This window comes from Salvelinus fontinalis, chromosome 2 (genome assembly GCF_029448725.1).
Source record: "Salvelinus fontinalis isolate EN_2023a chromosome 2, ASM2944872v1, whole genome shotgun sequence".
In the NCBI taxonomy this organism is placed as follows: Eukaryota; Metazoa; Chordata; class Actinopteri; order Salmoniformes; family Salmonidae; genus Salvelinus; species Salvelinus fontinalis.
The window spans coordinates 16734887-16879065 of record NC_074666.1 but is presented as its reverse complement, the minus strand read 5'-3'; the positions used below and the strand labels follow the sequence as shown (position 1 = coordinate 16879065).

Here is a 144179-nt window from a genome sequence, read left to right as displayed (position 1 = left end):
CTCTCACTCTCTCCTCTCCCCCTCTCTCCTCTCACTCTCTCCTCTCCACCTCCCCCTCTCTCCTCTCACTCTCTCCTCTACCACCTCCTCCTCTCTCCTCTCCACCTCTCTCCTCTCACTCTCTCCTCTCCACCTCCTCCTCTCTCCTCTCTCCTCTCACTCTCCACCTCCTCCTCTCTCCTCTCACTCTCTCCTCTCCACCTCCTCCTCTCTCCTCTCCTCTCCTCTCCACCTCCTCCTCTCCACCTCCCCCTCTCTCCTCTCACTCTCTCCTCTCACTCTCTCCTCTCCACCTCCCCCTCTCTCCTCTCACTCTCACTCTCTCCTCTCCACCTCCCCCTCTCTCTCCAGCGTGTCCGCCTCGACCGCCCGCCTGCTTTAAAAATAACTACAGATTAGGAGATGGAGCATGTTTAATATAATTACACATTGACTTCTTGTGATGCAGGAGCACGTGAGGCAGAGCTAATCCCTAAACAGCTACCTGCGGGGACGACGATGTGGAACAGCTGTTTGGACTGCAGCAACTGACCCGTGTGAACTAGGCTACTCTGCTCCACAATACAGCATTTTAATTACTGTTGTGATAAAGAAGCAATGGTTTCATCAATGGCTCTGTGGCCTTCGTAACACAATCACACGCAAACAAAAAAGACTACAGCTCAGCGGCGTGGCAGGAGGGGCCTTGGAAAAGACACGAGGCCGACCGTCGTAGATAATCTCTTTAGATAGTCCCGTTGTGTAGTTTATTTTATTAAGACCCACACATATCAGCAGCTACTCTTCCTGGGATCGACATAAAACGTACAAATACATGTAAACACAAATAAATAAATAAATAAATAAATAACAAATACATGACACACTACAGAACAGTTATAGACGAGATCAATCGAAGATATTACATAAGATATATTTAATTGAAACGTTGATTATTAATGTGCACCGTCCCCTTGTACAAATACAAAATAAACTCAAAAGTTATATTTTTAAGTAAAAATAATGTCTGGGCTTCACACGGTGTTCAACCACCAGGACTGACTGTCTCTGTATCTGTTATTGACATAAATTATAAGGAAGAAAACATGAGATCAGTAGCAGGGACATTGATGTGTCTGAGTGTTTTTTTTTACAATGATAACAATGTGGTGTTCTATATGAAAGCCTGTGACTGACATGGTACTTTGCAAAGTCATTCATTGGCATTATAACGTCCTTGTTACAGTCAGTACTGGCTAGGTAAACTAAACATTATAATATCCTTGTTACAGTCAGTACTGGCTAGGTAAACTAAACATTATAATATCCTTGTTACAGTCAGTACTGGCTAGGTAAACTAAACATTATAATATCCTTGTTACAGTCAGTACTGGCTAGGTAAACTAAACATTATAATATCCTTGTTACAGTACTGGCTAGGTAAACTAAACATTATAATATCCTTGTTACAGTACTGGCTAGGTAAACTAAACATTATAATATCCTTGTTACAGTACTGGCTAGGTAAACTAAACATTATAATATCCTTGTTACAGTACTGGCTAGGTAAACTAAACATTATAATATCCTTGTTACAGTACTGGCTAGGTAAACTAAACATTATAATATCCTTGTTACAGTACTGGCTAGGTAAACTAAACATTATAATATCCTTGTTACAGTCAGTACTGGCTAGGTAAACTAAACATTATAATATCCTTGTTACAGTCAGTACTGGCTAGGTAAACTAAACATTATAATATCCTTGTTACAGTCAGTACTGGCTAGGTAAACTAAACATTATAATATCCTTGTTACAGTCAGTACTGGCTAGGTAAACTAAACATTATAATATCCTTGTTACAGTCAGTACTGGCTAGGTAAACTAAACATTATAATATCCTTGTTACAGTCAGTACTGGCTAGGTAAACTAAACATTACATTATCCTTGTTACAGTACTGGGTAAATAAACTGGTGTTATAGTTTACATGATAACAGTAAAACATAATTTGTAATAATTGATTTACAACGGTTGCAATTTTTAAGAATCTGAGGACCTACAAGATCTTTTCAGCTTCCGTTTAAAACAAAATCGATCATCAGTTGTAATTTTAAGGAAAATACTGGAACATTGCTATGAAATGCAAATCAAAATGTCTTCCTCACAAGACGCTGCTGGCCTTGTGTGAATAATTCTTTGAGTGTTTGGAAATTGAATGGTGCTCAATCACATGATTAGGCCCCATGTCCTGCCAGACCTGGCGATCTACAGGGGCAGACTGGGACAAGAAGTCAGTCTTGGCATTTCAGCCACACCAGCACACATCACCGCACGTGCTCAACCCCCCCCTTACCTCCCTGTTGTGCAGTCTGTCTCTGCATCTCTTCTGTCTGTCTGTCTGTCTGTCTGTCCGTCCGTCCGTCCACCCGTCCTTCTGTCCGTCTGTCTGCCTGTCTGTCTGTCACTGTCTGTCCGTCTGTCTGTCTGTCTGTCTGTCTGCCTGTCTGTCTGTCTGTCTGTCTGTCTGCCTGTCTGTCTGTCACTGTCTGTCCGTCTGTCCGTCTGTCTGTCTGTCTGTCTGTCTGTCTGTCTGTCCATCTGTCACTGTCTGTCCATCCATCTGCCTGTCACTGTCCGTACGTCCGTCCGTCCGTTTGTCCGTCCGTCCGTCCGTCTGTGTTAAGTATTATTACATATAGAGCCAACATATTAAGGAACTGGCAGTACATCTGTGTGTCTGTGTTTCCATCCTACTGATCTCTCTAAGCCTAGCATGCTTTCCCTCAGCACTGGGACCAAATCAAATCAAGTTGTATTAGTCACATACACGGTTAGCAGATGTTAATGCGAGTGTAGAGAAATGCTTGTGCTTCTAGTTCCGACCGTGCAGTAATATCCAACGAGTAATCTAACAAATTCACAACAACTACCTTGTACACACAAGTGTAAAGGAATTAATTTGAATATGTACATATAAATATATGGATGAGCGATGGCCGAATGGCATAGTCAAGATGCAGTCGATGGTATAGAGTACAGTATATACACATAGGAGATGAGTAATGTAGGGCATGTAAACATTATATAAAGTGGCAAGTGATACATTTATTACATCAAATGTTTTACTATTAAAGTGGCTAGAGATTTGAGTCAGTATGTTGGCAGCAGCCACTCAATGTTAGTGATGGCTGTTTAACAGTCTGATGGCCTTGAGATAGAAGCTGTTTTTCAGTCTCTCGGTCCCCGCTTTGATGCACCTGTACTGACCTCGCCTTCTGGATGATAGCGGAGTGAACAGGCAGTGGCTCGGGTGGTTGTTGTCCTTGATGATCTTTATGGCCTTCCTGTGACATCGGGTGCTGTAGGTGTCCTGGAGGGCAGGTAGTTTGCCCCCGGTGATGCGTTGTGCAGACCTCACTACCCTCTGGAGTGCCCTGTGGTTGTGGGCGGAGCAGTTGCCGTTCCAGGCGGTGATACAGCCCGACAGGATGCTCTCGATTGTGCATCTGTAGAAGTTTGGGAGTGCTTTTGGTGACAAGACAAATTTCTTCAGCCTCCTGAGGTTGAAGAGGCACTGTTGCGCCATCTTCACCACACTGTCTGGGTGGGTGGACCATTTCAGTTTGTCCATGATGTGTACGCCAAGGAACTTAAAACTTTCCACCTTCTCCACTACTGTCCCGTCGATGTGGACAGGGGGGGTGCTCCCTCTGCTGTTTCCTGAAGTCCACGATCATCTCCTTTGTTTTGTTGACGTTGAGAAAGAAGTTCTTTTCCTGACACCACACTCTGAGGGCCTCACCTCCTCCCGGTAGGCCGTCTCGTTGTTGTTAGTAATCAAGCCTACCACTGTAGTGTCGTCTGCAAACTTGATGATTGAGTTGGAGGCGTGCATGGCCACTCAGTCGTGGGTGAACAGGGAGTACAGGAGGGGGCTCAGAACGCACCCTTGTGGGGCCCCAGTGTTGAGGATCAGCGGGGTGGAGATGTTGTTTCCTACCTTCACCACCTGGGGGCGGCCCATCAGGAAGTCTAGGACTCAGTTGCACAGGGCAGGGTTCAGACCCAGGGTCTCGAGCTTAATGACGAGTTTGGAAGGTACTATGGTGTTGAATGCTGAGCTGTAGTCAATGAACAGCATTCTTACATAGGTATTCCTCTTGTCCAGACCACACTGTCCAGAGGACCACACTGCCCAGAGGACCTCACTGTCCAGAGGACCACACTGCCCAGAGGACCACACTGTCCAGAGGACCACACTGCCCAGAGGACCCCACTGTCCAGAGGACCACACTGCCCAGAGGACCACACTGCCCAGAGGACCCCACTGCCCAGAGGACCACACTGCCCAGAGGACCACACTGCCCAGAGGACCACACTGCCCAGAGGACCACACTGCCCAGAGGACCACACTGTCCAGAGGATCACACTGCCCAGAGGACCACACTGCCCAGAGGACCACACTGCCCAGAGGACCACACAATCCAGAGGACCACACTGCCCAGAGGACCACACTGCCCAGAGGACCACACTGCCCAGAGGTCCACACTGCCCAGAGGACCACACTGCCCAGAGGACCACACTGTCCAGAGGACCACACTGCCCAGAGGACGACACTGCCCAGAGGTCCACACTGCCCAGAGGGCCACACTGCCCAGAGGACAACACTGTCCAGAGTACCACACTGCCCAGAGGACCACACTGTCCAGAGGACAACACTTTCCAGAGGACCACACTGCCCAGAGGACCCCACTGCCCAGAGGACCACACTGCCCAGAGGACCCCACTGCCCAGAGGACCACACTGCCCAGGGGACCACACTGCCCAGAGGACCACACTGCCCAGAGGACCCCACTGCCCAGAGGACCACACTGCCCAGAGGACCCCACTGCCCAGAGGACCACACTGCCCAGAGGACCACACTGCCCAGAGGACCACACTGTCCAGAGGACCACACTGCCCAGTTGACCACACTGCCCAGAGGACTACACTGTCCAGAGGACCACACTGCCCAAAGGACCACACTGCCCAGAGGACCACACTGCCCAGAGGACCCCACTGCCCAGAGGACCACACTGTCCAGAGGACCCCACTGCCCAGAGGACCACACTGCCCAGAGGACCACACTGCCCAGAGGACCACACTGCCCAGAGGACCACACTGTCCAGAGGACCACACTGCCCAGAGAACCACACTGTCCAGAGGACCACACTGCCCAGAGGACCACACTGTCCAGAGGACCACACTGCCCAGAGGACCACACTGCCCAGAGGTCCACACTGCCCAGAGGGCCACACTGCCCAGAGGACCACACTGCCCAGAGGACCAGACTGTCCAGAGGACCACACTGCCCAGAGGACCACACTGTCCAGAGGACCACACTGCCCAGAGGACCACACTGTCCAGAGGACCACACTGCCCAGAGTACCACACTGCCCAGAGGACCACACTGCCCAGAGGACCACACTGTCCAGAGGACCACACTGCCCAGAGGACCACACTGCCCAGAGGACCACACTGTCCAGAGGACCACACTGTCCAGAGGACCACACTGCCCAGAGGACCACACTGCCCAGAGGACCACACTGTGCAGAGGACCACACTGCCCAGAGGACCACACTGCCCAGAGGACCACACTGCCCAGAGGACCACACTGTCCAGAGGACCACACTGTCCAGAGGACCACACTGTCCAGAGGACCACACTGCCCAGAGGACCACACTGTCCAGAGGACCACACTGTCCAGAAGACCACACTGCCCAGAGGACCACACTGCCCAGAGGACCACACTGCCCAGAGGACCACACTGCCCAGAGGACCACACTGTCCAGAGGACCCCACTGCCCAGAGGACCAGACTCCCAGAGGACCAGACTGTCCAGAGGACCCCACTGCCCAGGGACCACACTGCCCAGAGGACCACACTGTCCAGAGGACCACACTGCCCAGAGGACCACACTGCCCAGAGGATCACACTGTCCAGAGGACCACACTGCCCAGAGGACCACACTGCCCAGAGGACCACACTGCCCAGAGGACCACACTGCCCAGAGGACCACACTGTCCAGAGGACCACACTGCCCAGAGGACCACACTGTCCAGAGGACCCCACTGTCCAGAGGACCAGACTCCCAGAGGACCAGACTGTCCAGAGGACCCCACTGTCCAGGGGACCACACTGCCCAGAGGACCAGACTCCCAGAGGAACAGACTGTCCAGAGGACCACACTGCCCAGAGGACCACACTGCCCAGAGGACCACACTGCCCAGAGGACCACACTGTCCAGAGGACCACACTGCCCAGAGGACCACACTGCCCAGAGGACCACACTGCCCAGAGGACCACACTGCCCAGAGGACCACACTGCCCAGAGGATCACACTGTCCAGAGGACCACACTGCCCAGAGGACCACACTGCCCAGAGGACCACACTGCCCAGAGGACCACACTGCCCAGAAGACCACACTGCCCAGAGGACCAGACTGTCCAGAGGACCCCACTGTCCAGAGGACCAGACTCCCAGAGGACTACACTGTCCAGAGGACCCCACTGCCCAGAGGACCACACTGCCCAGAGGACCACACTGCCCAGAGGACCACACTGTCCAGAGGACCACACTGCCCAGAGGACCACACTGCCCAGAGGATCACACTGTCCAGAGGACCACACTGCCCAGAGGACCACACTGCCCAGAGGACCACACTGCCCAGAGGACCACACTGTCCAGAGGACCACAAAGCCCAGAGGACCAGACTGTCCAGAGGACCCCACTGTCCAGAGGACCAGACTCCCAGAGCACCAGACTGTCCAGAGGACCCCACTGTCCAGAGGACCACACTGCCCAGAGGACCAGACTCCCAGAGGAACAAACTGTCCAGAGGACCACACTGCCCAGAGGACCACACTGCCCAGAGGACCACACTGTCCAGAGGACCACACTGCCCAGAGGACCACACTGTCCAGAGGACCACACTGCCCAGAGTACCACACTGCCCAGAGGACCACACTGTCCAGAGGACCACACTGCCCAGAGGAACACACTGCCCAGAGGACCACACTGTCCAGAGGACCACACTGCCCAGAGGACCACACTGCCCAGAGGACCACACTGCCCAGAGGACCACATTGTCCAGAGGACCACACTGCCCAGAGGACCAGACTGTCCAGAGGACCCCACTGTCCAGAGGACCAGACTCCCAGAGGACCAGACTGTCCAGAGGACCCCACTGTCCAGAGGACCACACTGCCCAGAGGACCAGACTCCCAGAGGACCAGACTGTCCAGAGGACCACACTGCCCAGAGGACCACACTGCCCAGAGGACCACACTGTCCAGAGGACCACACTGCCCAGAGGACCACACTGTCCAGAGGACCACACTGTCCAGAGGACCACACTGTCCAGAGGACCACACTGCCCAGAGGACCACACTGTCCAGAGGACCACACTGCCCAGAGGACCACACTGTCCAGAGGACCACACTGCCCAGAGGACCACACTGTCCAGAGGACCACACTGTCCAGAGGACCACACTGCCCAGAGGACCACACTGTCCAGAGGACCACACTGCCCAGAGGACCACACTGTCCAGAGGACCACACTGCCCAGAGGACCACACTGCCCAGAGGACCACACTGCCCAGAGGACCACACTGCCCAGAGGACCAGACTGCCCAGGGGACCACACTGCCCAGAGGACCAGACTGCCCAGGGGACCACACTGCCCAGAGGACCACACTGCCCAGAGGACCACACTGCCCAGAGGACCACACTGTCTGTGCTGGGCCCAGCAACATTCTAGTTGTGATTGAATAAACACATTTATTAGATGAAGAAGATTACTGCTAATATGTAATACCTTATGGAAGCCTAACTACTTATACTGTTAATAGAAGTGCCTGGCTGTCATAGATGTCCCCTCCCTAAGGGTTAATTACTATTACATATAGTAATGTAGAGCCAAACAAATAAAATGGCTCTCTCGCTCTGTCTCTGTCTCTCTCTGTCTCTCTCTGTCTCTCTCTGTCTCTCTCTCTCTCTCTCACACTCTCTCTCTCACACTCTCTCTCTCTCACACTCTCTCTCTCACACTCTCTCTCTCACACTCTCTCTCTCTCACACTCTCTCTCTCTCACACTCTCTCTCTCTCACACTCACTCTCTCTCACTCTCTCTCTCTCACTCTCTCTCACTGCAGCTGAGCTGTCTGTACTTCTAAGCCTAGCATCACTGGGACCAGAAGACCAGGTTGACCACACTGCCTGTGCAGTCCTAGGATAACACTTTATTTTAAAGGTTCATTTACTGATGATTAGTAAATGTTTTATTAATGTGGGAGTATTGATTAATAAATGAATAGTTTATTATGGATCCTTAGACAACAAAGAAAACCCCTAAATACATGCTTATATAATACTTTATAACAGCTTAACTACATATTTCAAATGAGTGCATGTCAAGTGTTCCCACCTGCCCACTAAGCGTAGCAATATTAGGCTACATTTAATTCAATAGAGGAGGTATAGACAGCCAGCTCCTTAACGTGTTGACTGTATAATACAATCAATGACTACATTAAAGAACTGGCAGTCTCTCTCTCTCTCTCTCTGTTTCCTTCTATTGAATTCAATATACAAACTTCTGTGTTTGTCAAAGAACTGGCAGTCTCTCTCTCTCTCTCTCTCTGTTTCCTTCTATTGAATTCAATATACAACTTCTGTGTTTGTCAAAAGAACTGGCAGTCTCTCTCTCTCTCTCTCTGTTTCCTTCTATTGAATTCAATATACAACCTTCTGTGTTTGTCAAAAGAACTGGCAGTCTCTCTCTCTCTCTCTGTTTCCTTCTATTGAATTCAATATACAACCTTCTGTGTTTGTCAAAAGAACGACGCTGGTATCTTTCTACAGGTATCTTTTCTGCCACACCAGTGACTGGCCTTTCAGCAAATGAAATAAGCTGCCCGGGGACTTTCCCAGTCTTCAGTGCCAGTGGCTATGTAATGTAATTTGACACCAGTCACGTGTTACTACAGCTCATGAATCCGCTCACTGGGTTGTAGAGACTGAGATTCAGAAGCGAATTAACATTGATAAAACAATTCAAATACACAGAATTGGGGGTTTGGCCGACGCCAGGAGAATGCTACCTGCCTCAATGCAAAATGCCAACTGTAAAGTTTGGCGGAGGAGGAATAATGGTCCGGGGCTGTTTTTCATGATTCGGGCCCCTTAGTTTCAGTGAAGGGCATCCTTAACGCTACAGCATACATTTACATTCTAGACGATTCTGTGCTTCCAACTTTGCGGCAACAGTTTGAAGAAGGCCCTTTCAGCATGACAAAATCCCCATGCACCAATTATGTCTTATGTCCATAAGCTGACCTGGTTAGTCGAGATCGGTTTGGAAGAACTTGACTGGCCTGCAAAAAGCCCTGACCTCAACTGCATCGAACACCTTTGGTGTCGCCCAACATCAGTGCCCGACCTCACTAATGATCTTGTGGCTGAATGGAAGCAAGTCCTCGCAGCAATGTTCCAACATCTAGTGGAAAGCCTTCCCAGAAGAGTGGAGGCTGTTATAGCAGCAATGGGGGATCAACTCCATATTAATGCCAAGGATTTTGGAATGAGATGTTTGATGAGCAGGTGTCCACATACTTTTGGTCATGCAATGTATATTATATAGTACCAGTCAAACGTTTGGACACACCTACTAATTAATTGTTTTACTGTTTTCTACATTGTAGTGAAGACATCAACTATGAAATAACAAATATGGAATCATATAGTAACCAAAAACCATCTTCAAGGAGATCCCACATATGCTGAGCACTTGTTGGCTGATGTTGTTTAACTTTGCAGTAAAGTCAACCCACAATTATTCCATTGTCATGAAAATGATTTTTGTTCCAGGTTTATTTTTAATTTTTTTGTCCAGTATAGTGACTTTGATTTGGAAGCCTTTAGGTACAAATGCATTATTCAACCCAAATTAAATTTTATTTGCATGAAAAAGAAACACTTAAAAGAAGTTTAACAGCAGTGGGGGAAATTATGTCTTAGATATCTATTAGACTTGATGGCCCTGCAACAAGATTACTACACAGGGCGGTTTGTCCAGAAGGCGTTGGCCAATCACCAGCTCTCACACTTCTTTTGATTCTCTACTTGGTTCCAGAACGGAAACAAACAAACAGGAAATCAGCAGTTAAAAGGCTGTAGTTTTAGGGGTTTTAGGGGTTGAGGTCATAAATAGCTAATGTGTGTGTGCGTGCGTGCGTGCGTGCGTGCGTGGCGTGCGTGCGTGCGTGTGTGTGCGTGCGTGCGTGCGTGTGAACCCCTGCTGGCTAGCTCAGAAACCCAGGGGACAGTTATAATGTTTTTTACACGGTACACAGAAACATTTAAATTCTCAATGTGATAAAACGAAGGCTGCTTTAATTAAGAGCAACAACAATGATAACAACAAAGGCAGCAGCAGACAGATTAGTCATGCTATCGGACGATGATCCACTACTGCTTCACGCGGAAACGCAGACTAGCCTGGGAAGGGGGAAGTGGAGCAACATTTCCGCTGGTCTATGACCTGCTGAGCTGCCCTCATACTTTCCTGTCACTCTAGTCACTGTGACTTGGCCACAACCAATGAGATGTGAAGAAAACCCACTCGGGGTAGCCATTTTGAGATCTTAACCTCATAGCTCTGCTCTGTTCTGTGATAACTGTGTTGGAGTGTGATGGCGCGTCAACATCACACGGGAGGCTGCGTTTACAACCCACTGTGGTTCTGGTTGGGTGAAAAAAAAAAAAATCTGTGTTCACAGCCAAACTGTGGTCGGGTGGTCGGGTGGTCGGGTGGTCGGGTGGTAGGGTGGTCGCGTGGTCGGGTGGTCGGGTGCAACAAGTCTGAAAACAGAAGTGGGTTTAAAGGCCTCAGCATTAATGTTACTGTTTGTTTAATGAAACATTCACAAGTCTTCATTCATCAATTTTTTACTAAGGAAATTACTGCAGTAAACATGAAGTGACATCCCACATTGTGGGAAAAAAATGAATGTTTTTTTTTTTAAGTCATAAATTATGATGTGGTGTTGATTCATTCTCTCTGCCAAGGACCTATCCTCCCATCTCACCACTCTGCGGTGGTTCCTTCCTCCACTCAACACATTATGATGTGGTGTTGATTCATTCTCTCTGCCAAGGACCTATCCTCCCATCTCACCACTCTGCGGTGGTTCCTTCCTCCACTCAACACATTATGATGTGGTGTTGATTCATTCTCTCTGCCGAGGACCTATCCTCCCATCTCACCACTCTGCGGTGGTTCCTTCCGCCCTATAGAGAAGTAGTGCACTACTTTTAACCAGAGCCCTATAGAGAAGTAGTGCACTACTTTTGACCAGGGCCCTATAGAGAAGTAGTGCACTACTTTTGACCAGGGCCCTATAGAGAAGTAGTGCACTACTTTTGACCAGAGCCCTATAGAGAAGTAGTGCACTACTTTTGACCAGAGCCCTATAGAGAAGTAGTGCACTACTTTTGACCAGAGCCCTATAGAGAAGTAGTGCACTACATAGGGACTAGCGTGTCATTTGGGACGCAGATTTTTCTTTCATAGGTTGCAGTACTGTACTACCTGCTGAGAGTGGTTTTTCAGAAACAACGTCATTTTTACCTCAGCTTAATCTCAACCAAAATACTGTACATAAATATATATACCAATAAAGTTATACCAATGGTGTTATGGCAAAAATAAAGTTTTACCAATGGTGTTTACAAAGCACAGAGGAAGGATTATTTTCACAGGGAGAATGTACGTTGGTATCAGTTTATGAAAATCTGTTGCATGTAAATAGCATTATGTAAGAGAGCCATTTTGGTGATTTGTTGCTTTTTCGCCAAATAAAAAGAAATGTCCCCAATTAATCCACGTATCATCCCCCTTCTGTGGATATTTAAACTCATCTAACACTGTATAATGTACAGTGTAGGGTCATCTCCAAAGCTTGTATTGATGAGTAGTCCACACCCAGGCACAGAACAGGGTTGTTTTGTTTCATACAAAACAACGAGACATCTGTTTGTTCCGTTGTTTAAAACCCATCCAGTCTGTTACAGCTGGTCCTTGGGGTCACTTCCAGCTTCTCACTAAACCATTTATAATGTTCCTAAATCATTAATAATAAAATTGAGATTCCAACGGAAGTTCCTGTGGAGTGGAATGGAATAGGGAAAGCAGCTGGTGCCTGGGTCAGGGTTAATCACTCATATCCAGACTCAGAACCATTTTCTGAGGTTGACAATGTGTCCACATCCACACTAGGTCTGGGCGATATGGCCAAAATGTAATATTACAATATGTTTTAGTATTATTATTTTTTTTACAGTATGACAGTATTGTTTCTGCATGATAAAAGTTGTATATATGTTTTATGAATAGTGCATGACCCTAAGATTAGAACAGATGAATGCTACGTGTTTTTAATGGACTTTCATGTTGTTGTCATGTTGTGTTGCTACCATGCTGTTGTCATGTTGTGTTGCTACTATGCTGTGTTGTCATGTTGTGTTGCTACTATGCTGTGTTGTCATGTGTTACTGCCTTGCTATGTTGTTGTCTTAGGTGTCTCTTTATGTAGTGTTGTGTTGTCTCTCTTGTCGTGCTGTGTGTTTTGTTCTATATTTTTTTTTATTTTTATCCCAGCCCCAGTCCCCGCAGGAGGCTTTTGCCTTTTGGTAGGCCGTTATTGTAAATACCAATCTGTTCTTAACTGGCTTGCCTAGTTAAATAAAGGTTGAATAAATAAATACAAAATACCGTTCTGAGAACCATTTCTTAGAGCTTGATGTGAGTATGGTCCTATGTCCTATGTCCTATGTTTATTTTACAACCTTCCCACAATGTTCTGGGAATGATGCCGGATAGTTCCTTGGCTTGGAATATTCTCAGCATATTTAAGGAACTTGACAAAAAAAAAAACTATATTTTCTTGGTATTTCATTACTTTAACAGAAGGTTTCCTAAAAGTTCAAACATGATTACATTTCAATTTGGGTAATGTTCTAAGAACGTTCTCCGCCTGGTTTGACATTGGGAACGTTCTCAAAGAGTTCAGAGAACGTTAAGAACCAGCGTTCTTCTGTGAGAATTTCAGTGTTTCAGCATTCCTCATGAAGCTGGTTGAGAGAATGTCAAGAGTGTGCAAAGCTGTCATCAAGGCAAAGGGTGGCTACCTTGAAGAATCTCAAATTATTGTTTTACACTTTTTTGGTTACTACATGATTCCATATTTGTTATTTCATAGTTTTGATGTCTTCACTATTATTCTACAATGTAGAAAATAGTAAAAAATTAAGAAAAAACCTGGAATAAGTAGATGTGTCCAAACTTTTGACTTACTGCTGAGAGTTAGAATAGTAGAATACACAAGGTGCAAGTTTGAAATTTGTTTGATCAACAGTTTTTCTCTTGTTTTGTCAGCTTACAAGTTTTAGATTGGTAAGTTAGTCTAGCCAGTTATCTAAACTTAAAGCCGAATACCGACCGGGCACAAAGGGCACGTGCCCATGACCCCTGACCTCCAGGGGACCCCCATTAATTTTGTTAGTCACTCTCAATCAGATATCATTAGTAGGGCATAAGTCATGGCAAAATGTGTAGAATTGTACAAATTTGTTTTAAGACTGCACAATTTCCCCTCAACCCCCCCATGGCAAAATGTGTAGAATTACAGACCACTTACTGTAGCACTTTCCTGCTGTCAAATGACCCAGTGGCCTCATGGGTGGAATGTTATTCATATTTTTCATAATTAATAAACATATATATTTTTTATGTAATCTTCTCAAATTTTTCAAAAGAACGTGCTTAGAGTAAAAAAAAAATAAAAAAAAAGTTAGCCTGTGTCACGTTCCTGAACTTATTTCCTTTGTTTTGTCTTTGTTTAGTTGGTCAGGACGTGAGCTGGGTGGGCATTCTATGTTATGTGTTTCTACGTTGGGTTCATTTTCAATTAGCCTGATATGGTTCTCAATCAGGGGCAGGTGTTTTACGTTTCCTCTGATTGAGAACCATATTAAGGTAGGCTGTTCTCACTGTTTGTTTGTGGGTGATTGTTCCTGTGTCAGTGTTTGTGCAACACGGGACTGTGTTCGTTCGTTCGTTCGTTCGTTCGTTCATTCGTTTGTTATCCTTCCTGTTCGTGCGTTCATGTTATATGTTCTCAAGTTCAGGTCTGTTAACGTCGTTTCTTGTTTTGTAGTTTGTTCTAGTGTTTTTTCGTGTTCGTCTTTCTTTATTAAAAGATATGTATTCAACCCACGCTGCGTTTTGGTCCGATCCATGTTTTGGTCCGATCCATGTTTTGGTCCGATCCATGTTTTGGTCCGATCCATGTTTTGGTCCGATCCATGCTCCTCCTCAGACGAGAAGGAAGACGAACGTTACAGCCTGAAATCTATCAGTCTTAGTGAAACATTCAGAGAAAGTTTTAAAGCTGCACTGTGCAGAAATACCCATTTCATGGTTGCTAAAATTCTAATAGTTTGCCTAATTTCCGTTTGTGACAAATCAAGCATGTATAGCGTAGAGAATCATTATACCATGTAAACCACTGTGAAATATATTTTCCATAACCAAAAATATTGTATTTTCAGCTGTTTGTAGCTGGTGTATAAAACCGAAAGTAAAAAAAAAACGCAACAATGAAACTTAAGAACGGGAAACATAGAAATAGCGCACATTGAACAGATCTACCGCTTCTTAGACTTGCTTTCAATTACAATGACAGATCTATAACTCACATTTCTATGTGAACTTCGTCAGGTCACCCAAAAAGTTACACATTGCAGCTTTAAGGAAGTTATTAAAAAACGTCCAAATAAACCTATAATTTCCATTCTCTGAAAGTTAATAAGACCTCTCAGGGAACCAGAGTAAAACGTCCTTAGAACCTCCCTGCAACCTAAGAAATGTATTTCCCCAGAACAGGCAACATTTTCACTTCGGTTGTCAGAACATTTAATAAAACGTTCAGTTTTACTGGTCAGGAACTGTTTGGCTTCATTCACACAACCAATGTGAAACCAAAAACATACTTTCCAACAACTTCCAAAGAACCAAATGTGCTAGCTGGATATATTCAAATACGAAATATTGGCCTAATCCACACTAACAATGGGCCCCTGGCTGCATCCCAACCCTATTACCTATATACAGTGTATTCAGAAAGTATTCAGACCCCTTGACTTTCCCAACATGTTGTTATGTTACAGCCTTATTCTAAAATAGATTCAAGTGTTTGTTTTCCTCATCAAGCTACACACAATACCCCATAATGACAAATCAAAAACAGGCTTTAAGACATTTTAGCAAATACAAAACTGAAATATCACATTTATTCAGATCCTTACCTCAGTACTTTGTTGAAGCACCTTTGGCAGCGATTACAGCCTCAAGTCTTCTTGGGTATGACGCTACAAGCTTTGCACACCTGTATTTGGGGAGTTTCTCCCATTCTTCACTGCAGACCCTCTCAAGCTCTGTCAGATTGGATGGGGAGCGTTGCTGCACAGCTATTTTCAAGTCTCTCCAGAGTTGTTTGATCGTGTTCAAGTCTGGGCTCTGGCTAGGCCACTCAAGGACATTCAGAGACTTGTCCCGAATCCACTCCACTGCTGTCCTGGCTGTGTGCTTACGGTCATTGTCCTGTTGGAAGGCGAACCTTCGCCCCAGTCTGAGGTCCTGAGCGCTCTGGAGCAAGTTTTCATCAAGGATCTCGTTGTACTTTGCTCCGTTCATCTTTCCCTTGATCCTGACTAGTCTCCCAGTCCCTGACGCTGAAAACATCCCCACAGAGTGATGCTGCCACCACCATGCTTCAGTGTAGGGATGGTGTCAGGTTTCCTCCAGACGTGACACTTGGCATTCAGGTCAAAGAGTTCAGTCTTGGTTTCATCAGACCAGAGAATGTTGTTTCTCATAGTCTGAGAGTCTTTAGGTGACTTTTGGCAAACTCCAAGCGGCCTGTCATGTGCCTTTAGGAGTGGCTTCCGTCTGTCCGCTCTACCATAAAGGCCTGATCGGTGGAGTGCTGCTGAGATGGTTGTCCTTCCGGAAGGTTCTCCCATCTCGACAGAGGAACTCTAGATCTCTGTCAGAGTGACCATCGGGTTCTTGGCCACCTCCCTGACCAAGGCCCATCCCCCCAATTGCTCAGTTTGGCCGGGCAACCAGCTATAGGAAGAGTCTTCGTGGTTCCAAACTTCTTCCATTTCAGAATGATGGAGGCCACTGTGTTCTTGAGAACCATCAGTGCTGCAGAACTTTTTGGTACCCTTCTCCAGATCTGTGCCTCGACACAATCCTCTCTGAGCTCTACGGACAATTCCTTTTGACCTCATGGCTTGGTTTTTGCTCTGACATGCACTGTCAACTGTGGGACCTTATATAGACAGGTGTGTGCCTTTCTAAATCATTCCCAATCAATTGAATTTACCAAAGGTAGACTCCAATCAAGGTGTAGAAACATCTTAAGGATGATCAATGGAAACAGGATGCACATGAGCTCAAGCTCGAGTCTCAAATTAAAGTGTCTGAACACTTTTTTTTTATTTATAAATTTGCTAAATTTTCTAAAAACCTGTTTTCGCTTTGTCATCATGGAGTATTTAATTTAATCAATTTTAGAATAAGACTAACTAACAAAATGTGGAAAAAGTCAAGGGGTCTGAATACTTTCCGAAGGCTCTATATTGCAGTGCTTTATGGGGCTACCTATGGGCTCTGGTCTAAAGTAGTGCACTATATAGGGAATAGGGTTCTATAGGGCTCTGGTCTAAAGTAGTGCACTATATATAGGGAATAGGGTTCTATAGGGCTCTGGTCTAAAGTAGTGCACTATATAGGGAATAGGGTTCCATAGGGCTCTGGTCAAAAGTAGTGCACTATATAGGGAATAGGGTTCCATAGGGCTCTGGTCTAAAGTAGTGCACTATATATAGGGAATAGGGATCTATAGGGGTCTGGTCTAAAGGAGTGCACTATATAAGAGGGAATAGGGTGCCATAGGGCTCTGGTCAAAAGTAGTGCACTATAAAGGGAATAGGGAGCCATTTGAGACACATGTTAGAGTGGAGGAGGGTCCACCGTGGCTGGTTGGTTTATTCACCTCTCTGTGCTGTACTGTGATGTGCTTAACTGTGATGTGCTTAGCTGTGATGTGCAGTGGTGGGAAAAATACCCAATTGTCATACTTGAGTAAAAGCAAAGATACCTTTAATAGAAAATGACTCAAGAAAAAGTCAAAGTCACACAGTAAAATATTACTTGAGTAAAAGTCAAAGTATTTGGTTTTAAGTATACTTAAGTACCAAAAGTACACGTAATTGCTAACATATACTCAAGTGTCAAAAGTAAAAGTATAAATAATTTAAAATTCCTCATATTAAACAAACCAGGCGGCACCATTTTCACATTTTTTATTTATTTACGGAGAGCCAGGGGCCCGCTCCAACACAGACATATTTACAAACGAAGCATTTGTGTTTAGTGAGTCCACCAGATCAGAGGCAGTAGGGATGACCAGGGATGTTCTCTGTTTAGTGAGTCCACCAGATCAGAGGCAGTAGGGATGACCAGGGATGTTCTCTGTTTAGTGAGTCCACCAGATCAGAGGCAGTAGGGATGTTCTCTTGATAAGTGTGTGAATTTTACAATTTTCCTGTCCTGCTCAGCATTCAAAATGTAACGAGTACTTTTGTGTTTCAGGGAAAATGTATGGAGTAAAAAGTACATTATTTTATTTAGGAATGTAGTTAAGTAAAAGTAAAAGTTGACAAATATATAAATAGTAAAGCAAAGTACATTTACCCCATAAAAGGACTTAAGTAGTACTTTAAAGTGATGTGCTGAGTTGTGATGTGATTAGATGTGATGTGCTGTGATGTTCTGAGCTGTGATGTGCTGTGATGTGATGTGATGTGTTTAGATGTGATATGCTGAGCTGTGATGTGTTTAGATGTGATGTGCTGAGCTGTGATGTGCTGAGCTGTGATGTGCTGAGCTGTGATATGCTGAGCTGTGATGTGTTTAGATGTGATGTGCTGAGCTGTGATGTGCTGAGCTGTGATGTGCTGAGCTGTGATGTGCTGAGCTGTGAAGTGCTGAGCTGTGATGTGTTTAGCTGTGATATGCTGAGCTGTGATGTGTTTAGCTGTGATGTGCTGAGCTGTGATGTGCTGAGCTGTGATGTGTTTAAATGTGATATGCTGAGCTGTGATATGCTGAGCTGTGATGTGCTGAGCTGTGATGTGCTGAGCTGTGATGTGTTTAGCTGTGATATGCTGAGCTGTGATGTGTTTAGCTGTGATGTGCTGAGCTGTGATGTGCTGATGTGATATGTTAAGATGTGATGTGTTTAGATGTGCTGAGCTGTGATATGCTGAGCTGTGATATGCTGAGCTGTGATGTGTTTAGCTGTGATGTGCTGAGCTGTGATGTGCTGATGTGATATGTTGAGATGTGATGTGTTTAGATGTGCTGAGCTGTGATGTGCTGAGCTGTGATATGCTGAGCTGTGATGTGTTTAGATGTGATTTGCTGAGCTGTGATATGCTGAGCTGTGATCTGTTTAGCTGTGATATGCTGAGCTGTGATGTGTTTAGCTGTGATGTGTTTAGCTGTGATGTGCTGAGCTGTGATATGCTGAGCTGTGATGTGTTTAGCTGTGATATGCTGAGCTGTGATGTGTTTAGCTGTGATATGCTGAGCTGTGATGTGTTTAGCTGTGATGTGCTGAGCTGTGATATGCTGAGCTGTAATCTGTTTAGCTGTGATATGCTGAGCTGTGATGTGTTTAGATGTGATATGCTGAGCTGTGATGTGTTTAGATGTGCTGAGCTGTGATGTGTTTAGATGTGATATGCTGAGCTGTGATGTGCTGAGCTGTGATGTGTTTAGATGTGATGTGTTTAGATGTGATATGCTGAGCTGTGATATGCTGAGCTGTGATCTGTTTAGCTGTGATATGCTGAGCTGTGATGTGTTTAGCTGTGATATGCTGAGCTGTGATGTGTTTAGCTGTGATGTGCTGAGCTGTGATGTGTTTAGATGTGATATGCTGAGCTGTGATGTGCTGAGCTGTGATGTGTTTAGATTTGATGTGCTGAGCTGTGATGTGCTGAGCTGTGATGTGTTTAGCTGTGATATGCTGAGCTGTGATGTGTTTAGCTGTGATATGCTGAGCTGTGATGTGTTTAGCTGTGATATGCTGAGCTGTGATGTGTTTAGCTGTGATATGCTGAGCTGTGATGTGTTTAGCTGTGATATGCTGAGCTGTGATGTGTTTAGATGTGATGTGTTTAGATGTGATATGCTGAGCTGTGATGTGCTGAGCTGTGATGTGTTTAGATGTGATATGCTGAGCTGTGATATGCTGAGCTGTGATCTGTTTAGCTGTGATATGCTGAGCTGTGATGTGTTTAGCTGTGATATGCTGAGCTGTGATGTGTTTAGCTGTGATGTGCTGAGCTGTGATGTGTTTAGATGTGATATGCTGAGCTGTGATGTGCTGAGCTGTGATGTGTTTAGATGTGATGTGCTGAGCTGTGATGTGCTGAGCTGTGATGTGTTTAGCTGTGATATGCTGAGCTGTGATGTGTTTAGCTCTGATATGCTGAGCTGTGATGTGTTTAGCTGTGATGTGCTGAGCTGTGATGTGCTGAGCTGTGATGTGCTGAGCTGTGATGTGCTGAGCTGGTATGTGTTTAGATGTGATATGCTGAGCTGTGATCTGTTTAGACGTGATATGCTGAGCTGTGATGTGCTGAGCTGTGATGTGCTGAGCTGTGATGTGCTGAGCTGTGATGTGCTGAGCTGTGATATGCTGAGCTGTGATGTGCTGAGCTGTGATGGGCTGAGCTGTGATGTGTTTTAGATGTGATATGCTGAGCTGTGATGTGTTTAGATGTGCTGAGCTGTGATGTGTTTAGCTGTGATATGCTGAGCTGTGATGTGTTTAGATGTGATGTGCTGAGCTGTCACGTGTTTAGATGTGATATGCTGAGCTGTGATCTGTTTAGCTGTGATGTGCTGAGCTGTGATGTGTTTAGATGTGATGTGCTGAGCTGTCATGTGTTTAGATGTGATGTGCTGAGCTGTGATGTGTTTAGATGTGATGTGCTGAGCTGTGATGTGTTTAGATGTGATGTGCTGTGATGTGTTTAGATGTGATGTGCTGAGCTGTGATGTGTTTAGATGTGATGTGCTGAGCTGTGATGTGTTTAGATGTGATGTGCTGTGATGTGTTTAGATGTGATATGCTGAGCTGTGATGTGTTTAGCTGTGATATGCTGAGCTGTGATGTGCTGAGCTGTGATATGCTGAGCTGTGATGTGCTGAGCTGTGATGTGCTGAGCTGTAATGTGCTGAGCTGTGATATGCTGAGCTGTGATGTGTTTAGATGTGCTGAGCTGTGATGTGCTGAGCTGTGATGTGTTTAGATGTGCTGAGCTGTGATGTGTTTAGATGTGATATGCTGAGCTGTGATGTGTTTAGCTGTGATGTGCTGAGCTGTGATGTGTTTAGCTGTGATGTGCTGAGCTGTGATGTGTTTAGCTGTGATGTGCTGAGCTGTGATGTGTTTAGCTGTGATATGCTGAGCTGTGATGTGTTTAGATGTGCTGAGCTGTGATGTGTTTAGATGTGATATGCTGAGCTGTGATGTGCTGAGCTGTGATGTGTTTAGATGTGATATGCTGAGCTGTGATGTGCTGAGCTGTGATATGCTGAGCTGTGATGTGTTTAGCTGTGATGTGCTGAGCTGTGATGTGTTTAGCTGTGATATGCTGAGCTGTGATGTGTTTAGCTGTGATATGCTGAGCTGTGATGTGTTTTTGCTGTGATGTGCTGAGCTGTGATGTGCTGAGCTGTGATGTGCTGAGCTGGTATGTGCTGAGCTGTGATGTGTTTAGATGTGATATGCTGAGCTGTGATGTGTTTAGCTGTGATATGCTGAGCTGTGATGTGCTGAGCTGTGATGTGCTGAGCTGTGATATGCTGAGCTGTGATGTGCTGAGCTGTGATATGCTGAGCTGTGATGTGTTTAGCTGTGATATGCTGAGCTGTGATGTGTTTAGCTGTGATGTGCTGAGCTGTGATGTGTTTAGCTGTGATGTGCTGAGCTGTGATGTGTTTAGATGTGATATGCTGAGCTGTGATGTGCTGAGCTGTGATGTGTTTAGATGTGATATGCTGAGCTGTCATGTGTTTAGATGTGATGTGCTGAGCTGTCATGTGTTTAGATGTGATAGGCTGAGCTGTGATGTGTTTAGATGTGATGTGCTGAGCTGTGATGTGTTTAGATGTGATGTGCTGTGATGTGTTTAGATGTGATGTGCTGAGCTGTGATGTGTTTAGATGTGATGTGCTGAGCTGTGATGTGTTTAGATGTGATGTGCTGTGATGTGTTTAGATGTGATATGCTGAGCTGTGATGTGTTTAGCTGTGATATGCTGAGCTGTGATGTGCTGAGCTGTGATGTGCTGAGCTGTGATGTGCTGAGCTGTGATATGCTGAGCTGTGATGTGTTTAGATGTGCTGAGCTGTGATGTGCTGAGCTGTGATGTGTTTAGATGTGCTGAGCTGTGATGTGCTGAGCTGTGATGTGCTGAGCTGTGATGTGTTTAGATGTGATATGCTGAGCTGTGATGTGTTTAGCTGTGATGTGCTGAGCTGTGATATGCTGAGCTGTGATGTGTTTAGCTGTGATGTGCTGAGCTGTGATTTGCTGAGCTGTGATGTGCTGAGCTGTGATGTCCTGAGCTGTAATATGCTGAGCTGTGATGTGTTTAGCTGTGATATGCTGAGCTGTGATGTGTTTAGCTGTGATGTGCTGAGCTGTGATATGCTGAGCTGTGATGTGTTTAGCTGTGATGTGCTGAGCTGTGATGTGCTGAGCTGTGATGTGCTGAGCTGTGATGTGTTTAGATGTGATATGCTGAGCTGTGATGTGTTTAGATGTGATATGCTGAGCTGTGATGTGTTTAGATGTGATATGCTGAGCTGTGATGTGCTGAGCTGTGATGTGTTTAGATGTGCTGAGCTGTGATGTGTTTAGATGTGATATGCTGAGCTGTGATGTGTTTAGATGTGCTGAGCTGTGATGTGCTGAGCTGTGATGTGCTGAGCTGTGATATGCTGAGCTGTGATGTGCTGAGCTGTGATGGGCTGAGCTGTGATGTGTTTAGATGTGATATGCTGAGCTGTGATGTGTTTAGATGTGCTGAGCTGTGATGTGTTTAGCTGTGATATGCTGAGCTGTGATGTGTTTAGATGTGATGTGCTGAGCTGTCATGTGTTTAGATGTGATATGCTGAGCTGTGATCTGTTTAGCTGTGATGTGCTGAGCTGTGATGTGTTTAGATGTGATGTGCTGAGCTGTCATGTGTTTAGATGTGATGTGCTGAGCTGTGATGTGTTTAGATGTGATGTGCTGAGCTGTGATGTGTTTAGATGTGATGTGCTGTGATGTGTTTAGATGTGATGTGCTGAGCTGTGATGTGTTTAGATGTGATGTGCTGAGCTGTGATGTGTTTAGATGTGATGTGCTGTGATGTGTTTAGATGTGATATGCTGAGCTGTGATGTGTTTAGCTGTGATATGCTGAGCTGTGATGTGCTGAGCTGTGATATGCTGAGCTGTGATGTGCTGAGCTGTGATGTGCTGAGCTGTAATGTGCTGAGCTGTGATATGCTGAGCTGTGATGTGTTTAGATGTGCTGAGCTGTGATGTGCTGAGCTGTGATGTGTTTAGATGTGCTGAGCTGTGATGTGTTTAGATGTGATATGCTGAGCTGTGATGTGTTTAGCTGTGATGTGCTGAGCTGTGATGTGTTTAGCTGTGATGTGCTGAGCTGTGATGTGTTTAGCTGTGATGTGCTGAGCTGTGATGTGTTTAGCTGTGATATGCTGAGCTGTGATGTGTTTAGATGTGCTGAGCTGTGATGTGTTTAGATGTGATATGCTGAGCTGTGATGTGCTGAGCTGTGATGTGTTTAGATGTGATATGCTGAGCTGTGATGTGCTGAGCTGTGATATGCTGAGCTGTGATGTGTTTAGCTGTGATGTGCTGAGCTGTGATGTGTTTAGCTGTGATATGCTGAGCTGTGATGTGTTTAGCTGTGATATGCTGAGCTGTGATGTGTTTTTGCTGTGATGTGCTGAGCTGTGATGTGCTGAGCTGTGATGTGCTGAGCTGGTATGTGCTGAGCTGTGATGTGTTTAGATGTGATATGCTGAGCTGTGATGTGTTTAGATGTGATATGCTGAGCTGTGATGTGTTTAGCTGTGATATGCTGAGCTGTGATGTGCTGAGCTGTGATGTGCTGAGCTGTGATATGCTGAGCTGTGATGTGCTGAGCTGTGATATGCTGAGCTGTGATGTGTTTAGCTGTGATATGCTGAGCTGTGATGTGTTTAGCTGTGATGTGCTGAGCTGTGATGTGTTTAGCTGTGATGTGCTGAGCTGTGATGTGTTTAGATGTGATATGCTGAGCTGTGATGTGCTGAGCTGTGATGTGTTTAGATGTGATATGCTGAGCTGTCATGTGTTTAGATGTGATGTGCTGAGCTGTCATGTGTTTAGATGTGATAGGCTGAGCTGTGATGTGTTTAGATGTGATGTGCTGAGCTGTGATGTGTTTAGATGTGATGTGCTGTGATGTGTTTAGATGTGATGTGCTGAGCTGTGATGTGTTTAGATGTGATGTGCTGAGCTGTGATGTGTTTAGATGTGATGTGCTGTGATGTGTTTAGATGTGATATGCTGAGCTGTGATGTGTTTAGCTGTGATATGCTGAGCTGTGATGTGCTGAGCTGTGATGTGCTGAGCTGTGATGTGCTGAGCTGTGATATGCTGAGCTGTGATGTGTTTAGATGTGCTGAGCTGTGATGTGCTGAGCTGTGATGTGTTTAGATGTGCTGAGCTGTGATGTGTTTAGATGTGATATGCTGAGCTGTGATGTGTTTAGATGTGCTGAGCTGTGATGTGCTGAGCTGTGATGTGCTGAGCTGTGATGTGTTTAGATGTGATATGCTGAGCTGTGATGTGTTTAGCTGTGATGTGCTGAGCTGTGATGTGTTTAGCTGTGATATGCTGAGCTGTGATGTGTTTAGCTGTGATGTGCTGAGCTGTGATTTGCTGAGCTGTGATGTGCTGAGCTGTGATGTCCTGAGCTGTAATATGCTGAGCTGTGATGTGTTTAGCTGTGATATGCTGAGCTGTGATGTGTTTAGCTGTGATGTGCTGAGCTGTGATATGCTGAGCTGTGATGTGTTTAGCTGTGATGTGCTGAGCTGTGATGTGCTGAGCTGTGATGTGCTGAGCTGTCATGTGTTTAGATGTGATATGCTGAGCTGTGATCTGTTTAGCTGTGATGTGCTGAGCTGTGATGTGTTTAGATGTGATGTGCTGAGCTGTCATGTGTTTAGATGTGATGTGCTGAGCTGTGATGTGTTTAGATGTGATGTGCTGAGCTGTGATGTGTTTAGATGTGATGTGCTGTGATGTGTTTAGATGTGATGTGCTGAGCTGTGATGTGTTTAGATGTGATGTGCTGAGCTGTGATGTGTTTAGATGTGATGTGCTGTGATGTGTTTAGATGTGATATGCTGAGCTGTGATGTGTTTAGCTGTGATATGCTGAGCTGTGATGTGCTGAGCTGTGATATGCTGAGCTGTGATGTGCTGAGCTGTGATGTGCTGAGCTGTAATGTGCTGAGCTGTGATATGCTGAGCTGTGATGTGTTTAGATGTGCTGAGCTGTGATGTGCTGAGCTGTGATGTGTTTAGATGTGCTGAGCTGTGATGTGTTTAGATGTGATATAATGAGCTGTGATGTGTTTAGCTGTGATGTGCTGAGCTGTGATGTGTTTAGCTGTGATGTGCTGAGCTGTGATGTGTTTAGCTGTGATGTGCTGAGCTGTGATGTGTTTAGCTGTGATATGCTGAGCTGTGATGTGTTTAGATGTGCTGAGCTGTGATGTGTTTAGATGTGATATGCTGAGCTGTGATATGCTGAGCTGTGATGTGTTTAGCTGTGATATGCTGAGCTGTGATGTGTCTTTGCTGTGATGTGCTGAGCTGTGATGTGCTGAGCTGTGATGTGCTGAGCTGGTATGTGCTGAGCTGTGATGTGTTTAGATGTGATATGCTGAGCTGTGATGTGTTTAGATGTGATATGCTGAGCTGTGATGTGTTTAGCTGTGATATGCTGAGCTGTGATGTGCTGAGCTGTGATGTGCTGAGCTGTGATATGCTGAGCTGTGATGTGCTGAGCTGTGATATGCTGAGCTGTGATGTGTTTAGCTGTGATATGCTGAGCTGTGATGTGTTTAGCTGTGATGTGCTGAGCTGTGATGTGTTTAGCTGTGATGTGCTGAGCTGTGATGTGTTTAGATGTGATATGCTGAGCTGTGATGTGCTGAGCTGTGATGTGTTTAGATGTGATATGCTGAGCTGTCATGTGTTTAGATGTGATGTGCTGAGCTGTCATGTGTTTAGATGTGATAGGCTGAGCTGTGATGTGTTTAGATGTGATGTGCTGAGCTGTGATGTGTTTAGATGTGATGTGCTGTGATGTGTTTAGATGTGATGTGCTGAGCTGTGATGTGTTTAGATGTGATGTGCTGAGCTGTGATGTGTTTAGATGTGATGTGCTGTGATGTGTTTAGATGTGATATGCTGAGCTGTGATGTGTTTAGCTGTGATATGCTGAGCTGTGATGTGCTGAGCTGTGATGTGCTGAGCTGTGATGTGCTGAGCTGTGATATGCTGAGCTGTGATGTGTTTAGATGTGCTGAGCTGTGATGTGCTGAGCTGTGATGTGTTTAGATGTGCTGAGCTGTGATGTGCTGAGCTGTGATGTGCTGAGCTGTGATGTGTTTAGATGTGATATGCTGAGCTGTGATGTGTTTAGCTGTGATGTGCTGAGCTGTGATATGCTGAGCTGTGAAGTGTTTAGCTGTGATGTGCTGAGCTGTGATTTGCTGAGCTGTGATGTGCTGAGCTGTGATGTCCTGAGCTGTAATATGCTGAGCTGTGATGTGTTTAGCTGTGATATGCTGAGCTGTGATGTGTTTAGCTGTGATGTGCTGAGCTGTGATATGCTGAGCTGTGATGTGTTTAGCTGTGATGTGCTGAGCTGTGATGTGCTGAGCTGTGATGTGCTGAGCTGTGATGTGTTTAGATGTGATATGCTGAGCTGTGATGTGTTTAGATGTGATATGCTGAGCTGTGATGTGTTTAGATGTGATATGCTGAGCTGTGATGTGCTGAGCTGTGATGTGTTTAGATGTGCTGAGCTGTGATGTGTTTAGATGTGATATGCTGAGCTGTGATGTGTTTAGATGTGCTGAGCTGTGATGTGCTGAGCTGTGATGTGCTGAGCTGTGATATGCTGAGCTGTGATGTGCTGAGCTGTGATGGGCTGAGCTGTGATGTGTTTAGATGTGATATGCTGAGCTGTGATGTGTTTAGATGTGCTGAGCTGTGATGTGTTTAGCTGTGATATGCTGAGCTGTGATGTGTTTAGATGTGATGTGCTGAGCTGTCATGTGTTTAGATGTGATATGCTGAGCTGTGATCTGTTTAGCGGTGATGTGCTGAGCTGTGATGTGTTTAGATGTGATGTGCTGAGCTGTCATGTGTTTAGATGTGATGTGCTGAGCTGTGATGTGTTTAGATGTGATGTGCTGAGCTGTGATGTGTTTAGATGTGATGTGCTGTGATGTGTTTAGATGTGATGTGCTGAGCTGTGATGTGTTTAGATGTGATGTGCTGAGCTGTGATGTGTTTAGATGTGATGTGCTGTGATGTGTTTAGATGTGATATGCTGAGCTGTGATGTGTTTAGCTGTGATATGCTGAGCTGTGATGTGCTGAGCTGTGATATGCTGAGCTGTGATGTGCTGAGCTGTGATGTGCTGAGCTGTAATGTGCTGAGCTGTGATATGCTGAGCTGTGATGTGTTTAGATGTGCTGAGCTGTGATGTGCTGAGCTGTGATGTGTTTAGATGTGCTGAGCTGTGATGTGTTTAGATGTGATATGCTGAGCTGTGATGTGTTTAGCTGTGATGTGCTGAGCTGTGATGTGTTTAGCTGTGATGTGCTGAGCTGTGATGTGTTTAGCTGTGATGTGCTGAGCTGTGATGTGTTTAGCTGTGATATGCTGAGCTGTGATGTGTTTAGATGTGCTGAGCTGTGATGTGTTTAGATGTGATATGCTGAGCTGTGATGTGCTGAGCTGTGATGTGTTTAGATGTGATATGCTGAGCTGTGATGTGCTGAGCTGTGATATGCTGAGCTGTGATGTGTTTAGCTGTGATGTGCTGAGCTGTGATGTGTTTAGCTGTGATATGCTGAGCTGTGATGTGTTTAGCTGTGATATGCTGAGCTGTGATGTGTTTTTGCTGTGATGTGCTGAGCTGTGATGTGCTGAGCTGTGATGTGCTGAGCTGGTATGTGCTGAGCTGTGATGTGTTTAGATGTGATATGCTGAGCTGTGATGTGTTTAGATGTGATATGCTGAGCTGTGATGTGTTTAGCTGTGATATGCTGAGCTGTGATGTGCTGAGCTGTGATATGCTGAGCTGTGATGTGCTGAGCTGTGATATGCTGAGCTGTGATGTGTTTAGCTGTGATATGCTGAGCTGTGATGTGTTTAGCTGTGATGTGCTGAGCTGTGATGTGTTTAGCTGTGATGTGCTGAGCTGTGATGTGTTTAGATGTGATATGCTGAGCTGTGATGTGCTGAGCTGTGATGTGTTTAGATGTGATATGCTGAGCTGTCATGTGTTTAGATGTGATGTGCTGAGCTGTCATGTGTTTAGATGTGATAGGCTGAGCTGTGATGTGTTTAGATGTGATGTGCTGAGCTGTGATGTGTTTAGATGTGATGTGCTGTGATGTGTTTAGATGTGATGTGCTGAGCTGTGATGTGTTTAGATGTGATGTGCTGAGCTGTGATGTGTTTAGATGTGATGTGCTGTGATGTGTTTAGATGTGATATGCTGAGCTGTGATGTGTTTAGCTGTGATATGCTGAGCTGTGATGTGCTGAGCTGTGATGTGCTGAGCTGTGATGTGCTGAGCTGTGATATGCTGAGCTGTGATGTGTTTAGATGTGCTGAGCTGTGATGTGCTGAGCTGTGATGTGTTTAGATGTGCTGAGCTGTGATGTGTTTAGATGTGATATGCTGAGCTGTGATGTGTTTAGATGTGCTGAGCTGTGATGTGCTGAGCTGTGATGTGCTGAGCTGTGATGTGTTTAGATGTGATATGCTGAGCTGTGATGTGTTTAGCTGTGATGTGCTGAGCTGTGATGTGTTTAGCTGTGATATGCTGAGCTGTGATGTGTTTAGCTGTGATGTGCTGAGCTGTGATTTGCTGAGCTGTGATGTGCTGAGCTGTGATGTCCTGAGCTGTAATATGCTGAGCTGTGATGTGTTTAGCTGTGATGTGCTGAGCTGTGATGTGTTTAGCTGTGATGTGCTGAGCTGTGATATGCTGAGCTGTGATGTGTTTAGCTGTGATGTGCTGAGCTGTGATGTGCTGAGCAGTGATAAGCTGAGCTGTCATGTGTTTAGATGTGATATGCTGAGCTGTGATCTGTTTAGCTGTGATGTGCTGAGCTGTGATGTGTTTAGATGTGATGTGCTGAGCTGTCATGTGTTTAGATGTGATGTGCTGAGCTGTGATGTGTTTAGATGTGATGTGCTGAGCTGTGATGTGTTTAGATGTGATGTGCTGTGATGTGTTTAGATGTGATGTGCTGAGCTGTGATGTGTTTAGATGTGATGTGCTGAGCTGTGATGTGTTTAGATGTGATGTGCTGTGATGTGTTTAGATGTGATATGCTGAGCTGTGATGTGTTTAGCTGTGATATGCTGAGCTGTGATGTGCTGAGCTGTGATATGCTGAGCTGTGATGTGCTGAGCTGTGATGTGCTGAGCTGTAATGTGCTGAGCTGTGATATGCTGAGCTGTGATGTGTTTAGATGTGCTGAGCTGTGATGTGCTGAGCTGTGATGTGTTTAGATGTGCTGAGCTGTGATGTGTTTAGATGTGATATGCTGAGCTGTGATGTGTTTAGCTGTGATGTGCTGAGCTGTGATGTGTTTAGCTGTGATGTGCTGAGCTGTGATGTGTTTAGCTGTGATGTGCTGAGCTGTGATGTGTTTAGCTGTGATATGCTGAGCTGTGATGTGTTTAGATGTGCTGAGCTGTGATGTGTTTAGATGTGATATGCTGAGCTGTGATGTGCTGAGCTGTGATGTGTTTAGATGTGATATGCTGAGCTGTGATGTGCTGAGCTGTGATATGCTGAGCTGTGATGTGTTTAGCTGTGATGTGCTGAGCTGTGATGTGTTTAGCTGTGATATGCTGAGCTGTGATGTGTTTAGCTGTGATATGCTGAGCTGTGATGTGTTTTTGCTGTGATGTGCTGAGCTGTGATGTGCTGAGCTGTGATGTGCTGAGCTGGTATGTGCTGAGCTGTGATGTGTTTAGATGTGATATGCTGAGCTGTGATGTGTTTAGATGTGATATGCTGAGCTGTGATGTGTTTAGCTGTGATATGCTGAGCTGTGATGTGCTGAGCTGTGATGTGCTGAGCTGTGATATGCTGAGCTGTGATGTGCTGAGCTGTGATATGCTGAGCTGTGATGTGTTTAGCTGTGATATGCTGAGCTGTGATGTGTTTAGCTGTGATGTGCTGAGCTGTGATGTGTTTAGCTGTGATGTGCTGAGCTGTGATGTGTTTAGATGTGATATGCTGAGCTGTGATGTGCTGAGCTGTGATGTGTTTAGATGTGATATGCTGAGCTGTCATGTGTTTAGATGTGATGTGCTGAGCTGTCATGTGTTTAGATGTGATAGGCTGAGCTGTGATGTGTTTAGATGTGATGTGCTGAGCTGTGATGTGTTTAGATGTGATGTGCTGTGATGTGTTTAGATGTGATGTGCTGAGCTGTGATGTGTTTAGATGTGATGTGCTGAGCTGTGATGTGTTTAGATGTGATGTGCTGTGATGTGTTTAGATGTGATATGCTGAGCTGTGATGTGTTTAGCTGTGATATGCTGAGCTGTGATGTGCTGAGCTGTGATGTGCTGAGCTGTGATGTGCTGAGCTGTGATATGCTGAGCTGTGATGTGTTTAGATGTGCTGAGCTGTGATGTGCTGAGCTGTGATGTGTTTAGATGTGCTGAGCTGTGATGTGTTTAGATGTGATATGCTGAGCTGTGATGTGTTTAGATGTGCTGAGCTGTGATGTGCTGAGCTGTGATGCGCTGAGCTGTGATGTGTTTAGATGTGATATGCTGAGCTGTGATGTGTTTAGCTGTGATGTGCTGAGCTGTGATGTGTTTAGCTGTGATATGCTGAGCTGTGATGTGTTTAGCTGTGATGTGCTGAGCTGTGATTTGCTGAGCTGTGATGTGCTGAGCTGTGATGTCCTGAGCTGTAATATGCTGAGCTGTGATGTGTTTAGCTGTGATATGCTGAGCTGTGATGTGTTTAGCTGTGATGTGCTGAGCTGTGATATGCTGAGCTGTGATGTGTTTAGCTGTGATGTGCTGAGCTGTGATGTGCTGAGCTGTGATGTGCTGAGCTGTGATGTGTTTAGATGTGATATGCTGAGCTGTGATGTGTTTAGATGTGATATGCTGAGCTGTGATGTGTTTAGATGTGATATGCTGAGCTGTGATGTGTTTAGATGTGATATGCTGAGCTGTGATGTGTTTAGCTGTGATATGCTGAGCTGTGCCGGCCTATAGCCTATCCTGTTAATGCAATGACAGGGTCTAATCGGACCATCATATCAGAGGGAGTTCACAAAGCTATTAAGACTGAACTGTTAATAGGTTCACAGAAACAGGATGTTCCCCCAGTCTGGTGAGCAGTAAACAGGATGTGCCCCAGTCTGGTGAGCAGTAAACAGGATGTTCCCCCAGTCTGGTGAGCAGTAAACAGGATGTGCCTCCAGTCTGGTGAGCAGTAAACAGGATGTGCCTCCAGTCGGGTGAGCAGTAAACAGGATGTGCCTCCAGTCTGGTGAGCAGTAAACAGGATGTTCCCCCAGTCTGGTGAGCAGTAAACAGGATCTTCCCCCAGTCTGGTGAGCAGTAAACAGGATGTTCCCCCAGTCTGGTGAACAGTAAACAGGATGTGCCCCCAGTCTGGTGAGCAGTAAACAGGATGTTCCCCCAGTCTGGTGAGCAGTAAACAGGATGTGCCCCCAGTCTGGTGAGCAGTAAACAGGATGTGCCCCAGTCTGGTGAGCAGTAAACAGGATGTTCGCCCAGTCTGGTGAGCAGTAAACAGGATGTGCCCCAGTCTGGTGAGCAGTCAACAGGATGTTCCCCCAGTCTGGTGAGCAGTAAACAGGATCTTCCCCCAGTCTGGTGAGCAGTAAACAGGATGTACCCCAGTCTGGTGAGCAGTAAACAGGATGTTCCCCCAGTCTGGTGAGCAGTAACCAGGATGTACCCCAGTCTGGTGAGCAGTAAACAGGATGTGCCCCAGTCTGGTGAGCAGTAAACAGGATCTTCCCCCAGTCTGGTGAGCAGTAAACAGGATGTGCCTCCAGTCTGGTGAGCAGTAAACAGGATGTGCCCCAGTCTGGTGAGCAGTAAACAGGATGTGCCCCCAGTCTGGTGAGCAGTCAACAGGATGTGCCTCCAGTCTGGTGAGCAGTAAACAGGATGTGCCTCCAGTCAGGTGAGCAGTAAACAGGATGTTCCCCCAGTCTGGTGAGCAGTAAACAGGATGTGCCTCCAGTCTGGTGAGCAGTAAACAGGATGTGCCTCCAGTCTGGTGAGCAGTAAACAGGATGTGCCTCCAGTCTGGTGAGCAGCAAACAGGATGTGCCTCCAGTCTGGTGAGCAGTAAACAGGATGTTCCCCCAGTCTGGTGAGCAGTAAACAGGATCTTCCCCCAGTCTGTTGAGCAGTAAACAGGATGTTCCCCCAGTCTGGTGAGCAGTAAACAGGATGTTCCCCCAGTCTGGTGAGCAGTAAACAGGATGTTCCCCCAGTCTGTTGAGCAGTAAACAGGATGTGCCCCCAGTCTGGTGAGCAGTAAACAGGCTCTTCCCCCAGTCTGGTGAGCAGTAAACAGGATGTGCCCCCAGTCTGGTGAGCAGTAAACAGGATGTGCCTCCAGTCTGGTGAGCAGTAAACAGGATGTGCCCCCAGTCTGGTGAGCAGTAAACAGGATGTTCCCCCAGTCTGGTGAGCAGTAAACAGGATGTACCCCAGTCTGGTGAGCAGTAAACAGGATGTTCCCCCAGTCTGTAGAGCAGCAAACAGGATGTGCTCCCAGTCTGGTGAGCAGTAAACAGGATGTTCCCCCAGTCTGGTGAGCAGTAAACAGGATGTGCTCCCAGTCTGTAGAGCAGCAAACAGGATGTGCTCCCAGTCTGGTGAGCAGTAAACAGGATGTTCCCCCAGTCTGGTGAGCAGTAAACAGGATGTACCCCAGTCTGGTGAGCAGTAAACAGGATGTTCCCCCAGTCTGTAGAGCAGCAAACAGGATGTGCTCCCAGTCTGGTGAGCAGTAAACAGGATGTTCCCCCAGTCTGGTGAGCAGTAAACAGGCTCTTCCCCCAGTCTGGTGAGCAGCAAACAGGAAGAACAATATGCATCATTAAATAGATCGCCCCCCCATCTATCTTCAGAGTTCGTACTGTTAGGTGACCGAAACTGGGACATGCTTAACACCCCGGCAGTCCTACAATCTAAGCTAGATGCCCTCAATCTCACACAAATTATCAAGGAACCTACCAGGTACGACCCTAAATCCATAACCATGGGTACCCTCTTAGATATCATCCTGACCAACTTGCCCTCCAAATACACCTCTGCTGTCTTCAACCAGGATCTCAGCGATCATTGCCTGCGTGCGTAATGGGTCCGTGGTCAAACGACCACCCATCATCACTGTCAAATGCTCCCTAAAGGCGAGCAGGCCTTTCTAACCAACCTGGCCCGGGTATCCTGGAAGGATATTGACCTCATCCTCAGTAGAGGAAGCCTGGTTGCTCTTTAAAAGTGAATTCCTCGCCATCTTAAATAAGTATGCCCCGTTCGAAAAAGGTAGAACTAAGAACAAATATAGCTCTTGGTTCACCCCAGACTTGACTGCCCTTGACCAGCACAAAAACATTCTGTGGCGTTCTGCATTAGCATCGAATAGCCCCCCCGATATGTAACTTTTCAGGGAAGTCAGGAACCAATATACTCAGTCAGTCAGGAAAGCTAAGGCTAGATTTTTCAAACAGAAATGTGCATCCTGTAGTACAAACTCCAAAAGGTTCTGGGACACTGTAAAGTCCATGGAGAATAAGAGCACCTCCTCCCAGCTGCCCACTGCTCTGAGGATAGGAAACACTGTCACCACTGATAAATCTACGATAATCGATCATTTCAATAAGGATTTTTCTACGGCTGGCCATGCTTTTCACCTGGCTACCCCAGCCAACAGCTCAGCACTCCCTGCAGCAACTTGCCCAAGCCCCATCCCGCTTCTCCTTCACCCAAATCCAGACAGCTGATGTTCTGAAAGAGCTGCAAAATCTGGACCCCTACAAATCAGCTGGGCTAGACAATCTGGACCCTCTCTTTCTGAAATGATCTGCTGAAATTGTTGCAACCCCTATTACTGGTCTGTTCAACCTCTCTTCCGTATCGTCTGAGATCCCCAAAGATTGGAAAGCCGCCGCGGTCATCCCCATCTTCAAAGGGGGAGACACTCTAGACCCAAACTGTTACAAACCTATATCCATCCTGCCCTGCCTTTCTAAAATCTTCAAAAGCCAAGTTAACAAACAGATCACATATCAAACAGATCATTTTGAATCCCACCGTACCTTCTCCATTATGCAATCTGGTTTCCGAGCTAGTCCTGGGTGCACCTCAGCCACGCTCAAGGTCCTAAACAACATCATAACCGCCATCGATAAGAGACATTACTGTGCAGCCGTATTCATCGACCTGGCCAAGGCTTTCGACTCTGTCAATCACCGCATTTTTATTGGCAGACTCGACAGCCTTGGTTTCTCAAATGACTGCCACGCCTGGTTCACCAACTACTTCTCTGATAGAGTTCAGTGTGTCAAATCGGAGGGCCTGTTGTCCGGACCTCTGGCAGTCTCTATGGGGGTGCCACAGGGTTCAATTCTTTGGCCGACTCTTTCCTCTGTATATATCAATGATGTCGCTCTTGCTGCTGGTGATTCTCTGATCCACCTCTACGCAGACGACACCATTCTGTATACTTCTGGCCCTTCTTTGGACACTGTGCTAATAAACCTCCAAACGAGCTTCAATGCCATACAACACTCCTTCTGTGGCTTCTAACTGCTTTTAAATGCTAGTTAAACTAAGTGCATGCTCTTCAACCGATTGCTGTCTGCACCGGCCCGCCCGACTAGCACTACTCCTCTGGACGGTTCAGACTTAGAATATGTGGACCACTACAAATACCTAGGTGTCTGGTTAGACTGTAAACTCTCCTTCCAGACTCGCATTAAGGATCTCCAATCCAAAATAAAATTTAGAATCGGCTTCCTATCTCACAACAAAGCCTCCTTCACTCATGCTGACAAACATACCTTCATAAAACTGACTATCCTACCGATCCTTGACTTTGGCGATGTCATTTACAAAATAGCCTCCAAAGCTCTACTCAACAAACTGGATGTAGTCTACCACAGTGCCATCATGTTTGTCACCAAAGCCCCATATACTACCCACCACTGCGACCTGTATGCTCTTGTTGGCTGGCCCTCACTACATCTACAAGTCTCTGCTACGTAAAGCCCCGCCTTATCTCAGCTCACTGGTCACCATAGCAACACCCACCCGTAGCACGCGCTCCAGCAGGTATATTTCACTGGTCATCCCCAAAGCCAACACTTCCTTTGGCCGCCTTTCCTTCCAGTTCTCTGCTGCCAATAACTGGAACGAATTGCAAAAATGACTGAAGCTGGAGTCTTGTATCTCCCTCTCTAACTTTAAGCATCAGCTGTCAGAGCAGCTTACCGTTCACTGTACCTGTACATAGCTCATCTGTAAATAGCCCACCCAACTACCTTATCCCCATATTGTTATTTATCCTCTTGCTCATTTGCACCCCAGTATCTCTATTTGCACATCATTATCTGCACATCTATCACTCCAGTATTAATGCTAAATTGTAATTATTTTGTCTCTATGGCCTATTTATTACCTACCTGCCTACTCTTCTACATTTGCAAACACTGTACATATATTTTTCTATTGTGTTATTGACTGTACATTTGTTTATGTGTAACTCTGTGTTGTTGTTTTTGCCGCACTGCTTTGCTTTATCTTGGCCAGGACGCAGTTGTAAATGAGAACTTGTTCTCAACTGGCCTACCTGGTTAAATAAAGGTGAAATAAAAAAATAAAAAAATTGTCCCCCTACTGTATTATAATAATGTAATAATTATATAGTTATGTAGATACTGCATTTACAGTGGGGGGGGGGGGGGGGGGGGGGGGATTATGTAGATACTGTATTTACAGTAAGGGGGTCATTATGTAGATACTGTATTTACAGTAGGGGGACCATTATGTAGATACTGTATTTACAGTAGGGGGGCCATTATGTAGATACTGTATTTACAGTAGGGGGGCCATTATGTAGATACTGTATTTACAGTAGGGGGACCATTATGTAGATACTGTATTTACAGTAGGGGGGGCATTATGTAGATACTGTATTTACAGTAGGGGGACCATTATGTAGATACTGTATTTACAGTAGGGGGACCATTATGTAGATACTGTATTTACAGTAGGGGGACCATTATGTAGATACTGTATTTACAGTAGGGGGACCATTATGTAGATACTGTATTTACAGTAGGGGGACCCTGCATTTCAGCTCAAGGTCACCTGCGTCTCCCTCAGTGTAGATCAAGCCTCAGGGTAGATCAAGCCTCGGAAGCCGCCTGATCCCACGAGCTTACATGAATGGTTTTCTGCTTGGCTGTAATCAGTCTGTTACAAGTAATTACTGGGCTGGTAATTATGAGGCTAGTCTCGCGAGGACATCCTTCCAAAAAATGTATTGTTGTTGACTCGAGCAAAGCCTGGTGTACGGTGTCTGAGGCTAGCGAAGATGTACTGTGTCAAATTTCATCAAGGAGATAATTATTCCTTAAATCTAACAGATGTAATGTCTCTGTCATTTCCTGTTGTCCCTAGATACACTGTAGATTAAAAAGATTGCCACAGAAATACATTATGTTTAAAAAACAACATTCAATCTCGTATTCAGCTTGTGTTTACATACAAGTGACAAGTGTAAAATGCACCGTTCCTGCACATGATCATATTGTCACTAACATACATTAGTGTTATTTAACCGGGGTGTATAAAAAAAACAAAGGATGAATGAAGCTGAAGTATTCTCTCAGAGGTACGTAATGACCCCCTCCCGGTCTCCAATAATATGCTAGTTTTGATCAGCAGATTTTAGATAGCAAGGTAGTGTAGCTAAAGCACTCATCAGGTGCCTAAATCCATCTTAACAATTAACAACGTGTCTCTGCTCCCATATCTGTTATTTTTTTCTGTGTTTGATACCAAACATGCATGAATAAAACAATAGCCCCTTGTATCTCCAGGGGCCTGATGGGGGATTCCAGGCAGAAAGATACCTAGAGGAGAGAGTACCAGATGCTCAACAGTCTCTGCTCACACTTACTGGTCTGAGGGCAAACCACACGACTAACAACATTTGGACACTTTATGGAACACAAAGCCTTCACTATCTCATCCTGGGGATATATCCCAAGCCCGAGGTCATCTGCCTTTGGCCTAAAGAGCAGGAACCTGGACTTCACCAATGAAATCAGAAATATAGACATTGTCATCCTACAAGAAACATGGTATAGAGGAGATGGACCCACTGGTTGCCCTCTTGGTTACAGAGAGCTGGTAGTCCCATCCACCAAACTACCAGGTGTGAAACAGGGAATGGACTCAGGGGGTATGCTAATTTGGCATAGAGCAGACCTAACTCACTCTATTAAATGAATCAAAACAGGAACATTTGGTTAGAAATTCAAAAGGAAAGGATCTTAACAGAAGAATTTCCTCCTGTGCGCTACCTACAGTATATCCCCACACTAGAATCCCCAAACTTTAATGAAGACAGCTTCTCCATCCTGGAGGAGGAACTCAATAATTTCCAGGCCCAGGGTCATGTACTAGTCTGTGGTGACCTATATGCCAGAACCGGACAAGAACCTGACACCATCAGCACACAAGGGGGCAAATACCTACCTGGACGTGACAGCATTCTCCCCCATACGCCCCCCCCCTAGGCACCACTACGACAACATAACCAACAAAAACTCCTGCAGCTCTGTCGCACGCTGGATATGTACATAGTCAATGGTAGGCTTCGAGGGGACTCCTATGGTAGGTACACCTATAACTCATCTCTTGGCTGTACTGTAGACTACTTTATCATTGACCTCAACCCAGAGTCTGTCAGAGCGTTCACAGTCAGCCCACTGACACCCCTATCAGACCACAGCACAGCAAAATCACAGTCTGCTTGAACAGAGCAATACTCAATCATGAGGCATCAAAGCCAAAGGAACTGAACAATATTAAGAAATGCTATAGATGGAAGGAAAGTAGTGTGGTAACCTACCAAAAAAACAATTAGGCAATAACAAATTCAATCCCTTTTAGACAACTTCCTGGACAAAACGTTCCACTGTAATAGTGAAGGTGTAAACTTGGCAGTAGAAAACCTCAACAGTATATTTGACCTCAAATTCCCTATCAAATCAAAACATTTCAAGCAGAAAACCTAAGAAAATTAACAACAATGATAAATAGTTTGATGAAGAATGCAAAAACCTAAGAAAGAAAGTGAGAAACCTATCCAACCAAAAACATAAAGACCCAGAAATCCTGAGCCTACTGTCGTGGAAAATGACATAATTAGTCATGCTATCCTGTTTTTTACTGCTTAAAAAATAGTTTCTTGTTATATGCTAGTGTTTTTTTTAAACATGATACAAACTTATCTTTGTGTGACTTAGTCATAAGACTGGGCGTATAGCTAAGATCCGTTTGTGTGCGAACGCATCATGTGACATCCTGTGGGTTTACTTTCTACAGGAAGTCACATGTTGTAATGATGGAGCGGTGAGTTGGAAGCAGGTGAAACGTTTTAATAAAAAAACAAAACGACACTAACATAAGGCAGTACGCCGATACACAAGAACAACACCAACTGGTGAGTGAACCTGGGAGAGTGACATATAAAAGGGGAGGAAATGATGAAGGTCATGGAGTCCAGGTGTGAGTCACAGGTGTGTGTAATGATGGATGCCAGGTGTGCGTAATGACGAATCCCAGGACCGGTGGTTAGTATTCTGGCGACGTCGTACGCCGGAGGGGAGGAGCAGACGTGACACATGTATGGAAACTTGCAGAAAGGAGCACATTATAGTGTTTGCTGTTGTGAATGCAGTTAGATTGTCGAGACCTCTGGCAATCAACCTTGTGCCATCTTAAATCTGCACAGACAACTAATGACCTTTTACACACTATCTGCTGACTGCCACGTATACAAAAAGGATGTGCTTCTCTATAAACAGCTGAGAACCAATACTGTTCGTTGGGCTTTAACTGCACAGCTGTTGAAGTGCATAGTTGACAGCTCCATTTTTGCAAATCTTATAATAAAGGTGTTTTGAAGGAAAACAATCTCCTTTTGGTTAGAATTAACACCGCAATTTGGCGATGAGGATGGGATGCTAACTCTGCTTGCTTATTGCTCCCGGGGAGACCGAGGTTAACTGTGAAGGGGCTGCGTGAGATGTGGCAGGGAGCCCCACACAGGAAAGGCACCCACCTCGGACCTGTCAGACTGACAATAAAAGGCCACTGAGAATTTGCCCATATGTCCAACAGGCCTCACAACCGCAGACTACGTGTAAACACACCAGCCCAGGACCTCCACATCCGGCTTCTACACCTGCAGGATCGTCTGAGACCAGCCACCCCGACCGCTGATGAAAATGAGGAACATTTCTGTCGGTAATAAAGCCCTTTTGTGGGGAAAAACTCATTCTGATTGGCTGCACCCCTGGCTCCCCTATGCCCTCCCCGGCCCACCCATGGCTGAGGCCCTGCCCAGTCATATGAAATCCATAGATTAAGGCCTAATGAATTAAATGATTAATTGACTGATTTCATTATATGAACTGTAACTCAGAAATATCATTAAAATTACTGCATGTTGCGTTTATATTTTTGTTCGGTGTACATCGGAGAAAGACTGACACTTAAGTATTGTGGTCAGTTTGTATTACCTTGTGAATTAAATTAAATATAGTGGCTGGTTGGACTCTACTTGGGGAGAGTGGGGTCCACCTAGAGACTGAAGAGAGACGAGTGGAGGCACCACACATACTAGAGTAGTGTCTGATGCTCTCCCAGCCCCCACTGTCGCTCTCCCAGCCCCCACTGTCCCGACCCCTCAGATAAACCCCCTTCTCCTCTCTCACTAATAACCACCATTGAATCTAAAATAACAAGTAATGATAATGAATCAACATTCTCTCCTAATCTGTCCAGAACTCCTATTTCATTTTGAAGCAGGTTTGCAAGTCATCAAAAATATTTTTAATAGTATAGTTGAAATCATTCCTTCTTTCTTTCTCTCTCTCTCTCTCTTCTCTCTCTCTCTCTCTCTTTCCCAAGCCCATCCCAAAAACACTGATGGAATTCAGTTAATTCTAACAATATACTGTTCACAGAATAAAATTTAAAAAACATAGAATCATATGCATTTGAGCATACTGTACACATGAATAAAGACAACATTTAGGGAAAGTGATTCTAACTTCTTGGTCTTCCTCTTTACCCAAGATGGTGATTTAGAGTTTCTTATGTATCGTTATGATTACACCATTAGTTGTGTTTTAAAGGCTGATGAAAAAGCTGCCACTTTGTGTTCTCTATATGCGTCCTTTTGGAACAGGTGTGTTTCTTGGAACGTGGCTATATAAACATGGTTTCTTGATATGATATCAAGACCGCTGGAAGGTTTAATAGGACTATTAAGGCCTTTCAAATTCCAAGAGAGAATAGCTAGCGTTGACATTGCTTTTGAGAAAAGAAGAAGAATGTAATATTAATAATATAATTGTTATATTTAGTGTTGATAAATTCAGTAGCTTAACAGGAAGAAGAAATAAATTTATAAAATAACTGAATTTTGTGGTAGCCCATATGTGACCGGCCATATATCCTGTAGTCGGGCCCTGCCTTTAGGAAACGTGATGTTGAAATACTGAAATTCACACAGAAGAACGCCGTTTCTTAACGTTTTTGTAACTATTTCAGAACATTCCCAATGTCAAACCAGTCGGAGAACGTTCCTGAAACATGATGTCATTAAATGTAACCACGTTTGAATGTTTAGGAAACGTTCTATTAAAAAGTAATGAAATAACTTTATTTTGTCAATTTCTAAAGCCAATCAAACTATCCCGCATCACTGTGGGAAGGTTGAATGCAAAATAACCATTGGACAACCATGTCACCACCCAGCTCTAGGAAACATATGGTTCTCAGAACGTTTATATGTTAGCTGGGTAGGCTGGCATATTGCAGTCCAATACACTTTACACACACAGCTAACAGTTAAATAGACAAAAAACACAAAACCAAACGGAAGCCCAAAAAGCACAGTGATACTGTGTAAAAAGAGAACAACACATTAGAACAGATGACAGATATTGTAGCAGACTGCTGCTCTGATCTGGTTTCCCTCTCCTCTCAGAGAGCAGACTGGTCCGAGTCACAAATGCCGCCCTATTCCCTACGTAGTGCACTACTTTTGACCAGGGCCTACATAAGGAATAGGGTGCCATTTGTGACACATACACAGTAACAGTGGCATGAGTCAGTCAGTCAGTCAGTCATCGAAGGGACATGATGTCCATATGGCCTCAGTCCACCAACTGTCAGGACCAGGACAGGCCACTGATGGCACGGTGTGAGCAGCCTACTGAGGTTATGGCCTGGTATAGCCTGGTATAGCCTGGTATAGCCTTGTATAGCCTGGTATGGTCTGGTATAGCCTGGTATGGCATGGTATGGCCTGGTATGTCCTGGTATAGCCTGGTATAGCCTTGTATGGCCTGGTATAGCCTTGTATAGCCTGGTATGGCCTGGTATAGCCTGGTATGGCCTGGTATAGCCTGGTATGGCCTGGTATGGCATGGTCTAAAGGTGAAAACAAAATGGATGCATGGAAAAGTACTGTTTCAGTATGGATAGCATCAGTTAAACATAATGCAGTAATCTGGTCTGTCACACCACTGCTTATTGGCTACAGGACGGAATACATGTTTACTCCCATCATACAGCCGGTTAAATTGACCAGCCTGTTTCAGATGAGTCAACTCCATCTGAGGATCTCATCGGGGCCACTAGAGGTTAGTAGATGGTTGATGGCGGCTGCCCCGTTCTGTGGTGCTGGACCTGGGCCCGTACCCATAACGCATCTCGGTGTAGGAGTGCAGATCTAGGATTAGGGTCCCCCATCTGTCCATATAATCGTATTCATTATGATTTAAAAGACGGAACTGATCCTAGATCAGCATTATGGATGCAGGCCATGGATTAAACCATCCTAAAGTAGGCCTTCGATGCAGGACCACAGAGTTGTCCGCCATCTAAAAGGGCCCCCCCTGTATGCCTTATGTCGGGGTCCGCGGATTAATTCAGTCGAGGTCTCAATTTATTGTTGACAGAATAGTAGAATACAATTTCGAAATGTGGTTGTGTACCAGCAAATTTTCTTTTACGTCAGTCACTCAATTAGCCCATTTATTTTTGGGGGTAAGTTAGTCTAGAGGCTAACTACCTAAACTTGTAGTAATCGAATTACTGACTGGGAGATCCCCATTGATTTTGTTAGTCACCCAGATATATTAAAAACTGCAACAACAAAAAATTCTCCACCCTATAGCAAATGTGTTTAATTGCAGGAAATGTGTTACATAATTGTACAATCTTCTCTCCGCCCCATGGCACAATGTGTAGAATTGCCGGAAATTTACAAAAAAAAGTATATATATATCTCCAGTGTCAAGAGGGGGTCCACTAAAATGTTTTGCTCGAGAGGTGGGTGGTGCTTAGGGCCCCCAGAACGCTAGGACCAGCTCTGACTGCTTAGGGCCCCCAAAACACTAGGGCCAGCACTGACTGCTTAGGGCCCCCTAAACACTAGGGCCAGCTCTGACTGCTTAGGGCCCCCAAAACACTAGGACCAGCTCTGACTGCTTAGGGCCCCCAAAACGCTGGGACCAGCTCTGACTGCTTAGGGCCCTCAAAATTCTAGGACCAGCTCTGACTGCTTAGGGACCCCAAAACACTAGGACCAGCTCTGATTGCTTAGGGACCCCAAAACACTAGGTCCAGCTCTGACTGCTTAGGGCCATCTATGACTGCTTAGGGACCCCAGAACACTAGGTCCAGCTCTGACTGCTTAGGGCCCCCAGAACGCTAGGACCAGCTCTGACTGCTTAGGGCCCCCAGAACGCTAGGACCAGCTCTGACTGCTTAGGGACCCCAAAACACTAGGACCAGCTCTGACTGCTTAGGGCCCCCAAAACGCTGGGACCAGCTCTGACTGCTTAGGGCCCTCAAAATTCTAGGACCAGCTCTGACTGCTTAGGGACCCCAAAACACTAGGACCAGCTCTGATTGCTTAGGGACCCCAAAACACTAGGTCCAGCTCTGACTGCTTAGGGCCATCTATGACTGCTTAGGGACCCCAAAACACTAGGTCCAGCTCTGACTGCTTAGGGCCCCCAGAACGCTAGGACCAGCTCTGACTGCTTAGGGCCCCCAGAACGCTAGGACCAGCTCTGACTGCTTAGGGACCCCAAAACACTAGGACCAGCTCTGACTGCTTAGGGCCATCTATGACTGCTTAGGGCCCCCAGAACGCTAGGACCAGCTCTGACTGCTTAGGGACCCCAAAACACTAGGACCAGCTCTGACTGCTTAGGGACCCCAAAACACTAGGACCAGCTCTGACTGCTTAGGGACCCCAAAACACTAGGACCAGCTCTGACTGCTTAGGGACCCCAAAACACTAGGACCAGCTCTGACTGCATGTGTGGGTATGGATAGCAGACATTTTTATTGTAAATAAGAATAGAACGTTCATACAACACTTCTACATGAATGTGGATGCTACCATGATTACGGATAAACCTGAATGAATCGTGAATAATAATGAGTGAGAAAGTTAGACATATTTACAAATGAGTGTGTAGTTTAGAAACATATTATATTCTTATTTACAATAAAAGGGACTCCAAAATGACACAATACATTATTTACCATTAATTTCTATTGGACACAAAATAATCTGAAACACAACCAAAAACAAACTGCAAATGCATCCAACAAGTTTGTAGAGTCACAAGCTTGATGTAGTCATTGAGAGGTAGGAATACGGGACCAAATATTAAACTTTTTACTACTTTAATACACAAATGGATTTGTCCCAATATTTTTGGTCCCCTAAAATGGAGGGACTATGTACAAAAAGTGGTGTAATTTCTAAACCGTTCACTTGATATGGATGAAAATACCCTCAAATTAAAGCTGCACTTTAACCACATAGTCATTGTATCATTTCAAATCCAAAGTGCTGGAGTACAGAGACAAAATAACCAAAAACAATGTGTGACTGTCCCAATACTTTTGGAGCTCACTGTATAGTGCAATTTGGGCCCTGGTCAAAAGTTGTACATTATATAGGGAATAGCAGGATGTCATTTTACTTTAACATAGATGTCGCTGTCCTCAGAAGTACAACCAGGGAGAGGATAATGCTGTACATTAGGATTTCTTCATTATGTGTTTAAACTTAGCCAATGGGAATGATATGCCTCTAACATAACCCCCAACACTTGGGCCGTATGCAGCTGGCAACAGGAAACAGGAAATCAAATCAAACCACCGGGGTCAAATAAAAATGTTACAATTTTGGAACGGTATCATTGATGCTTTCAATTTTTTTTAACAATAAGTTTGAAGTTCACAGTGGTTTACATTTGTAGTAGTTCATTATGCCTGTGGTAAAAGCTCTCTTTTCTGCCATTATAGTTGCTGTGATTTTATTGAATGAAGAACCTTAGGTTGATTTATTTCTCTTCCTGTCTTCAGGCAACAGCCACGGCTGAGCTTCGTCACAACACCATTTACGAAAACCCTTCGATGTTATAAGCTACTAACTGTCCTCTTCAAATCACTCAATTTATAAATCACAGTCAAAATGTCAAATCTGAATAGTACACACTCACACACACACGTTTTGTCTGAGAACATTTTAATTTGGTAAAAATAAAAATAGGCCTTTACTGCCAATGCAGATGATCGATTCTTCAAAATAACAAGGATTTTTCTCAATATGGTAAATTATGTTTATCATAAATTAACAGAGAGAAAGTGGCAAGACTTAAAAATAATTGCCCAAGCCTAAATTAGCTAATAACAATAACTAATTTAGCCATCTAGCAGCCCTGATCTTGGTTTGATTAGGAGTAGCATTGTCAACAATTCTCTGTTATATTAGTACTGTGTTTTCCCAGCTTAAAGAATAATTGCACCACTTTTTATTTTATTTTAATAAAACAAATTCTCCAGGAATATTTTTTGTTTCGATATAAAATAAATCTTTATTTTTTAATCCAAATTAAAACATATCCCCAGCAACATAATTGTTTTTGTATTCACGGTAGAAATGTTAATTAATTACCAAGAGATCCTGTGTAATTGCAAAATAAAATCATGGAATTTCTGTATGTTATGTTTATACAAAAACTGAAAAGAAATACTGTAAAAAAATCTCACAATTAACTGAAATCACCTCTCGCAAATATTGTTTCCACAAAAATTCAGAAAGAGGACCAATATAACGGAGCCAGTATTTCTGATGAAATCAACCGTTCAGCGGAAACAAGAGCTCTCTGAAGTGCGGTAGACTACATCCATTGTGTAAAACGTTATAGCAAAGCCTTTGGTGACACCATGTGGTCAAAAATGGCATTACATCCTCCTCGTCCCCATTTAGAAGTGGACTCACGCACCTGTTGGTGTCGCGATGCTGCTGCCAACTCCGTCACCTGAAATTCTTCCTATTTTGCAGTAGACCTACTAGTCATAAGCATGTCCGCAGGGAGGATCAGCGCTTGAAGACGACTGTAAAATGTGCAGGTAGTTTACATTTCGGTGCCGTTACTCTGCAATATTTTACAAGAGATAACAGGAACTCCAGCAGTAGAAAACATGAGGTACCCTGGGAAATCCATTTTCCTTGTCTTTGTGATGGTGGTTTGGAGCAAACATTTACTTTTTAATTATTATTTTTTAATTCAAGAGACATGAAATACCAATTTGCCTTTGAAAAAGGATTGTGTTTATTTACATTGTTTGTCTGAATTACAATTTTTAAAAAAATGTTATTTTTTAAATGAATTGAGCGAGTTGCCTCGTCACTGGCAGACGGAGGAGAACAAGCTCGTATAAACGTTAGGTCGGGTGCGTGTGTCCTAAATGACTCCCTATACAATGCACTACTTTTGACCGCTGACACCTCTGGATCATAGTGTACTTTAAAAAAAAGGGGAATAGGGTGCTATTTGGAACACAGCATTGGTTGTCTTGTGTTGTGTTACAGTGGAGCGGACCCTAACCCTCCCAGTGGCAGCTTTGGCAGACAGACAAGAGGGAAGTCCTGGGAGGGATCGTCGCAGCAATACGGACAGTCTTCTCCTCCTCTCTTCCTTATCAGTGACTCTCTCCTTTCTTGCCCACAACCTACATTGAATAGAAAACACAGCCGTGTAAACAGTGCAGAAATCCTCCTAGTCCCTAAGGAGGAGAAGTCAACGAAAACCTCCTAGTCCCTAAGGAGGAGAAGTCAACGAAAACCTCCTAGTCCCTAAGGAGGAGAAGTCAACGAAAACCTCCTAGAGTGCAAATAACATTACGGTCAGCACCAACTGAAAAACCTCCCCCCAAAAAATCATATTGACATGTATAGTGGAACAACTGCACATTGTTGATTTAATTTAATCTCCACATTAGCCTGATTTTTATTGCTGAAATCAATGTAATGTACCATTGGATGATATTGCTATGCTTGTATCATTACTGTTAGGCCTCATCTGACGAGAGAGGCCTAATCCCAACGTAGGATACAAAATCAACGACACAATTCAATTCCGTCAACATCATAGTCTCATAGCTGATGGGGGGGGGAGTGGGGAAGCCAGATATTACCCGTTTGAAGTCATTCATGTTCGTTGCCTGTACGGGAGTCCCAATAAAAGTAAGGTAATTGATTTTCGTTGTCTCCTCATCCCCATGGTTGTTCTTCACAAACATCTGTTAGAACACATGGGAAAGAACCACAACTTCCATCATAATGGTCCGTTTCCCGGACACCGTTGAAGCGTTGTCCTGGCAATGCTCAATAGAGAATCTCCTTTTCAAAGAGCTTTCTAGTCTAGGACCATTGTCTGGGAAGTTGCCCATAAAGGATATCATTCATGCAGTCTTAGTTCAAACCCATGTTGCCAATCAAGCAACAAATATCAGATGTTTTGTTCTTTCTGTAAACATGCATTCTATATCACATGTGTGTGTAGCCTAGTGGGCTGCGGTTGAGATAAAAAAAAGTAAAAAAAAAAAGGTATATTTTCTATTTTGTGCCACTAGATGGCTGTATTGTTCTACATTAACACAACTCATTATTTATTTGATTTAACTAGGCAAGTCAGTTAAGAACAAATTCTTATTTACAAATTGGGCTGCGTCTCAATAGTCGTTAAATAGCTTCCTTCCTTGCTTCACCATATTATGATGATCATATTGACAAGATATTGTCTGCTCTAACAACGGGAATACGAGTCTACAAAGACAGAAGAAGGGCAAGAAGGAGGCGGGATCAGGTGGGAGCATTCTAGCCAATGAGAGAGTAGGTTAAGCATTTGACCAACAGACACAACTCTGATATATAAATTGTTTTTCTCAAAAGTTGCCAGGATACCACGTGCATCTATCAGTCATTCATAACCTGACCATTACCAAAACTATATTTCATCAAATCAATGACATTTTTTATGTTGACCAAATTCAACACTCATTGGCCTCCATACAGAAACTCTGCCTTTGGTTCAATTCACATTTTATTGTCATGGGGACAGATATTGGGGCGGAATCAGCCCTCTGGGGTCGCCTCTTCCTCTTGGTCTGCAGTTCAGAACTGGACCTTCTTCTTCTAGTGTTTAGAACAGGAACCAACTGAGCTACATGCAGTGTTTCAATATCATGTGACCTCAGAAAAATAACCAGGAACCAGGAAATGAGGGGCCTGCAGGTGATTGGTTGGTTGTTAAATGACTTACGGTGACGCTCTGGACATTCTGGAATTTGACGTATCTCAGTGGAATCAGTCCGTCGTCCTTGAAGTCCTCCTCTGCCAGGTCCAGGGTCTGAGTGGCCTCACTACGCTCAGCGTCGTCAAAGTCCATAGAGCGAGGAAGGTTAATGAAGATCTTCACACACTTTGGTGCCTGGGCTGTCAATGAGGAAGTAGGCAGAGGGGAGGAAAAAGGAAGTAGGCAGAGGGGAGGAAAAAGGAAGTAGGCAGAGGGGAGGAAAAAGGAAGTAGGCAGAGGGGAGGAAAAAGGAAGTAGGCAGAGGGGAGGAAAAAGGAAGTAGGCAGAGGGGAGGAAAAAGGAAGTAGGCAGAGGGGAGGAAAAAGGAAGTAGGCAGAGGGGAGGAAAAAGGAAGTAGGCAGAGGGGGGGGAAAAGGAAGTAGGCAGAGGGGGGGGAAAAGGAAGTAGGCAGAGGGGGGGGGAAAGGAAGTAGGCAGAGGGGGGGAAATAGGAAGTAGGCAGAGGGGGGGAAAAAGGAAGTAGGCAGAGGGGGGGAAAAAGGAAGTAGGCAGAGGGGAGGAAAAAGGAAGTAGGCAGAGGGGAGGAAAAAGGAAGTAGGCAGAGGGGGGGAAAAAGGAAGTAGGCAGAGGGGAGGAAAAAGGAAGTAGGCAGAGGGGGGGAAAAAGGAAGTAGGCAGAGGGGGGGAAAAAGGAAGTAGGCAGAGGGGAGGAAAAAGGAAGTAGGCAGAGGGGAGGAAAAAGGAAGTAGGCAGAGGGGAGGAAAAAGGAAGTAGGCAGAGGGGAGGAAAAAGGAAGTAGACAGAGGGGAGGAAAAAGGAAGTAGGCAGAGGGGAGGAAAAAGGAAGTAGGCAGAGGGGAGGAAAAAGGAAGTAGGCAGAGGGGAGGAAAAGGAAGTAGGCAGAGGGGAGGAAAAGGAAGTAGGCAGAGGGGAGGAAAAGGAAGTAGGCAGAGGGGAGGAAAAAGGAAGTAGGCAGAGGGGAGGAAAAAGGAAGTAGGCAGAGGGGAGGAAAAAGGAAGTAGGCAGAGGGGAGGAAAAAGGAAGTAGGCAGAGGGGAGGAAAAAGGAAGTAGGCAGAGGGGAGGAAAAAGGAAGTAGGCAGAGGGGAGGAAAAAGGAAGTAGGCAGAGGGGAGGAAAAAGAAAGTAGGCAGAGGGGAGGAAAAAGAAAGTAGGCAGAGGGGAGGAAAAAGGAAGTAGGCAGAGGGGAGGAAAAAGAAAGTAGGCAGAGGGGAGGAAAAAGAAAGTAGGCAGAGGGGAGGAAAAAGGAAGTAGGCAGAGGGGAGGAAAAAGGAAGTAGGCAGAGGGGAGGAAAAAGGAAGTAGGCAGAGGGGAGGAAAAAGGAAGTAGGCAGAGGGGAGGAAAAAGGAAGTAGGCAGAGGGGAGGAAAAAGGAAGTAGGCAGAGGGGAGGAAAAAGGAAGTAGGCAGAGGGGAGGAAAAAGGAAGTAGGCAGAGGGGAGGAAAAAGGAAGTAGGCAGAGGGGAGGAAAAAGGAAGTAGGCAGAGGGGAGGAAAAAGGAAGTAGGCAGAGGGGAGGAAAAGGGAAGTAGGCAGAGGGGAGGAAAAAGGAAGTAGGCAGAGGGGAGGAAAAAGGAAGTAGGCAGAGGGGAGGAAAAAGGAAGTAGGCAGAGGGGAGGAAAAAGGAAGTAGGCAGAGGGAGGGAAAGGAAGTAGGCAGAGGGGAGGAAAAAGGAAGTAGGCAGAGGGGAGGAAAAAGGAAGTAGGCAGAGGGGAGGAAAAAGGAAGTAGGCAGAGGGGAGGAAAAAGGAAGTAGGCAGAGGGGAGGAAAAAGGAAGTAGGCAGAGGGGAGGAAAAAGGAAGTAGGCAGAGGGGAGGAAAAAGGAAGTAGGCAGAGGGGAGGAAAAGGAAGTAGGCAGAGGGGAGGAAAAGGAAGTAGGCAGAGGGGAGGAAAAGGAAGTAGGCAGAGGGGAGGAAAAGGAAGTAGGCAGAGGGGGGGAAAAGGAAGTAGGCAGAGGGGGGGAAAGGAAGTAGGCAGAGGGAGGGAAAGGAAGTAGGCAGAGGGAGGGAAAAGGAAGTAGGCAGAGGGAGGGAAAAGGAAGTAGGCAGAGGGGAGGGAAAAGGAAGTAGGCAGAGGGGAGGAAAAAGGAAGTAGGCAGAGGGAGGGAAAGGAAGTAGGCAGAGGGAGAAAGGAAGTATGTATGAGACAGGGAAAGGAAAGGGGGGATAACTAGTCAGTTTTAAACTGAATTCCCTCAACTGAATGTGTCTTCCGCATTTAACCCAACCCCTCTGATTCAGAGAGGTGCGGAGGGCAGAAAACAGGGCAACCAAAGAAAGCACGGGAACTCGACAACAACAAACGAGAAACCACAATCATTCCAATACAGGACAACATCTATTCCATGTGCAACGGGTCAAATTTAAAAAGGTTTTCCTTTTCTACTACATGTACTTTTACTTGGAACTGAGCAACATTTAGGAGCAGACCAGGAAGAATAAGGACTCACCGAAGTCAGAGGACAGGAGCTTCATTGAGAACAGCTTGACAGGCTGGTTGAAGGCCATTGTAATTAGGAGCTGACGGGGAGAAAAAAGGAGTTTAGTACTATACATCTATTAGTCTGTCAGTGAGGGGTGATACTATACATCCATTAGTCTAGTCAGTGAGGGGTGATACTATACATCTATTAGTCTAGTCAGTGAGGGGTGATACTATACATCTATTAGTCTGTCAGTGAGGGGTGATACTATACATCTATTAGTCTAGTCAGTGAGGGGTGATACTATACATCTATTAGTCTAGTCAGTGAGGGGTGATACTATACATCTATTAGTCTAGTCAGTGAGGGGTGATACTATACATCTATTAGTCTAGTCAGTGAGGGGTGATACTATACATCTATTAGTCTAGTCAGTGAGGGGTGATACTATACATCTATTAGTCTAGTCAGTGAGGGGTGATACTATACATCTATTAGTCTAGTCAGTGAGGGGTGATACTATACATCTATTAGTCTAGTCAGTGAGGGGTGATACTATACATCTATTAGTCTAGTCAGTGAGGGGTGATACTATACATCTATTAGTCTAGTCAGTGAGGGGTGATACTATACATCTATTAGTCTGTCAGTGAGGGGTGATGCTATACATCTATTAGTCTAGTCAGTGACGGGTGATACTATACATCTATTAGTCTAGTCAGTGAGGGGTGATACTATACATCTATTAGTCTAGTCAGTGAGGGGTGATACTATACATCTATTAGTCTAGTCAGTGAGGGGTGATACTATACATCTATTAGTCTAGTCTAGTCAGTGAGGGGTGATGCTATACATCTATTAGTCTAGTCAGTGAGGGGTGATACTATACATCTATTAGTCTAGTCAGTGAGGGGTGATACTATACATCTATTAGTCTAGTCAGTGAGGGGTGATACTATACATCTATTAGTCTAGTCAGTGAGGGGTGATACTATACATCTATTAGTCTAGTCAGTGAGGGGTGATACTATACATCTATTAGTCTGTCAGTGAGGGGTGATACTATACATCTATTAGTCTAGTCAGTGAGGGGTGATACTATACATCTATTAGTCTAGTCAGTGAGGGGTGATACTATACATCTATTAGTCTAGTCAGTGAGGGGTGATACTATACATCTATTAGTCTAGTCTGTCAGTGAGGGGTGATACTATACATCTATTAGTCTAGTCAGTGAGAGGTGATACTATACATCTATTAGTCAGTGAGGGGTGATACTATACATCTATTAGTCTAGTCAGTGAGAGGTGATACTATACATCTATTAGTCTGTCAGTGAGGGGTGATACTATACATCTATTAGTCTAGTCAGTGAGGGGTGATACTATACATCTATTAGTCTAGTCAGTGAGGGGTGATACTATACATCTATTAGTCTAGTCAGTGAGGGGTGATACTATACATCTATTAGTCTAGTCTGTCAGTGAGGGGTGATACTATACATCTATTAGTCTAGTCAGTGAGAGGTGATACTATACATCTATTAGTCTAGTCAGTGAGGGGTGATACTATACATCTATTAGTCTGTCAGTGAGGGGTGATACTATACATCTATTAGTCTAGTCAGTGAGGGGTGATACTATACATCTATTAGTCTAGTCAGTGAGGGGTGATACTATACATCTATTAGTCTAGTCAGTGAGGGGTGATACTATACATCTATTAGTCTAGTCAGTGAGGGGTGTTACTATACATCTATTAGTCTAGTCAGTGAGGGGTGATACTATACATCTATTAGTCTAGTCTAGTCAGTGAGGGGTGATACTATACATCTATTAGTCTGTCAGTGAGGGGTGATACTATACATCTATTAGTCTAGTCTAGTCAGTGAGGGGTGATACTATACATCTATTAGTCTGTCAGTGAGGGGTGATACTATACATCTATTAGTCTAGTCAGTGAGGGGTGATACTATACATCTATTAGTCTAGTCAGTGAGGGGTGTTACTATACATCTATTAGTCTAGTCAGTGAGGGGTGATACTATACATCTATTAGTCTAGTCAGTGAGGGGTGATACTATACATCTATTAGTCTAGTCAGTGAGGAGTGATACTATACATCTATTAGTCTAGTCAGTGAGGGGTGATACTATCCATCTATTAGTCTAGTCAGTGAGGGGTGATACTATACATCTATTAGTCTAGTCAGTGAGGGGTGATACTATACATCTATTAGTCTAGTCAGTGAGGGGTGATACTATACATCTATTAGTCTGTCAGTGAGTGGTGATACTATACATCTATTAGTCAGTGAGGGGTGATACTATCCATCTATTAGTCAGTGAGGGGTGATACTATACATCTATTAGTCAGTGAGGGGTGATACTATACATCTATTAGTCAGTGAGGGGTGATACTATACATCTATTAGTCAGTGAGGGGTGATACTATACATCTATTAGTCTGTCAGTGAGGGGTGATACTATACATCTATTAGTCTGTCAGTGAGGGGTGATACTATACATCTATTAGTCTGTCAGTGAGGGGTGATACTATACATCTATTAGTCAGTGAGGGGTGATACTATACATCTATTAGTCTGTCAGTGAGGGGTGATACTATACATCTATTAGTCAGTGAGGGGTGATACTATACATCTATTAGTCTGTCAGTGAGGGGTGATACTATACATCTATTAGTCTGTCAGTGAGGGGTGATACTATACATCTATTAGTCTAGTCTGTCAGTGAGGGGTGATACTATACATCTATTAGTCTAGTCAGTGAGGGGTGATACTATACATCTATTAGTCTAGTCAGTGAGGGGTGATACTATACATCTATTAGTCTAGTCAGTGAGGGGTGATACTATACATCTATTAGTCTAGTCAGTGAGGGGTGATACTATACATCTATTAGTCTAGTCAGTGAGGGGTGATACTATACATCTATTAGTCTAGTCAGTGAGGGGTGATACTATACATCTATTAGTCTAGTCAGTGAGGGGTGATACTATACATCTATTAGTCTAGTCAGTGAGGGGTGATACTATACATCTATTAGTCTAGTCAGTGAGGGGTGATGCTATACATCTATTAGTCTAGTCAGTGAGGGGTGATACTATACATCTATTAGTCTAGTCAGTGAGGGGTGATACTATACATCTATTAGTCTGTCAGTGAGGGGTGATACTATACATCTATTAGTCTGTCAGTGAGGGGTGATACTATACATCTATTAGTCTAGTCAGTGAGGGGTGATACTATACATCTATTAGTCTAGTCAGTGAGGGGTGATACTATACATCTATTAGTCTGTCAGTGAGGGGTGATGCTATACATCTATTAGTCTAGTCAGTGACGGGTGATACTATACATCTATTAGTCTAGTCAGTGAGGGGTGATACTATACATCTATTAGTCTAGTCAGTGAGGGGTGATACTATACATCTATTAGTCTAGTCAGTGAGGGGTGATACTATACATCTATTAGTCTAGTCTAGTCAGTGAGGGGTGATGCTATACATCTATTAGTCTAGTCAGTGAGGGGTGATACTATACATCTATTAGTCTAGTCAGTGAGGGGTGATACTATACATCTATTAGTCTAGTCAGTGAGGGGTGATACTATACATCTATTAGTCTAGTCAGTGAGGGGTGATACTATACATCTATTAGTCTAGTCAGTGAGGGGTGATACTATACATCTATTAGTCTGTCAGTGAGGGGTGATACTATACATCTATTAGTCTAGTCAGTGAGGGGTGATACTATACATCTATTAGTCTAGTCTGTCAGTGAGGGGTGATACTATACATCTATTAGTCTAGTCAGTGAGAGGTGATACTATACATCTATTAGTCAGTGAGGGGTGATACTATACATCTATTAGTCTAGTCAGTGAGAGGTGATACTATACATCTATTAGTCTGTCAGTGAGGGGTGATACTATACATCTATTAGTCTAGTCAGTGAGGGGTGATACTATACATCTATTAGTCTAGTCAGTGAGGGGTGATACTATACATCTATTAGTCTGTCAGTGAGGGGTGATACTATACATCTATTAGTCTAGTCAGTGAGGGGTGATACTATACATCTATTAGTCTGTCAGTGAGGGGTGATACTATACATCTATTAGTCTGTCAGTGAGGGGTGATACTATACATCTATTAGTCTAGTCAGTGAGAGGTGATACTATACATCTATTAGTCTAGTCAGTGAGGGGTGATACTATACATCTATTAGTCTGTCAGTGAGGGGTGATACTATACATCTATTAGTCTAGTCAGTGAGGGGTGATACTATACATCTATTAGTCTAGTCAGTGAGGGGTGATACTATACATCTATTAGTCTAGTCAGTGAGGGGTGTTACTATACATCTATTAGTCTAGTCAGTGAGGGGTGATACTATACATCTATTAGTCTAGTCTAGTCAGTGAGGGGTGATACTATACATCTATTAGTCTGTCAGTGAGGGGTGATACTATACATCTATTAGTCTAGTCTAGTCAGTGAGGGGTGATACTATACATCTATTAGTCTGTCAGTGAGGGGTGATACTATACATCTATTAGTCTAGTCAGTGAGGGGTGATACTATACATCTATTAGTCTAGTCAGTGAGGGGTGTTACTATACATCTATTAGTCTAGTCAGTGAGGGGTGATACTATACATCTATTAGTCTAGTCAGTGAGGGGTGATACTATACATCTATTAGTCTAGTCAGTGAGGAGTGATACTATACATCTATTAGTCTAGTCAGTGAGGGGTGATACTATACATCTATTAGTCTAGTCAGTGAGGGGTGATACTATCCATCTATTAGTCAGTGAGGGGTGATACTATACATCTATTAGTCAGTGAGGGGTGATACTATACATCTATTAGTCAGTGAGGGGTGATACTATACATCTATTAGTCTGTCAGTGAGGGGTGATACTATACATCTATTAGTCAGTGAGGGGTGATACTATACATCTATTAGTCTGTCAGTGAGGGGTGATACTATACATCTATTAGTCTGTCAGTGAGGGGTGATACTATACATCTATTAGTCAGTGAGGGGTGATACTATACATCTATTAGTCTGTCAGTGAGGGGTGATACTATACATCTATTAGTCAGTGAGGGGTGATACTATACATCTATTAGTCTGTCAGTGAGGGGTGATACTATACATCTATTAGTCTGTCAGTGAGGGGTGATACTATACATCTATTAGTCTAGTCTGTCAGTGAGGGGTGATACTATACATCTATTAGTCTAGTCAGTGAGGGGTGATACTATACATCTATTAGTCTAGTCAGTGAGGGGTGATACTATACATCTATTAGTCTAGTCAGTGAGGGGTGATACTATACATCTATTAGTCTAGTCAGTGAGGGGTGATACTATACATCTATTAGTCTAGTCAGTGAGGGGTGATACTATACATCTATTAGTCTAGTCAGTGAGGGGTGATACTATACATCTATTAGTCTAGTCAGTGAGGGGTGATGCTATACATCTATTAGTCTAGTCAGTGAGGGGTGATACTATACATCTATTAGTCTAGTCAGTGAGGGGTGATACTATACATCTATTAGTCTGTCAGTGAGGGGTGATACTATACATCTATTAGTCTGTCAGTGAGGGGTGATACTATACATCTATTAGTCTAGTCAGTGAGGGGTGATACTATACATCTATTAGTCTAGTCAGTGAGGGGTGATACTATACATCTATTAGTCTAGTCAGTGAGGGGTGATACTATACATCTATTAGTCTAGTCAGTGAGGGGTGATACTATACATCTATTAGTCTGTCAGTGAGGGGTGATGCTATACATCTATTAGTCTAGTCAGTGACGGGTGATACTATACATCTATTAGTCTAGTCAGTGACGGGTGATACTATACATCTATTAGTCTAGTCAGTGAGGGGTGATACTATACATCTATTAGTCTAGTCAGTGAGGGGTGATACTATACATCTATTAGTCTAGTCAGTGAGGGGTGATACTATACATCTATTAGTCTAGTCTAGTCAGTGAGGGGTGATGCTATACATCTATTAGTCTAGTCAGTGAGGGGTGATACTATACATCTATTAGTCTAGTCAGTGAGGGGTGATACTATACATCTATTAGTCTAGTCAGTGAGGGGTGATACTATACATCTATTAGTCTAGTCAGTGAGGGGTGATACTATACATCTATTAGTCTAGTCAGTGAGGGGTGATACTATACATCTATTAGTCTGTCAGTGAGGGGTGATACTATACATCTATTAGTCTAGTCAGTGAGGGGTGATACTATACATCTATTAGTCTAGTCTGTCAGTGAGGGGTGATACTATACATCTATTAGTCTAGTCAGTGAGAGGTGATACTATACATCTATTAGTCAGTGAGGGGTGATACTATACATCTATTAGTCTAGTCAGTGAGAGGTGATACTATACATCTATTAGTCTGTCAGTGAGGGGTGATACTATACATCTATTAGTCTAGTCAGTGAGGGGTGATACTATACATCTATTAGTCTAGTCAGTGAGGGGTGATACTATACATCTATTAGTCTGTCAGTGAGGGGTGATACTATACATCTATTAGTCTGTCAGTGAGGGGTGATACTATACATCTATTAGTCTAGTCAGTGAGGGGTGATACTATACATCTATTAGTCTAGTCAGTGAGGGGTGTTACTATACATCTATTAGTCTAGTCAGTGAGGGGTGATACTATACATCTATTAGTCTAGTCTAGTCAGTGAGGGGTGATACTATACATCTATTAGTCTGTCAGTGAGGGGTGATACTATACATCTATTAGTCTAGTCTAGTCAGTGAGGGGTGATACTATACATCTATTAGTCTGTCAGTGAGGGGTGATACTATACATCTATTAGTCTAGTCAGTGAGGGGTGATACTATACATCTATTAGTCTAGTCAGTGAGGGGTGTTACTATACATCTATTAGTCTAGTCAGTGAGGGGTGATACTATACATCTATTAGTCTAGTCAGTGAGGGGTGATACTATACATCTATTAGTCTAGTCAGTGAGGAGTGATACTATACATCTATTAGTCTAGTCAGTGAGGGGTGATACTATACATCTATTAGTCTAGTCAGTGAGGGGTGATACTATACATCTATTAGTCAGTGAGGGGTGATACTATACATCTATTAGTCAGTGAGGGGTGATACTATACATCTATTAGTCTGTCAGTGAGGGGTGATACTATACATCTATTAGTCAGTGAGGGGTGATACTATACATCTATTAGTCTGTCAGTGAGGGGTGATACTATACATCTATTAGTCTGTCAGTGAGGGGTGATACTATACATCTATTAGTCAGTGAGGGGTGATACTATACATCTATTAGTCTGTCAGTGAGGGGTGATACTATACATCTATTAGTCTGTCAGTGAGGGGTGATACTATACATCTATTAGTCTAGTCAGTGAGGGGTGATACTATACATCTATTAGTCTAGTCAGTGAGGGGTGATACTATACATCTATTAGTCTAGTCAGTGAGGGGTGATACTATACATCTATTAGTCTAGTCAGTGAGGGGTGATACTATACATCTATTAGTCTAGTCAGTGAGGGGTGATACTATACATCTATTAGTCTAGTCAGTGAGGGGTGATACTATACATCTATTAGTCTAGTCAGTGAGGGGTGATACTATACATCTATTAGTCTAGTCAGTGAGGGGTGATACTATACATCTATTAGTCTAGTCAGTGAGGGGTGATACTATACATCTATTAGTCTAGTCAGTGAGGGGTGATACTATACATCTATTAGTCTAGTCAGTGAGGGGTGATACTATACATCTATTAGTCTAGTCAGTGAGGAGTGATACTATACATCTATTAGTCTAGTCAGTGAGGGGTGATACTATACATCTATTAGTCTGTCAGTGAGGGGTGATACTATACATCTATTAGTCAGTGAGGGGTGATGCTAAACATCTATTAGTCTAGTCAGTGAGGGGTGATGCTATACATCTATTAGTCAGTGAGGGGTGATGCTAAACATCTATTAGTCTAGTCAGTGAGGGGTGATACTATACATCTATTAGTCAGTGAGGGGTGATACTATACATCTATTAGTCTAGTCAGTGAGGGGTGATGCTAAACATCTATTAGTCTGTCAGTGAGGGGTGAAACTATACATCTATTAGTCTGTCAGTGAGGGGTGATGCTATACATCTATTAGTCTGTCAGTGAGGGGTGAAACTATACATCTATTAGTCTAGTCAGTGAGGGGTGATGCTAAACATCTATTAGTCTAGTCAGTGAGGGGTGATGCTAAACATCTATTAGTCTGTCAGTGAGGGGTGAAACTATACATCTATTAGTCTAGTCAGTGAGGGGTGATGCTAAACATCTATTAGTCTAGTCAGTGAGGGGTGATGCTATACATCTATTAGTCTAGTCAGTGAGGGGTGATGCTAAACATCTATTAGTCTAGTCAGTGAGGGGTGATGCTAAACATCTATTAGTCTAGTCAGTGAGGGGTGATGCTAAACATCTATTAGTCTAGTCAGTGAGGGGTGATGCTATACATCTATTAGTCAGTGAGGGGTGATGCTAAACATCTATTAGTCTAGTCAGTGAGGGGTGATGCTATACATCTATTAGTCTGTCAGTGAGGGGTGATGCTATACATCTATTAGTCTGTCAGTGAGGGGTGATACTATACATCTATTAGTCTGTCAGTGAGGGGTGATACTATACATCTATTAGTCTAGTCTGTCAGTGAGGGGTGATACTATACATCTATTAGTCTAGTCAGTGAGGGGTGATACTATACATCTATTAGTCTAGTCAGTGAGGGGTGATACTATACATCTATTAGTCTAGTCAGTGAGGGGTGATACTATACATCTATTAGTCTAGTCAATGAGGGGTGATACTATACATCTATTAGTCTAGTCAGTGAGGGGTGATACTATACATCTATTAGTCTAGTCAGTGAGGGGTGATACTATACATCTATTAGTCAGTGAGGGGTGATACTATAGATCTATTAGTCAGTGAGGGGTGATACTATACATCTATTAGTCAGTGAGGGGTGATACTATACATCTATTAGTCAGTGAGGGGTGATACTATACATCTATTAGTCTAGTCAGTGAGGGGTGATACTATACATCTATTAGTCAGTGAGGGGTGAAACTATACATCTATTAGTCTAGTCTGTCAGTGAGGGGTGATACTATACATCTATTAGTCTAGTCTGTCAGTGAGGGGTGATACTATACATCTATTAGTCTAGTCAGTGAGGGGTGATACTATACATCTATTAGTCTAGTCAGTGAGGGGTGATACTATACATCTATTAGTCTAGTCAGTGAGGGGTGATACTATACATCTATTAGTCTAGTCAGTGAGGGGTGATACTATACATCTATTAGTCTAGTCAGTGAGGGGTGATACTATACATCTATTAGTCAGTGAGGGGTGATACTATACATCTATTAGTCAGTGAGGGGTGATATTATACATCTATTAGTCAGTGAGGGGTGATACTATACATCTATTAGTCTGTCAGTGAGGGGTGATACTATACATCTATTAGTCTAGTCAGTGAGGGGTGATACTATACATCTATTAGTCTGTCAGTGAGGGGTGATACTATACATCTATTAGTCTAGTCAGTGAGGAGTGATACTATACATCTATTAGTCTAGTCAGTGAGGGGTGATACTATACATCTATTAGTCTAGTCAGTGAGGGGTGATACTATACATCTATTAGTCTAGTCAGTGAGGGGTGATACTATACATCTATTAGTCTAGTCAGTGAGGGGTGATACTATACATCTATTAGTCAGTGAGGGGTGATACTATACATCTATTAGTCAGTGAGGGGTGATACTATACATCTATTAGTCTAGTCTGTCAGTGAGGGGTGATACTATACATCTATTAGTCTGTCAGTGAGGGGTGATACTATACATCTATTAGTCTGTCACTGAGGGGTGATACTATACATCTATTAGTCTAGTCAGTGAGGGGTGATACTATACATCTATTAGTCTAGTCAGTGAGGGGTGATACTATACATCTATTAGTCTAGTCAGTGAGGGGTGATACTATACATCTATTAGTCTAGTCTGTCAGTGAGGGGTGATACTATACATCTATTAGTCTAGTCAGTGAGGGGTGATACTATACATCTATTAGTCTAGTCAGTGAGGGGTGATACTATACATCTATTAGTCTAGTCAGTGAGGGGTGATACTATACATCTATTAGTCTAGTCAGTGAGGGGTGATACTATACATCTATTAGTCTAGTCAGTGAGGGGTGATACTATACATCTATTAGTCTAGTCAGTGAGGGGTGATACTATACATCTATTAGTCTGTCAGTGAGGGGTGAAACTATACATCTATTAGTCTAGTCAGTGAGGGGTGATACTATACATCTATTAGTCTGTCAGTGAGGGGTGATACTATACATCTATTAGTCTAGTCAGTGAGGGGTGATACTATACATCTATTAGTCTAGTCTGTCAGTGAGGGGTGATACTATACATCTATTAGTCTAGTCAGTGAGGGGTGATACTATACATCTATTAGTCTGTCAGTGAGGGGTGATACTATACATCTATTAGTCTAGTCAGTGAGGGGTGATACTATACATCTATTAGTCTAGTCAGTGAGGGGTGATACTATACATCTATTAGTCTAGTCAGTGAGGGGTGATACTATACATCTATTAGTCTAGTCAGTGAGGAGTGATACTATACATCTATTAGTCTAGTCAGTGAGGGGTGATACTATACATCTATTAGTCTAGTCAGTGAGGGGTGATACTATACATCTATTAGTCTAGTCAGTGAGGGGTGATACTATACATCTATTAGTCAGTGAGGGGTGATGCTATACATCTATTAGTCTGTCAGTGAGGGGTGATACTATACATCTATTAGTCAGTGAGGGGTGATGCTATACATCTATTAGTCTAGTCAGTGAGGGGTGATGCTATAAATCTATTAGTCTAGTCAGTGAGGGGTGATACTATACATCTATTAGTCTAGTCAGTGAGGGGTGATACTATACATCTATTAGTCAGTGAGGGGTGATACTATACATCTATTAGTCTAGTCAGTGAGGGGTGATACTATACATCTATTAGTCAGTGAGGGGTGATACTATACATCTATTAGTCTAGTCTGTCAGTGAGGGGTGATACTATACATCTATTAGTCTAGTCTGTCAGTGAGGGGTGATACTATACATCTATTAGTCTAGTCTGTCAGTGAGGGGTGATACTATACATCTATTAGTCTAGTCTGTCAGTGAGGGGTGATACTATACATCTATTAGTCTAGTCAGTGAGGGGTGATACTATACATCTATTAGTCTAGTCAGTGAGGGGTGATACTATACATCTATTAGTCTAGTCAGTGAGGGGTGATACTATACATCTATTAGTCTGTCAGTGAGGGGTGATACTATACATCTATTAGTCTAGTCAGTGAGGGGTGATACTATACATCTATTAGTCTAGTCAGTGAGGGGTGATACTATACATCTATTAGTCTGTCAGTGAGGGGTGATACTATACATCTATTAGTCTAGTCAGTGAGGGGTGATACTATACATCTATTAGTCTAGTCAGTGAGGGGTGATACTATACATCTATTAGTCTAGTCTGTCAGTGAGGGGTGATACTATACATCTATTAGTCTAGTCAGTGAGGGGTGATACTATACATCTATTAGTCTAGTCAGTGAGGGGTGATACTATACATCTATTAGTCTAGTCAGTGAGGGGTAATACTATACATCTATTAGTCTAGTCAGTGAGGGGTGATACTATACATCTATTAGTCTAGTCAGTGAGGGGTGATACTATACATCTATTAGTCAGTGAGGGGTGAAACTATACATCTATTAGTCTAGTCTGTCAGTGAGGGGTGATACTATACATCTATTAGTCTAGTCTGTCAGTGAGGGGTGATACTATACATCTATTAGTCTAGTCAGTGAGGGGTGATACTATACATCTATTAGTCTAGTCAGTGAGGGGTGATACTATACATCTATTAGTCTAGTCAGTGAGGGGTGATACTATACATCTATTAGTCTAGTCAGTGAGGGGTGATACTATACATCTATTAGTCTAGTCAGTGAGGGGTGATACTATACATCTATTAGTCAGTGAGGGGTGATACTATACATCTATTAGTCAGTGAGGGGTGATATTATACATCTATTAGTCAGTGAGGGGTGATACTATACATCTATTAGTCTGTCAGTGAGGGGTGATACTATACATCTATTAGTCTAGTCAGTGAGGGGTGATACTATACATCTATTAGTCTGTCAGTGAGGGGTGATACTATACATCTATTAGTCTAGTCAGTGAGGAGTGATACTATACATCTATTAGTCTAGTCAGTGAGGGGTGATACTATACATCTATTAGTCTAGTCAGTGAGGGGTGATACTATACATCTATTAGTCTAGTCAGTGAGGGGTGATACTATACATCTATTAGTCAGTGAGGGGTGATACTATACATCTATTAGTCAGTGAGGGGTGATACTATACATCTATTAGTCAGTGAGGGGTGATACTATACATCTATTAGTCTAGTCTGTCAGTGAGGGGTGATACTATACATCTATTAGTCTGTCAGTGAGGGGTGATACTATACATCTATTAGTCTGTCACTGAGGGGTGATACTATACATCTATTAGTCTAGTCAGTGAGGGGTGATACTATACATCTATTAGTCTAGTCAGTGAGGGGTGATACTATACATCTATTAGTCTAGTCAGTGAGGGGTGATACTATACATCTATTAGTCTAGTCTGTCAGTGAGGGGTGATACTATACATCTATTAGTCTAGTCAGTGAGGGGTGATACTATACATCTATTAGTCTAGTCAGTGAGGGGTGATACTATACATCTATTAGTCTAGTCAGTGAGGGGTGATACTATACATCTATTAGTCTAGTCAGTGAGGGGTGATACTATACATCTATTAGTCTAGTCAGTGAGGGGTGATACTATACATCTATTAGTCTAGTCAGTGAGGGGTGATACTATACATCTATTAGTCTGTCAGTGAGGGGTGAAACTATACATCTATTAGTCTAGTCAGTGAGGGGTGATACTATACATCTATTAGTCTGTCAGTGAGGGGTGATACTATACATCTATTAGTCTAGTCAGTGAGGGGTGATACTATACATCTATTAGTCTAGTCTGTCAGTGAGGGGTGATACTATACATCTATTAGTCTAGTCAGTGAGGGGTGATACTATACATCTATTAGTCTGTCAGTGAGGGGTGATACTATACATCTATTAGTCTAGTCAGTGAGGGGTGATACTATACATCTATTAGTCTAGTCAGTGAGGGGTGATACTATACATCTATTAGTCTAGTCAGTGAGGGGTGATACTATACATCTATTAGTCTAGTCAGTGAGGAGTGATACTATACATCTATTAGTCTAGTCAGTGAGGGGTGATACTATACATCTATTAGTCTAGTCAGTGAGGGGTGATACTATACATCTATTAGTCTAGTCAGTGAGGGGTGATACTATACATCTATTAGTCAGTGAGGGGTGATGCTATACATCTATTAGTCTGTCAGTGAGGGGTGATACTATACATCTATTAGTCAGTGAGGGGTGATGCTATACATCTATTAGTCTAGTCAGTGAGGGGTGATGCTATAAATCTATTAGTCTAGTCAGTGAGGGGTGATACTATACATCTATTAGTCTAGTCAGTGAGGGGTGATACTATACATCTATTAGTCAGTGAGGGGTGATACTATACATCTATTAGTCTAGTCAGTGAGGGGTGATACTATACATCTATTAGTCAGTGAGGGGTGATACTATACATCTATTAGTCTAGTCTGTCAGTGAGGGGTGATACTATACATCTATTAGTCTAGTCTGTCAGTGAGGGGTGATACTATACATCTATTAGTCTAGTCTGTCAGTGAGGGGTGATACTATACATCTATTAGTCTAGTCTGTCAGTGAGGGGTGATACTATACATCTATTAGTCTAGTCTGTCAGTGAGGGGTGATACTATACATCTATTAGTCTAGTCAGTGAGGGGTGATACTATACATCTATTAGTCTAGTCAGTGAGGGGTGATACTATACATCTATTAGTCTGTCAGTGAGGGGTGATACTATACATCTATTAGTCTAGTCAGTGAGGGGTGATACTATACATCTATTAGTCTAGTCAGTGAGGGGTGATACTATACATCTATTAGTCTGTCAGTGAGGGGTGATACTATACATCTATTAGTCTAGTCAGTGAGGGGTGATACTATACATCTATTAGTCTGTCAGTGAGGGGTGATACTATACATCTATTAGTCTAGTCAGTGAGGGGTGATACTATACATCTATTAGTCTAGTCAGTGAGGGGTGATACTATACATCTATTAGTCTAGTCAGTGAGGGGTGATACTATACATCTATTAGTCTAGTCAGTGAGGGGTGATACTATACATCTATTAGTCTAGTCAGTGAGGGGTGATACTATACATCTATTAGTCTGTCAGTGAGGGGTGATACTATACATCTATTAGTCTAGTCAGTGAGGGGTGATACTATACATCTATTAGTCTGTCAGTGAGGGGTGATACTATACATCTATTAGTCTAGTCAGTGAGGGGTGATACTATACATCTATTAGTCTAGTCAGTGAGGGGTGATACTATACATCTATTAGTCTAGTCAGTGAGGGGTGATACTATACATCTATTAGTCTAGTCAGTGAGGGGTGATACTATACATCTATTAGTCTAGTCAGTGAGGGGTGATACTATACATCTATTAGTCTAGTCAGTGAGGGGTGATACTATACATCTATTAGTCAGTGAGGGGTGATACTATACATCTATTAGTCAGTGAGGGGTGATATTATACATCTATTAGTCAGTGAGGGGTGATACTATACATCTATTAGTCTAGTCTGTCAGTGAGGGGTGATACTATACATCTATTAGTCTAGTCAGTGAGGGGTGATACTATACATCTATTAGTCTGTCAGTGAGGGGTGATACTATACATCTATTAGTCTAGTCAGTGAGGGGTGATACTGACTAGACTAATAGATGTATAGTAACACCCCTCACTGACTAGACTAATAGATGTATAGTGAGGGGTGTTACTATACATCTATTAGTCTGTCAGTGAGGGGTGATACTATACATCTATTAGTCTGTCAGTGAGGGGTGAAACTATACATCTATTAGTCTAGTCAGTGAGGGGTGATACTATACATCTATTAGTCTGTCAGTGAGGGGTGATACTATACATCTATTAGTCTGTCTGTGAGGGGTGATACTATACATCTATTAGTCTAGTCAGTGAGGGGTGATACTATACATCTATTAGTCTGTCAGTGAGGGGTGATACTATACATCTATTAGTCTGTCAGTGAGGGGTGATACTATACATCTATTAGTCTGTCAGTGAGGGGTGATACTATACATCTATTAGTCTAGTCAGTGAGGGGTGATACTATACATCTATTAGTCTAGTCAGTGAGGAGTGATACTATACATCTATTAGTCTAGTCAGTGAGGGGTGATACTATACATCTATTAGTCTAGTCAGTGAAGGGTGATACTATACATCTATTAGTCTAGTCAGTGAGGGGTGATACTATACATCTATTAGTCAGTGAGGGGTGATGCTATACATCTATTAGTCTGTCAGTGAGGGGTGATACTATACATCTATTAGTCAGTGAGGGGTGATGCTATACATCTATTAGTCTAGTCAGTGAGGGGTGATGCTATACATCTATTAGTCTAGTCAGTGAGGGGTGATACTACACATCTATTAGTCTAGTCAGTGAGGGGTGATACTATACATCTATTAGTCAGTGAGGGGTGATACTATACATCTATTAGTCTAGTCAGTGAGGGGTGATACTATACATCTATTAGTCTAGTCTGTCAGTGAGGGGTGATACTATACATCTATTAGTCTAGTCTGTCAGTGAGGGGTGATACTATACATCTATTAGTCTAGTCTGTCAGTGAGGGGTGATACTATACATCTATTAGTCTAGTCTGTCAGTGAGGGGTGATACTATACATCTATTAGTCTAGTCAGTGAGGGGTGATACTATACATCTATTAGTCTAGTCAGTGAGGGGTGATACTATACATCTATTAGTCTAGTCAGTGAGGGGTGATACTATACATCTATTAGTCAGTGAGGGGTGATACTATACATCTATTAGTCTAGTCAGTGAGGGGTGATACTATACATCTATTAGTCTAGTCTGTCAGTGAGGGGTGATACTATACATCTATTAGTCTAGTCAGTGAGGGGTGATACTATACATCTATTAGTCTAGTCTGTCAGTGAGGGGTGATACTATACATCTATTAGTCTAGTCAGTGAGGGGTGATACTATACATCTATTAGTCTAGTCAGTGAGGGGTGATGCTATACATCTATTAGTCTAGTCAGTGAGGGGTGATACTATACATCTATTAGTCTAGTCAGTGAGGGGTGATACTATACATCTATTAGTCTAGTCTGTCAGTGAGGGGTGATACTATACATCTATTAGTCTAGTCAGTGAGGAGTGATACTATACATCTATTAGTCTAGTCAGTGAGGGGTGATACTATACATCTATTAGTCTGTCAGTGAGGGGTGATACTATACATCTATTAGTCAGTGAGGGGTGATGCTATACATCTATTAGTCTAGTCAGTGAGGGGTGATACTATACATCTATTAGTCAGTGAGGGGTGATACTATACATCTATTAGTCAGTGAGGGGTGATACTATACATCTATTAGTCTAGTCAGTGAGGGGTGATACTATACATCTATTAGTCTGTCAGTGAGGGGTGATACTATACATCTATTAGTCTAGTCAGTGAGGGGTGATACTATACATCTATTAGTCTGTCAGTGAGGGGTGATACTATACATCTATTAGTCTAGTCAGTGAGGGGTGATACTATACATCTATTAGTCTAGTCAGTGAGGGGTGTTACTATACATCTATTAGTCTAGTCAGTGAGGGGTGATACTATACATCTATTAGTCTGTCAGTGAGGGGTGATACTATACATCTATTAGTCTGTCAGTGAGGGGTGATACTATACATCTATTAGTCTAGTCAGTGAGGGGTGATACTATACATCTATTAGTCTAGTCAGTGAGGGGTGATACTATACATCTATTAGTCTGTCAGTGAGGGGTGATACTATACATCTATTAGTCTGTCAGTGAGGGGTGATACTATACATCTATTAGTCTGTCAGTGAGGGGTGATACTATACATCTATTAGTCTAGTCAGTGAGGGGTGATACTATACATCTATTAGTCTAGTCAGTGAGGGGTGATACTATACATCTATTAGTCTAGTCAGTGAGGGGTGATACTATACATCTATTAGTCTAGTCAGTGAGGGGTGATACTATGCATCTATTAGTCTAGTCAGTGAGGGGTGATACTATACATCTATTAGTCTAGTCAGTGAGGGGTGATACTATACATCTATTAGTCTAGTCAGTGAGGGGTGATACTATACATCTATTAGTCTAGTCAGTGAGGGGTGATACTATACATCTATTAGTCTAGTCAGTGAGGGGTGATACTATACATCTATTAGTCTAGTCTGTCAGTGAGGGGTGATACTATACATCTATTAGTCTAGTCAGTGAGGGGTGATACTATACATCTATTAGTCTAGTCAGTGAGGGGTGATACTATACATCTATTAGTCTAGTCAGTGAGGGGTGATACTATACATCTATTAGTCTAGTCAGTGAGGGGTGATACTATACATCTATTAGTCTAGTCAGTGAGGGGTGATACTATACATCTATTAGTCTAGTCAGTGAGGGGTGATACTATACATCTATTAGTCTAGTCAGTGAGGGGTGATACTATACATCTATTAGTCTGGTCAGTGAGGGGTGATACTATACATCTATTAGTCTAGTCAATGAGGGGTGATACTATACATCTATTAGTCTAGTCAGTGAGGGGTGATACTATACATCTATTAGTCTAGTCAGTGAGGGGTGATACTATACATCTATTAGTCTAGTCAGTGAGGGGTGATACTATACATCTATTAGTCTGTCAGTGAGTGGTGATACTATACATCTATTAGTCTAGTCAGTGAGGGGTGATACTATACATCTATTAGTCTGTCAGTGAGGGGTGATACTATACATCTATTAGTCTAGTCAGTGAGGGGTGATACTATACAACTATTAGTCAGTGAGGGGTGATACTATACATCTATTAGTCAGTGAGGGGTGATACTATACATCTATTAGTCAGTGAGGGGTGATACTATACATCTATTAGTCTAGTCTGTCAGTGAGGGGTGATACTATACATCTATTAGTCTAGTCAGTGAGGGGTGATACTATACATCTATTAGTCTGTCACTGAGGGGTGATACTATACATCTATTAGTCTAGTCAGTGAGGGGTGATACTATACATCTATTAGTCTGTCAGTGAGGGGTGATACTATACATCTATTAGTCTAGTCAGTGAGGGGTGATACTATACATCTATTAGTCTGTCAGTGAGGGGTGATACTATACATCTATTAGTCTAGTCAGTGAGGGGTGATACTATACATCTATTAGTCTGTCAGTGAGAGGTGATACTATACATCTATTAGTCTAGTCAGTGAGGGGTGATACTATACATCTATTAGTCTAGTCAGTGAGGGGTGATACTATACATCTATTAGTCTGTCAGTGAGGGGTGATACTATACATCTATTAGTCTAGTCAGTGAGGGGTGATACTATACATCTATTAGTCTGTCAGTGAGGGGTGATACTATACATCTATTAGTCTGTCAGTGAGGGGTGATGCTATTCATCTATTAGTCTAGTCAGTGAGGGGTGATACTATACATCTATTAGTCTAGTCAGTGAGGGGTGATACTATACATCTATTAGTCTGTCAGTGAGGGGTGATACTATACATCTATTAGTCTGTCAGTGAGGGGTGATACTATACATCTATTAGTCTGTCAGTGAGGGGTGATACTATACATCTATTAGTCTAGTCAGTGAGGGGTGATACTATACATCTATTAGTCTAGTCAGTGAGGGGTGATACTATACATCTATTAGTCTAGTCAGTGAGGGGTGATACTATACATCTATTAGTCTAGTCAGTGAGGGGTGATACTATGCATCTATTAGTCTAGTCAGTGAGGGGTGATACTATACATCTATTAGTCTAGTCAGTGAGGGGTGATACTATACATCTATTAGTCTAGTCAGTGAGGGGTGATACTATACATCTATTAGTCTAGTCAGTGAGGGGTGATACTATACATCTATTAGTCTAGTCAGTGAGGGGTGATACTATACATCTATTAGTCTAGTCTGTCAGTGAGGGGTGATACTATACATCTATTAGTCTAGTCAGTGAGGGGTGATACTATACATCTATTAGTCTAGTCAGTGAGGGGTGATACTATACATCTATTAGTCTAGTCAGTGAGGGGTGATACTATACATCTATTAGTCTAGTCAGTGAGGGGTGATACTATACATCTATTAGTCTAGTCAGTGAGGGGTGATACTATACATCTATTAGTCTAGTCAGTGAGGGGTGATACTATACATCTATTAGTCTAGTCAGTGAGGGGTGATACTATACATCTATTAGTCTGGTCAGTGAGGGGTGATACTATACATCTATTAGTCTAGTCAATGAGGGGTGATACTATACATCTATTAGTCTAGTCAGTGAGGGGTGATACTATACATCTATTAGTCTAGTCAGTGAGGGGTGATACTATACATCTATTAGTCTAGTCAGTGAGGGGTGATACTATACATCTATTAGTCTGTCAGTGAGTGGTGATACTATACATCTATTAGTCTAGTCAGTGAGGGGTGATACTATACATCTATTAGTCTGTCAGTGAGGGGTGATACTATACATCTATTAGTCTAGTCAGTGAGGGGTGATACTATACAACTATTAGTCAGTGAGGGGTGATACTATACATCTATTAGTCAGTGAGGGGTGATACTATACATCTATTAGTCAGTGAGGGGTGATACTATACATCTATTAGTCTAGTCTGTCAGTGAGGGGTGATACTATACATCTATTAGTCTAGTCAGTGAGGGGTGATACTATACATCTATTAGTCTGTCACTGAGGGGTGATACTATACATCTATTAGTCTAGTCAGTGAGGGGTGATACTATACATCTATTAGTCTGTCAGTGAGGGGTGATACTATACATCTATTAGTCTAGTCAGTGAGGGGTGATACTATACATCTATTAGTCTGTCAGTGAGGGGTGATACTATACATCTATTAGTCTAGTCAGTGAGGGGTGATACTATACATCTATTAGTCTGTCAGTGAGAGGTGATACTATACATCTATTAGTCTAGTCAGTGAGGGGTGATACTATACATCTATTAGTCTAGTCAGTGAGGGGTGATACTATACATCTATTAGTCTGTCAGTGAGGGGTGATACTATACATCTATTAGTCTAGTCAGTGAGGGGTGATACTATACATCTATTAGTCTGTCAGTGAGGGGTGATACTATACATCTATTAGTCTGTCAGTGAGGGGTGATGCTATTCATCTATTAGTCTAGTCAGTGAGGGGTGATACTATACATCTATTAGTCTAGTCAGTGAGGGGTGATACTATACATCTATTAGTCTGTCAGTGAGGGGTGATACTATACATCTATTAGTCAGTGAGGGGTGATGCTATACATCTATTAGTCTAGTCAGTGAGGGGTGATGCTATACATCTATTAGTCAGTGAGGGGTGATGCTATACATCTATTAGTCAGTGAAGGGTGATACTATACATCTATTAGTCTAGTCAGTGAGGGGTGATACTATACATCTATTAGTCTAGTCAGTGAGGGGTGATACTATACATCTATTAGTCTAGTCTAGTCAGTGAGGGGTGATACTATACATCTATTAGTCTAGTCAGTGAGGGGTGATACTATACATCTATTAGTCTAGTCAGTGAGGGGTGATACTATACATCTATTAGTCTAGTCAGTGAGGGGTGATACTATACATCTATTAGTCTAGTCAGTGAGGGGTGATACTATACATCTATTAGTCTAGTCAGTGAGGGGTGATACTATACATCTATTAGTCTAGTCAGTGAGGGGTGATACTATACATCTATTAGTCTGTGAGGGGTGATACTATACATCTATTAGTCAGTGAGGGGTGATACTATACATCTATTAGTCAGTGAGGGGTGATACTATACATCTATTAGTCTAGTCAGTGAGGGGTGATACTATACATCTATTAGTCAGTGAGGGGTGATACTATACATCTATTAGTCTAGTCAGTGAGGGGTGATACTATACATCTATTAGTCTAGTCAGTGAGGGGTGATACTATACATCTATTAGTCTAGTCAGTGAGGGGTGATACTATACATCTATTAGTCTGGTCAGTGAGGGGTGATACTATACATCTATTAGTCTAGTCAGTGAGGGGTGATACTATACATCTATTAGTCTAGTCAGTGAGGGGTGATACTATACATCTATTAGTCAGTGAGGGGTGATACTATACATCTATTAGTCAGTGAGGGGTGATACTATACATCTATTAGTCAGTGAGGGGTGATACTATACATCTAATAGTCTGTCAGTGAGGGGTGATACTATACATCTATTAGTCAGTGAGGGGTGATACTATACATCTATTAGTCTAGTCAGTGAGGGGTGATACTATACATCTATTAGTCAGTCAGTGAGGGGTGATACTATACATCTATTAGTCTAGTCAGTGAGGGGTGATACTATACATCTATTAGTCTAGTCAGTGAGGGGTGATACTATACATCTATTAGTCTGGTCTAGTCAATGAGGGGTGATACTATACATCTATTAGTCTAGTCAGTGAGGGGTGATACTATACATCTATTAGTCTAGTCAGTGAGGGGTGATACTATACATCTATTAGTCTAGTCAATGAGGGGTGATACTATACATCTATTAGTCTAGTCAGTGAGGGGTGATACTATACATCTATTAGTCTGGTCAGTGAGGGGTGATACTATACATCTATTAGTCTAGTTTCCACGCTGACATCAATAGAACGTAACATCCCACACTAAGAAGGAAAAAGTGTCTGTGTTCCACGTGGGTCTCGTCAATTAATTCCATAACCAGGGCAATCATTTTCAAATGGACATGGGGGGGGGGGGGGTACTTGCAGTCATTTTTTATAAATGTAATCTTTATTTAACTAGGCAAGTCAGTTATGAACAAATTCTTATTTACATTGACAGCCTACCCCGGCCAAACCCGGACGACGCTGGGACAATTGTGCACGGCACAATGGACTCCCAATCACGGCCCGATGTGATTTAACGTGGATTCGAACCAGGGACTGTAGTGACACCTCCTGCACTGAGATGCAGTGCCTTATATTGCTGCACAACTCAGTAAAACCTCACAACAGGTGACTGGACTGAACACATTCAGACCGCTCTGACCTAAAGAGAAGAACCTAACATCCATCCATCCTCAGACTCACCTGTTCATCACAGTCAGACTCCAGGTAGGTGGTGTCCTTGACTAAGCAGTTTTCAAAGCCGCTTTCGTCACTCTCATTTAGGCACTCACAGCCAGCTTTGTTCACAAACGGCATCAGGTCCATCTGAACACACAGACACAGTACAACGATATATTTCTTAAAAGGACGCACACAAGGCGAACCCATGTTAAGTGCACATTAGAAGCGAGCACAAAAATAAAGATTTCATTTTAGTCAGAGGTTCTCGCACCTACTTGTGTAAAGCATCACCCTAAATGTTGACACTGCTTTACTGAAATGTGAGCTTATGTAGCGTATGGTTAGCTTCGACTTATGCTAAACCTTGCTACTGCCTTCCTGAGACATGTCCTGGGATACCATCACCACAGACCCAGAAATCAGTCAGCATTGACAGTGCAAGACAGGGAGGGGATCTGAGTTCACATCCTGTCTCGGGAAGACAGGGAGGGGTTCTGACTTTGCGTCCCAGGTCGGGAAGACAAGGACAGAACTCAGAAGTATATCTAGCCTAGGGTGAACTTCCCAAAAAACATAAAGATCGGTTAAGCTAGTTGCTGGGCAATAGACGAACTATGATCTTAATTCTAAAGATTATCTTTACGTTTTGGGAAAGTCACCCGAGTGTAGTTCATCATATACTCACATATCCCTTGGGAATGTCTGAGTCCTCGTTGCTTCCAGGGTCGTTTTCTACATGCTGCTTGATCTTCTCCTCTAGTCCTGAGGCATCTGCACCTTGATACTGGTCAACGCGCACTTTGTTACGGAAAAACAAAAACGTTGGCGTTGCAGAGATGTTGTTGGCGGCAGCCGTTGCCTGAAAAGAGGGAGATTGACATTCAAGTCTTAGTCACGTGCCTCAACACACATACCAGACGTCTTCATCTGTAAATAACATGAGGATGTCGACATGTCTGAGGCTATACATCACTTCTTGTTTACCAAGTCTCCTATGACAACAACAACATAATGGAGTACCTGGTGTTTTGATAACGACACAGTAGACTGTGTTAATAAAACTCAAAAAATAACCTCACCTGACAGACGTGTACATCTACTTCAAGAAAAATTACATGTGGGTACTTGTTACTCAACATGTTGAAAGGAGGGGATATTCTGACACAGGGTCGACACCTGGGGAGCGAAGAGGAGTTTAATAGGAAGCTTTTGTCAACTAAACCCGAAGTTTAGTTAAATGGCTAACGTTAGTTAGCTAGCCATTAACAATGGCTGTTATAAACAAAACATAAATGCTAAAGTAAGCCTTACATGTGCAGTAGCTAAAGCAATAGCTGGCTAAGCATTATTCTTCAGAGTTCGCTACCTTAGCAAACATAGCTGTTGAGTTCCCTTCACCGGGAAGAGCATAGCTCGCTAGTAGATGCCTATTTAAATCACTAGCCAGATAGGTGGATGGCTAGCTAGATAATATTACTTCTATGTACCACAGATTATATCGAACATACTTGACTGTATTGTTAGATAGCTAGTACCAGACTACTGTCATGCTGTTAACAAAGTTGTCTAGCTAGCTTAGCCTGTCTGATATTGCTAAGTCATAGCTGGCTAAGCTATCTAGCTAACGTTAGTTACCTAACAGCGTGGTATGTTGTCCGAGTTAAGTTATCGTTAGTTATTTTTGTCACACTTTTAAAATAGCTTTTTGAAAGTACTCAACAACTGATGCACCGTGAAATCCGAAACAAATGTACTAACTATCTGGTTATACATTCACAAATGAAAGTGGATCACCCATTTCAGTGTAGATCATAGCTAGCTGGTAAAGGCAGGGCCTGGGAACAGATTTTGAACCTTACCCGGCCATTGTGAACTTCACTACCGCAAGCCTTGAGCCGGCTTCTGCTAGCTCAGGTTGGAATTCTGAATCATTTCCGATTACCTTTACCCCGACCATTTTACAGAATACAGCTGCAAATATGTATCTTATTTATGAGAGATTATATACAAACTAGTGTCACGGGTGTACACTGTCCAAACTCAACTCCTCTCTGGAATCACACACTTTACTGGAGCTCCTTGACGAATGTTGGCCATTAACCAATGAAAACCAAGGAGGGCGTGGCCAACTCCAAAGCTAAAACAAATCACAGAAATATAATGAATTTATTCTCTTTCGATTTAACAAATAATGATCCAAGGTAAATTTTTAGTTTACGTGAATCTATCGAAATCAAATCAGATTCTATTTGTCACATGCCCCCGAATACAACGTGTGTAGACTTAACCGTGAAATGCTTGCTTATGAGCCCTTCCCAATGATGCAGAGTTAAACAATTATAATAAAAATAAAAATATTAACAGGAGGAATAAAATACACAAGAATGGTGCTATATACAGGAAGTACCAGATCAATGTGGAGCTATATACGGGATACCTGATCAATGTGGAGCTATATACAGGGAGTACCAGTACCAGATCAATGTGGAGCTATATACAGGGAGTACCAGTACCAGATTAATGTGGAGCTATATACAGGAAGTACCAGATCAATGTGGAGCTATATACAGGGAGTACCAGATCAATGTGGAGCTATATACAGGAAGTACCAGTACCAGATCAATGTGGAGCAATATACAGGGAGTACCAGATCAATGTGGAGCTATATACAGGGAGTACCAGTACCAGATCAATGTTTGAATGTGTGTTTGTGTTGTCGGTATGCGTGTGTGTGAGTATGTAGTGTGTGTGAATGTGTAGTGTGTGTGAGTATGTAGTGTGTGTGAATGTGTGGGGGTTTTGTGTGGGAGTGTCAGTGTAGTGTGTATATATAGTGTGTACAGTACCAGTCAAAAGTTTGGACATACCTACTCATTCAAGGGTTATTCTTTATTTTTACTATTTTCTACATTGTACAATACTACTGATGACATCAACACCATGAAATAACAGATGTGGAATCATGTAGTAACCAAAAAAGTGTTAAACAAATCAAAATATATATTTCAATTTTAGATTCTTCAAAGTTCAAAGCTGTCATCAAGGCAAAGGGGTGGCTACTTTGAAGAAAACATTTTTGGGTTACTACATGATTCCATATGTGTTATTTCATATTTTTTGATGTCTTCACTATTATTCTACAATGTAGAAAACAGTAAATATAAAGAAGAAACCTGGAATGAGTAGATGTGTCCAATCTTTTGAATGGTACCGTATATGGTTTTGTGAGGGTGCGTAGAGTCAGTGCAGGTAGTCCAGGTAACCATTAATTAACTATTTAGCAGTCGTAGGGCTTGCGGGGGGAAGCTGTCTCGGAGCCTATTGGTCCGAGAGCCGAAGCTCCGGTACCGTTTTCTGGATGGTAGCAGAGTGAACAGTCTATGGCTTGGGTGGCTGGAGTCTATGGGAATTCTTTGGCCCCAGTGATGTACTGGGCTGTCCGCTCTACCAAGCAGTAAAGTAGCCAGTCAAAATGCTCTCGATGATGCAGCTGTAAAACCTTTTGAGGATCCGAGGGCCCATGCAAAAAAAAAATATCCTCCTGACGGCGAAGAGGCGCTGTTCTGCCATTTCCATGACTGTGCATGTGTGTGTGTGGATTGTGTTAAGTCCCTAGTGATGTGGACCCCAAGGAACTTGAAGCTCTTGACCCACCCCACTACAGCCCCGCAAATATGGATGGGAGAATGCTCTCCCCTCTTTCTCCTGTAGTCCACGATCAGCTCCTTGGTCTTACTGACTTTGAGGAAGAGGTTGCTGTTATGGTACCACACTACCAAATCTCTGACCTCCTCCCTGTAGACTGTCTCATCTCAGTCGGACACCAGGCCTACCACCGTCACGTCGTCAGCAAACTTGATGATGTTGTTGGAGTCGTGCGTGGCCATGCAGTCGTGGGTGAATAGAGAGTACAGGAGCCCTTGATGGGCCCCTGTGTTGAGGGTCAGCATGCCGGGGAGGTGTTGGGGTTGTTGCCTACCCTCACTACCTGGGGCCCGTCCCATCAGGAAGTACAGGATCCAGTTACAAAGGGAGGTGTTCATTCCCAGGGTTCCAGCTTGGTAATGAGCTTGGAGGGGACTATGGTGTTGAACGCTGAGCTGTAGAATATGAACAGTATTTTCACATAGTTAATCCCCCCTGTTGTCCACATGGGAGAGGGCATTGTGAAGTGCACTTGAGATCGCGTCCTCTGTGGATCTGTTTGGGCGGTATTGGAATTGGATTGGGTCTAGGGTGTCTAGGATGATGGTGTTGATGTGTGTCATAGCCAGCCTTTTTAAAGCACTTTGTCAATTACAGATGTGAGTGCTACAGGGGCGATAGTCATTTAGCCAGGTCATTTTGGAGTTCTTTGGAACAGGGACAATGGTGGTTAGCTTGAAACATGTTAGGATTACAAGCCGGGGACAAGGAGAGATTGAAAATGTCTGTGAAGACACTTGCCAGCTGGTCTGCGCATTCTTTGATAACGCGCCCTGGTATTCCATCTGGCCTGACAGTCTTGTGATTGTTAACCTGTTTAATGGTTTTACTCACACGGGCTGTCAGGGATCCTCCTGGTCACCAGAGGGCGGCAGAGACCGCCCTAGATACTTTTATTGTGTTTAATTATTTCATGACTGTGTCCCTGTTAAAAGAGGTGTGTTTTCTGTGGTCATTTACAGATGCTTGAATTGTTTACTGTGTGTGGTTGTTTCCTGAGTGAGTTTTCAACACTTAGTGTTTGTTGTTTTTCCCCTAAGGTGTACTGTTTCTCAGTAAAGTATTTATGTTTATCCTTAACCATTGATGTGTGGTCTCTTCTCTGCAACTGGGTCTAACCTCGTATCGCAAGACCCAGTGGTTGTATTCCTCCTCGATGTGAGCATCACAGTCTGTACTAGCAAAACAGTCTTGTAGACTCACGTTTACTTTATCGGACCACTTCTGTATTGAACGCGTCATTGGTACATCCTGTTTCAGCTTTTGTTTGTAAGCAGGACAATAGTCATGGTCAGAATTCCCGAAGGGAGGTTGAGGGAGCTCCTCATTGTTTTTGGAGGTAGTCTCAAAGTGGTTTAGAGTTTGAGTGGTTGTGTGTGTGTGTGTGTGTGTGTGTGTGTGTGTGTGTGTGTGTGTGTGTGTGTGTGTGTGTGTGTGTGTGTGTGTGTGTGTGTGTGTGTGTGTGTGTGTGTGTGTGTGTGTGTGTGTGTGTGTGTGTGTGTGGGAGTGGTTTTATTAAGTCTCCCTCCGTTAGTCTTTGCCCACCAGAGATGCTGCCTCTAGTTTGTTTATGGCCCCATACAGTTTGTTGAATGCCAACGTGGTGTTGGCTTGTGGAGGGATGTAATACAGCTGTGGCGATTACGGATGAGAACACTCGGTAGATAAAAAGGTTAGCAGCTTATCACGAGGTATTGAATATCAGCTGAACAAAAGCTCCAGATTTCCTTCACACTGGAAGTAGTGATTACATGTTTATACTGCATATCCTCTAGGTGTGTGTGTGTGTGTGTGTGTGTGTGTGTGTGTGGGGGGGGGGGGGGGGGGTTCTTTATATATTGTTTTCATGTTCCAGGCAATCTCTAAACACAAAATTATTAAGATCTGAACATATTTATGATCTGAGAGAGAACGTAAACTGACTCACTCTCCAGTCTCCATTGAATTGGCTTATAATGCCTATACGCTAGGGCTGTGTGTGTGTGTGTGCATTTCTTTTAGATAGTGTTATATATACATACAGTGCATTTGGAAATTGTTCAGAACTCTTGACTTTTTCCACATTTTGTTATGTTACAGCCTTATTCTAAAATAGATTGCATGTTGTTTTTTTGTCCTGATCAAAATACGCACAATATCCAATAATGACAAAGCGAAAACAGGTTTTAAAAATGTTTTGCAAATGTATTAAAAGTTTTTACAAACATAGATACCGTAAATAAATATTCAGACCCTTTGCTATGAGACTCGAAATTGAGCAGAGGTGCATCCTCTTTCCATTGATCATCTTTGAGATGTTTCTACAACTTGATTGGACATGATTTGGAAAGGCACACCTGTCTTCAGTGGCTTGTGAAAGTATTCCCCCCCTTGGTATTTTTCCTATTTTGTTGCCTTACAACCTGGAATTAAAATGAATTTTTGGGGGCGGGGTTGTCTCATTTGATTTACACAACATGCCTACCACTTTGAAAATGCAAAATATTTTCTAATGTGAAACAAACAAGAAATAAGACAAAAAAACAGAACTTGAGCATGTATAACTATTCACCCCCCCCCCGAAGTCAATACTTTGTAGAGTCACGTTTTGCAGCAATTACAGCTGAATGTCTCTTGGGGTATGTCTCTAAGCTTAGCACATCTAGCCACTGGGATTTTTCCCCATTCTTCAAGAAAAAAAATGCTCCAGCTCCTTCAAGTTGGATGGGTTCCGCTGGTGCACAGCAATCTTTAAGTCATACCACAGATTCTCAATTGGATTGAGGTCTGGGCTTTGACTAGGCCATTCCAAGACATTTAAATGTCTCGAGTGTTGCTTGAACAGTATGCTTAGGGTCATTGTCCTGCTGGAAGGTGAACCTCCGTCCCAGTCTCAAATCTTTGGAAGACAGAGAGGTTTCCCTCAAGAATTTCCCTGTATTTAGCACCATACAACATTCCTTCAATTCTGACTAGTCTCCCAGTCCCTGCTGCTGAAAAACATCCCCACAGCATGATGCTGTCATAACCATGCTTCACTGAGGGGATGGTGTTCTCGGGGGGATGAGAGGTGTTTGGTTTGTGCCAGACATTTTCCTTGATGGCCCTAAAGCTAAATGTTTGTCTCATCTGACCAATGGCTTTTTTTCTGGCCCCTCTTCCGTAAAACCCAGCTCTGTGGAGTGAATGGCTTAAAGTGGTCCAATGGACAGATACTCCGATCTCCACTGTGGAGCTTTGCAGCTCCTTCAGGGTTATCGTTGGTCTCTTTGTTGCCTCTCCGATTAATGCCCTCCTTGCCTGGTCCGTGAGTTTTGGTGGGCGGCCTTCTCTTGGCAGGTTTGTTGTGGTGCCATATTCTTTCCAATTTATGATAATGGATTTAATGGTGCTCCGTGGGATGTTCAATGTTTCTGATGTTTTTTTATAACCCAACCCTGATCTGTACTTCTCCATAGCTTTGTCCCTGATCTGTTTGGAGAGCTCCTTGGTCTTCATGGTGCCGCTTGTTTGGTGGTGCTTCTTGCTTAGTGGTGTTGCAGACTCTTGGGCCTTTCAGAACAGGTGTGTATATATGCTGAGATCATGTGACAGATTGTAACACTTAGATTGCACACAGGTGGACTTTATTTAACTAATTATGTGACTTCTGAAGGTAATTGGTTGCACCAGATCTTATTTAGGGGCTTCATAGCAAAGGGGGTGAATACATCTGCACGCACCACTTTTCCATTTTTGTATTTTTTTAAACAACCTTTTTTAATTTCACTTCATCAATTTTGACTATTTTGTGTTTGTCCATTACATGAAATCCAAATAAAAAATATTTTAAAATTATTGGTTGTAATGCAACAAAATAGGAAAAATGCCAAGGGGGATATATAAAAGGTTCCACAATTGACAGTGCATGTCAGAGCAAAAACCAAGCCATGAGGTCGAAGGAATAGTCTGTAGAGCTCCCGAGACAGGATTGTGTCGAAGGCACAGACCTGGGGAAGAGTACCAAAAAATGTCTGCAGCATTGATGAAACTCCCCAAATACAGGTGTGCCAAGCTTGTAGCGTCCTACCCAAGAAGAATTGAGGCTGTAATCACTGCCAAAGGTGCTTCAACAAACTACTGAGTAAAGGGTCTGAATACTTATGTAAATGTGGTATTTCCATTTTTTTTTGTACACATTTGCTGAAATCTCTAAACCTGTTTCTGCTTTGTCATTTTGGGGTATAGTGTGTAGATCTTATGAGTGGGGGGAAAACAATGTTATCAATTTTATAATAAGGCTGTAACGTAACAAAATGTGGAAAAAGTCAAGGGGTCTGAATTCTTTCTGACTGCACTGTACATACAGAGTGTACAAAACATTAGGAACACCTTCCTAATATTGAGTTGCACCCCCTTTTTGCCCTCAGAACAGCCTCAATTCATTGGGGGTATGAACTCTACAATGTGTCAAAAGCAGTCCACAGGGATGCTGGCCCATGTTGACTCCAATGTTTCCCACAGTTGTGTCAAATTGGCTGGATGTCCTTTGGGTGGTGGACCATTCTTGATACACACGGGAAACTGTTGAGCGTGAAAAACCCAACGGCATTGCACTTCTTGACACAAACCGGTGCGCCTGGTACCTACTACCATACCTCGTTCAAAGACACAAAAATATTTTGTTTTGCCCATTCTCACTCTGAATGGCAAACATACACAACATTTATTCAGATTTGCCCATCAGTAGCTCCGAGAACAACCCTTACGAAAAAATATTTCAGTCAGAGGGTTGTATAACTGCATTTCTGCAATTACTGCTTCTAAAATACAAGTCGACAGCAATTTTGAAACTGCAATCTTTTTTTTTTTGTACGGGAAGTGTACCAAAGAACATTTTTTATTTAATTTAATGTATGGACATTAATGGATTCAAATGGATTCTGCAACAATATATGCACGATGTAATGGATTGAATTAAATATGCATGATTCATATATAGCCTCATCATCTCTTAGCTCCATACATCTCTATGGTCCAATAACACACCAGATATGGTCCTTTCATCATGTCAGGGCGTGACTACAATGACTGTCAGGAACTGTGAACCAATCCGCGTTCAATTTACTGCACACTGTAACCAATCAACGTTCACGACCTTTTCGGAAGTTGTATGCGCAGATAATCATACGTGAGAACACAAACCAACGGGAGAAGCAAAGGCCGGTTCTTTTCAGTATTATTATTAGCTAGCTAGTATTTCATTAAAATATACAGATTTGATACAATTTCTACATGGATATGGCGGAGAAGGCAACGAAACCTGCAGGTAAACTCATTGTGTAACGTTATGTAGCTAGCTACTATATATACAATGCTGAAATAATGTGTCAGGTGTTGCATCAGACCGGTGTTGCTAGTTAGCTTGCATACTTTTTTATTTATTTTTATTTAACCTTTATTTAACTAGGCATGTCAGTTAAGAACAAATTATTATTTTACAATGACGGCCTACCCTGGCCAAACCCTCCCCTAACCCGGACGACGCTGGGCCAAGTGTGCACCGCCTTATGCGACTCCCAATCATGGCCGGTTGTGATACAGCCCGGGATCGAATCAGGGTCTGTAGGGACGGACGCCTCTAGCACTGAGATGCAGAGCCTTAGACCGCTGCGCCACTCGGGAGCCCACCGGTAGCACAACCGTATCTTCACTGTCTAACTAGCTAAAAAAAAGCTAGTTAAGCATTTTGTTTGTTTTAGTGCCTTTTTCATTTCTGTCATACCTGTACCTAGCTGATATTCTCAACTCCACAATGTGTACACACAGTGCGTTCGGAAAGTATTCAGACGCCTTGACTTTTCCCACATTTTGTTACGTTACAGCCTTATTCTAAAGTTGAGTAAATATATTTTTCCCCCCTCATCAATATATACACAATACCGCATAATAACAAAGCAAAAAGCGAAAACAGGGTTTTAGAAGTTTAAGTACATCTCTGGCGAGACCAGAATATAGCTGTGCAGGGACTCTCCCCATCCAACAGAGCTTGAGAGGATCTGCAAGGAAGAATGGGAGAAAATTGCCAAATACAGGTGTGCCAAGCTTGTAGCATCATACCCAAGAAGACTGGAGGCTGCCGAAGGTGCTTCAACAAAGTGCTTCGTAAAGGGTCTGAATACTTATGTAAATGTGATATTTCAGTTTTTTATATTTTAATAAATGTGCAAACATAAAAAATAAAAATAAAGTTTTTGTCTTGTCATTATGGGGTATTGTGTGTTGATTGAGGAAGGAATACAATTGAATCAATTTTAGAATAAGGCTGTAACGTAACAAAATGTGGGAAAAGTCCAGGGGTCTGAATACTTTCCCGATGCACTGTAGCTCCAACCTTTGAGTGGGTGAAATAGGCAACGTAGTGGGATGTCAAATATGGGATTTAGCATCGGGAATAATAACTGAACACGTCAAGCTAGGTTTAGAGGAAATGACAGGCATGCAAGATCAAGTATTACAGTGCTTTCACTTTTTTCCAGGTGAACTGTACGTGTCTGACAAAGAGGGAAATGACCAGGATGGTGATGGAACAGAACTGAAGCCTTTCAAGACCTCATTGAGGGTAAGAGGAATCAGTGTTGCCTGTTTGTTTTTTCATTATTACACCTATTCAACAGAATTGATATGTCTACGATCCCCTTGGAGTAAATCACATTTAAGTGTTGTAACAAGAGCTATGTGGATTTCACAGGCATTGATATTTGCTGGAAAGGAACCATTCCCAACCATCTATGTGGATTCTCAGAAGGAAGGAGAGGTAGATGGTTACAACAAGCAATCAACAAAAAAAAACAAGTCAAAACACAAACACATGTTTTCATTTTTGTTTCACTTACTGATTTTTGTTTTTCCTATTAATCTAGCGTTGGGCAGTGATCTCCAAGACACAGAAGAAAAATGTGAAAAAGTTATTTGCTAGAGAGCAGATGAAGAGCGACTCCAAAGACAAAAAGGAGGTACGTGGGAAGGCGGAAATGGTACCCTATCCCCCCATATAGTGCGCTACCTCTGGTCAAAAGTAGTGCACTATGTAGGGAATAGGATGCACCATTATAATTATACACACTATTGTCTTCGGCCATAAACTGTATACTCACTGCTCACAGGTAGCAGTAGTGTATGTAAGCGGCAATTTATGTAAATTATTTTCAACTTTGATTTTGAAGGCAGAGGATTCTGAGAGACGAGAGAAGAATCTGGACGGAGCTAAGAAAGTCACCATTGAGAATGACTCCAGCCTTCCAGAGCCCAAAACGGTAAGATCCACTATATTCTCTTTAGCATCCTGTCAGAAACTTCTCATCTTTGGAAATAAGAGTGTAATTTTTTGGTCTTCCATTGTGTTTAAATATTGAAATTGAATCAACACTTTCCCAAAAGGTTAAAATCTATCAGCTGGAGCCTCTCCGGGGCGAGAGAGTGAAGGTGTTTGGCTGGGTGCACCGAATGAGAAAACAAGGTGAGGATTGTAGAAAGTCCAGTATGAAGGAAGATAGAGGTAGTTTTAGCGCTAGCTTAGCGCAAAGACTGGAAGTCAATGGGTACAGCTAGCTATCCACCAAAAAAATGTGTTCCGTGACCCAGAAACAGAACTGAAAAGTTTCTGCAACACTGTGTACATAATGTTATGAACATGAATACTGTGTGATTCAAAACTTGTAAAAGTTGCACGTAATTTAAGAAAAAATCTTTAATCTAAGTTATGATATTTAGCATCGAAATCACAGTGCATCTTGGGTAATTTCCATAGCAACCTTGCTTACTTTTGTTGCACACTGGTCAGAACCATTTGTGCGTTCGGTTGTTCGTCCTTGCATCAGCTCAAGCATCACGTGTTACCTTCACTGATGAACCCCGAAACGAGTAAATAAGTTTTAATCACATACTGTGGTTTTCTCAGTTAATATAAGACGTTCTGGCAGCTGCATTTCTGTGGAGGCTCCTCAGAGGAGGAAGGGGAGGACTATCATTTTGTAAAAAATCATTTTTATACTAAAATTACTATACTAAAAATTATCATTTTTAAACTAAATATTTTCACATCACCAAATAATTGATTAAAACACACTGTTTTTCAATGATAGGTTCACAGTAGTCTCATCAGCACTTTGTAGGGTAGCAACATGGTGTAGCCGGAGGACAGCTAGCTTCCGTCCTCCTCTGGGTACATTGACTTAAATACAAAACCTAGGAGGTTCATGGTTCTCACTTCCTTCCATAGACTTACACAGTAATTATGACAGCTTCCGGAGGACCACCTCCAACCTATCGGAGCTCTTGCAGCATTAACTGACATGTTGTCCACCCAATCAAGGGATCAGAGAATGAATGTAGTCCTGAAAGCTACAGCTACAGCTAGCACTGCAGTGTATAACATGTGGTGAGTAGTTGTTTTTTTCCTACCCCTTTTTCTCCCCAATATTGCGTGAAATCCAATTGGTAGTTACAGTCTTGTCCCATCTCTGCAACTCTTGTACGGACTCGGGAGAGGCGAAGGTCGAGAGCCAATGCGTCTTCCGAAAACACGACCCAGCCAAGCCGCACTGCTTCTTGACACACTGCTTGCTTAACCCGGAAGCCAGCCACACCAATGTGTCGGAGGAAACACCATACAACTGGCATTTGCCCGGCCCGCGACAAGGAGTCGCTAGAGCGCAATGGGACAAGAACATCCCGGCCGGCCAAACCCCTCCCCTAATCCGGACGATGCTGGGCCAATTGTTCGCTGCCTCATGGGTCTCCCGGTTGCGGCCGGCTGCAACACAGCCCGGGATCGAACCCAGGTCTGTAGTGATGCCTCTAGTACTGCAAAGCAGTGCCTTAGACCACTGGGCCTCTCGGGAGGCCATGGTCACGTGGAATTTGACACAGCAACAGCCCTAACGTTTACATGATCAGTCCAATCAAAGCTACTGTAGATCTAATGTGATTTGACGTAATTTTATCTGTGGCCAATGACCTTTGAGCCTTCTTGGATGGGCACTTCTAATATAACTATTGCAGCACCCAAGGGGCTTGAATTTTTTTAGCTCTCCCCATAGATTTTGCGGTGTCGTAGTGTCCCCTTGAGTGACAGAACACTGAGCCAATCACAGCCAATCACTAGAGAACATTACAACCTCTACGCTCCGTATTTTTCCCTGGCTTCCCCACCACCACAGAAAGCACTGAGCTAGGATGAAACACCTGCATTTTTAAGCTGCCTTACTCAAGAAAGCAACCTTGTTTGTATGCAGCTTTTTTAACTGAATTATAAAAATGTTTTACATTGTTTGCAAACTGATATGTGACACGTATTAATGTCGAAATAACATGCAAAACAGGCAACAAAATGTAACATTTGATTATTTTTTTTTAGCTTAAAACAGAGAGGCAAACCAGTTACCTTTTGGCGAAATTCGCCAAATAGTTAAAGTACTTGATTCTGTTTTTTTGGGGGGGGTTCTAATATCCGTGTTTGGGTCAGTAATGGCTGTAAGCGAACCAGTGATACATGTTTGAAGCAATTATGTCTGTAGCCAAGGCTCGAGCCTGCGCTCCGCCAGTCATTCACCTAACAGGATGCAGCGCGCGACTGAAGAGACAACCAACTTGCTAGTTACAGCGTCAGCGCCGCGCTCTGGAAGTCAGCGCAGAGTGGAAAGGCAGCTTTGATTTGATGATGAAGCGTACTTCATGAGCTGTAACTGGAAAAAACTGGCATTTGGAAAGTTTGAGTTGAGAGAGTAATTGTGATGGGACAAGAATTGTTAGCAATGTTGTTAAGTACTGTTATCTTGCTACAGTAGCTGGATCGAGTTATCCGTTAGCTAACCAGAGAAATTTTGAGACACATTAATTGAGTTTACAGTGGTTCTTCCTTTAAAAGTTGCAGCGTACTGCGGCATAGCGAATTCTATTCTCAGTGCCAACCACTGGTACCATTAATGCTAGTTAGTGCTAGTTTAACCACCAGAGGGCATCTTTGAGAGGCATTTGATAGCCTTCAATAGTGGCTGTACTAGAGAATTTAAAACCTTTTTTTGTAAGAACATTGTATATGCGACTGATTTAAAAAAAATAAAAAAAATTTGCTTAATTAATTTGATTAATATTATGGTGTTTCTATTCCAAGGAAAATGGAAAACCCCTCTGGGTTTCTGTTAGGATGGAAAGGAAAATATGTCGCTGTACATCGTGATGGTCAGGAGTAGGCTACAGTACTGGGCTATTTAGCTAAAGAATCCCTGTGTTGTGCGGGCACGCGGGAGACCGGGGTTCAATTCCCTGCCAGGGAGGAAGGAGTAGGCTGTCCTTGTAAATAAGAATTTGTTCTTATTAACTGACTTGCTTAGTTAAATAAAGGTTACACTAAGAGCATAACATTTCTTAATGTTAAACTGAAATTGCAACCAATCACGGCCGGTTGTGATACAGCCAACCTAACTAAGAAATACATTTGACGATTGAATTCTCCCCCTATCCTCCTTCTAGGCAAGTCTATTGTCCATCTACCTGCTAATAGCCATAATGGCGCTGTACAACATGACTGTGTGTGTTTGAAAGAGTATTTTCTAGTAGGCAACAATACAACGTGACCGGTCGGGAGTGGTCTACACTACTATAGTAAGAGCAAAATAATCCTAATAAAATAATAAAACCTTAGTGTAACAACAGTTTTAGTAAGTAATACTGAAGTTGTGCACAATTATCAGTTTCTATTTCGGTTTATGTTGGCCATTCATTGTCAGTTAGAGACACAGTAGGACCCAAAAGCATAATCAGTGCTCTAACTCCCCCTTGTGGTGGTCTGGAGTAATGAAGTGGTGACGCAGGGCACCGTACTAAACCGCAAATTACCTCTAAGTCCCACAGCATAATCGCAAAACTTTTAGTGGAGCAACCACTATATAGTATTAACTGGTATACGACTCCTTGCCGATCCTCAAGCTATAACGTTAGTTGCTCTCTGGACCCTGGCAATCTGTGTGAAATGTTAACTAGTTAGCTAGCTAATGAACTAACTCCTATCTATGAACTAATGTTTTCTCTTTGTGGTTAATTTTCTAAAATGAGAGGATTAAGTGAAAATGAGGCGTTGCTTGTTAAACAAGTGGATTCAGGGATCAAGTGTAGCTGGAGCTGCGGCCTGGTTTAAACTGGGTGCCTGGTTTAAACTGGATGCCTGGTTTAAACTGGATGCCTGGTTTAAACTGGATGCCTGGTTTAAACTGGATGCCTGGTTTAAACTGGGCCTGGTTTAAGCTGGATGCCACTATTGAGGTGAAAGGAAACACCACACACTTTCCCTCTTTCTCACTTTTACAATACAGCGGATAAAAAGGCCAGGTGTTCTCTGCCTGAAAGAGATCAATTATGCCAACAAAGGGTATCCTGGTCTGCTGGCACATTGTAGAACAGATGTCCCCAAGCAGAAAGTGTACAATGTAGTAATGTGCTGTGTAGCCCAAAGTTATTGCTTTTGTTGTGTTGAACTTAACATACTGTAACACTTGTGAGTGAGGGGGAATTATTAAAAAAATTACTCAGGGAACGTTCTTTTTTCACACATGTAGCCTTGTGGACTTAATCAATGTCTACTATAGGGGTCACTATAATAGAATACTTGTTTGTTTCATTCTATTTCTACTTTGATATGTTTTTTCCCCCAAGTGCAATATTATAAAGGCTGTCGTGGTAACAAGCGTTCTATTATAAAGGCTGTCATGGTAACAAGCGTTCTATTGTAAAGGCTGTTGTGGTAACAAGCGTTCTATTATAAAGGCTGTCGTGGTAACAAGCGTTCTATTATAAAGGCTGTCATGGTAACAAGCGTTCTATTATAAAGGCTGTCATGGTAACAAGCGTTCTATTATAAAGGCTGTCGTGGTAACGAGCGTTCTGTTATAAAGGCTGTCATGGTAACAAGCGTTCTATTATAAAGGCTGTCGTGGTAACGAGCGTTCTATTATAAAGGCTGTCGTGGTAACGAGCGTTCTATTATAAAGGCTGTCGTGGTAACAAGCGTTCTATTATAAAAGCTGTCGTGGTAACAAGCGTTCTATTATAAAAGCTGTCGTGGTAACAAGCGTTCTATTATAAAGGCTGTCATAGTAACAAGCGTTCTATTATAAAGGCTGTCGTGGTAACAAGCGTTCTGTTATAAAGGCTGTCGTGGTAACAAGCGTTCTATTATAAAGGCTGTCGTGGTAACAAGCGTTCTATTATAAAGGCTGTCATAGTAACAAGCGTTCTATTATAAAGGCTGTCGTGGTAACAAGCGTTCTGTTATAAAGGCTGTCGTGGTAACAAGCGTTCTGTTATAAAGGCTGTCGTGGTAACAAGCGTTCTATTATAAAAGCTGTCGTGGTAACAAGCGTTCTATTATAAAGGCTGTCATAGTAACAAGCGTTCTATTATAAAGGCTGTCGTGGTAACAAGCGTTCTGTTATAAAGGCTGTCGTGGTAACAAGCGTTCTATTATAAAGGCTGTCGTGGTAACAAGCGTTCTATTATAAAGGCTGTCATAGTAACAAGCGTTCTATTATAAAGGCTGTCGTGGTAACAAGCGTTCTATTATAAAGGCTGTCGTGGTAACAAGCGTTCTATTATAAAGGCTGTCGTGGTAACAAGCGTTCTATTATAAAAGCTGTCGTGGTAACAAGCGTTCTATTATAAAAGCTGTCGTGGTAACAAGCGTTCTATTATAAAGGCTGTCATAGTAACAAGTGTTCTATTATAAAGGCTGTCGTGGTAACAAGCGTTCTATTATAAAGGCTGTCGTAGTAACAAGCGTTCTATAATAAAGGCTGTCATGGTAACAAGTGTTCTATTATAAAGGCTGTCGTGGTAAAAAACGTTCTATTTTAAAGGCTGTCGTGGTAACAAGCGTTCTATTATAAAGGCTGTCGTGGTAACAAGCGTTCTATAATAAAGGCTGTCGTGGTAACAAGCGTTCTATAATAAAGGCTGTCGTGGTAACAAGCGTTCTATAATAAAGGCTGTCGTGGCTAACTGCAATATTAATGTATTGTTTTTTTTCTCTGGGAAACAAATAACATTGGATTGCTTTCCTTAATGTTTTGCTACGAGTTTGGTTCACATTAACCACTTTTTATTTTACACACAGAGACTGATCATGTTGATCATAATCTTTGTTGTTTAATTAGTACACAGTTAAAACCTACATTTCATAAAGGGATCCAGCCTAAAAATCACTAGAAATTAACATTTTAAAACTGATATAAAAAATATATATATATATCCTCCTAGCAGGGATTTTTTTGCATGTTTCAGTGCAGAATAAAAGTACATATCGGGGCCTCACTAGTTAGCATCCTTGTAAACAGGTGGGGCTCTGCACTACCTGCCCTGAATGACGGGTCGCCACTGATTGTAACCATGATGTAATTTATACACCTTTCAAACCAAGATGTTTTCCCGTCAACTTTAGCATCCGGACTACTGCCCCCCCCCCCTTTTTAATATCTGAAAGGTGTTGCCGGTATCAAAGCTTAAACTTTTATTTCCACGAACCAACTTGGTCATGGTTGCGGGAAATTTCTGCCTAACTGTAAATGCTGAGGCGTTATTGGCACCCACTACACTCTTAAAGCTCTTGGTTGTTGCTGTTACTAGTATCTTCCTGGCAGTTGTACACTTTTTGGCAGTTGTACACTTTTTTGGCAATTGTACACTTTTTGGCAATTGTACACTTTTTGGCAGTTGTACACTTTTTGGCAGTTGTACACTTTTTGGCAGTTGTACACTTTTTGGCAGTTGTACACTTTTTGGCAGTTGTACACTTTTTGGCAGTTGTACACTTTTTGGCAGTTGTACACTTTTTGGCATGTCACTAAATCCATCTCTTCACATGCACTGTTTTCTAACCACAGCTGGATCCATAAATATGAATTCTGAAAATAATGGAATAAAGTAGGCTAATGCAATTGAAGGCATCAAATGTGTTTCTTACTGAAACTACCAAAGTCCTTCAATTATTATAAAACATTCAAAGCATTAGCCTAGCTGTGTGGAGTCACTATTTTAGCATCGTTTCGCACTGATTTGAGACAAACGTGGGGGATTTTTCTTTTCACAGAATCTCCGTTTGGGATATTGGTTAGGCTACAATTAGCCTGTGGAAATGTTAGCTAAGTTGAGGTGAGTGCTGCTCATGATCATCTTGTCTCGGTGGGTCATTGATTATCACTGATCAGAACAGTTTGCCAGCATGTTATGTAGCTTAACAAGTGGATAATTTAGCTCTTCAGTCACAGTCAGCTAGTAGCCTAGGTCTACTCCCTATCAACAGCCTGTGACTTGTCTGATAATCAATCAATGTGATATTTTGTTTCACTGAGTCTCTGTCTGTAGGCTATATTTAGCTAATTCTCTGGCAGGGCAATTTAAGTGGAGGTGGTATAGCTCATCTATTCGTTTGGTCATCTATCACTGATCAGAAACATTTAGCATGCTACAATGTAGCCTAAATGCTACATGCTATAATGTAGCCTAAATGCTACATGCTATAATGCAGCCTAAATGCTACATGCAATAATGTAGCCTAAATGCTACATGCTATAATGTAACCTAAATGCTACATGCTATAATGTAACCTAAATGCTACATGCTATAATGTAGCCTAAATGCTACATGCTATAATGTAGCCTAAATGCTACATGCTATAATGTAGCCTAAATGCTACATGCTATAATGTAACCTAAATGCTACATGCTATAATGTAGCCTAAATGCTACATGCTGTAATGTAGCCTAAATGCTACATGCTGTAATGTAGCCTAAATGCTACATGCTGTAATGTAACCTAAATGCTACATGCTATAATGTAGCCTAAATGTGACATGCTATAATGTAACCTAAATGCTACATGCTATAATGTAGCCTAAATGTGACATGCTATAATGTAACCTAAATGCTACATGCTATAATGTAGCCTAAATGCTACATGCTATAATGCACAGGTGTCAAACTCATTCCACGGAGGGCCGAGTGTCTGCGGGTTTTCGCTCCACCCTTGTACTTGATTGATGAATTAACATCACTAATTAGTTAGGAACTCCCCACACCTGGTTGTCTAGGGCTTTATTGAAAGGAAAGACCAAAAACCTGCAGACACAAGGCCCTCCGTGGAATGAGTTTGACACCCCTGCTATAATGTAACCTAAATGCTACATGCTGTAATGTAGCCTAAATGCTACATGCTGTAATGTAGCCTAAATGCTACATGCTGTAATGTAGCCTAAATCAAGTCTAGGCCTATTATTTTGCTCGATCGCAACTCTAAAACAAAGCGGAGTAGGAACCTGGATCAAAAAAGCATGGGCTTGGGCTCTGTTTCAAAATATCACTTTTATATGGTTGGGAAAAATATTATTTTGTGTTTTTATTATATTTTTACTATAAAATGTGTGTTGACTGTGATCTGGGTAGCCTACTTACTGTAAGTGTGTCTTGTCAGTTTGTTTTGTTCATTCAAAAACAATGATGTCGAACTCATACCGGTCATTTTATAATATTTTAATTAATGTGCAACTTTTAAAACAAGTTTTGAACCACACTGTGTTCATATTTATAACATTCTATATGTGATGATTAAACTTTGAAGTTTTGTTTCCTGGGTCAAGGATAGCCTTTTCTGAAGCCTTTTTTGGGGGTGGTTGACCCTGGGACTTATATAACATGGACGTTGTTTTCTATGAGAATACGCTCAGGATTCTAATGCGTCGTACAGTCCCTAACCCTAACCCTTATCCTAAACCTAACCCTAACCCTTATCCTAACCCTAACCTTTATCCTTATCCTAACCCTAACCCTTATCCTAACCCTTATCCTAACCCTTATCCTAACCCTAACCCTTATCCTAACCCTTATCCTAACCCTAACCCTTATCCTAACCCTAACCCTTATCCTAACCAACACCATCTAGGGTTCCTGTTTACGTTGTATGATGCACTACAGACTTACTTAGGCTATTTATATTTTAGTTTTTATTTATTTATTTTTGTAATCCTTTTTTTGAGGGGGGGGGGGGGGGGGGGGGGGTAGATCAGCTTACATATTGCAGGTTGTAGCTTCCATCAATGTAATTGTCTGCATCACTTCCACAATCCCTCATATTTGTATTTTTTCCCAAATGTATTTTGGAGTTCTTTGCATGAATGAGAGAGGCTTATAGCGTGTTTGCTATTCTCTTGCTAGGAAAGAACCTGATGTTCATCGTGCTGAGAGATGGAACTGGTTTCCTGCAGTGTGTTCTCAACGATAAATTGGTACTTTTTTTTTCTTTCTTATTTTGCTCTCTTTTAAAACTCAATTCTGTTTAAAAAAAGATTTTTTTTAAATACGATCAAAATTTTATGATATACTTTTTTTTATGGCATCACTTTTAAATAAAAAAAAAAAAAAAAAAAAATTCTCCTCTTATTCATTTGTAATATCTTTTTGGCCCTTTGTCACCGTTTTATAGTGTCAGTGCTACAATGCCTTGGTGCTGTCCACTGAAAGCACAGTGGCTCTGTACGGGACAGTGAATGAAGTACCAGAAGGAAAACAGGTAAACATTCCTCCAATTAATATCCATTATTGTTTCAAGTTTAGCATACACATATATGGTCAAGTTTCCCAGACCCAGATTAAGCCTAATCTTTAACATGTTCAATGAAAAATCTCCACAATCTATTTTTTTGTTGTTGTCCGTGACTAGGCTTAAACTGTGTCCCGGGGGGGGGGGGAATCGGTCCCAATTTAGTATTACATTTTAATGAATTATAATAACGTTGTTAGGACTTGTCTGTCTTCTCCTCCTCCACTAGGCCCCTGGAGGTCATGAGCTGACCTGTGACTTCTGGGAGCTGGTGGGTCTGGCGCCGGCTGGAGGAGCTGACAACCTGCTGAATGAGGAGTCCGATGTGGACGTTCAGCTCAACAACAGACACATGATGATCCGTGGGGAGAACGTGTCCAAGATCCTCCGGGTCCGCTCCACTGTCACACAGTGCTTCAGGGACCACTTCTTCAACCGCGGATACCATGAGGTACAGTAAAAAGTAGTACCTATCCACACAGATACAACGGGATGGAGATTCTATTTAACATGTGGGTACATCACAATCTTTCCATGTTTCTGATCTCTTTTTATAGTATATATATATATATACTGTAACGTCCATCACCTGCTGTCTTTGGGTTCTTATTGCTAATGCTGATTTTATAGATTAGGTTTGAATCGTGAATAATTCTATATTGTCATCCTTGTGCATGTTTAAACATCTTTGTGACTTATTTAATAATATATCGTCTTAAGGATCTCTACAGATCGGTGTCCCACCCTCGGGACGGTTGAGCTAACGTGCGCTAATGCGATTAGCATGAGGTTGTAAGTAACAAGAACATTTCCCAGGACATAGACATATCTGATATTGGCAGAAAGCTTAAATTCTTGTTAATCTAACTGCAGTCCAAAATCAAATCAAAATGTATTTGTCACATACACATGGTTAGCAGATATTAATGCGAGTGTAGCGAAATGCTTGTGCTTCTAGTTCAGACAATTCAGTAATAACCAACGAGTAATCTAACCTAACAATTCCACAACTACTACCTTATACACACAAGTGTAAAGGGATAAAGAATATGTACATAAAGATATATGAATGAGTGATGGTACAGAACGGCATAGGCAAGATGCAGTAGATGGTAGCGAGTACAGTATATACATATGAGATGAGTAATGTAGGGTATGTAAACATAAAAGTGCATAGTTTAAAGTGGCTAGTGATACATGTATTAGATAAAGAAAACATACCATGCTATTGTTTGAGAGTGCACAATTATGTACTTGAAAATGTATATATTGACCAATTAGGCAGACTTGATATAACATGTTGAACAGAAATGCAATGGTTCATTGGATCAGTCTAAAACTTTGCACATACTGCTGCCATCTAGTGGCCAAAACCTAAATTGAGCCTTGAGTCCTAAATCAGATTATGGCCTTTCTCTTGCATTTCAAAGATGATGGTACAAAAAAATACAAAAAGAAAAAAACATGTGTATTTTACCAGATCTAATGTGTTATATTCTCCTACATTCATTTCACATTCCCACAAACTGGTTGCTGATGGTTGCTGATAATGAGCCTCTGTACGCCTATGTAAATATTCCATTAAAAAATCTGCCGTTTCCAGCTACAATAGTCATTTACAACATTAATAATGTCTGCACTGCATTTCAGATCATTTTTATGTTATTTTAATGGACAAAAAAAAAATGCTTTTCTTTCAAAAACAAGGACATTTCTAGGTGACCCCAAACTTTTGAACGGTAGTGTATATGTATAGAATGATCTCGTTTGTAAATGTAAAGCCATTCTAAAGCTATATTGTTTGTTTGTGTGCTTGTTTTCCCACAGATCACCCCACCCACCCTGGTGCAGACCCAGGTGGAGGGAGGTTCCACCTTGTTCAACCTGAACTACTTTGGGGAGGAGGCGTTCCTGACCCAGTCCTCTCAGCTCTACCTGGAGACCTGTATCCCTGCTCTGGGAGACACCTTCTGTATCGCTCAGTCCTACCGCGCTGAGCAGTCCCGCACCCGTAGGCACCTGTCTGAGTGAGTAGTAGTACTGGCTATGGATGGGAGGTATTCATTAAGGCACCCAATCTGCACTATAGCATGGAGGGAATACCTGAACTTGTACAATAAGAAACATTCACTTTTTTTGTTTTCCCGATGCAAAGTTTTTCAATTGCGTTCGCTAATGAACGTGACCCAGAACAAATGTATTATTTTACCTACAGTATTCTGATTGCAAATACCTTCATTCTACAGGAAATCCTCGAGTTCTGTTTGTTTACCACCGACCCTATGTTCCTCCCTTCCTCTGTAGGTACACGCACATAGAGGCAGAGTGCCCCTTCATGACCTATGAGGACCTACTGAGCAGGCTGGAGGATCTGGTGTGTGATGTGGTGGACAGAGTCCTGAAGTCTCCTGCTGCTTCTCTACTCTACCAAGTCAACCCTGTACGTCTGATGTTTTATAAGGAGCTCTTTGCAGCTATTCTCACTTACACTCTCTCTCTCTCTCTCTCTCTCTCTCTCTCTCTCTCTCTCTCTCTCCTCTCTCTCTCTCTCTCTCCTCTCTCTCTCTCTCTCTCTCTCTCTCCTCTCTCTCTCTCTCTCTCTCTCTCTCATCTCTCTCCTCTCTCTCTCTCCTCTCTCTCTCTCTCTCTCTCTCTCCTCTCTCTCTCTCTCTCTCTCTCTCTCTCTCTCTCCTCTCCTCTCTCTCTCTCCTCTCTCTCTCTCTCCTCTCTCCTCTCTCTCTCTCTCTCTCTCTCTCTCTCTCTCTCTCTCTCTCCTCTCTCTCTCTCTCTCTCTCTCTCTCTCTCTCTCTCTCACACACAAATGGTATTTGTCACATGCTTTGTAGATAGCAGGTATAGACTAACAGTGAAATACTTACGGGTCCTTTTTCAACAATGCCTAAGTTAATGATGAGATGAAATAATAACAAATATAAATAGTGACACGAGGAATAAATACAGTGAAAAACAATAGTGAGTAAAAATGAGATATTTATACAGGAAGTAACATTACCGAGTCGATGTGCAGGGGTAGGAGGTAATTGAGGTAGATATAGGTAAGGATAAATTGACTAGGCAACAGGATGGATAATAAACAGTAGCAGCAGCGTATGTGGTGAGTGTGAAAGTGTGTGTGGCGTCAGTATTCGAGGGTGTATGTAGTATGTGCGGGTAGGGCCCAGTGTGTGTGCGGGTAGGGCCCAGTGTGCGTGCGGGTAGGACCCTGTGTGCGTGTGGGTAGGGCCCAGTGTGCGTGTGGGTAGGGCCCAGTGTGCGTGTGGGTAGGGCCTGGTGTGGGTAGGGCCCAGTGTGGGTAGGGCCCAGTGTGTGTGTGGGTAGGGCCCAGTGTGTGTGTGGGTAGGGCCCGGTGTGGGTAGGGCCCAGTGTGGGTAGGGCCCAGTGTGTGTGTGGGTAGGGCCCGGTGTGGGTAGGGCCCAGTGTGGGTAGGGCCCAGTGTGTGTGCGGGTAGGGCCCTGTGTGCGTGCGGGTAGGGCCCTGTGTGCGTGCGGGTAGGGCCCTGTGTGCGTGCGGGTAGGGCCCAGTGTGCGTGCGGGTAGGGCCCAGTGTGCGTGCGGGCAGGGCCCAGTGTGCGTGTGGGCAGGGCCCAGTGTGCGTGTGGGTAGGACCCAGTGTGTGGGTAGGGCCCGGTGTGGGTAGGGCCCGGTGTGGGTAGGGCCCAGTGTGGGTAGGGCCCAGTGTGCGTGCGGGTAGGGCCCAGTGTGTGTGTGCGTGCGGGTAGGACCCAGTGTGTGTGTGCGTGCGGGTAGGGCCTAGTGTGTGTGTGGGTAGGGCCCAGTGTGTGTGTGCGTGCGGGTAGGGCCCAGTGTGTGTGTGCGTGCGGGTGGGGCCTAGTGTGTGTGTGGGTAGGGCCCAGTGTGTGTGTGGGTAGGGCCTAGTGTGTGTGTGGGTAGGGCCCAGTGTGCGTGTGGGTAGGGCCCAGTGTGTGTGTGCGTGCGGGTAGGGCCTAGTGTGTGTGTGGGTAGGGCCCAGTGTGTGCTTAGAGTCAGTGCAATAAAGGGTCAATGCAGGTAGTCGCCCCCCCCCCCCCCCCCCCCCCCCCCCCCCCCCCGTGGTCTTGATCACAGAGGTAGATGTATTCTTAAAGATTTAATCTAAAAATAAAAAATAAATTATATTTGAGATTCAAATGTCCTTTTTGACCTCATTCAAAACGCCTCCCTCAAATCGTTAGTGTGGTGGAGAAAATCTGAACCCGATTTATGTGGTCTGTCCTTTACCTCCCCAGGACTTCAAGGCCCCCAAGAGGCCCTTCAAGAGGATCAACTACTCTGATGCCATCATCTGGCTGAAGGAGCATGACATCAAAAAGGATGATGGGACATACTATGAGTTCGGAGAGGTACATTTTGACTATGAATAAATGACATTTGACAAATGGTTTAGGGTCGGCATGAACCACAGTCAATTATAATCACTCCATCTAATCACTATCTCTCTCCAGAATGAATCTTTGGCTAGCATGAAAATGTGGTTGTGTTTTTAGGACATTTAGTGCTGGTTTCCTGGGCACAGATTGTGTCTAGTCCTGGATTACTGCTACTTTAATATGGTTCTTAGTCTAGCACTAGGTTTAATCTGTGTTGAGGAGACTGGCACAGATACGCAAAGAGAAGGGGGAGGAGAAAATGGCCGCCAACTGTTTACCTACTCGTCAATGTATTGTTCAGTGGACCTTCTCTTTGTCCAGCTCCTGTTATTGTGATGTTATAAAACCCCTCTCCTTTTGTTTCAGGACATCCCAGAGGCCCCAGAGAGGCTGATGACTGATGCCATCGGTGAGACCATCCTGCTGTGTCGCTTCCCGGCTGAGATCAAGTCCTTCTACATGCAGCGCTGTCCGGAGGACCGACGCCTCACTGAGTCGGTGAGTCCCTGACCAGCAGAGAGCTTACGTCACAGAAACCGTGACCCCGGACCTGAAAAACAGCATCTTCATCAGAGCTTACCTCACCCAAACCATCACCCTTTTCCAAGGCCTGTATTCAAAAATGTTTCAGAGTTCTGATCTAGAATCAGTTTTGCATTTTAGTTCATACTGAATAGGCAAAGGCTGCGGATCCATAGGTAACCGCCCCGTCCCTCCGGGTTCCCTTTCCACCAGAGCAGAAGATCTGAATCACATTCTGGGTTTCCTTTACCTTTACTTTACACATGTTTGTAGTCACCCTCCCTTCACAGTTTTACAGGTGACACGTCCATCTGTCCCTGCTGCTCCTCTCTCCAGTGAAATAACTCATTGTTGTCCCTGCTGCTCCTCTCTCCAGTGAAATAACTCATTGTTGTCCCTGCTGCTCCTCTCTCCAGTGAAATAACTGTCATTGTTGTCCCTGCTGCTCCTCTCTCCAGTGAAATAACTCATTGTTGTTCCTGCTGCTCCTCTCTCCAGTGAAATAACTCATTGTTGTCCCTGCTGCTCCTCTCTCCAGTGAAATAACTGTCATTGTTGTCCCTGCTGCTCCTCTCTCCAGTGAAATAACTCATTGTTGTCCCTGCTGCTCCTCTCTCCAGTGAAATAACTGTCATTGTTGTCCCTGCTGCTCCTCTCTCCAGTGAAATAACTCATTGTTGTCCCTGCTGCTCCTCTCTCCAGTGAAATAACTCATTGTTGTCCCTGCTGCTCCTCTCTCCAGTGAAATAACTCATTGTTGTCCCTGCTGCTCCTCTCTCCAGTGAAATAACTCATTGTTGTCCCTGCTGCTCCTCTCTCCAGTGAAATAACTGTCATTGTTGTCCCTGCTGCTCCTCTCTCCAGTGAAATAACTGTCATTGTTGTCCCTGCTGCTCCTCTCTCCAGTGAAATAACTCATTGTTGTCCCTGCTGCTCCTCTCTCCAGTGAAATAACTCATTGTTGTCCCTGCTGCTCCTCTCTCCAGTGAAATAACTCATTGTTGTCCCTGCTGCTCCTCTCTCCAGTGAAATAACTCATTGTTGTCCCTGCTGCTCCTCTCTCCAGTGAAATAACTCATTGTTGTTCCTGCTGCTCCTCTCTCCAGTGAAATAACTCATTGTTGTCCCTGCTGCTCCTCTCTCCAGTGAAATAACTCATTGTTGTCCCTGCTGCTCCTCTCTCCAGTGAAATAACTCATTGTTGTTCCTGCTGCTCCTCTCTCCAGTGAAATAACTCATTGTTGTCCCTGCTGCTCCTCTCTCCAGTGAAATAACTCATTGTTGTCCCTGCTGCTCCTCTCTCCAGTGAAATAACTCATTGTTGTTCCTGCTGCTCCTCTCTCCAGTGAAATAACTCATTGTTGTCCCTGCTGCTCCTCTCTCCAGTGAAATAACTCATTGTTGTTCCTGCTGCTCCTCTCTCCAGTGAAATAACTCATTGTTGTCCCTGCTGCTCCTCTCTCCAGTGAAATAACTCATTGTTGTTCCTGCTGCTCCTCTCTCCAGTGAAATAACTCATTGTTGTTCCTGCTGCTCCTCTCTCCAGGTGGATGTGCTGATGCCTAATGTGGGAGAGATAGTAGGAGGGTCTATGAGGATCTGGGATGCTGAGGAACTGCTGGAGGGATACAAGAGGGAAGGCATTGACCCAACCCCTTACTACTGGTACACTGACCAGGTATGTACATCAACCCTCTAATACTGGTACACTGACCAGGTATGTACATCTACCCTCTAATACTGGTACACTGACCAGGTATGTACATCAACCCTCTAATACTGGTACACTGACCAGGTATGTACATCTACCCTCTAATACTGGTACACTGACCAGGTATGTACATCTACCCAACCCTCTAATACTGGTACACTGACCAGGTATGTACCCAACCCTCTAATACTGGTACACTGACCAGGTATGTACCCAACCCCTAATACTGGTACACTGACCAGGTATGTACATCAACCCTCTAATACTGGTACACTGACCAGGTATGTACCCAACCCCTAATACTGGTACACTGACCAGGTATGTACATCTACCCTCTAATACTGGTACACTGACCAGGTATGTACCCAACCCTCTAATACTGGTACACTGACCAGGTATGTACATCTACCCTCTAATACTGGTACACTGACCAGGTATGTACATCAACCCTCTAATACTGGTACACTGACCAGGTATGTACCCAACCCCTAATACTGGTACACTGACCAGGTATGTACATCAACCCTCTAATACTGGTACACTGACCAGGTATGTACCCAACCCCTAATACTGGTACACTGACCAGGTATGTACCCAACCCCTAATACTGGTACACTGACCAGGTATGTACATCAACCCTCTAATACTGGTACACTGACCAGGTATGTACATCAACCCTCTAATACTGGTACACTGACCAGGTATGTACATCTACCCTCTAATACTGGTACACTGACCAGGTATGTACATCAACCCTCTAATACTGGTACACTGACCAGGTATGTACATCAACCCTCTAATACTGGTACACTGACCAGGTATGTACATCTACCCTCTAATACTGGTACACTGACCAGGTATGTACCCAACCCCTAATACTGGTACACTGACCAGGTATGTACATCTACCCTCTAATACTGGTACACTGACCAGGTATGTACCCAACCCCTAATACTGGTACACTGACCAGGTATGTACATCTACCCTCTAATACTGGTACACTGACCAGGTATGTACATCTACCCTCTAATACTGGTACACTGACCAGGTATGTACCCAACCCTCTAATACTGGTACACTGACCAGGTATGTACATCAACCCTCTAATACTGGTACACTGACCAGGTATGTACATCTACCCTCTAATACTGGTACACTGACCAGGTATGTACCCAACCCTCTAATACTGGTACACTGACCAGGTATGTACCCAACCCCTAATACTGGTACACTGACCAGGTATGTACATCTACCCTCTAATACTGGTACACTGACCAGGTATGTACATCTACCCTCTAATACTGGTACACTGACCAGGTATGTACATCTACCCTCCCCTCTAATACTGGTACACTGACCAGGTATGTACATCTACCCTCTAATACTGGTACACTGACCAGGTATGTACCCAACCCCTAATACTGGTACACTGACCAGGTATGTACATCAACCCTCTAATACTGGTACACTGACCAGGTATGTACCCAACCCCTAATACTGGTACACTGACCAGGTATGTACATCAACCCTCTAATACTGGTACACTGACCAGGTATGTACCCAACCCCTAATACTGGTACACTGACCAGGTATGTACATCTACCCTCTAATACTGGTACACTGACCAGGTATGTACATCAACCCTCTAATACTGGTACACTGACCAGGTATGTACATCTACCCAACCCTCTAATACTGGTACACTGACCAGGTATGTACCCAACCCCTAATACTGGTACACTGACCAGGTATGTACCCAACCCTCTAATACTGGTACACTGACCAGGTATGTACATCAACCCTCTAATACTGGTACACTGACCAGGTATGTACATCTACCCTCTAATACTGGTACACTGACCAGGTATGTACATCTACCCTCTAATACTGGTACACTGACCAGGTATGTACATCTACCCTCTAATACTGGTACACTGACCAGGTATGTACATCTACCCTCCCCTCTAATACTGGTACACTGACCAGGTATGTACCCAACCCTCTAATACTGGTACACTGACCAGGTATGTACCCAACCCCTAATACTGGTACACTGACCAGGTATGTACATCTACCCCTAATACTGGTACACTGACCAGGTATGGACATCTACCCTCTAATACTGGTACACTGACCAGGTATGTACATCTACCCTCTAATACTGGTACACTGACCAGGTATGTACATCAACCCTCTAATACTGGTACACTGACCAGGTATGTACCCAACCCTCTAATACTGGTACACTGACCAGGTATGTACCCAACCCTCTAATACTGGTACACTGACCAGGTATGTACCCAACCCTCTAATACTGGTACACTGACCAGGTATGTACATCAACCCTCTAATACTGGTACACTGACCAGGTATGTACCCAACCCTCTAATACTGGTACACTGACCAGGTATGTACATCTACCCTCTAATACTGGTACACTGACCAGGTATGTACATCTACCCTCTAATACTGGTACACTGACCAGGTATGTACATCAACCCTCTAATACTGGTACACTGACCAGGTATGTACATCAACCCTCTAATACTGGTACACTGACCAGGTATGTACATCAACCCTCTAATACTGGTACACTGACCAGGTATGTACATCTACCCTCTAATACTGGTACACTGACCAGGTATGTACCCAACCCTCTAATACTGGTACACTGACCAGGTATGTACATCAACCCTCTAATACTGGTACACTGACCAGGTATGTACCCAACCCCTAATACTGGTACACTGACCAGGTATGTACATCAACCCTCTAATACTGGTACACTGACCAGGTATGTACATCAACCCTCTAATACTGGTACACTGACCAGGTATGTACATCAACCCTCTAATACTGGTACACTGACCAGGTATGTACATCAACCCACCCCTCTAATACTGGTACACTGACCAGGTATGTACATCAACCCTCTAATACTGGTACACTGACCAGGTATGTACATCTACCCTCCCCTCTAATACTGGTACACTGACCAGGTATGTACCCAACCCTCTAATACTGGTACACTGACCAGGTATGTACCCAACCCTCTAATACTGGTACACTGACCAGGTATGTACATCTACCCTCTAATACTGGTACACTGACCAGGTATGTACATCAACCCAACCCTCTAATACTGGTACACTGACCAGGTATGTACATCTACCCTCTAATACTGGTACACTGACCAGGTATGTACCCAACCCTCTAATACTGGTACACTGACCAGGTATGTACATCAACCCTCTAATACTGGTACACTGACCAGGTATGTACCCAACCCCTAATACTGGTACACTGACCAGGTATGTACATCTACCCTCCCCTCTAATACTGGTACACTGACCAGGTATGTACATCAACCCTCTAATACTGGTACACTGACCAGGTATGTACATCTACCCTCTAATACTGGTACACTGACCAGGTATGTACATCTACCCTCTAATACTGGTACACTGACCAGGTATGTACATCTCCCCTCTAATACTGGTACACTGACCAGGTATGTACATCTACCCTCTAATACTGGTACACTGACCAGGTATGGACATCTACCCTCCCCTCTAATACTGGTACACTGACCAGGTATGTACATCAACCCACCCCTCTAATACTGGTACACTGACCAGGTATGTACATCTACCCTCTAATACTGGTACACTGACCAGGTATGTACATCAACCCTCTAATACTGGTACACTGACCAGGTATCTACCCAACCCTCTAATACTGGTACACTGACCAGGTATGTACATCAACCCAACCCTCTAATACTGGTACACTGACCAGGTATGTACATCTACCCTCTAATACTGGTACACTGACCAGGTATGTACATCTACCCTCTAATACTGGTACACTGACCAGGTATGTACATCAACCCTCTAATACTGGTACACTGACCAGGTATGTACATCAACCCTCTAATACTGGTACACTGACCAGGTATGTACATCTACCCCCTAATACTGGTACACTGACCAGGTACGTACATCTACCCTCTAATACTGGTACACTGACCAGGTATGTACATCTACCCTCTAATACTGGTACACTGACCAGGTATGTACATCAACCCAACCCTCTAATACTGGTACACTGACCAGGTATGTACCCAACCCCTAATACTGGTACACTGACCAGGTATGTACATCTACCCTCTAATACTGGTACACTGACCAGGTATGTACATCTACCCTCTAATACTGGTACACTGACCAGGTATGTACATCTACCCTCTAATACTGGTACACTGACCAGGTATGTACCCAACCCCTAATACTGGTACACTGACCAGGTATGTACATCAACCCTCTAATACTGGTACACTGACCAGGTATGTACATCTACCCTCTAATACTGGTACACTGACCAGGTATGTACATCAACCCTCTAATACTGGTACACTGACCAGGTATGTACATCAACCCTCTAATACTGGTACACTGACCAGGTATGTACCCAACCCTCTAATACTGGTACACTGACCAGGTATGTACCCAACCCTCTAATACTGGTACACTGACCAGGTATGTACCCAACCCTCTAATACTGGTACACTGACCAGGTATGTACATCAACCCTCTAATACTGGTACACTGACCAGGTATGTACATCTACCCTCTAATACTGGTACACTGACCAGGTATGTACCCAACCCCTAATACTGGTACACTGACCAGGTATGTACATCTACCCTCTAATACTGGTACACTGACCAGGTATGTACATCAACCCAACCCTCTAATACTGGTACACTGACCAGGTATGTACCCAACCCTCTAATACTGGTACACTGACCAGGTATGTACATCTACCCTCTAATACTGGTACACTGACCAGGTATGTACATCAACCCTCTAATACTGGTACACTGACCAGGTATGTACATCAACCCTCTAATACTGGTACACTGACCAGGTATGTACATCTACCCTCTAATACTGGTACACTGACCAGGTATGTACCCAACCCTCTAATACTGGTACACTGACCAGGTATGTACCCAACCCTCTAATACTGGTACACTGACCAGGTATGTACATCTACCCTCTAATACTGGTACACTGACCAGGTATGTACATCTACCCTCTAATACTGGTACACTGACCAGGTATGTACATCTACCCTCTAATACTGGTACACTGACCAGGTATGTACATCAACCCTCTAATACTGGTACACTGACCAGGTATGTACATCTACCCTCTAATACTGGTACACTGACCAGGTATGTACATCTACCCTCCCCTCTAATACTGGTACACTGACCAGGTATGTACATCTACCCTCTAATACTGGTACACTGACCAGGTATGTACATCTACCCTCCCCTCTAATACTGGTACACTGACCAGGTATGTACATCTACCCTCTAATACTGGTACACTGACCAGGTATGTACATCTACCCTCTAATACTGGTACACTGACCAGGTATGTACATCAACCCTCTAATACTGGTACACTGACCAGGTATGTACATCTACCCTCTAATACTGGTACACTGACCAGGTATGTACATCTACCCTCCCCTCTAATACTGGTACACTGACCAGGTATGTACATCTACCCTCTAATACTGGTACACTGACCAGGTATGTACATCTACCCTCCCCTCTAATACTGGTACACTGACCAGGTATGTACATCTACCCACCCCTCTAATACTGGTACACTGACCAGGTATGTACATCTACCCTCTAATACTGGTACACTGACCAGGTATGTACATCTACCCTCTAATACTGGTACACTGACCAGGTATGTACATCAACCCTCTAATACTGGTACACTGACCAGGTATGTATATCAACCCTCTAATACTGGTACACTGACCAGGTATGTACCCAACCCTCTAATACTGGTACACTGACCAGGTATGTACCCAACCCTCTAATACTGGTACACTGACCAGGTATGTACATCAACCCTCTAATACTGGTACACTGACCAGGTATGTACATCAACCCTCTAATACTGGTACACTGACCAGGTATGTACATCTACCCTCTAATACTGGTACACTGACCAGGTATGTACATCTACCCTCCCCTCTAATACTGGTACACTGACCAGGTATGTACATCTACCCTCTAATACTGGTACACTGACCAGGTATGTACATCTACCCTCCCCTCTAATACTGGTACACTGACCAGGTATGGACATCTACCCTCTAATACTGGTACACTGACCAGGTATGTACATCTACCCTCCCCTCTAATACTGGTACACTGACCAGGTATGGACATCTACCCTCTAATACTGGTCCACTGACCAGGTACGTACATCTACCCAACCCATTCTCTCAACCAGCTTCATGAGGTAGTCACCTGGAATGCATTTCAATTAACAACTTTAAGTGCAGTCGCAAAAAAAACATCAAGCGCTATGATGAAACTGTCTCTCATGAGGACCGCCACAGGAAAGGAAGACCCAGAGTTCCCTCTGCTGCAGAGGGTATGATGAAACTGTCTCTCATGAGGACCGCCACAGGAAAGGAAGACCCAGAGTTCCCTCTGCTGCAGAGGGTATGATGAAACTGGCTCTCATGAGGACCGCCACAGGAAAGGAAGACCCAGAGTTCCCTCTGCTGCAGAGGGTATGATGAAACTGTCTCTCATGAGGACCGCCACAGGAAAGGAAGACCCAGAGTTCCCTCTGCTGCAGAGGGTATGATGAAACTGTCTCTCATGAGGACCGCCACAGGAAAGGAAGACCCAGAGTTCCCTCTGCTGCAGAGGGTATGATGAAACTGTCTCTCATGAGGACCGCCACAGGAAAGGAAGACCCAGAGTTCCCTCTGCTGCAGAGGGTATGATGAAACTGTCTCTCATGAGGACCGCCACAGGAAAGGAAGACCCAGAGTTCCCTCTGCTGCAGAGGGTATGATGAAACTGTCTCTCATGAGGACCGCCACAGGAAAGGAAGACCCAGAGTTCCCTCTGCTGCAGAGGGTATGATGAAACTGTCTCTCATGAGGACCGCCACAGGAAAGGAAGACCCAGAGTTACCTCTGCTGCAGAGGGTATGATGAAACTGTCTCTCATGAGGACCGCCACAGGAAAGGAAGACCCAGAGTTCCCTCTGCTGCAGAGGGTATGATGAAACTGTCTCTCATGAGGACCGCCACAGGAAAGGAAGACCCAGAGTTCCCTCTGCTGCAGAGGGTATGATGAAACTGTCTCTCATGAGGACCGCCACAGGAAAGGAAGACCCAGAGTTACCTCTGCTGCAGAGGGTATGATGAAACTGTCTCTCATGAGGACCGCCACAGGAAAGGAAGACCCAGAGTTACCTCTGCTGCAGAGGGTATGATGAAACTGTCTCTCATGAGGACCGCCACAGGAAAGGAAGACCCAGAGTTCCCTCTGCTGCAGAGGATATGATGAAACTGGCTCTCATGAGGACCGCCACAGGAAAGGAAGACCCAGAGTTACCTCTGCTGCAGAGGGTATGATGAAACTGTCTCTCATGAGGACCGCCACAGGAAAGGAAGACCCAGAGTTACCTCTGCTGCAGAGGGTATGATGAAACTGTCTCTCATGAGGACCGCCACAGGAAAGGAAGACCCAGAGTTCCCTCTGCTGCAGAGGATATGATGAAACTGGCTCTCATGAGGACCGCCACAGGAAAGGAAGACCCAGAGTTACCTCTGCTGCAGAGGGTATGATGAAACTGTCTCTCATGAGGACCGCCACAGGAAAGGAAGACCCAGAGTTACCTCTGCTGCAGAGGGTATGATGAAACTGTCTCTCATGAGGACCGCCACAGGAAAGGAAGACCCAGAGTTACCTCTGCTGCAGAGGGTATGATGAAACTGTCTCTCATGAGGACCGCCACAGGAAAGGAAGACCCAGAGTTACCTCTGCTGCAGAGGGTATGATGAAACTGTCTCTCATGAGGACCGCCACAGGAAAGGAAGACCCAGAGTTACCTCTGCTGCAGAGGGTATGATGAAACTGTCTCTCATGAGGACCGCCACAGGAAAGGAAGACCCAGAGTTCCCTCTGCTGCAGAGGGTATGATGAAACTGGCTCTCATGAGGACCGCCACAGGAAAGGAAGACCCAGAGTTCCCTCTGCTGCAGAGGATATGATGAAACTGGCTCTCATGAGGACCGCCTCAGGAAAGGAAGACCCAGAGTTCCCTCTGCTGCAGAGGGTATGATGAAACTGTCTCTCATGAGGACCGCCAGAGGAAAGGAAGACCCAGAGTTCCCTCTGCTGCAGAGGGTATGATGAAACTGTCTCTCATGAGGACCGCCACAGGAAAGGAAGACCCAGAGTTCCCTCTGCTGCAGAGGGTATGATGAAACTGTCTCTCATGAGGACCGCCACAGGAAAGGAAGACCCAGAGTTCCCTCTGCTGCAGAGGGTATGATGAAACTGTCTCTCATGAGGACCGCCACAGGAAAGGAAGACCCAGAGTTCCCTCTGCTGCAGAGGGTATGATGAAACTGTCTCTCATGAGGACCGCCACAGGAAAGGAAGACCCAGAGTTTCCTCTGCTGCAGAGGGTATGATGAAACTGTCTCTCATGAGGACCGCCACAGGAAAGGAAGACCCAGAGTTCCCTCTGCTGCAGAGGGTATGATGAAACTGTCTCTCATGAGGACCGCCACAGGAAAGGAAGACCCAGAGTTCCCTCTGCTGCAGAGGGTATGATGAAACTGTCTCTCATGAGGACCGCCACAGGAAAGGAAGACCCAGAGTTCCCTCTGCTGCAGAGGGTATGATGAAACTGTCTCTCATGAGGACCGCCACAGGAAAGGAAGACCCAGAGTTCCCTCTGCTGCAGAGGGTATGATGAAACTGTCTCTCATGAGGACCGCCACAGGAAAGGAAGACCCAGAGTTCCCTCTGCTGCAGAGGGTATGATGAAACTGTCTCTCATGAGGACCGCCACAGGAAAGGAAGACCCAGAGTTCCCTCTGCTGCAGAGGGTATGATGAAACTGTCTCTCATGAGGACCGCCACAGGAAAGGAAGACCCAGAGTTCCCTCTGCTGCAGAGGGTATGATGAAACTGTCTCTCATGAGGACCGCCACAGGAAAGGAAGACCCAGAGTTCCCTCTGCTGCAGAGGGTATGATGAAACTGTCTCTCATGAGGACCGCCACAGGAAAGGAAGACCCAGAGTTACCTCTGCTGCAGAGGGTATGATGAAACTGTCTCTCATGAGGACCGCCACAGGAAAGGAAGACCCAGAGTTACCTCTGCTGCAGAGGGTATGATGAAACTGTCTCTCATGAGGACCGCCACAGGAAAGGAAGACCCAGAGTTCCCTCTGCTGCAGAGGATATGATGAAACTGGCTCTCATGAGGACCGCCACAGGAAAGGAAGACCCAGAGTTACCTCTGCTGCAGAGGGTATGATGAAACTGTCTCTCATGAGGACCGCCACAGGAAAGGAAGACCCAGAGTTACCTCTGCTGCAGAGGGTATGATGAAACTGTCTCTCATGAGGACCGCCACAGGAAAGGAAGACTCAGAGTTACCTCTGCTGCAGAGGGTATGATGAAACTGTCTCTCATGAGGACCGCCACAGGAAAGGAAGACCCAGAGTTCCCTCTGCTGCAGAGGATATGATGAAACTGGCTCTCATGAGGACCGCCACAGGAAAGGAAGACCCAGAGTTACCTCTGCTGCAGAGGGTATGATGAAACTGTCTCTCATGAGGACCGCCACAGGAAAGGAAGACCCAGAGTTACCTCTGCTGCAGAGGGTATGATGAAACTGTCTCTCATGAGGACCGCCACAGGAAAGGAAGACCCAGAGTTACCTCTGCTGCAGAGGGTATGATGAAACTGTCTCTCATGAGGACCGCCACAGGAAAGGAAGACCCAGAGTTCCCTCTGCTGCAGAGGGTATGATGAAACTGTCTCTCATGAGGACCGCCACAGGAAAGGAAGACCCAGAGTTCCCTCTGCTGCAGAGGGTATGATGAAACTGTCTCTCATGAGGACCGCCACAGGAAAGGAAGACCCAGAGTTCCCTCTGCTGCAGAGGGTATGATGAAACTGTCTCTCATGAGGACCGCCACAGGAAAGGAAGACCCAGAGTTACCTCTGCTGCAGAGGGTATGATGAAACTGTCTCTCATGAGGACCGCCACAGGAAAGGAAGACCCAGAGTTACCTCTGCTGCAGAGGGTATGATGAAACTGTCTCTCATGAGGACCGCCACAGGAAAGGAAGACCCAGAGTTCCCTCTGCTGCAGAGGATATGATGAAACTGGCTCTCATGAGGACCGCCACAGGAAAGGAAGACCCAGAGTTACCTCTGCTGCAGAGGGTATGATGAAACTGTCTCTCATGAGGACCGCCACAGGAAAGGAAGACCCAGAGTTACCTCTGCTGCAGAGGGTATGATGAAACTGTCTCTCATGAGGACCGCCACAGGAAAGGAAGACTCAGAGTTACCTCTGCTGCAGAGGGTATGATGAAACTGTCTCTCATGAGGACCGCCACAGGAAAGGAAGACCCAGAGTTCCCTCTGCTGCAGAGGATATGATGAAACTGGCTCTCATGAGGACCGCCACAGGAAAGGAAGACCCAGAGTTACCTCTGCTGCAGAGGGTATGATGAAACTGTCTCTCATGAGGACCGCCACAGGAAAGGAAGACCCAGAGTTACCTCTGCTGCAGAGGGTATGATGAAACTGTCTCTCATGAGGACCGCCACAGGAAAGGAAGACCCAGAGTTACCTCTGCTGCAGAGGGTATGATGAAACTGTCTCTCATGAGGACCGCCACAGGAAAGGAAGACCCAGAGTTACCTCTGCTGCAGAGGGTATGATGAAACTGTCTCTCATGAGGACCGCCACAGGAAAGGAAGACCCAGAGTTACCTCTGCTGCAGAGGGTATGATGAAACTGTCTCTCATGAGGACCGCCACAGGAAAGGAAGACCCAGAGTTCCCTCTGCTGCAGAGGGTATGATGAAACTGGCTCTCATGAGGACCGCCACAGGAAAGGAAGACCCAGAGTTCCCTCTGCTGCAGAGGATATGATGAAACTGGCTCTCATGAGGACCGCCACAGGAAAGGAAGACCCAGAGTTCCCTCTGCTGCAGAGGGTATGATGAAACTGTCTCTCATGAGGACCGCCACAGGAAAGGAAGACCCAGAGTTCCCTCTGCTGCAGAGGACAAGTTCATTAGAGTTTCCAGCCTCAGAATGCAGCCCAAATAAATGCTTCACAGAGTTCAAGTAACAGATTCATCTCAACATCAACTATTTCATAGTAGACTGCGTAAATCAGCCCTTCATGGTCGATTTGCTGCAAAGAAACCAGAACTAAAGGACACCAATAATAAGAAGAGACTTGCTTGGGCTAAGAAACACGAGCAACGGACATTTGACCAAGAAGGAGAGTGATGGAGTGCTGCATCAGATGACCTGGCCTCCACAATCACCTGACCTCAACCCAATTGAGATGGTTTGGGATGAGTTGGACCGCAGAGTGAAGGAAAAGCAGCCAGCAAGTGCTCAGCATATGTGGGAACTCCTTCAATACTGTTGAAAAAGCATTCCTCATGAAGCTGGTTGAGAGAAAGCCAAGAGTGTGCAAAGCTGTCATCAAGGCAAAGGGTGGCTACTTTGAAGAATTATACAATAGAAAATATATATTTTTTTTAATGGTAGGGTAAATGTATTTTCTTTCTACTAAATGTCTTAAGTCATTGTACACCGAACAAAAATATAAGCGTATCATGTAAAGTGTTGGTTTCATGAGTTGAAAAAAGAAAATCCCAGAAATTTTCCATACGCACATAAAGCTTATTTCTCAAATTTTGTGCACAAATGGGGGCAAGGAAAGTGAATTGTTTCGCTCTCAAGAAAAGGGCACCAATGAAAGGAGTGATAACTGGGGTAGCAGTAGATATAAACGTTGACCAGCTGAGGGGAAAGATTCCCGGGTGTTTGTGATGCTCGTCGTTTGATGCGACGCAGACAGGGTGGCGAAACGGAAGAGTCATTGTCTGTCCTTTTGAGTTTTGAAGTTGACTCTTTGCCTGACAAAGGGAAGTTAGGATATATAAGTTATCCTGTATGAGAGTATGTGCCGAATACGTTTAGATGTTACAGGTGTCAAGCTTATGGGCATGTGGCATCGGTGTGTAGGAGGGAGGGTCCAAGGTGTGAGAAGTGTGCAGAAGGGCATGAGACAAAGGAATGTGTAGCATTGGGGAAAGTAGTGGTATGTGCTAACTGTAGGGGTGCCCATGGGGCTGGGGATCATGTCCCGTGTGAGAGAGCCAGGTTGAGGTTCCCAGGGTTAGAGTAGAGCAGAAGTTGTCATATGCTGAGGCAGTGAAGAAAGTAGAGGAAGATGGGTTAAGGGGGAGGAGTAGTAGAGATCACCCAGTACAGAGGGATAAGCCAAAAAGTGATATAAGGTTCAGTAAGATTGGATTTTTTGTATTTATAGCAATGGCTATTAACTGTACTGCAGGGATGGAATGTAAGTCACAGAAAATGGAGGTTGTGGTGGCAGCTGCAGAGAGGTATTTGGGTGTGCCAGACTTGACAGCAGAGTTACAGGGTGTGTTAAGTGGTGATGTCCCATCCTTTCAGGATCATATGAGGTAGGGAATAAATCAATTTAATTAGTGGATTAGGGTGGTATCAATTTGATTTTATACCCTTTTGAAATGAGTGAGTGTAGTGTTAGAATGGTAGGGTATTTATTTATTACATTTTATCTATCAAGAAAAGTGTACGGGAGTTGTACTCCAGTCTAGTAGGTGGCGGTAATGCAACTAATGGGATTCCAACCGCCGTTAAACCTCACAGAAGAAGAAGAAGCGTCGTCTTCAGTCCCATTAGTCCTTTAAAGAACAGGAAGTTACCAAACCACAGAGGAAGAAAATGGTTTTCGGTGATGGCTAAATGGGATAGCTAGCAACTTGTAAACAATTACCCACTCCTTTAAGTGAGTACTATTTTAATAGTAATGTTAAATAATACATGTTGGCTGTCAATCCAATTTATATTACATGACTGTTGCCTCCCATTTTAAGTTGATTGTGATGGTAATGGGGTTTGTTTTTTTATGATAATTGTTTTAGTCAAGCTAGCTTGACCTGCTATAAAGTTAGAAGTTGAGGAAGAAGTAATTTAACAAATGTTTTATCACCTTTTCATTCAAGACAGGATAAGGTCATATCTCCCAAAAATAAATGCGATCTCTGACGAGAGACGTGCTCCCCATCTTGCATTACAAATACTATACTTGTCCGTTCAGTATTTTATTTGATTTATTTCACCTTTATTTAACCAGGTACGCTAGTTGAGAACAAGTTCTCATTTACAACTGTGACCTGCCAAGATAAAGCAAAGCAGTGTGACACAAACAACAACAGAGTTACACATAAACAAACGTACAGTCAATAACACACTAGAAAAGTCTATATACAGTGAGTGCAAATGAGGTAAGATTAGGGAGTTAAGGCAATAAATAGGCCGTGGTGGCGAAATAATTACAGTACCGGGGCAAGACTCCATGAAAATGACGTACGGCGTAATGAAATGTAACGGGGCAATAGATAGCTAGCTATACTGACAGCTAAAGTCATCCACAGCAACAATGTTTATCATTCCTAGCTAGCTAGTTATCTTACCTCCTACAATGTTTATCATTCCTAGCTAGCTAGTTATCTTACCTCCTACAATGTTTACTCAAATTCGAGACAGTTTTAGTTGGCGCCTCCGCCCTCCTGGGTAAAGTAAGGCTTGCATTGCGTCGCCTCTCCTGTGATTTGAAGGAAAACTGATCACAGTTTCCATTGGTTTTACATTCAACACTTTGATTAAAAAAACGTTTCTCTTTCACAATACGTCTCAAGTGAAAAAATACACAATGAGGCATGCTTCACAAGTCTGATTTTGTCACTGCTTAGAATGCCTCTCGGGTAATCATCGACACGGTCAGTTTCACAAAGTCGTATATCATTGAAACGGACCTATCCACTAGCCACATTCTTGTTTTCCCCTGTTGTCCCGATCACATCCCTCACACAAACTGTTGAGAGTAGTTTTGGGATGGTTTTAGTCGTGTTACTAATGTTAACGTTGTGTTTTCCAGAGGAAGTATGGGACCTGTCCCCATGGTGGCTACGGGCTGGGCCTGGAGAGGTTCCTAACCTGGCTGCTGAACAGACACCACATCAGAGACGTGTGTCTCTACCCTCGCTTCATCCAGCGCTGCCGACCCTAAACTACCAACTACCCCGCCCCCTGCTGCCCTGGCCCTCTGTCTGCAGCTAGATTGCACTGCAACAAGACCCAAGGATACGTCCTAAAAATGGCAACTTATTCTCGCTGTATAGTGCACTACTTGGGTGCCATTTGGGACGAAGCCTATCATCCTATTACACAGCAGGAGACCAACTTAACAACGCTTGAGAACCACAGACGAGATCACCTAATTAATCATCACTTAATTAATCAAATACAAAATGTATAGCAGATGTTATTACAGGTGTAGCGAAATGCTTGTGTTTCTAACTCTTAACAGTGCAGTAATATCTATCAATTCACAACCTAAAAGTAAAATAATGGAATTAAGAAATATATTTAATTAGGATGAGGATTATTTCAGGATACGAGACACAGATCTGCTCATTTTAAGGGTTTGAAATGTTATGTTTTTTTTTTTGTTGCCAACTTGCAATTCAGCAAATACAATATGTCTGCCAATAAATGTATACCGTATGTGCTACTAAGATGACGCTGTTAGACGTTTTTCTGTGTGGAGTTCATCATGCCTGGCTCCCAACTGATACTCCATAACCTAATATAGTGACGAGGATGTGGGACGAAGTCAGTCAATCAACATTTAGGTCATGTTTGCTCCCGAGTGGCGCAGGCGGTCTAAGACACTGTTATCTCAGTGTCACTACAGACATCCTGTTTCGAATCCAGGCTTATTTACGGTCACAGACACGTTTTTTGACATCGGAGACAATCGCCATGTCGCTGCCTCCTCGGGGCACTGTCACCGTCGCTCGTTTAATGTCGGTCGGAGACTCAATCTGAGGGCTACGGATCTCTTTCAGTCCCAGACATCCCAAAATGTTCAAACATGTTTGATTTTATCGGCACAATTTTCAATATTGTAGTGTGAGATGTGCAACGACACGTTTTGCGAACGGTGACCAGCGATGGCCAATTAGAGCTCGCCAGAGTAGAAGCCAGCGATGGCCAATAAGAGCTCGCCAGAGTAGAAGCCAGCGATGGCCGATAAGAGCTCGCCAGAGTAGAAGCCAGCGATGGCCGATAAGAGCTCGCCAGAGTAGAAGCCAGCGATGGCCAATAAGAGCTCGCCAGAGTAGAAGCCAGCGATGGCCGATAAGAGCTCGCCAGAGTAGAAGCCAGCGATGGCCAATAAGAGCTCGCCAGAGTAGAAGCCAGCGATGGCCGATAAGAGCTCGCCAGAGTAGAAGCCAGTGATCTGATGACGTTGTTTCGCATCACCCAGAATGTGTAGAGTAGCAGGAGCGATAACTACAACTAGTAAGCTTTTGTCCTTGTCCTTAACCAAAGCAATGCTATACAATTCAAAATGTTGGCTGGATATTTTCAACTCTGTATAGCAAGCGTGAATGTCTTACTGAAAACGTTTGAGGCTGCTTTGAGCCACAGTTCGTTGTAGATACGTTAAATATAATCCTTTGTTTAACTAGGCAAGTCAGTTAAGAACAAATTCTTATTTACAATGAAGGCCGAAACCTAACGACACTGGTCCAATTGAGCGCCGACCTACGGGACTCCCAATCACGGCCCTTTTGCGATACAGCCTGGAATCGAACCAAGGTCTGTAGTGACGCCTCTAGCACTGAGATGCAGTGCCTTAGACCGCTGTGTCACTCGGGCGCCCAATAATCACCATTGTTTTCGTGAGACCGCGTGGTATCGAGAATCATAATGACCAAGTGAAGAATATTGTAGCGTGACCCCCGTCTGTACCACATCGTTTTAGTGTGGACACAGAGGCAGTCGTATAATGTGAGGCTCAGCGACGTTAGGATTCTAAAAAGACGTGATGTAATTATTTCAAAACTGCAGCTCATTGTTTGAACATCTTTCTCTTCTTCAATCAACCAGCCCATTTTTTTTTAAATGTGTGATTTAAACTGTCATTTGGCAAGAAATGTATTTTGTGTATCCCATCAGTTAGATGTATTTCTGTAGGCTTAAATGGGAGCTTGTGTGCACACTCAGGATGCATGTGTAGAGGGAACAGTCAGTACACGAGTGAGTGAGACGTTTTAGGATGAAGAACTGCCTGATTCTTGGCTGGGTTTCTTTTTTTTGCTGTGCCCTGCATATGCTCATGTAGGCCTATGGGACACGAGTCAAAGCAAATTATAGCTTCCATCTGGCAACTCTACCATAAAGGCCTGATTGGTGTAGTGCTCCAGAGGTGGTGGTCCTTCTGGAAGGTTCTTGCATCTCCACAGAGGAACTCTGGAGCTCTGTCAGTGACTATCGGGTTCTTGGTCACCTCCCTGACCAATGCCCTTCTCGCTAGATTGCTCAGTTTGGCCGGGCAGCCAGCTCTAGGAAAAGTCTTAGGAAGAAGTTTTGAATCCCATTTCAGAATGATGGAGGCCACTGTGTTCTTGGACCTTCAATGCTGCAGACATTTTTTGGTACCTTTCCCCAGATCTGTACCTCGACGTAATTCTGTCTCGGAGCTCTACGGACAATTTCTTCGATATCATGGCTTGGTTTTTGCTCTGACATGCACTGTCATCTGTGGGACCTTATATAGACAGGTGTGTGCCTTTCCAAATCATGTCCAGTCGATTGAATTTACCACCGGTGGACTCCAATCAAGTTGTAGAAACATCTCAAGGATGATCCATTTAAAAAAAAAAATGTACCAGGTAAAACCCATTGAGGTTAAAAACCTCTTTTGCGACCCGGCAAGAAGGCAAAACAGGAAAATAGCAGCGTGTCCATAAAATAATACAGAAAAATACAAAATACACACCATAGACAGTGTCACAAGTTACAGATACAATTGAAGATTGGAAACAACTGCAGTTGTCACAAACGGTGTTGTCGATCAGAGTCTTAAAAAAACAGGCAAGGACACCAACACCCCTAACTTTAAAAAAAATATATAATAATTTTTTAAGCACGATCCAGGATGAAGGGGCATTATGGGACATTTTTTCCCCCATCTCAGTTCTAGCCTTAAGGAACAGACGAGGACAGCAGCGACTGTGAACGAAGACTATATTGAGTGACTGATCTGGTCAGTAAAGAACAGAGATACAAAGGCAGTTGTCCCATCAATGTATACAAAAGTGTACCAGCGCCTCCTGGTGGAGAGAGAGGTGAATTGCACCACAGCATACAAATCACAGTGATTGGTCAGTGATCTAGCATTGGTAATAAATCTTTAAGCACTATGATACACTGTGTCCAGAGTTGTTTTTTTTCAAGGTACTTGCTGAGGCCTGCATATAGACAATATCACCATCATCCGGGACTGATTAAAAAAAAAAAAAAAAATTTATAATAATACTTTGAACAAGATTTTCTGACTAACATTGAAAAGCAAGATTTGTTCCTGAAATAGAAACCCAATTTTAATTTCAGTTTTCTTGGTCAAGTTATCAATGTGCTGTTTTAAAATTCAGCTTTTTATCTAAACAAATCCCCAAGATATTTAGAGGAGGTGAAACCTATCAATTTGCTGGCCTTTTTATAGTTCAAGTCTTACATTTACATTTAAGTCATTTAGCAGACGCTCTTATCCAGAGCGACTTACACATTGGTGCATTCACCTTATATCCAGTGGAACAACCACTTTACAATAGTGCATCTAACTCTTTTAAGGGGGGGGGGTTAGAAGGATTACTTTATCCTATCCTAGGTATTCCTTAAAGAGGTGGGGTTTCAGGTGTCTCCGGAAGGTGGTGATTGACTCCGCTGACCTGGCGTCGTGAGGGAGTTTGTTCCACCATTGGGGTGCCAGAGCAGCGAACAGTTTTGACTGGGCTGAGCGGGAACTGTACTTCCTCAGTGGTAGGGAGGCGAGCAGGCCAGAGGTGGATGAACGCAGTGCCCTTGTTTGGGTGTAGGGCCTGATCAGAGCCTGAAGGTACGGAGGTGCCGTTCCCCTCACAGCTCCGTAGGCAAGCACCATGGTCTTGTAGCGGATGCGAGCTTCAACTGGAAGCCAGTGGAGAGAGCGGAGGAGCGGGGTGACGTGAGCGAACTTGGGAAGGTTGAACACCAGTCGGGCTGCGGCGTTCTGGATGAGTTGTAGGGGTTTAATGGCACAGGCAGGGAGCCCAGCCAACAGCGAGTTGCAGACTCCATCTGTTCACTTTCAGGGAAGAGAAAACCATTAACTTTGTTTTCCGTTCATTTTAAGCGCCGGTTTCAATTGGAAAAAGCTACCTTTGAATAACATCAACAGTAATGGAATCAACGGAAACAGGAAGTGCCTGAGCTCAATTTCGAGTGTCAAAGTAAAGGGTCTGAAAACTTATGTAAATAAGGTATTTCTGTTTTATTTTTATACATTTGCAAACACTTTAAAAAATATATATATTTTCATTTTGTGATTCAATTAATTTCTCAATCAATTTTTTTTAAATAAGACTTTAACGTAACAAAATGTGGAACAGGTCATGGTGTCTGAATACCTCACGAATGCGCAGTAGGTTGTCATGGAACACGAGTCACTTTTAATGTTTACATGCTGTTTTACTGATTTCATATGTGTATATACTGTATTTTAGTCTATATGTAACAGTATTTTCCTTTCAACCTCCTCCTTTTCCGCAGCAACCAGTGATCCGGGTCACGGCACCAATGTAACAGCTTAACTTTAATACGTCGTCCCCTCGCCCCGACACGGGCGTGAACCAGGGACCCTCTGCACACATCGACAACAGTCACCCACGAAGCGTCATTACCCATCGCTCCACAAAAGCCGCGGCCCTTGCAGAGCAAGGGGCAACACTACTTCTAGGTTTCAGAGCAAGTGACGTAACTGATTGAAACGCTATTAGCGCGTACCCGCTAACTAGCTAGCCATTTCACATCCGTTACATATACTCACCATCCTATATAGCTACTGTCTATACACACCATCCTATATAACTACTGTCTATACACACCATCCTTTATAACTACTGTCTATACTGTCTCTACACACCATTTTGTGTGTGTTTGTGTATATATGTATGCAGTACCAGTCAGAAATTTGGACACACCTACTCATTCCAGGGTTTTTCTTTATTTTTACTGTTTTCATTGTATAATAATAGTGAAGACATCAAAACTACCACACGGAATCATGTAACCAAAAAAGGGTTAAACAAATCAAAATAGATTTTAGATTCTTCAAAGTAGCCACCCTTGATGACAGCTTTGCACACTCTTGGCATTCTCTCAACCAGCTTCATGAGGTAGTCACCTGGAATGCATTTTAATTAACAGGTGTGACTTGTTCAAAGTTAATTTGTGGAATTTCTTTCCTTTTAATGCGTTTGAGCCAGTCAGTTGTGTTGTGACAAGGTAGGGGTGGCAAGGAAGGGGTGGCAAACAGAAGATAGCCCTATTTGGTAAAAGACCAAGTCCATATTATGGCAATAACGGCTCAAATAAGCAAAGAGAAACGACAGTCCATCATTACTTTAAGACCTGAAGGTCAGTCAATCCTGAAAATGTCAAGCACTTTGAAAGTTTCTTCAAGTGCAGTCGCAAAAACCATCAAGCGCTATGATGAAACTGGCTCTCATGAGGACTGCCACAGAAATGGAAGACCCAGAGTTACCTCTGCTGCAGAGGACAAGTTCATTAGTTACCAGACTCAGAAATTGCAGCCCAAATAAGTGCTTCACAGAGTTCAAGTAACAGACACATCTCAATGTCAACTGTTCAGAGGAGACTGTGTGAATCAGGTCTTCATGGTCGAATTGCTGCAAAGAAACCACTACTAAAGTACACCAATAATAAGAAGAGACTTGCTTGGACCAAGAAGCATGAGCAATGGACATTAGATCTGTGGAAATCTGTCTTTTTGGTCTGAATCCAAATTTGAGATTTTTGGTTCCAATTGCCTTGTCTTTGAAACTCAGAGTAGGTGAACGGATCTCCTCGTGTAGTTCCCACGTGAAGCATGGAGGAGGAGGTGTGATGGTGTGGGTGTGCTTTTCTGGTGACAGTGTCTGTGATTTATTTAGAATTCAATTCACATTTAACCAGCATGGCTACCACAGCATTCTGCAGCTACGCCATCCCATCTGGTTTGTGCCCAGTTTGACCATCATTCTTTTTTCAACAAGACAATGCCCCAACACACCTCCTGGCTGTGTAAGGGCTATTTGACCAAGAAGGAGAGTGATGGAGTGCTGCATTTGATGACCTGGCCTCCACAGTCACCCGACCTCAACCCAATTGAGATGGTTTGGGATAAGTTGGACCGCTGAGTGAAGGAAAAGCAGCCAACAAGTGCTCAGCAAATGTGAGAACTCCTTCAAGACTCTTGGAAAAGCATTCCAGGTGAAGCTGGTTGAGAGAATGAAAATAGTGTGCAAAGCTGTCCTCAAGGCGAAGGATAGCTACTTTGAAGAATATAAATCAATTATATTTTGATTTGTTTAACACTTTTGGTAACATTTTTCCACATGTGTTATTTCATATTTTTGACGTCATCACTATTATTCTACAATGTAGAAAATAGTAAAAATAAAGAAAAAACCCTTTAATGAGTAGGTGTGTCAACAAGTATTCAAACCCCAGGCCATTGACAGATATGACCCCAGGGCTGACTGAGCAGACAGCGTCTGATGTGAAAGATGTAGACTAACAGTGCCCCCCGGTGGTCATCAACAGGTACTACTAATTGTCCTCAGCTCACCAGGTTTCATAACTGAAACCTCACATATTTAGCAGTTTAACACCAAGTGGATCATGTATTATCCATTTGTTGGCCTCCCTAAGCTGGATCCAATTCAGTGGCTGGGCCCCTCAGACAGATTACGCTATCAAGGGTCTGTCTGAACGGGGGAAGAACCTATCACTGGTCCCCGTCACATTCACCAGTGCCCACAGTGAGAAGCTGCATGAACTGGACATCGGGTACGTGGTACTGTACTGAGGTGTGAGTGAGCTGGACATCGGGTACTCTCAGGTGCTGGGAGAGGAGGTACGTGGTACTGTACTGAGGTGTGAGTGAGCTGGACATCGGGTACTCTCAGGTGCTGGGAGAGGAGGTACGTGGTACTGTACTGAGGTGTGAGTGAGCTGGACATCGGGTACTCTCAGGTGCTGGGAGAGGAGGTACGTGGTACTGTACTGAGGTGTGAGTTAGTGAGCTGGACATTGGGTACTCTCAGGTGCAGGGAGAGGAGGTACGTGGTACTGTACTGAGGTGTGAGTGAGCTGGACATTGGGTACTCTCAGGTGCTGGGAGAGGAGGTACGTGGTACTGTACTGAGGTGACCAGAGCAAAGTACAGAGAGATTCTTGATGAAAACCTGCTCCAGAGTGCTCAGGACCTCAGACTGGGGCAAAGTGATATTTCATTTTTCTATTTTCTATTTTTTCTCTATTTTTTTTTTTTCTTCTATTTTTAATAAATTAACAACAAAGACAAAAAAACGGTTTTACTGGGGGAGGTTGGGTTATGAGCATGAGCACAAAACACAAGTCCTTTTTTATTTATTTTTTCAATTTTTTACAAATATTACAAATCTTCTTCCACTGAGTATTTTGTGTAGATCGCTGAATTTTTTTTATAATGAAATCCATTTTAATCCCACTTTGTAACAACAAAAAATGATAATGAAATCCATTTTAATCCTACTTTGTAACAACAACAAAACAATGACATCCATTTTAATCCCACCTTGTAACAACAAAAAGACATTGAAATCCATTCTATCCCACTGTAACAACAACAAAAACAATGAAATCCATTTTATTCCCACTTCGTTAACAAAACATTACAATGAAATCCATTTTAATCGCACTTTGTAACAACAAAAAGACAATGAAATTCATTTTAATCCCACTTTGTAACAACAAAATAACAAAGAAATCCATTTTAATCCCATTTTGTAACAACAAAAAGACAATGAAATCCATTATAATCCCACTTTGTAACAACAAAAAGACGATGAAATCCATTTTAATCCCAATTTGTAACAACAAAAAGACGATGAAATCCATTTTAATCCCACTTTGTAACAACAAAAAGACGATGAAATCCATTTTAATCCCACCCAAAATGTGGAACAAGTCGAGAGCTGCTACGGTAGGAGACATTGACATTTTATAGTTGGAACAATTGAAACGTGTTATTTTTATTCACGTGGACAGACATTCTGATAGCCAGCAGGAAAGGAAAAAATGCAGGTAACTTTCCCAAAATACCCTGGTTAACCAGAAGTAATAATTGGAGGATTCCGTATTTCCAAGATTTCTGGAAAGATGGGAATTTTGGGGAAGTTACTGGAATTTTTGCACTTCTACCCTGTTACCCATCTGTTACTACAGGACAAAGCAGGAGTTCTAACTAACCAACATTGGAAGAAGAAGCAGATTAAGTAGAAAATAAGGTGTCTAACCACAGTGACTGTATCGCATTAAATCTACAAGAGAAGAAGTCGTGCACTTAGTTTGTCCCACGCTGTTGGCCTTACATTCTATCCGTTGAGTCCCTGGAACTCCATTCATCCTCCTTCCGTCCTTTCCAAAGAGGAAGATTAAATGAGGGGCGTCACGGCTGTATCGTTTCTCCTTACCTGATCGGATTTCAGGAATCAGACAGGATTAAATGTTAGAATTGGGGTTTTTCTAAATTGAAAAATGTGATTCTGTGAAAAAATGTGATTCTGATTCTGATCCGGAGAAGGATTTGATAATCCAATCTGACCTTTAATCAGGTTTGAATGTCATTTTTGCGGTTTTTTTCAGAATTCAAAGGATAGTTTTGATGCTGATAATATGGATTATCTTGATCCAACTGGGAGGATGGATTTAGAAAGGTGAAAGGTGAAAGGCACTACAACCAAGAAATGTCAATGTAGCTAAGGTCAGGTGTAAAAAGACCTTTCTTACATCTGAAAACCAAAAGTTCATTATGTTAAATTGACTGGAGTAGGTATGTGAGCTGTCGTTATTGAGAAGTGTCAAATAAATGCATCTACAATAAATGCATATAAGTTATTTTCAAGCTCTATTATTTTTACTCAAAGAAACCTTTATTCCTGTCGTTTTTCTCATCTGTTTCCCTGTGCCAGTGTAGAAGTAGTACCACCACCTCTCCAGTAGATGAGGTGTTGGCCTGTTCACAGCACTGAAAATCCTTTATTGATTGATCTGAATGAGAATGATCAGATAACATTTTTGGGGGGAAAAAACACCTCAAAAAACAGCCAGAGAACTTTAGAATCCGGATTAAACGTTTTGAAAAACTGGGACCTGGTGCTTGTTGCCATATTGTGAAGACCCCCCCCCCCCCCCCCCCCCCCCCTCGCTTCCCATCCTCCTGGTAGGTCATCCTCTGGTAGGTCATCCTCTGGTAGGTCATCCTTCTGGTAGGTCATCCTTCTGGTAGGTCATCCTCTGGTAGGTCATCCTTCTGGTAGGTCATCCTTCTGGTAGGTCATCCTCTGGTAGGTCATCCTTCTGGTAGGTCATCCTCTGGTAGGTTATCCTTCTGGTAGGTCATCCTCTGGTAGGTCATCCTTCTGGTAGGTCATCCTTCTGGTAGGTCATCCTCTGGTAGGTTATCCTTCTGGTAGGTCATCCTCTGGTATGTCATCCTCTGGTAGGTCATCCTCTGGTAGGTCATCCTTCTGGTAGGTCATCCTCTGGTAGGTTATCCTTCTGGTAGGTCATCCTTCTGGTAGGTCATCCTCTGGTAGATCATCCTCTGGTAGGTAATCCTTCTGGAAGGTCATCCTCTGGTAGGTCATCCTCTGGTAGGTCATCCTTCTGGTAGGTCATCCTCTGGTAGGTCATCCTCTGGTAGGTCATCCTCTGGTAGGTCATCCTTCTGGTAGGTCATCCTTCTGGTAGGTCATCCTTCTGGTAGGTCATCCTCTGGTAGGTCATCCTTCTGGTAGGTCATCCTCTGGTAGGTCATTCTTCTGGTAGGTCATCTTCTGGTAGGTCATCCTTCTGGTAGGTCATCCTCTGGTAGGTCATTCTTCTGGTAGGTCATCCTCTGGTAGGTCATCCTTCTGGTAGGTCATCCTCTGGTAGGTCATCCTTCTGGTAGGTCATCCTTCTGGTAGGTCATCCTTCTGGTAGGTCATCCTCTGGTAGGTCATCCTCTGGTAGGTCATCCTTTTGGTAGGTCATCCTCTGGTAGGTCATCCTTCTGGTAGGTCATCCTCTGGTAGGTCATCATTTTGGTAGGTCATCCTCTGGTAGGTCATCCTTCTGGTAGGTCATCCTCTGGTAGGTCATCCCCTGGTAGGTCATCCTCTGGTAGGTCATCCTTCTGGTAGGTCATCCTTCTGGTAGGTCATCCTCTGGTAGGTCATCCTCTGGTAGGTCATCCTCTGGTAGGTCATCCTTCTGGTACGTCATCCTTCTGGTAGGTCATCCTCTGGTAGGTCATCCTCTGGTAGGTCATCCTCCGGTAGGTCATCCTTCTGGTAGGTCATCCTTCTGGTAGGTCATCCTTCTGGTAGGTCATCCTTCTGGTAGGTCATCCTCTGGTAGGTCATTCTCTGGTAGGTCATCCTTCTGGTAGGTCATCCTTCTGGTAGGTCATCCTCTGGTAGGTCATCCTTCTGGTAGGTTATCCTTCTGGTAGGTCATCCTTCCGGTAGGTCATCCTCTGTTTCTCTGGAGGACTATCCCCTTCTTTGAGACCCTCTCTCCAGTCTTGAGGACTGTGCCCTGTTTTGAGACCCCTGTCTGCAGTCTGGAGGACTGTCCCCTTCTTTGAGACCCTCTCTGCAGTCTGGAGGACTGTCCCCTTCTTTGAGACCCATCTCTGCAGTCTGGAGGACTGTCCCCTTCTTTGAGACCCTCTCTGCAGTCTGGAGGACTGTCCCCTTCTTTGAGACCCTCTCTGCAGTCTGGAGGACTGTCCCCTTCTTTGAGACCCTCTCTGCAGTCTGGAGGACTGTCCCCTTCTTTGAGACCATCTCTGCAGTCTGGAGGACTGTCCCCTTCTTTGAGACCCTCTCTTCAGTCTGGAGGACTGTCCCCTTCTTTGAGACCCTCTCTGCAGTCTGGAGGACTGTCCCCTTCTTTGAGACCCTCTCTGCAGTCTGGAGGACTGTCCCCTTCTTTGAGACCCATCTCTGCAGTCTGGAGGACTGTGCCCTGTTTTGAGACCCTCTCTGCAGTCTGGAGGACTGTCCCCTTCTTTAAGAACCTCTCTGCAGTCTGGAGGACTGTCCCCTTCTTTGAGACCCATCTCTGCAGTCTGGAGGACTGTCCCCTTCTTTGAGACCCTCTCTGCAGTCTGGAGGACCGTCCCCTTCTTTGAGACCCTCTCTGCAGTCTGGAGGACTGTGCCCTGCTTTGAGACCCTCTCTGCAGTCTGGAGGACTGTCCCCTGCTTTGAGACCCTCTCTGCAGTCTGGAGGACTGTGCCCTGCTTTGAGACCCTCTGTGTCCCTAGAGGATCCCTGCATCCATCCATGGAGAGGCAATGCTCATCTATTCTATAGGCAATGCTCATCTATTCTATAGGCAATGCTCATCTATTCTATAGGCAATGCTCATCTATTCTATAGGCAATGCTCATCTATTCTACAGGCAATGCTCATCTATTCAATAGGCAATGCTCATCTATTCTATAGGCAATGCTCATCTATTCTATAGGCAATGCTCATCTATTCTATAGGCAATGCTCATCTATTCTATAGTCAATGCTTATAAAATCTCTCATGCATACGCACACTTCCTCATCCACCTCTCCCCCACCATTTCTCTCCCACCCAGCAGCCTCCTCTGACCTCTCACCTCTCCGCTGACCTCTAATCTCTCATAGGCCATCATCATCCCTGGCTCCACTTCTACAAATTGCTGCTGCACATCTACTTCCATCAGGGCTGCAGTGTCCCCATCCCTGTCTCTCCCCGGCCATCTACCTCCATCAGGGCTGCAGTGTCCCCGATCCCAGTCTCTCCCCGGCCATCTACCTCCATCAGTGCTGCAGTGTCCCCATCCCAGTCTCTCCCCGGCCATCTACCTCCATCAGGGCTGCAGTGTCCCCCATCGCTGTCTCTCCCCGGCCATCTACCTCCATCAGTGCTGCAGTGTCCCCCATCCCTGTCTCTCCCCGGCCATCTACCTCCATCAGTGCTGCAGTGTCCCCCATCCCTGTCTCTCCCCGGCCATCTACCTCCATCAGTGCTGCAGTGTCCCCCATCCCTGTCTCTCCCCGGCCATCTACCTCCATCAGTGCTGCAGTGTCCCCCATCCCTGTCTCTCCCCGGCCATCTACCTCCATCAGTGCTGCAGTGTCCCCCATCCCTGTCTCTCCCCGGCCATCTACCTCCATCAGTGCTGCAGTGTCCCCCTCCCTGTCTCTCCCCGGCCATCTACCTCCATCAGTGCTGCAGTGTCCCCCTCCCTGTCTCTCCCCGGCCATCTACCTCCATCAGTGCTGCAGTGTCCCCCGTCCCTGTCTCTCCCCGGCCATCTACCTCCATCAGTGCTGCAGTGTCCCCGTCCCTGTCCCTTCCCTACCTGCCTCTAACCTCATCAGGGCTGCAGTGTCCCCCATCGCTGTCCCTTCCCTACCTGCCTCTACCTCATCAGGGCTGCAGTGTCCCCCATCGCTGTCCCTTCCCTACCTGCCTCTACCTCATCAGTGCTGCAGTGTCCCCATCGCTGTCCCTTCCCTACCTGCCTCTAATCTCATCAGGGCTGCAGTGTCCCCATCGCTGTCCCTTCCCTACCTGCCTCTACCTCATCAGTGTTGCAGTGTCCCCATCGCTGTCCCTTCCCTACCTGCCTCTACCTCATCAGTGCTGCAGTGTCCCCATCGCTGTCCCTTCCCTACCTGCCTCTACCTCATCAGTGCTGCAGTGTCCCCCTCCCTGTCTCTCCCCGGCCATCTACCTCCATCAGTGCTGCAGTGTCCCCGTCCCTGTCTCTCCCCGGCCATCTACCTCCATCAGGGCTGCAGTGTCCCCGTCCCTGTCCCTTCCCTACCTGCCTCTAACCTCCCTGCTTCAGTTTAGATTACCTCACTTTGCTCTGAACATGCTACCCATCAGTGCAACAATGCTATTCATGTCTTCATCATGGCTTACTCCACCTGAGCTGTTTATGTCTTCATCATGACTTACTCCACCTGAGCTGTTCATGTCTTCATCATGACTTACTCCACCTGAGCTGTTCATGTCTTCATCATGACTTACTCCACCTGAGCTGTTCATGTCTTCATCATGACTTACTCCACCTGAGCTGTTCATGTCTTCATCATGGCTTACTCCACCTGAGCTGTTAGCTGTATTTGCTGCTGCTTCTCTACCGATGTACGGACGTACGGACGGCCGGACGGCCGGACGGATAGGCAGACAGATGCTTCGCATACTTCACCTTTGACCTCAGTCGGGTCCAGCATTGAGTAATATAACATAACGTGCCCTGTTTTACACCTACTTATTGAACACTCTATAGATTCAACTTTGTGATTTTTATTTATTTATATGTAATTAACCAAATGTGATACCTACCAGGGTAGTGTTCATTAGGGCACGCCATTAGAAAACATTTTTCAACAGATCAAGAAAATGAGCGTTTTCTTATTGAACAAGTTCAGAGTACCTCTCTGCTTCGTGACGTGCTTACTGAACACGACCCCAAAGTCAAATGTATCATCTGAAGTCATCTGTAAATCATGTTGAACAATCTTGACTCAATAAAGAGAGTTGTATTTAGATGTGTGGAAAGTATAGTGTATTAAAGACCTGTGTTTCTATATAAGTGAGGAGATGCCTCGATACCATTAGTGGGGGGGGGGGGGGGGGGGGGTGGTTGTGAAGGAGATGCCTCGATATCATTTGGGGGGGTTGTGAGGGAGATTCCTCGTTATCGTTTGGGGGGGGAGGGTCGTGAGGGAGATGCCTCGTTATCATTAGGGGGGGGGGGTTGTGAGGGAGATGCCTCATCATTAGGGGGGGGGGTGAGGGAGTTGCCTCGTTATCATTAGGGGGGGGGGGGGTTGTGAGGGAGATGCCTCGTTATCATAAGGTGAAATAAAGGTGAAATAAAATAAATAAATAAAAATCATTAGGGGGGGGTTGTGAGGGAGGGCGTCGTTATCATTAGGGGGGGTGTCTAATGTTGCTTTATTTCTAATCATAAAACACAACCTGCTCCGTTGTTCAAAATGTTTTGTATTTTTACTGAAGTACAACATTAACACATCTTCCTGCCTTCAAAAATGGACAAAAACATTTGCATCATAATTTCATCAAAGCCAACCCAGTCCTCTCAGCCCCCCCCCCCAACCCAGTCCTCTCAGCCAACCCAGTCCTCTCAGCCCCCCCCCCAACCCAGTCCTCTCAGCCCCCATCCTCTCAGCCCCCCCCCCCAACCCAGTCCTCTCAGCCCCCATCCTCTCAGTCAGCCCCCCCCCAACCCAGTCCTCTCAGCCCCCATCCTCTCAGCCCCCCCCCAGTCCTCTCAGTCCCCCATCCTCTCAGCCCCAACCCCCCCCCCCCCAAACCCCCATCCTCTACCCATGGCATCCCAATCACTTCGACTGCTGTTGATTAAGCCAAGAGAGATTGGATGTCCAGGACCCAATAACCCTGGAGAGAGAGTTCAGGGCCTGTGCTCTCCTCCCCGACCAGCCAGGCTGGATGGGGGGGGTGAGCTGTTAGAGGGAGGAGGGGTGGGGAGGAGGGGTGGGGAGGGTTTGGGGAAGTGTGAGATTCGGCTCGGGCAGCAGGAGCGTCCTGGTAATTGAAAAGCTGGGGACGTTGGCGCTCGGCTGGAACTCTGCTGGCGCTCTCCACCGTGTGACCTCTAATTGAGAGTCCTCCCATTGATTTCTTGAGCGTGAGAGAGACAAAGATTGAGGTAGGAGGGAGGGAGAAGCGGAGAGGAGTGTGTGTCGGGGGGGGGGGGGAGTGTGTGTGTGTGTGTGTGTGTGTGTGTGTGTGTGTGTGTGTGTGTGTGTGTGTGTGTGTGTGTGTGTGTGTGTGTGCGTGTGTGTGTTTTCAGCAGCAGGGTACTAAGAGGTGAGGAGGAATTAAATGAGTGTACCGGCCAGGGTGGATTGACTGTAGGTGGGATTGGAGAACACTGGTTGGTGGACCTGGACGAGTAGCGGAGGAAAGGGAACGAGAGAGGAAAGGGAACGAGAGAGGATGAGATTAGAAATAATACGAATTGGGAGAAGATGTGAAAGACATTTTATTTCCTTGTTCTCCATTTCACTCATAATATGTGAATTCATTCTTTATGACAGATTGAACACGTGTCATAACCAGACTTTCGTTCAAATACTACACCGAACAAAAAATGTAAACGCAACATGCAACAATTTCATAGATTTTACTGAGTTACAGTTCATGAAATGAAATCGGTCCATTGAAATAAATTCATTAGGTCCTAATCTATGGATTTCACATGACTGGGAATAGAGATGTGCATCTGTTGTTAACAATAAAAATAAATAAAAAGTAGGGGTGTGGATCAGAAAACCAGTCAGTATCTGGTGTGACCACTATTTGCTTCATGCAGCGTGACACATCTCCTTCGCATAGAGTTGATCAGACTGTTGATTGTGGCCTGTGGAATGTTGTCCCACTCCTCAATGGCTGTGCGAAGTTGCTGGATATTGGCGGGAACTGAAACACACTTGTCATACATGTTGATCCAGAGCATCCCAAACATGCTCAATGGGTGACATGTCTGGTGAGTAATGCAGTATGTAATGTTGACATCAGCAAAACGCTTGCCCACACAACGTCATGCATATCTGCCTGGTACAGTTGAAACCGGGATTCATCGGTGAAGAGCACACTTCTCCAGCGTGTCAGTGGCCGTCGAAGGTGAGCGTTTTTCCCACTGAAGTCGGTTAACCTCTAATTCCTCCCAATCCTGGATCCGGGAGCACCCCCATCAGTAAAAAAGCTGACTAGCATAGCCTAGCATAGCGTCACAAGTAAATACTAGCATCTAAATATCATTAAATCACAAGTCCAAGACACCAGATGAAAGATACACATCTTGTGAATCCAGCCATCATTTCTGATGTTTTAAATGTTTTACAGGGAAGACACAATATGTAAATCTATTAGCTAACCACGTTAGCAAAAGACACCACTTTTTTTACTCCACCATTTTTTTACTGCATCTGTAGCTATCACAAATTCGACCAAATAAAGATATAAATAGCCACTAACCAAGAAATAACTTCATCAGATGACAGTCTGATAACATATTTATTGTATAGCATATGTTTTGTTAGAAAAATTTGCATATTTCAGGTATAAAACATAGTTTACCATTGCAGCCACCATCACAACTCTCACCAAAGCGACTAGAATAACTACAGAGAGCAACGTGAATTACCTAAATACTCATCATAAAACATTTCTGAAAAATACACAGCATACAGCAAATGAAAGACAAACATCTTGTGAATCCAGCCAATATTTCAGATTTTTTAAGTGTTTTACAGCGAAAACACAATATAGCATTATATTAGCTTACCACAACAGCCAGAAACACAACACCATTTACCAGCAGCAAAGGTTAGCGATCGTAACAAGCAAGCAAAAGATATATAATTTGACTAACCTTCATAAACTTCTTCAGATGACAGTCCTGTAACATCATATTACACAATGCATATAGGGTTTGTTCGTAAATGTGCATATGTAGCGGCACAAATCGTGGTTATACAATGTGAGTAGTGGCCAAAACTTCAAGCAATCTGTCCGGCGCCATCTTGGAGAGGCACCTAATCTAATCGAAAACTATTCATAAACTTGACTAAAAAATACAGTTTGGACAGCAAATGAAAGATACATTAGTTCTTAATGCAACCGCTGTGTTAGATTTTTAAAATTAACGTTACTGCGCAATACAGCGTGCGCTAAAGCGAGACCGCACCGAAATTCATGGCGGAATTATTGTTTAACATTTGTCAACATAAATACGAATTAACAGCATAAAGACTTCTTACTATTTGACGAGCTTCCATCAGAATCTTGGGCAAGGTATCCTTTCTCCAGAACAATCGTCTTTTGGTTGAAAGATGTCCTCTTCTCCTGTAGAAATAGCAGCTAACGCTAGCTATGTGCAGGAGAGGTGTCCAACTCGTGAAAGCGTGTGACAAAGAATTCCAGAAAATCGCAATAAACTGATATAAACTGCTATAAGTCGGTTTAAATTAACTACCTTATGATGTCTTTAACACCTATAACGAATAAAAACATGACCGGATATATCTAAAGGCCTATAACCGGAGCGTTCTAGAGCCACAGCCAGATGTCCTCCTTGCGTCAGAGCGAAGTGAAAAAAGGCCCGACACTTTGTTCCGAGGTCTTTTATAAGCTCTCAGTTCTGCCTAGCAACCCCATTTCAACTCTCACTTTTCGCTGACACCCAGGGGAAGACGTATGCAGTGCATCTCAACCAATAGAAGACAGGCAGATTTATAAACAGATCTCAGAACAGCAAGAAGATTTCTGCATTCTCACATCCTCATAGGAAAAATGCTCTAACTCGAGTTCTGTTTCACTCACAGATATAATTCAAACGGTTTTAGAAACTAGAGTGTGTTTTCTATCCAATGGTAATAATAATATGCATATTGTACGAGCAAGAATTGAGTACGAGGCAGTTTAATTTGGAAACGAAATTATTACATAGTGCAAATAGCACCCCCTATTGAGAAGAACCCCAAACTTCATTCGGGTCAAAGACCGTGGTGAGGACGACGAGCACGCAGATGAGCTTCTCTGAGACGGGTTTCTGACAATTTGTGAAGAAATTATTTGATTGTGCAAGCATGTGACCAACACTTGTGTATTTAGGATAGTTCAATTACTTTCAAAGACGTTTAGATATTTTATTTGAAAAGACAAGTAGTTGAATATTGGAATGGACTTGGAAATAAACTTTGGAAAGTACTTGAAAATAATCAAATACACTCCCAAGTATTTAACCCAGGCATTTTGAAAAAGGTATTTGAAAATCCTTTCAAATAGTAGGCTATTCATAGGGAAAGTAGTTGATTCGGGCTATATAACAAAAAATGATAAAAAGCATGTAATTGAACCCAGGTCTGTAATTGAACCCAGGTCTGGTCATAATCCACCTTTATGCAACATTGATAACAAGGATCTAGGTCTGTTCCAGGGCTTGCTGATGCTGAGCCACACATAAACCCCCTGGACCAGAGCTAAGAAGGACCTATCTTCCTCCTAAGAAGGACCTATCTTCCTCCTAAGAAGGACCTATCTTCCTCCTAAGAAGGACCTATCTTCCTCCTAAGAAGGACCTATCCTCCTCCTAAGAAGGACCTATCCTCCTCCTAAGAAGGACCGATCCTCCTCCTAAGAAGGACCTATCTTCCTCCTAAGAAGGACCTATCTTCCTCCTAAGAAGGACCTATCTTCCTCCTAAGAAGGACCTATCCTCCTCCTAAGAAGGACCTATCCTCCTCCTAAGAAGGACCGATCCTCCTCCTAAGAAGGACCTATCTTCCTCCTAAGAAGGACCTATCTTCCTCCTAAGAAGGACCTATCTTCCTCCTAAGAAAGGCCTATCTTACTCCTAAGAAGGACCTATCCTCCTCCTAAGAAGGACCTATCCTCCTCCTAAGAAGGACCTATCCTCCTCCTAAGAAGGACCTATCTTCCCCCTAAGGGCCTATCCTCATCCTAAGAAGGGCCTATCCTCATCCTAAGAAGGGCCTATCCTCCTCCTAAGAAGGACCTATCCTCCTCCTAAGAAGGACCTATCTTCCTCCTAAGAAGGACCTATTTTCCTCCTAAGAAGGACCTATTTTCCTCCTAAGAAGGACCTATCTTCCTCCTAAGAAGGACCTATCTTCCTTCTAAGAAGGACATATCCTCCTCCTAAGAAGGACCTATCCTCCTCCTAAGAAGGACCTATCCTCCTCCTAAGAAGGACCTATCCTCCTCCTAAGAAGGACCTATCCTCCTCCTAAGAAGGACCTATCCTCCTCCTAAGAAGGACCTATCCTCCTCCTAAGAAGGACCTATCCTCATCCTAAGAAGGACCTATCTTCCTCCTAAGAAGGACCTATCTTCCTCCTAAGAAGGACCTATCTTCCTCCTAAGAAGGACCTATCCTCCTCCTAAGAAGGACCTATCCTCCTCCTAAGAAGGACCTATCCTCCTCCTAAGAAGGACCTATCTTCCCCCTAAGGGCCTATCCTCATCCTAAGAAGGACCTATCCTCCTCCTAAGAAGGACATATCCTCCTCCTAAGAAGGACCTATCTTCCTCCTAAGAAGGACCTATTCTCCTCCTAAGAAGGACATATCCTCCTCCTAAGAAGGACCTATCCTCCTCCTAAGAAGGACCTATCCTCCTCCTAAGAAGGACCTATCCTCCTCCTAAGAAGGACCTATCTTCCTCCTAAGAAGGACCTATCCTCCTTCTAAGAAGGACATATCCTCCTCCTGTACTATTGAAGTGGTTCATAATCACTGGACTCACCATCACTCTGAAACTAAGATACTTAGATACTTAGGCTTCCAAATGATGTATGTACATTCTGAAAGTACATGCAATACCCCATAATGAAATTTTTGCATATTATTTTACGAGTGTTTTCTGTTTTGTTGAAAATCACATTTTACATAAGTATTCAGACCCTTTACTCAGTACTTTGTTGAAGCACCTTTGGCAGCAATTACAGCCTAGAGTGTTCTTGGGTATGATGCTACAAGCTTGGCACACCTGTATTCGGGGAGTTTCTCCCATTCTTCACTGCAGATCCTCTTAAGCTCTGTCATGTTAGATGGGGAGCGTTGCTGCACAGCTATTTTCAGGTCTCTCCAGAGATGTTTGATCGGGTTCAATTCAGGCCACTGGCTGGGCCACTCAAGGACATTCAGAGACTTGTCCCGAAGCCACTCCTGCGTTGTCTTGGCTATGTGCTTAAGGTTGTTGTCCTGTTGGAAGTTGAACCTTCAAGCACCACACGGGACTGTTTCTGTAACACTCGTCTAAGTCGTCCTCCTCACCTGACGAGGAGAAGCGAGAAGGATCGGACCAATATGCAGCGTGGGTTGAATACATAATGCATTTATTTAAGGACGAACACGAAGAACTTGATAAATGACAAAACAACAAACGACGTGAACAGACCTGAACTTGAGAACAAAATGCACGAACAGGAACGAACACATACACGAACGAAAATGAAACAGTCCCGTGTGGTGCGACATACACAGACACAGGAACAATCACCCACAAACAAACAGTGTGAACAGCCTACCTAAATATGGTTCTCAATCAGAGGAAACGTAAAACACCTGCCCCTAATTGAGAACCATATCAGGCTAATTGAAAATGAACCCAATATAGAAACACATAACATAGAATGCCCACCCAGCTCACGTCCTCACCAACTAAACAAAGACAAAACAAAGGAAATAAGGTCAGGAACGTGACAGCATGTATATAGCCTCACTACTGTATATAGCCTCACTACTGTATATAGCCTCTCTACTGTATATAGCCTCACTACTGTTTATAGCCTCGCTACTGTTATTTTTCACTGTCTTTTTACTGTTGTTTTTATTTCTTTACTAATCTATTGTTCACCTAATACCAAATTATTATTTTTTGTTGTTGTTGTTGAAATTGCACTGTTGGTTAGAGCCTGTAAGTAAGCATTTCACTCTAAAGTCTACATCTGTTGTATTCGGCGCATGTGACAAAAATACTTTGATTTAAAATGTCTGAAAACCTGTTTTTGCTTTGTCGTTATGGAGTCTTTTGTGTAGACTTATGAAGAAAGAAATCTATTTAAAATCATTTTTAGAATAAAGCTGTCACGTAACAAAATGTGGAAAAACTCAAGCACTGTATAACTCCGAACTTGAGTTTAGTCTTCGCCAATGAGAACCAAGAATGGCCTAGTTTCGTCCTTCATGACCGGGAAAGGCCTCGAATCTAGGCCGTAGGAAATCCTCCATCCATCTCTTTAGATCAGAACAGGATGGATCAACAGACAATCTGATTGTTGAGCCTGTTGAGGTTGGTGTAAGAGGGAGGCGCTCCATGTCCAGGTTTCTACGGCGGATGTCGTAGATGGCCTCATTGTCAACCATGAAGGCACCGTCGATATTACTGAGGTTTGCATCCTTAATAAAAAACGATAGTTGTGTTTCGCTGCTTAACACATGTGTCTCCCGATATGATGTGGATCATTGTCAGGTTATTTGATGTATAAGCTTCAGCAACAACATAACACCAGGGTTGTCGTAACACTTTAAACAGGTAGCTTGTAAATGTGTACAATGTCTTTGTTTTCGGGCAACACTGGTAAGTTAACTTATGGAAATTAGATAGTTACAGAGGATTTTCTTCTGAACAACTGGTCAAAGCATAACACTTTCCATTCAGCTTCAGGCAACTTTGATGTAAGTCTTGATAACACCTGTAGTGACTGTCACGCCCATTGTTACTTATCCATTGTTCACTAGACATATCAATGTAATGACACCCAACACAATGTTGAAAAACAGAACGCTTCCCGCCACTAGATCACATAACTAGCCGTGATCCCAACAATGTAGCGGCAGAAAGTGCAACAGGGACTCTAACCAGGGCTCATACGTGTTATAACCAGGGGTCATACATGGTTCTAACCAGGGGTCATACATGGTTCTAACCAGGGGTCATACATGGTTCTAACCAGGGGTCATACATGGTTCTAACCAGGGGTCATACGTGGTTCTAACCAGGGGTCATACATGGTTCTAACCAGGGGTCATACATGGTTATAACCAGGGGTCATACATGGTTATAACCAGGGGTCATACATGGTTATAACGAGGGCTCATACGTGGTTATAACCAGGGCTCATACGTGGTTATAACCAGGGCTCATACGTGGTTCTAACCAGGGCTCATACGTGGTTATAACCAGGGCTCATGCGTGGTTATAACCAGGGCTCATACGTGGTATCTATCCAAGGCTCATACGTGGTTATAACCAGGGCTCATTCGTGGTTATAACCAGGGGTCATACGTGGTTATAACCAGGGCTCATACGTGGTTATAACCAGGGCTCATACGTGGTTATAACCAGGGCTCATACGTGGTTCTAACCAGGGCTCATACGTGGTTATAACCAGGGGTCATACGTGGTTATAACCAGGGCTCATTCGTGGTTATAACCAGGGGTCATACGTGGTTATAACCAGGGCTCATACGTGGTTCTAACCAGGGCTCATACGTGGTTCTAACCAGGGCTCATTCGTGGTTATAACCAGGGGTCATACGTGGTTATAACCAGGGCTCATACGTGGTTCTAACCAGGGCTCATACGTGGTTATAACCAGGGCTCATGCGTGGTTATAACCAGGGGTCATACGTGGTTATAACCAGGGGTCATACGTGGTTATAACCAGGGCTCATACATGTTATAACCAGGGGTCATACATGGTTATAACCAGGGCTCATACGTGTTATAACCAGGGGTCATACATGGTTCGAACCAGGGCTCATACGTGGTTCTAACCAGGGGTCATACGTGGTTCTAACCAGGGCTCATACGTGGTTCTAACCAGGGGTCATACATGGTTATAACCAGGGCTCATACGTGGTATCTATCCAAGGCTCATACGTGTTATAACCAGGGGTCATACGTGGTTATGACCAGGGGTCATACGTGGTTATAACCAGGGCTCATACATGTTATAACCAGGGGTCATACATGGTTATAACCAGGGCTCATACGTGTTATAACCAGGGGTCATACATGGTTCGAACCAGGGCTCATACGTGGTTCTAACCAGGGGTCATAAGTGGTTATAACCAGGGGTCATACGTGGTTATAACCAGGGCTCATACGTGGTTCTAACCTGGGGCTCATACGTGGTTCTAACCTGGGGCTCATACGTGGTTCTAACCTGGGGCTCATTCGTGGTTATAACCAGGGGTCATACGTGGTTATAACCAGGGCTCATACGTGGTTCTAACCAGGGCTCATACGTGGTTATAACCAGGGCTCATGCGTGGTTATAACCAGGGGTCATACGTGGTTATAACCAGGGGTCATACGTGGTTATAACCAGGGCTCATACGTGTTATAACCAGGGGTCAAACATGGTTCTAACCAGGGCTCATACGTGTTATAACCAGGGGTCATACATGGTTCTAACCAGGGGCTCATACGTGGTTCTAACCAGGTGCTCATACGTGGTTCTATCCAGGGCTCATACGTGGTTCTAACCAGGGATCATACATGGTTCTAACCAGGGTTCATATGTGGTTCTATCCAGGGCTCATACGTGGTTCTAACCAGGGGCTCATACGTGGTTCTAACCAGGGGTCATACGTGGTTCTAACCAGGGCTCATATGTGGTTCTAACCAGGGGTCATACATGGTTCTAACCAGGGGTAATACATGGTTCTAACCAGGGCTCATACGTGGTTCTAACCAGGGCTCATACGTGGTTCTATCCAGGTCTCATACGTGGTTCCAACCAGGGGTCATACGTGGTTCTAACCAGGGGTCATACGTGGTTCTAACCAGGGGTCATACGTGGTTCTAACCAGGGCTCATACGTGGTTCTAACCAGGGCTCATACGTTGTTCTAACCAGGGCTCATACGTGGTTCTAACCAGGGGTCATAAGTGGTTCTAACCAGGGCTCATACGTGGTTCTAACCAGGGCTCATACGTGGTTCTAACCAGGTGTCATACATGGTTCTAACCAGGGGTCATACGTGGTTCTAACCAGGGCTCATACGTGGTTCTATCCAGGGCTCATATGTGGTTCTAACCATTGCTCATACGTGGTTCTATCCAGGGCTCATATGTGTTTCTAACCATTGCTCATACGTGGTTCTAACCATTGCTCATACGTGGTTCTAACCAGGGCTCATACGTGGTTCTATCCAGGGCTCATATGTGGTTCTAACCATTGCTCATACGTGGTTCTAACCATTGCTCATATGTGGTTCTAACCAGGGCTCATACGTGGTTCTAACCAGGGGTCATAAGTGGTTCTAACCATGGGCTCATACATGCTTCTAACTAGGGCTCATACGTGGTTCTAACCAGGGCTCATACGTGGTTCTAACCAGGTGTCATACATGGTTCTAACCAGGGGTCATACGTGGTTCTAACCAGGGCTCATACATGGTTCTAACCAGGGCTCATACGTGGTTCTAACCAGGGGCTCATACGTGGTTCTAACCAGGGGCTCATACGTGGTTCTAACCATGGCTCATATGTGGTTCTAACCAGGGCTCATACGTGGTTCTAACCAGGGCTCATATGTGGTTCTAGCCAGGGGCTCATACGTGTTAAAACCAGGGGTCATACGTGGTTCTAACCAGGGGCTCATACGTGGTTCTAACCAGGGCTCATACGTGGTTCTAACCAGGGCTCATATGTGGTTCTAACCAGGGTCTCATACGTGGTTCTAACCAGGGCTCATACGTGGTTCTAACCAGGGGCTCATACGTGGTTCTAACCAGGGCTCATACGTGGTTCTAACCAGGGCTCATATGTGGTTCTAACCAGGGGCTCATACGTGGTTCTAACCAGGGGTCATACGTGGTTCTAACCAGGGCTCATACGTGACAAGTGAGCTCTAACTGCCGTTACCGTGAAAGCCGAGTTACAATTTTTATTTTATTTAACTAGGCAAGTCAGTTAAGAACAAATTCTAATTTACAATGACAGCCTAGGAACAGTGGGTTAACTGCCTTGTTCAGGGGCAGAACAACAGATTTTTACCTTGACAGCTCAGGGATTCAATCTTGCAAATTTTCGGTTATTGGCCCAACGCTCTAACCACTAGGCTACCTGCCGCTCCAGGGTTTTTTAAACCAAACAGATTTTTTTTGCAGGTCTTCTGTTTCCCCACACTTATTAATGAATTCATTTTCCATCATGAAAATGCATCTCCATTCCCCAATCAAATACATTAAACGATACCACACAAAAAACGGACAAATACAACGAAAAAACGGACAAATACAGCTTTTACTCCAATCTGGTAACCCTCATAAAATCCGACATAACACCAGTATTGCAAAGTATTAAGCGAAAACAACCATAGAAAATAGCATTGGCATTAATTTAAAAAATGAACGCAAGGCTACTAATATATTATAAGTATTTCGGTGACAACCTGGTCGGTTAACAATACTGGGGTGTTAACACGTTTTTATATATAAATAAATGTGGGACACAAAAAAAGACTTTCAAAATATTGTTTGTTCCAAAGTTTACCCCCCTTCAAAATGTATTTTCCTATGAATGAAGTCATATTAAAAAAAATGCATTTTCCTTGTAATGAAGTAGCACAAAAATGTGTGTATTTTCGCATCAATTAAACCACACAAAAACTCACGAAATCTGCTGAAATAGTTTATATACATATTTGTACCAATTGAGTGTGAGATTGTGTTGCCACATATATTGGCCTATCTTGTTAGGATTTATGTTTATGCACTATAGCCGGGTAGCATATAGGTTGAAAATGAATATTGTTTTGTTACACACACACAATACAGAGGGGGGGGGGGGGTGTGTGTAAGGACTGACAGGCCATAAAAGCTGTGGACAGTCTGGAGAGGGGAGGGGTGCATCACTCTGGGCCAACCAGGGTGGTGAAGAGACTGTCCAGTACCATATTAGGAATTGTTTGAGTGAAGAATCGAAGGGGACACAGGACGGAGCTGCTCTACCCAACCACCAGATGTGGAGAAGGAAAACGCCAAGGGGCTTGGACAAGTTCGGGGGTCCACAAAGGAGGAGCAAGAGTATGAACCATGCTAAACCTCTACTATGATAGGCCAACTGGACGAGTTGAGAATGAAATTGTCATAGTATAAAAACTACTATTTGAGTACATTCTACAGTTCTCTGTTCTACCCTGCGCGGAGATACAGTGAACCCGTATATACGAAAATTGCATTTACCATTTATCGTTTGAGTTGAATTAAAATACTTAAAATATATTCGGTGACTATGAGTCACATTTTGTCCTGATGCCAGATTTGAACTGACCCGAATCTCTTTCAATCTTCATAAACGCAACGTGACAAAGTCTGACTGAATTACTGGACAAATTGACTACATGAGTGGTGTTTGAATTTGTGTATAGAATGCGGGACGTGATTGGTTGGTTGCTGAACAAAGTGCAAAAATAGGAAACACTAGTCATTTGTACAACTGAATGCATTCAACTGAAATGTGTCTTCCACATTTAACCCAACCCCTCTGAATCAGAGAGAGGGGGGGGGGGGGGGGGGGCTGCCTTAATCGACATCCACGTCTTCGGCGCTCGGGGGAACAGTGGGTTAACTGCTTAGGGGCAAAACGACAGATTTTCACCTTGTCAGCTCTGGGATTCGCTCCAGTAACCGTTCGGTTAATGGCCCAACGCTCTAACAACTAGGCTACCTGCCAGGACGATCCGGCACAATCCGGAACATTTGGTCACCCTACGTGTCTTGGGGGTATACTATTTGTGCGTCTGTAACTTTCTCACTCATCGTTATTCACGATTCATTTAGGATTATCGGTAACCATGGTAGCATCCACATGAATGTAGAAGTGTTTAGAAACATCTATTCTTATTTACAATAAAAGTGACTCCAAATGATGAAAATACCCTCAAATGAAAGCTAATAGTCTACACTTTAATAACCTCATAGTCATTTAAAATCCCCCTAAAAATGAGTAACTGTCCCAATACTTTTGGAGCTCACTGTAAGTACATGCTAATACAATACAAAACAGTGTTTATATAAGTATATGCTTATACAAGACTATATAATAGTCCCCCTGACTACGACTGTTTGTGGCCATTTCACATAGACATCACCCTCACAGAATTAATGAGAACACTAGTATATTATATTATAAGGATATATTTAAGCAATAAAGCCTGAGGAGGTGTGGTATATGGCCAAGGACTATTCTTAAGCACGACACACCGCGGAGTGCCCGGATACAGCCCTTAGCCATGGTATATTGGCCATATACCACAACCCCCCCCCCCCCCCCCCAGGTGCCTTATTGCTATTATAAACTGGTTACCAACGTAATTAGAGCAGTAAAAATAAATGTTTTGTCATAGCCGTGTTATACGGTCTGATATACCATGACTGTCAGCCAATCAGCATTCAGTGCTCGAACCACCTAGTTCATAATGATATATACACTACCGTTCAACAGGTTGGGGTCACTTAGAAATGTCCTTGTTTTTTAAAGAAAAGCAAAAAAAAATTGTCCATAAAAATAACATCATAATTGATCAGAAATACAGTGTAGACATTGTTAATGTTGTAAATGACTATTGTAGCTGGAAACGGCTGATTTTTAATGGAATATCTACATAGGCGTACAGAGGCCCATTATCAGCAACCATCACTCCTGTGTTCCATTGGCACGTTGTGTTAGCTAATTCAAGATGATCATTTCTAAAAGGCTAATTGATCATTAGAAAACCTTTTTGCACTTATTTTAGCACTGCTGAAAACTGTTGTTTTGAGCCTGTAATCGAACCCACAAATGCTGATGCTCCAGATATTCAACTAGTCTAAAGAAGGCCAGTTGTATTGCTTCTTTAATCAGACCAACCGTTTTCAGCTGTGCTAACATAATTGCAAAAGGGTTTTCTAATGACTTTGGTGCGGAAAGTGCAAATCAATCCCAGAACAACAGCAAAGGACCTTGTGAAGATGCTGGAGGAAACAGGTACAAAAGTATCTATATCCACAGTAAAACGAGTCCTACATCGACATAACCTGAAAGGCCACTCAGCAAGGAAGAAGCCACTGCTCCAAAACAGCCATAAAAAAGCCAGACTACGGTTTGCAACTGCCTATGGGAAGAAAGCTCGTACTTTTTGGAGAAATGTCCTCTGGTCTGATGAAACAAAAATAGAACTGTTTGGCCATACTGACCATCATTATGTTTGGAGGAAAAAGGGGGAGGCTTGCAAGCCAAAGAACACCGTGAAGCACGGGGGTGGCAGCATAATGTTGGGGGGGTGCTTTGCTGCAGGAGGGACTGGTGCACTTCACAAAATAGATGGCATCATGAGGCTGGAAAATTATGTGGATATATTGAAGCAACATCTCAAGATATCAGTCAGGAAGTTAAATCTTGGTCGCAAATGGATCTTCCAAATGGACAATGACCCCAAGCATACTTCCAAAGTCGTGGCAAAATGGCTTAAGGAGAACAAAGTCACGGTATTGGAGTGGCCGTCACAAAGCCCTGACCTCAATCCTATAGAAAATTTGTGGGCAGAACTGAAAAAGCTTGTGCGAGCAAGGAGGCCTACAACCCTGACTCAGTTACACCAGCTCTGTCAGGAGGAATGGGCCAAAATTTGACCCAAGTTAAACAATTTAAAGGCAATGCTACCAAATACTAATTGAGTGTTTGTAAACTTCTGACCCACTGGGAATGTGATGAAAGAAAAAAAGCTGAAATAAATCATTCTCTCTACTATTATTCTGACATTTCACATTCTTAAAATAAAGTGGTGATCCCAACTGACCTAAGACAGGACGTTTTTACTAGCATTAAATGTCAGGAATTGTTTAAAACTGAATTTAAATGTGTTTGACTAAGGTGTATGTAAACTTCCGACTTCAACTGTATATCTATGGAAGGCATCCCTATGGAAACAGACGAGAGGCAGAGACCGAGTGTGAATGAATCAAAGCGGTTTATTTGATATTAATAGCAGAATATACAACACTACCATTTGATGATAGTGGGGATGGAAAAAACTAAATCAGGTACCAGGAAAAAAATGGATTTAGCATGATGCAGACATAAACACTAATGCAATGTAAAGCGTAATGTAAAGCTTTATATCCAAAACAGCAAATATAAACAGCACACACAAACACACAGCTAAATCATCTGAGATAGAGAAAGGACTGGGACATTCTGCAGATGTTTGAAAGTACCCAAATACATCAACAGATTGAACAATATTAAAAGCTCCAATGTAATGCAGGCTGAAACGTACAGTAACATTGATACAGATAGTGTTTTTATCATTACCTTTTAACATGTTTTGTTTTCTTTATACAGCTAATAATATTGCACAGATGAAAGGCGCAAATGCTATTTTTTTGAAGTCCTACCTGTTTTGTAGGGTAGGATTTATTATACCAAGCTTTAGAAATAATCCAGACTCAATATGCATTGTTTTCTCAAATTGAAAAGGAAACTACTGAAATACATGCAAACAGATATAACTATGCGATTCTTTTCAGTTGTGTAAATATTTCACCGATTTGAAACTGTTTTTTGGGGAAGTTGTCATGGTGATCTTTTCTTTGGCAACACTGTGGACACGTCAGATGAGCAAAAACATTCTAGAACACCGGAACAAGTCTAGAACTCCTGAGGAATGTTCTAGAACTCCCGATGAATGTTCTAGAACTCCTGATGAATGTCCGGTATCTGTAGACACAGCTGAACTATAACCTTGGAGACTGGCTCCATATACATGAACTTAGCCATAATGTATGTGCGTGTTATTTTGTTTATTTGGTATTGGTTTTCATCATATCCACAATCATCGAAGTCTTACCTGGTAAAATAAAAAGTTAATATGACCTTGTCAATGCAAATTATGCTACAGTTTTTCTTTGGCTTGTTAATAACACATTAAGTTGTTGCTTTACATTAGGGCATATCAAGAGGTCCAAGGCTTTGAGATCACAGACTCAACCTTCCATTTCCACTAAAGAAATCCTTTCCACCAATAGTAGGCAGTAGGACACTCACTACCCGGCAATGAAACAGATTTAAGAGGACAAAACCTAATCTGTAATCTGTCAGTATCATCATATCAGATTAACAAGACTTGCTGTGGTCTCAATGACACAGTTAAAGTGATTGTTGTGTGTTTTAAAGCTGTTGAATTGTTGTTCTATCTGGTGATTCAGGCCCAGGTCATTCTGGCTATCGCTTTGTTCAAAATGATTCAATTCAAACACGATTTTAAGTTAAAAAAAAAACGAAAAGAAAGAATAACATTGGATTATTTTTTAAATGGTCTTATCTTTTCTTCTTGTCTTAAGAAATACAAATTGCAAAACTGCATCATTTCAGTTGAGTTGAATTGCCTCTATTTAAGACATGGATCTTGTAAAAGATTATTATTATTATTATTTTTATTTAAAAAAGAGGAACAAATTAATACAATCGTTTTCAATCTGAAAAAATGTTTTTGGGGGGGTTTTCAAGTCATGATGACAAATCAGATGGATAAGACCATTGTGATGTCTTTATTGTGTCTTTTATACATGGAACAACATTGTCTCTGCACCTCTACTTCATTTGGGTCCTAAATTAAATTTCTTATCAAAATGTTATCAATATGACTCCAATAACAACACCACAATTAAATACCAGTTCCCCTTTGTGTCCCAACCAATGAAAATACAAAATATATTAGTGTAAACAAAAACACCAACAAAAGGAACAAAGGAATGAATAGAATTATTCAGAACATGAATACTGTATAATGATACTTTGGAATAGACAGCATATTGGCTTTGTAATGTTGGGAA

General features: G+C 43.7%; 2 protein-coding genes across 3 annotated transcripts; one reads left to right on the top strand and one right to left on the bottom strand.

Moving 5' to 3' along the window:
* Window positions 1-45505: 45505 nt before the first annotated feature.
* Window positions 45506-74584, bottom strand: LOC129813006 (thioredoxin-like protein 1). 2 transcript variants are annotated; one of them, XM_055865102.1, is made up of 8 exons: window positions 74357-74581; window positions 73577-73673; window positions 73183-73356; window positions 72519-72641; window positions 49977-50046; window positions 47522-47694; window positions 46395-46499; window positions 45506-45929 (listed from the first exon to the last, which is right to left on the bottom strand). In XM_055865102.1, exons 1-8 carry the CDS (start codon window positions 74452-74454, stop codon window positions 45900-45902), a joined length of 870 nt encoding a protein of 289 aa, XP_055721077.1. In that variant the 5' UTR covers window positions 74455-74581; the 3' UTR covers window positions 45506-45899. The 2 variants fall into 2 exon arrangements, with proteins under 2 accessions (XP_055721077.1, XP_055721088.1); XM_055865113.1 differs by lacking the exon at window positions 46395-46499 and having other exon boundaries at window positions 74357-74584.
* Window positions 74585-81329: 6745 nt separating this feature from the next.
* LOC129812975 (asparagine--tRNA ligase, cytoplasmic-like) lies at window positions 81330-114160 on the top strand. Its single transcript, XM_055865030.1, has 15 exons — window positions 81330-81489; window positions 82700-82782; window positions 82912-82977; window positions 83084-83176; window positions 83387-83476; window positions 83601-83679; window positions 92420-92490; window positions 92688-92774; window positions 93034-93255; window positions 94632-94831; window positions 95109-95244; window positions 97051-97164; window positions 97558-97689; window positions 99260-99391; window positions 113521-114160. Exons 1-15 carry the CDS (start codon window positions 81456-81458, stop codon window positions 113650-113652), a joined length of 1671 nt encoding a protein of 556 aa, XP_055721005.1. The 5' UTR covers window positions 81330-81455; the 3' UTR covers window positions 113653-114160.
* The last annotated feature ends 30019 nt before the right edge of the window (window positions 114161-144179 follow it).

Excerpts from the sequence above, each read along its gene's own strand:
- LOC129812975 (XM_055865030.1), top strand. The coding sequence starts at position 81,456 with ATGGATATGGCGGAGAAGGCAACGAAACCTGCAG. Across the intron at positions 82,978-83,083 it reads ATTCTCAGAAGGAAGGAGAG|CGTTGGGCAGTGATCTCCAA; the intron begins GTAGATGGTTAC and ends CTATTAATCTAG. Across the intron at positions 92,775-93,033 it reads AAGTACCAGAAGGAAAACAG|GCCCCTGGAGGTCATGAGCT; the intron begins GTAAACATTCCT and ends CTCCTCCACTAG.
- LOC129813006 (XM_055865102.1), bottom strand. The coding sequence starts at position 74,454 with ATGGTCGGGGTAAAGGTAATCGGAAATGATTCAGAATTCCAACCTGAG. Across the intron at positions 46,500-47,521 it reads AGAATGTCCAGAGCGTCACC|ATGTTTGTGAAGAACAACCA; the intron begins GTAAGTCATTTA and ends GTGTTCTAACAG. Across the intron at positions 45,930-46,394 it reads ACATGAATGACTTCAAACGG|GTTGTGGGCAAGAAAGGAGA; the intron begins GTAATATCTGGC and ends TATTCAATGTAG.